Here is a 144,179-nt window from a genome sequence, read left to right as displayed (position 1 = left end):
ACCTAATAGCCAAAACTAAAAAGGAGGTGTATGAACTAGTACAAAATGACAGCCCAAGATTGTCATTTAAAGATCATGAACATAGGATATTAAGCATGGTGAGTGTGTGCATAAGTAACTGTCATGAAAACAATTAAAACCAGGAGTCTGTAGTAAAACGAGGGCCATGTATCAATGGACCAAACCGATCCTTCACACTGTAAAACAATCATTCCATACATCTAAGGTAACACGTACCTGGTGAACAGGTCGAGTCAGGACTTTCAGAAAGGAGTCATTGCGCATTGGTAACCAGTGAGAAAGAGTGCCATCATGTAAACACCATATATTGGAATATGGCATAGAACGTATTGAGTGTATGGTCATAGGTAAACCAAGGTGATATGCACAACTGGTTCACTTTTTCTAACCGTTTTGTTTGTATATACATGACAGAACGTTATTAGGACTCTGAACTGCATAATATAAAAGCAGCAAATCTGCTCAGGGGTTGGATGGAATACTGTGTCCAGATGTCATGCACATAGGAAATGTGTGTCTAACTGGCCAATGAGGTTAACTAATAAAGATTCACTATAGTGAAAAAACCAATGAAGATTATTGCAAGTTAATATTCTGCAAATAATTTGCAACAGGAGCAATAAGAACTCTATCTGATTATCCAAATTTTGAAGCACGAGCAGTTGAATATAACTATCAAGCAGTGAAAAAGCGGAATTGCAACAAATAGATCTGCAAAAACAGTAGTATAGAGATATGTGTCAAAATTAACTGCGGGCTGTGTTCATAGTATAAAGTCATTGGTAAAAATAAAATGACACTATACAGAAGAGGACAAGAGCCCTCAAAGTCAGGGAATTGATGGATGGATTGATTGATTTATTATGCACTTATACACATGTGTTTCAAAGCTCAACCATACATAGGAGGGAAAGAGATAAGGAAAACAAGACAATCTTACTAACTAGGCATTGTACATTCAGATTATGCAGGTGAACAGAAAAGAAAGTGTGTGGGGAAGCATCAGAACATAGGTTAAGTGCACAGTGATACGTCTCTCATGGGTCATAACCAAAGTTCACCAGTGCGGTGGCTAGTGCAAAGCCCGGGGGTAAGTGCAGGAGACTGGCAAAGAAAGCAAGGGACCTGTGAGTCTCTGAAGGTACACCAGGCAGCTAGTCAGCAAAACTGAGCAGAACTAGAGGAAAGAGAGCGAGAGAGCAGAGACAGGAGTTTAGGTGGGGAGGGGGAAAGAGAAGGAGGAGGTGAAGATGAAACTCTTGAGGTGTTTCTGGGCTTTAATGAGATCCAGCTCAAGACGGTGATACCTGAGGGGTGAAAGATCAACCCCAAAGCCTCTGCTTGGAGGAGCAGCTCACCCGTAGAGAGTTGGAGGAATGCGAGTGGAGGGCTTGGGAAGGCGAGTATTTAGGGAGGTAGCATTGTAAATAGAGTGACCTCAGGCACCATAAAGCCTTGTGAACAATGCAAAGGGTATTAAACTTAATCCTTGCAGCCACGGGGAGCCAGTGAAGGGATTTCAGCACCAGAGGGATGTGCTCCCTGGGGTTGAAGCCAATAATAAGTCTTGCGGTTCAGTTCTGAATGAGTTGAACAGGATGGAGGGTAGAAGAGGGCAAGTTGAGAAAGAGGAAGTTGCAGCAGTCCAGCCTAGAGAGGACCATGGCTCGGGTGACAGAGAGCCTCTGGGGGAAGGTGAGAAAAGGTAGAATACCTCTGAGAAGGTAAAGTTGGTAGTGGGACTTTTTAGAGATGTCAGTGGCGTGAGACGAGAAGGAGAGAGTGGAGTCAAAGATGACCCCCAGGTTTTTTGCCTCATTGGTACGTGGAAGTGCAGGGCCAAGGGAGGCTGACCAGAGGGAAAGAGGGAAGGTTGGAGCAGGGGTCCCGATGAGCACAATCTCTGTCTTACTGGCATTGATGCAGAGGTTGTTTGCAGCACACCCAGATTGAATTGCGGCCAGACAGTCAGGTATGATTGAGGAAGAGGAAAAGGCTATGAGTATCCTGAAGGAGAGCTGTGTGTCATCCGTGTAACACTGAAAGTTGGAGATTAAGGTGGCTATCATATGGGCCAGAGGGGCCATGTAGCCATTGAAAAATCAGGGGGATTGGTAAGATCCCTGGGGGACACCGCAAGGAGAGAGAATGATAAGGGAGCGGAAAGACTCCAGTTCCACCTGGGATGGGCAGTTGGAGAGAAAGGAGGTTAGCCACACAAGGACGATCAGGGTGTTGAGGTTCACTGTACCGAAGGCTGAGGAGGGGGTGAGTAAAATGAGGACAGAGGAAGAGTTAGAATCAAGATTTGAGAGCAGATCTTCACAGGGGTTCAGAAGAGCAGTTTCTGTAGGAGAAGGTGTACAAGGGTGTGCTTAAGAGCAGTGGGGAAAACTCGAGTGGTAAAGGAGAGGTTGCAGAGGTCAGCCAAGACTGGGGCAAGAGAGTCAATGTTGTCCTTGATGGTCCATCTGTTTGTAGGAGGCTTTCATGACCGGACTTGTATAGTGACCTCCTCAGGTGTGACAGAGGAGAGAGAAGAGAGAAGAAAGGGAAGGGTGGAGGTGGCCAAGGGTGGTACAAGATATGTTGGTGCACGAGGAGGTGAGGAAGAGAGAGAGGATAGGATATCCTGTGTTTTTGAGGTGATGTGTGCAGCAAGGGCCGAAAGAAGGGTCTGGGTGGGTGTAATAGTGGAGGAGGCTGCAGTAGGTTTGGCTAATTCCTTGCAGAAATTGAAAAGTTGGGCTGTGTTATTGAATGCTGCCTTAAATAAATACTTTTTTTCTGGGAGTGGATGCAGAGTCTATACTGCCTTAGGAGGAGGCGGCAGGCCTGTTTGTCAGAGGGTGCTCCTGAGGAATCCCATTTCCTTTCAGCTGCCCTGCACTTGCGTTTAAGGGCAGCCAGTTCAGAGTCATACCAAGAGTTGCACTCTTTGGTAGGCTTCAGTCATAACCCCATGACAGGGGCAAGAATATCAAGAGTGTTGGAAACAGAGAGATTAAAGTTTGAGAGGGATGTGTCAGGGTGGGAGTCAGCCACAGGTGTGGAAGGAGAAGAATAGGTAGAGGCAAAGGCAGCTACTGAGACTCTTTTCATGGGTCGGATTGCCTTGTAAACGGGTGGCAGTGCTAGGCTTACCGATGCAAGAGGAGAAGAGAGCATCAAGTGAGAAGAGAGGAAAGAATGATCAGTCCAGGAAAGAGAAGTAGTGAGAGGGATAGATAGAGGAATGTCAGTTGAGATGAGAGCATCCAAGGTGTGGCAAGCGCTGTGCATTGGGCCAGAGGGTAATATGGAAAGATAGAGAGAATTGCAAAAGTTGCGAAAAGGTCTTGAGGAATCAGGTGAGTTGAGATGAATGTTGATATCACCCAGTTGGAGGAGTTGAGAAGAGGATGAAAGGAAAGAGGGGGCCAGGTCAGCTCATTCCGAAAGGAAGATGTAGGGCTGACAAGGTGGCCGATAGAAGGTGGCCAGCAGGAGTGAAGAGCTAGGAGAGAAGGAGAACCTGCAGACCAGGCACTCAAATGATGAGTAGGCCTGACTGGTAATGACAGACACAGGGATCCACTCAGAGAAGATCTCTGCTACTCCCCCACCTGGTCTTTTTGGTCTAGGAAGAGATGGAATCTTGTAGCCTTCTGGGAGAAGTGTATCAAAACTCGTGACAGAGCTATCCTTGAACCAGGTTTTAGTGAGGGCAAGAACATCACAATCAAGGAGTTCAAGGAGGTTGCAGATGTCTGAGGAGTGTTTGACAGCTGAGTGAGTGTGAAGTGTGCCAATGTGGAGTAGATTGCCATCAGTGAAAGACTTACAGGGGAGAGCAGGGGACAGTGGTCCCCCATAAATGATGGGAGTGCCTGATGAGCAGAGGTAGAAGGCGGCAGAGGAGCCAAGGCTGGTAAGGGAGCCGGGACCATAATGGTTGAGGAGGGAGCCAGTATGGGAGGGGCCACAGGGGGCAAGAGAGCCCCAGATACAGTGTTAGTGGGTGACTGGTTCCCCCAAGAGGAGGCTGATGGGGTTGCCAACTTGTGGGGTAGTGGCAAGAAGGCTTTAGCGAGGGTAGAATGATTGTTAGGAGGTAGCAAGGGAGCCAAGGTGGGCACAGTTGGCAAGGTAGCAAGGGCTACCGAAGGAGCTGGTGCAGAAGGCAGAGGGAGGTTTATAAGGAGGGGAGGAGCCTATCAAAGAGTAAAAGGTTGGTTTGTGGACCCTGTACCATGATGATTTGTTTGTTTGTTTATTTATTTGATATAGCGCACCAAACCCTCAGGTAGCTGGGAACAACATGACAAGTAGTCTTGAAGCTTAGTTACAGAGTATGTGGGTACATAAATACAGGAAATATGCAGAATTACTACCACATTAGTTTAAAAAGAGACTAGTGGTCGCAAATAGATATAATATGATTACAGTCAAGTGATGCAATGGTAGCAGATACATTGAGAACGGTAAGGCCTAACAGGCATTAGGTAGCAGGTGCAGTCATGGTACAAGTACAGGATGAGACTGGTTGAGGAGTCGTTTGTTCGTATCCAGTTGAGGACTTTCCTTCTAAATCTGGAATAAGGTTGATCCATTCTGAGATCTCAGGGGAGTGCATTCCATATTTGCGCGGCTATGACCAGGAAGCTAGAGCCACCAGCTGTAGTGCGTTTAAATCTGGGGATCTCTAAAGTGTGGGCATCGGTAGATCTCATGGAGCAGAAGATGAGTCTCCTGTTTGTTCTTTCTACGAGATATGGTGGAGCTATGTTGTTCAGACATTTAGACGTGAGTGAGAGTGTTTTAAGGAGGATCCTGTCATTAATCTTAAGTCAGTGGACATCTCTTCAAATGAAGAAATGTGATCTCTGTTGGGGATATTTGGAGCTGCTCTAAGGGCCTTATTTTGGAGTCTGCATTTTGTCAATAATGTACGTATTAGCTCCCGCACACAAGGCATTACAATAGTCCAATCTGGATATTATGAGTGCATTGGCCAGGGTGATGCAATTAGTTTCAGAGAGAAATGGTCTACAAGCTCAGATCAATTTGCAGGTGTAGGCTTTTGTGGATGCTAGTGAGTTGATTTGCTTCTCAAGGGTAAGTGCAGAGTCAAGGCAGAAGCCTACAGTTTTAACTACAGGCTTCACCTTAAGTACCTTATTGTCAATGTTGAAGGAGGCATAGCTGGGGTAAAGTTTTTTAAGGGCCGTCTCTGAACCTAGGGTCAGTAGCTCTGTTTTGTCATTGTTCAGGCATAGGCCGTGGGATGCCATCCATGCCTGAACGAGGAGGTATATCTTATTTACTAAGGCCGAGTCATCCAGAAAGTTGCCTGTAAGGGGAATGAGGATCTGGGTGTCATCTCCGTAATTAGTGTAGGTGACACCCAGTCTATCCAACTTGTCAAACAAGGGCTTAGTAAAGATGTTATACATGGTGGGTGAAACACATGATCCCTGAGGTATGCCACAGGAGATTTGTATGGGATCAGCAGAGGCTGATGGGGAGAAGACTCTCATTGTACGGTTACCTAGGAAGGACTGAACCCAGGTTATGCCCAGGTTATGCATCACTTGAGAAATGGGCAGCCGACCTAAGGTGGTTGCATAAGACTGCGTGATCCACCAGGTGAAAGGCTGCAGATAGGTCAAGGAGGAGTAGCATAGCTGATTTACAATTGTCCTTCAACTCATCAATTTGGGTCTTGAGGTCTATTAAGGCTGTTTCCGTGCCATGGAGAGGGCGGAAGCCTGATTGGCGTGATCCTAATAGGTGGTTAACTTCCAGGTAGTCCTGTATTTGAAGGTAAACTACTCTATCGATAATTTTAACTAAGAAGAGGACTGTGGTGATAGGTCTATAGTTGGTCGAGATGGAGGGATCTAATGTTTGTTTTTTGAGCAATGGGAGCACCCAAGATTCTTTGAGATTATTGGGCATTGAGTTTGTCTTGAAGGAGGCATTAAGAGCTTTGAGATGAAAGGGGCTAGGTCTCTAGATGCATCCTTTATAATTTGTGCAGGGCAGTTGTCTCCTTTGCAGTTGGATGTTTTTGAAGAGAGTATGATTTTTTCTGTCTCGGAGATAGAAATTTTCTTGAAGCTGAAAGGTAGGGTGGTTGTCAGGGGCAGACCAAATAAAAGACAAAACATGCGGGCAAAACATGCAAACAATGCTAAGAGAGGCAGGTGTGTAGGTGCTGTGCACCATGTTCCATTTAAAAACATTGCAATCTCCTTAAAAACTACCAAGAAGGGTGTGCTGCCTTACATGAGACTGCTTTGTCCTCTCTGTAGGTGAAAATCAGAGCAAGACTACATTGCCCAGCATGCTTTGGGTATGGGCAACCAATCAGGAAGCAGGCCGAGTGTGGCGCGAGTCACCGCAAATTCGCAAGCTCCAGGGCACGGGGCTTCTGCTCAATTAGTCAATGGAGAGCTCGGGCAAAAGAGACACGCGAGGGGCCCCGCCCCACCAGATCAAGCATCTGGCCCCTCGCTCACCAAAAGATAAGTTTGGGATGCGCTGCAGAGGGAGCGAGGAAGCACAGCAAAAAGACTTCAGGACGGCTGCAGAGGGAGCTGGGGAAGCGCAGGGGGCATCTTTCATTCAGCCCATACTACTCGCCCCTGCGCCTACAAACCCTGATATGTAGCCGCATCTGACGCCACTCATTTTTCCAATTAGTTGTACCCCCATCTTGAGGAGGATACTAGTCCCCGGGCTGGAATACGTGTTGGAACACGTGTAAAAATGCATTCTGTGTGTCACTGCGTATCTCTGTCACCACAGAACGAAAGGGAAACTCAGAAACTGCAAGCCGTGCTCTCTAGTAGTGGAGAGCATACATAACCAGGAATCGGGGTCATTAATATAACAATTTTAAATACATACTAGGTAAATGGCATATATTCATGATATGGCAGGCTCATTTTGGGAGTGATCTAGGCAGAATTAACTTCCAGAGTACAAGATAGTCATAGGACTACAGCACGGGGCGTAGCCCAAAGGGCGTCTTCGGGTAAAATCGCACCCTCTAGAGGTTGTATGCACACTACTAGTATTTGTGACAATCAGCAAGCAGTTTGTGTGGCAATAAGAGGTGAGGTACAGGGAGTCACCAGAGGAGATAGTGGATAATGTTAGAGTTAGGTAGTATCCTGCTCGGTCACAATGCTAGTGATGTCTAGGGCTTTTCAGACGAGTCAACGAATGTACATATTGTGCGGCCACAACTTACTGTAAGGTGGCCGTAATGGGGGGGTGCACCTTGCATTCCGCTGTGGACAGCTGCAGACAGGGCCCTTATAGAGCGTGGCCCTTAGAGAAATGTGGCCGGCTTCCGCCTCCGGTTGCGAGGCAGATTGTAAATAAAGATGTTGAGCAAATCAGTTGCTCAGATCCGATGAAGCACCAGCCTACAATGGACATCTACAGGCATGTTGGCCATTTTGGAGTGGTCGTTAGGTATCCTCAAGGCATCAGGCAGAGGCTTCAATACTACAAGTTTCTGCAGTAGTTTCAATGTAGATTAAGAGATGGACTTTGGCAGATATATACAGGGCTTACTTGTAAACTGTAGTGTGGCTGACGGGACAATCATTCGTTCCGCGATTGTCAGTGGAAATTCCTCGGCAGGACACGGGTCCAGCAGTGGAGGGGGGGACTCCAGCCCTTCCTGGATCGAGTATTAAAGTGGAGGGAACAACTGCAGACTGGTCCCTTATAGAGCGCGGCCCTTTGAGAAATGCAGCCGGCTTCTGCCTCCGGTTGTGAGTACCATTGCAATAGAAATTGATGATGACCCTGGAGGAGGAGAGGGCAAAAAAGGACCTCCCAGCGGGTGCCACCATTGATGGGTGAGGAAGAGAAAGGAGTGAGAAGAGTGATCATATGGAGAGTCCATAGGTCAGGTGAGGGAATGACAAAGAGTATGTTGGTTAGAGTCTCTCTGGCAGAGGCAGTGATGTAGGTGTCAGCAATTGGAAGGCCTGGTTTAGAGCCCAGTATGTCCTTCTTGTGTTTCTTCCTGCTGGAATTTGTAAGGGGTGAAGGATAAGAGATAGAGAAACAATTTGAGAAGATACGAGAGATAGAGAGCGCCTTAGCAAACTGAAGAGAGTGAGGTACATTTAACCAGGCTGAGGCCACAGAGACGCGAGAGAGTAGTAGGTGGGGGGGAGACAGGGCACACGACTGGGAGAAAATCAGTCAGAACTGGGGGGAGGTAATATGAATAGAAAAGCAACACGCAAAGGAAGGCAGGGTTAGTGGGTGTAGGGCTGAGGGACAATGGTAACTGAGGGAGGGTGAGGGAACAGATAGTTGACTAGACAGAGTACAGAGGGGATGGACTTGTTAACACATTCTCATGAAAAGCAGGTTATGCACACAGCTAAAAACGAATTTAAACAGCAGCAGGACAATCAAGATGTACACACAGCTAAACTACAAATCTAAACAGCAGCAGGACAATCAAGATGTGCACATAGCTAAAAATAATATTTATATTTAAACAACAGCAGGACAATCAAGATGTGCACACAGCTAAAATATGAATTTAAAGAATAGCAGAGCAACCAAGATGTGCACACATTATGTTCTTATTAATAAGAATACATAACAGGGATTAACAATGGTAAGAACCCAGTGCATCCAGACAGCGAAATGGGTTTTGGGAATAGTGGATCATCAGTAAGTTATTTGCATTATCCTTGATGGAAGTATAACATCACATTCATATAATCCATTCAGTTCACTAAAATAATCGAGGACCAACAGAAGACAATTTGAAGTGAGTTATGTTAAACCAGATGACATTGAAATATGGGAAATTACAGGAAAACATTCAGTTCATGTTCAGTGTTAAGTCCATGTGTGACACTACACAATGTTCATATGAGTTTTGCTTCCTGTTGTTGCAATTTCAATTATCGATCAGCCATTCTTATACTGCATGAAACAATTTCTTGTCCAACAAATCTGATGCTTTTCTTATAATCCAACTGGTGTCATTCCTGCCAATGTTCCGTCAATGGATACTTGGTGTCTTGAATTCCCAACATGTTTAGGTGCTCCCGGATCCTAGTTTGCAATTCTCTCATTATGCTCCCGATACAGGCAAGTTGGCAGATACATTAACTAGCATAAACAACAAATTTGCTGCAGCTATTGATAAATTGTTTAAGGCGATATGTACCAATTGTGGAGAAATCAAGCCTGTTGGTGTTGATAGCAAAAGGACAAACTTATGGAAACCGTGGGAACTTTCAGAGGTCAACAAATTAGATGGCTCACCCAACATCACAGCCATATACAAAGCACTAAGAAGTGTCCTAAGTGTGGGTGCCTTCCTATAGGATAAACTAGGGACATCATTGATCCATTCTTTAATGTTGTGGTCTAATAAAAGCAGAGGCCAGTTTCTCTTGATAATCTACTGTATCTTGTGGCTATCAGAATTATACCTAGGTATGAATTATATGAATTGATCTTGGGTGTTCCTGACTCTAACTGTGGGTATCAGAAGAGTATCATTTCAAATTCTATGATTAGTGCTTTCAGCATCTAGCATAGTTGTGGCCCGATAACCACGGTTAAAAATATTTTATTAAGCAAGAGATATTCATATAAAAGGAAATGTTGTTGTTGCAATTTCTGCAAGCCTTATGAATTCTCCTTTGGGTATATTATGTACAACTGTTCCTGTGTGACAGCTGGTAGCATGTAGCACTGAATTCACTTCAGTGGATTTTCTGTAAGTCAGATGCCCCTCTTTACTGAGGGTTATTCTTATGCCCAGAAAATCTATTTGTGACCGACAAAAAATGCAGGCAAACACAATTCCAAAATCACCCGTTTTCCGATAGATCAGAAAGTCTTGAAGACATCATTGAGGATGTCATCGATATATCTATGGCAGTTTATTATATTTATCCCATACTCATCATTGGAAAACACATGTGTCTGTTTGAATTGGTTAATGAGAAGATTAGCTAGTGCTGGGGAATAGCTAGCCCCCATCCCAAAACCTCTGGTTTGACGATACTGTTGACTATCAAACAGGAGCACATTATTTGGCAGTAAAAATTCAAGGAATTGTATAATTATTTCCAAATGGGTATAAAAGGAAGCTGACTCATCCACATAATCTATACTGTCAAGTGCCAGGTTGTGTTGAATGGCAGTAAAACATGCTTTTTAATCAAATGTTGCCAAAGGATAGTCACATTGCCAAGTTAGGGTACCAAGGATTTGTAGGTTGTGCATGGTATCACATACATAGGTGAGGAATTTCACCACCTCATGTATGACACTATTGATATACTTAGCTAGCGGCTTCATCACCCAACCGATTCCACTAAGAATGGGTCTTCCTTCCAGAATGTCATCAAAAGGGTTTATGCACCTTGGGTAGGAAGTATATGGTGGGCATTATGGCATGCTCCATCAGAAGACATTGTTAATCATGGTCAATAGGCCCATCCTGAACCATTTGTTGATAATATTCTTGGCTGCAATGGTTATGTTAAGGTTGTATTGAATGAAAGATGTCGTCACACCCAGGTGTTTCAAGGTGTCTGTAGGCCATTTTAATATAATGAGTCGTATTGAAGATCACAATATTCCCACCTTTGTCGGGTCTCCTTAAATATGTTGTTGGTATTCATCTTGAGAGCATTCAATGTGAGAATCTCATTGTCCCTTAAATAGTTTTTTGGTGTTTGTCCTACGGGTCCTTTCCTTCTCTTCCAATTTATGGATGTTAAAAATAACAGCTTTATGAAATATGTCAATGGCATTGTCACCTTGAAAATTAGGGGTCTTCTTCAATTCTGGTATGTCGATAGTCTGTTCTTCAATATTCAAGTATTCAATCAAGACGTGTTTGGTTCTAATCTCAGAGCTACCAGTATCATCTCAGGTCAGGAGCAAACTTGGGTGTGATACATTTTCCAAGGTGATAGCAATGATAGGAGACCTGGTACTCTCTCTAGTTTTAAAACATTTCTTTTTTTTTGGCAAAGAATATATTTAATTTAAGTTTACACATAAACTTAAAAAGATTGTGTCAGTACAGTTAGAGTGAAATGCAGGTGCAAAGAATAGCCCCTTATTAAGGACTGATTCCTCATCTGATGAAAGGGTATAGTAGGATAGATTGAATACTTGTTGCCTCCTCGCCTGAGTTGTTTTTGGTATCGAGATCTGGTTATGCATTGTTCAGTTTCTGGTTCTATGTCTTTGCATGTGATTGCCTACCCTCTTCCCTCCATTCTTCCTCCCCATGTTGAAATATCTACCTCTAATGGGTCCTGAAAGTGAAAATGCTTGGTGTCGGTTGTCCGATTTTGTCATGCCTGCTGGTCGTTTACTTGCACACCATGTTTGTTGGCTACCGTAACGGACACACAGCTTGGGCTTTCAGATCAGCTGCCAGGCTGTTCTATACATGATGGAAGCTGTCGGTGTGGTTGCCGTGGCAATGTCATAGGGTCATGGGACGTTGAATGGCCAATGCAAGGACTCACATATCCTGCATCACGTGTTCCACACGCTGGTGATGGCTACTGAGGACTGGTTTCTATTTAAACGAATAGCACAGACTAACAGGCGCTTCTGATTAATTTTGGCATGCGATTCTGAAGCTCTGTTCACTTATCTGTTTTTGCTTTTAGTGAACGTTCTATCTCAACTCGCAGCCCCTCATGAACCGCTTCGAGCTCCACCTCCTCGGTTTACAGACCTCTTGAAAGCGCTCCTCTCCTCGCTCACGGAACACTGAGGCCTACTTTTCTGAACCTTGCTCTTTAAACACTGGCTCCTTCGACATACAGCCTATTTTCTCCAGGTAATTGTGCCCAGTGAATATTGCTGATTATACTCAGTTTTGTTAACTGTACCGAGGCTCCAAGTGCCCAGCTGTTTTCTGTGCTGCACACAAGCAGAACATTACAGGCCATTTCTGTGTGTCTTCTACTTACCAATTCACCTAATTTTCTCTTGGGGTCAACTGTCCACACTTCTCCTCCTAAAACAAAATTCTTCAGACCATCTAACAACACCACCTTTTGTTACTCGAGGAACTACAACCAGGGCTCATTCCACGGAGTATACTGCACCGAACTATGGATGCTGTGCTGTTTTCTTGAGTGCACCAACCCAGCTCTAGTGCGTCCCTCATGCCATATGGGTTAGTTTCCTCACTAACATTCTTTCCTAATTGCATCATTTCACAGCATTCCTTTCATGGTGGACAAACATAATGGACTGCTTGCTGTCTCTTTTCGTAAGAAGACACTTGAGGGAGTAATCGGGCTGTAGGGGGAATAGGTAGGGGACATTACTGAATCCCTCTTTTGTCATTAACATTCCTAGGAGAATTTTTGAAATGTTCCTCCAATTGTTCAACGAAAAGTCTGGTTCTTCATACATTCAGGTTAGTCCAGGAACCTATCAGACGGTATACAAACATATATGAAGGCTGAGTATTGAATTCTGTTTTCTTATTTCAGCCTGGTGTTCTCCTTGCTTTGTGGATTTCCTCACCCTTTCAAGTGATTGATTTAACTAGCCTGCAATTGCAACAGCTAGTGAGGTACATCACTGGGAAGGCCTCGTCATCTACTAGTGCAGTTTGGGTTCTGAGGCAGCTAATGACATAACCATTCCTAGTGTAATTCTACCATGCTTTGGGTCATTCCATGTCACTGGTGAGTTCTTCTTTGTTGATTATTGTTGTACTACAAGGAAAGTGTCTGAATCGTAACAGATTTCCCTTCCTGTAACATCTTATTTGGTCTAAAAGAGTTCCCTTGGGGATAATCTCTATTGCTGCTGGATGGGCTAATTTTCCAGATTGCTTATTCATGGAACAACTTTCAGACTCATTGTCAGTGTCGGAGATTGCTGGAGAAATATTGGGGGTGCTTTCGTAAGAGGATCTTTTAGGTATATTGTCATATTTAGCCTGAAATGTAAATACCCTATTGTCTCGGTAGTCTCTGTCATCTCTCGAGAATTTCCTAGATTTCCTTAATTTTACCTACCCCTAAGTATTTCATGCATAATTATATAATTCTTCTCCTTGGTTGCAGAGGATGTATCCATAGTTTGAATTTGTTTTTTAAGAATATCTATTTGAATAACAATCCTTGAGTGCTCTCTGTCTGCGTGTTCACGGAGAAGTTGGATCATTAGCTTTGAACCAGATTTAAGGTTGTCTTCCCATTTCTGAGCAAGGTCTATGGGCCTCATTACACGGTAGGTGGTAAGGGTTTACCGGTATCGCTAAGGGCACCGGTAAACCCATACCACCTTATTACGAGGACCCTTTGCGGGACCCGACCTTAACGGCTGGTGCAGACCAGTCGTTAAAGTTGGGACCCGCAAAAGGACCTTGGTGTTAATGTTGGATGTCCTGACCCACGTTTGAGCTATTATGCTGCAACATTTGGTGCTGTGGGCTTAGAAAATCCAAGATGGCCAAAAAGCCCACATGTGCGCCAGAATCCAGGAGAACCACGCAGTTTGTGCACACACCAAGATGGTCACCCAAGGTGCCACCCATTTTTGCCTATGTTGTGAGCACAGAAGGGCACAGAGCCTAAAACCATTGTAAAAGGGGCAATGCTGATTGCCAAAAGCAACCCATAACTGTTGGGAATTTGTTTTCTTCAGGTCAAACATGGCTAATTTATGGGCACAAAATTATTTTACTGCAGAACTACACCAATGCCATTTGTTGAAACTGGACAATATACTTCCATGTAATATCTCTTGTTTGAAATGCTTGAATTCAAGACTGATCCAAATAAATGCATGCAGTACCCGCTTTTGACTGAGGGCGGCGCTAGCGGTCTAAACTCTGACAGGGAAACTGCATGTCAGGAGTTGCAAGAGAGCCCTTTACATCAAAGGCTGGGAGTTAATTAAAATCTTAACCACATGCTGTTCCCAGAAGACAATCTGATTTAATTAACAGGCCAAAGGCTGGCAAACCTCTCACCTCCAGAGATTCACACCAGGAGTCAGAATCTCACATGACCTCTTGATTGATAGAAGGCAGACTGTCTGGCAGCCTCCTGGAGACCACACAATAGGCTCTTGCACTTGAATAGAATATGCTGATGTTGACTGTTGACTGTACACAAAGAGCTCCCAGCAGAAGACACATGTGATCACTGACCCACTCAAGTCTTGGAGGCGGACTCCAAAACTCTGAGAACTGAATTGAAAGCAAAATATATATTTTACAGAAACACTGATAACTCTTTGTAATCAAATGACAGGAATGTATAACTTTGAGAGCCTTAATTTAAAAAATGTACCTTCGATTCAAGCCCAAACTCCAATTTGTGTGATGTTCTGGGGCAAAACCCCGCTATTTATGGATACTACAATTTACTGGAATATGTATGGACAGGCCGTGTATATGTGTATAATTTTTAATGAAAAACCAATATTGCAAAACCAGTTAAAAAACGCAAAATGTTGCCGTTTCTGAATGCAAGCTCTTAGAAACATCAGAGTTTGAACAGAGTATACCTCATGTGATACGTGATGGGTGCATGCAATTTCAAACCACTGTGTATCTATGAAATGTCTTTAGGTCAAATATAGATTTGTGTGCAATTTGACAGGGGAGTATCCTTTCTGCAGACCATAAAACAGCATCACCATGACACACATTTCCTTCCCCCAATCAAAGCAGTGCGGAAAGCTTGACCAATGGGCAGTTGAGAGAGGGGCCGGCTAGTGATGCTGCACACACACCCACTTTCAAAAGACATAAAAAGAGCCACTGGAAGCTAGAGAGGACATTCAATTCCATTTGCTGCGGAGCATGCTGACCGACGACTTCACATCCAGAGATCCAGACTTCAAATCCATCAATCTCCAGAACCTGTAGCAGTACCCAGAAAGCAGAGCAGTATCCAGAATCCAGAGAGGCTAGACCAGCAGAGCAGAGCTGACCCAGACCGCTGTTCGCAGAACCAGAGAGCTGACCCAGATCACTGTGAAATGCCGAGACCAGAACCAGAGTCCAGTCCAAAACCTGACCAGATCCGTGGCGAGGCCTATTTCAAAAATATATTGTGAGTACCTAGCAGAACTGTGCAGAACCAATCTCTTAGTTAAAATAATCTAATCCAAACCATTTTAATCTAACCAGAACTGCCTCCTAACTGTCACCTGTCATTTTCTAGCTGCAAGATGTAACCTGTCGCTTTGAACTTTTAAAATTTCAAATCCGAAAAACAACCTTCACGAAATCGTTCATTACTCCGTAACCGTTTGGGCTAGGAACCTGGTTTAACTTTCCTCTGAAAGCTTAGAATCTCACCTTTCCAACAAGCCTATACTTTCTCCGCAGTCACGATTCACGCATTCGCGAATTTTGCCGCGATTTGCGATTTGGCCCGATTTCTTTACTGTAAAAATCAGCAGCTTTTGCCTGAACTGCTAAAATTTCGTTTTCCTCTTAAGAACCATCCCTGAATCATTGCTCGAGTGATCCTGAACTCATATTAACTAGATACCACTCACCCTGAACCTCCTGAAGGGAATTAAAAGCATTTTCAGCATATTTCTCACTGCATTGTCACCATATTCAAAGCATTTTGCCTGTGTTTCAAAACTCCTATTGTTGTATAAGATGCTGAGGGGGAATTGAACTGAATTCTATTTGATTGCATTTCTAAGAACTGTGTGCTCTCCTCTTCATTTCCTTACATTGCATAAGGGGGGGGGGAGGGGTGGATTGCCAGAGAAAAGTGATTACATTGTTTTTTTGAAATCATATTGAATATTTTCTGTATTGCATTTTCATTCAACATTGCATCCATCGGAAACTAGATAAAGCATTAAAGCATTAAAGCAAGATAAAGCATTCTCTACCACCTTATTCTTCTGTTCCTATTCCCAAGCGTGCTACCTCATCTTTTATACTACTCCTGGGTAATCAAATCAGTTTATTAGTAGAACATTACCCATTGTTGTTAACTGCTCATGTTCTGAAGTGTGATATTAATTATTAATTTATTATAAAGTGTGATATATATATATATATTGTTTACATTCTCAAATAAACCGTTTAAACTTGCAAAACAGAACTACTTCTTGGCTCAGTGGGGTCAGGGGGGTTCCAAGAGAGGGGTGTTATATAGGGGTAGTCATCCAGAACTCATGAAGTGGACATAAAGATATATCAATAAGGGTTTCCATTCAGTATCCCAGACTAGGCATTGACTTAGCTGTAGTGTTGAATTGAATCCTCTTACACTAATTACGGTACCGGTAATTTGCGGTTCGGTAATTAGCTCCTTCCCCATTCCCATTATGCCCTATAGTGCAAAAATGGGAATGGGGAAGGGCCATGGAGGAAGGGAGAATTACCGCCCGCCAACCTTGGAATGGGGTGGTAATTCCCCTTTCCTCCATGGTGGTACCGGTATGGTACCGGCAGCAACCATGGTGCTAATAGCACCATGCTTTACCGCCTACCGTGTAATGAGGCCCTATATCTTCAGAATTGTTGCAGACGAAAAATGTGTATTCGTAATCCGCAGGGTATTTTATCTTGTTTGAAATAGTTTTGCATGCTGATTCTCTCCCAAAAGGTATTAATCTCTTTCATGCATAATCTTTCTAATCCGACACATCTATCCGTGAGATCCTGTAAATAAATTCTAGTCCTAAAGGTATGAATAGTAAATCATCTGTTCAAAAAAAGGGCTTTAATGTCATTATGCTGTGAAAGTAAATATTCTGCCATATTGAATGAAAACCTTTGCTGCAGTAATTTAGTCCTAAAGAAATGAATAGTAACACAAATGTGGGCACTAGGACTGTGAATCAGAACTGCGCTGGGTATGGATATGATGCTCTATGCCCTTTGTGCCCAGGTAGAGAGAGGTGGTGCCTGTCACCCTCAAATTGTATGGCTAACTGAACAATGTATCCCTGTTACCACTGCTTTGGAGAAAAAAGAATATTTATATCATGCTCTTGCCATGTCAAGAGTGGTTAAGTGAAGTAATGAAAAATTACTCAAAAGACAATTGTAACAAATGTGTTATGTACATTTTCATCGGCTCAAATTGCCTTTGCTGTCCTTTTTAGACAATCTTCATTAGAATTTCCTTATTTCTAACAAAGGACTCAACCTTCTTTTTTGCATCAGGTAATAGACATATAATTTATTTAAACAATACCATCCTAACACAGGATAGCCTATTTAACGTGTTTTTCTCATACATTCCAGAATAGCCACCAGAATAGACACCTGGCCCTGTAAATCCACCAATTACCAGGACAACATAATTAATTCTTTAGGTTAGGTGGTTCTCATCTGTGGTGGAAGTCAGTTTAGTACCATTGTCTTCACCGTGATAAACAACAATTTGGACACATTTCCTTTTTCCTTTTCCATTCTATCTCCCCCCTGTTTTTATATGATTCATCATATTGATTGCATATTTTTGGATTACAAAATTCATGCTTTTCGTACCATTGTATCATTAACACACAATTTCCTTTGTACAAATGCAACTTTTTGTAACAATTTTCAACGTGTTTCACCAATATCACTATGTGGATTCTATGTTCTGTCTGAGACCCACTTTTCAGGTGAATATTCATACAGTGCTATTTTCTTATATGCTCAGCTTTGATAAAGCCCCAGGATGGGTCAAAACGTGTTGGCTGCATAGCTTCTGACCATATTAAACCTCAATACAAATGTGGCATTTATTACAATTGTCTTTGGAATAAGTTTTCATTACTTCACTTTACCAATTTTGATATGACAACAGCTTGACATAAATATACTTTTTGCCCCAGTGCAATAGTGACAGGTGTGCACTGTTCAGTTGATCTTATTGTGGTGTGCTTACCGCAATTAGAAATCTCCCAAATATTTGGGTTGAACTTTGGTGTGTGGAAACCAACAGGGTTTTAGGTGTTCATTAATCTGGGCCTATGTCTCCAAGAAATCCATCAAGGGACAGCCTTCGATTAAATGTCCATTGGGATGCAGCAGCCCCAGGCACAATATGGTTGTGTGCATGGCTGCTTATAAATTGTAGTTTTGGTCCACGGTCTCTGCTGCTCTGGAACTTATTGTAGCAGGGGATCTGAATTGCTCATGAGTTAACAACACTATCATCTCTGTAGAAGGCATCACTCGTTTAATAGTAGGAATCTGCTCCATATGACTCGAGATAATATCTGGATGGATTTGATGTCATTGTGGGGTCTTCAGATTTTTATTGGGAATGTTGTAGGGGATCTCCCCTCCCTCCTACTTGGTCCCAGTCTGGTCATTCGGCAATTTTGGATTATATGTTTTGTTCTATTACATTATTTATTCAATGTGATGAGTTTCAAATTCTACTGGAAACTGCCAGTGATCATGCCAAGCTAAATGGTCATGCTAATGTATTCCTTTGAAGTCTGATCTAAGGTCAAAGGCCATCTTCCTTACTGGTGAATAACTCAAGAAATAGTGTGAAATGGTCCCTGCCTTTAGTAGTAAAGTTGCAATTCGAAATGGTGTTTTTTCATAGCAATTGCATTTTAAAGGCTGCTCTTATTTGTCCTTATGTGTAGACCATTTATTTGAAGAAGCATTTGGATAAAATATGTGGTTAGAAACAAATGTTAAAATTGGCCCTTATTAAAAGACCTCGGGAGTCTGACCCTTCACACAATCTAAAGAAGAGATCTCAATTGAGCTATAAGGGAACTCAAAAAACAAAAGGATGAGGACCCCTTTAGGTTGATTAGACAGTTGAAACAGCATTTTTAAAATGGGCTAAAAGGGTACAAACTACTAGCACTATTAAGAGAAAGCCAATAAACGATATATATTTTAGTTTCAAATTAAAGTGCAGACTTTACGCAGTATATTACAAATTAAATTATTAATCCTCAAATTGCTTTTCAATTCAATTCTATAGCTACAGAGATCTGGTCTTCTTATTATAAGTCTCTCCATACTGTTTGTGGTAACTATAATCGTTTTCTGATTCCCTTTCCTACAAATACTCAGTCGAACCTAGAGTTTGACTTTCATATGTTCATCAAACGAATAGTTGGCTTAAAGGGTGCAAGAGCGGCAGGCCCGGACGGCCTCGCAAATATAATGCTTAAAACGTTCCCTCTTATCTGCGCAACCATTCTTATGAATCTGTTTAATAATATCATAGGGTGCTCCTGGCTTCTTGGAAGCAATCTTTTAAAAAAGGTACTTGACTATCTCTTGAGAACCAGCAAACCATAGCACTGTTAGAGGTTTAGAAGGAACATGTTTGCTTCAATTATTTTGGCCCATTTGTAGAATTAGTCTATGGGGATCCTGAGAGTTGATAGACAGCAATCTGGATTTAGATAATGTATGGGTACTTCTCTAAATGGGATGGTTGTAAATTTTCTTCAGCGGGACGTTTGGGCACAAAACAGATCATGGTGTGTGCCTTTCATAGATTTGACTGCTGCGTTTGACATGGGGCCTGATTACACGGATGGCGGTAAGGGTTAACGGTCACCGTTAATGGTACCGGTGACCGTTAACCCTTACCGCCTTACTACGAGGTCCCTTTGCGGGTTGGAGACTTTAACGCCTGCTTTTTGCAGGCGTTAAAAATCAACCTGCAAAGGGACCATGGAGCTAATTACAGTACCGCAATTTGCGGTGCCGTAATTAGCACCTTCCCCATTCCCACTATGCCCTATGGGGCAAAAATGGGAATGGGGAAGGGCAATGGGGGAAGGGGGAATTACTGCCTATAACTGACCTTCCTGCAACAAGCAGGAACCAGGACAATCCCTCTATCATACCTACTAGGTGAGACCCCTTGCAAATGAGTCCATCATTACCAATCATTACCAAACACTCTAAACCAATTAGGACCATTGCCAACCAAAGTTACGGAAATCTCTTCTTTTCTCTCCCTTAACATGTACTCAATACTGCCTATTGATAATTATTTTTGACTGCAAAATGTATGAACCAATCTGCAAATCACTATGAATCTGTATATATATATAACGATCACTAGGAATTAAATCACCCACACATAATATGTCCAAACACAAATGTCACATGATATACACCCAATCACGAATGGTGAATGCCGATCTTGGGACCACATTGGCATCAAATATGTATCGAATCCATTGTTATTAAAAATGATGAACGGTAGCCTAGAAAAAGACCTGTTAGGTCGAAACACGTGTCGGCACAGCCTGTTATATCATCAATTGATGAATTTGAGACAATAAAAGATTGGAAAAAATGAAAATCACAAACCTTGTGGAACTACATTTTTCAAACGCAGCAAAAGACAATGGGGTAAATCCCAGCATAAGAAATTGCACACGCGCCGAAATTAGTGGAAACTATAACAATTCTCTCTGGATACACAATAGGCACCACGAGCACGGGCCTTTTTATAAGTTTCCACCAACTGGCTGCTAGTGCACCGATAACAAAGATGGAGGGCACGGCAACCCATGGTCCCTGGTGCTCTTAACGCACAAGTTTGAGGAGAGTCTGCTTTTTGGGGCAGAATTCTAAATGGTACACAACTTTATCTGATTTTAGTGATTTAGCGTTTTGTACAATATATGTTTCCAAATAATAAACTGAGACATTTGAGGTAATGCAATTTCTGTGTGGGGATACATCTTAGTAGGATTGGGTGGAGTAATGGCTATTGTTTCACAAGGAATTCTATTATACACCATTTTATTAATAACATATTAATAGTTTTTTCTTTTGTGTGGTAGATGTTTTCTTGCGTTATGTGCATGGCTTGTTTTAAACATGTGCAACATAAATACATTAAATAAAAAATGTCACCTTTTTGACTCGTGTTTTTGCCGGCACATGATTTTAACGTGCATGCTCACCCTACAGGCACTTTTGCGGATGGCAACAAGTGAGAGCTTGGCTTGCACCAGTTTTAACTTTTTTCATAATGCTACGTGTGGTTGTTCTCACATTTTCAAATGTTCTTTATTTTCTCCTAGCTGTCCTAAGCCACGCGTTGCTGTGGCTCAATCTGGTTAAATGGAACAGAAAGAAAAGAGAAAGCGCAAAACAACCACCCTCCCCGCACCCCATAATCCAGGAGTCAGGTATATAGTCTTTCCCCCTCTCAATGGTGCCAGTGGCAGAGGCAGAGAGTGCAGTTCGATTCCCTCCTTGCTTGTAGTCCGGGTTTTGTGACCCTGCTTGTCCCTCTTCATGGGTCAGAGTTTGCATTGTGCTACCTTGTCTGCTGGAGGGTAAACACAGCATGGAATGATACTTAGCTCAGTTAGTGTTCCTCAGCCCTCTGCCATGAGCATTATAGCTCTTGGCAGTTGCTGCACCCATCAGCCAAATTAATACATTCTTAAATGGGATGCGCGCGATCGGCGTGCTCGCAACCGTGCATCCTCAAGTCTGGCTGCACGTCGCTCCGCTGCTTCCTCGGCATATATTTGAGCCATTCTAAATCGGAAACATTGAAATGGAATTGTAAAATATTTAGTATAGCGTATGTTGCTTTTACGTCCAACAGATGGCGCTGTTTTTCCCAAAAACATAAAATATTTAGTATAGCATTTGTTGCTTTTACATCCAACAGATGGCGCTGTTTTTCCCAAAAAATATGTTTTTGCCTGTCACAGGCGTGACATCTATGTATAGTAGGTATATAAAAACGCGCCTATTCGAATGCAACGGTGTGTCAAAATTTCAAAGCAAATGGTAAAGAACATTCGGAGATTTAAGGTTTTGAACAAACAAACATTTACATTTTTATTTATAAAGATTACATTTATTTCATATCATATTCGACCGTGCAGTTATACACCTAGCTTTGAAGAGCCAAAATGGACGACATCCCATCCTCTGACTTCCCTGCTGTAACTGTATTTTGTGTTTTATTTTTATTGAGATAGCTACATCCATCTTCGCGTTTTCTGGCTTCAAAAAAAGGACACATCAGCTTGCCTGAAGAAAGTCCAATTAATACCAAGTGTTAAGCCATGTACCATTTTTACAGTGTTCTACAGCGGGGACAGGAAGATCGCAATAAAACTAATAACATTCCAAGCAGGTTGGTAATCCAAAAGACCACCTTTCGGGACCCAAATAAAGAGTACAAACCGCAGTTCTGCGTTTTATTTTCCCGCCTTAGGGACTGAATAGAAATCATGTTGTGGCAGTTGTAAAAACATCTCTTTGATGACGCGGTGGAGCAGAGCCCACACATCTATCAAAACAGAGAAGGCTGTTTATATTGGCGGGTGCTGAAACCCCCATGGCTGAAAAGAGCAACAAAGACAGAAGTGTAACTAATGTGCTCGCGCTCCTACGCCCTGCCTCCATCAGGGTCTGAAACACCTCAGGGCATTGCGCATTCCATGTGGAGTGATTCGACCTGTGGAAAACCATGACATGTGCGTTGTAAAGGCATGGAGGCAATTTGGATATTTGCCTACTTCATTTTGTTACTCTCACTACTGTATGAAATGGCTATCTATTAATAATTGCTAACATTGCATTTGTACATTTGCCATGATGTGTGTATAGAGAACATACCTATTAAAAAACGGCTGGTTATGCGCTTTCCCAGGAGAAAATACAGCACCAAGCAGTTTACAAACCCCAGGAGACATGTTGAACAGGAGCAATCTGGTGATGGGGTCGAGCGAAAAAGAAGGCATACAATTCAGACATTATGTGGGAGATGCCCGCATTCTGGGCCTTCTTTGTGGCTCCTCTGTCCTCCATCTTCGCTGTATTATAATTCCGTTCTTCTTCGTCGCCTGGCGCCCAGCCTACATCTGTGCCTTCCTCCTTGCCTCCCCCACTGGCCTGTGCATGTCCTTCCTGCTCCTCGCGTCTTTGCCACCCTATGCCTGCTCCAACACCCACCACGACTAGTTTGGGGTCTGGTTCGGTGGACAGTCGGCTTGATTACAATCTATTCTTTTTTTTTCTTTTTCGCCTTTTCTGCCCCCATTGGGCCCATTGCCATTGGGGCGGCGTCCCATTACCACACAGTACAGCCCACCTTGACTGCCCTTGTTATGCCTTCATTGTATGCCCCCCTGGAATGATTACCAAATTCTAAGGTCAACAATGTACACAGCACCTTAGATCCTGGCTCCCAACACAGGGTGAAAAGTGGCGTGCTTTTGGTCCTGTGTAAATGTTTCTAGTTAATTAACACGATCAAATGCCTCCTTGTAGCTGAACATCTTGTGCTTTTTTAATGAAGGATTACATTGGTGGGCCAGGTTTTGCATTGTCCACAAGGCTTTCTGGGGCCTGGGTCCAAAATATCTTCAGCTATCCCTCCGCAAATACCTTCCCTCTCAAGCTCTTCACTCCTCTACCTCTAACTCCCTCAAGGCCAGTTGTTTTTCAAAGAAACAAGCTGGGGGTAGATCTCTGTCTTCGGCTGGGGCCTCCCTCTGGAACAGCCTACCTGCCACTCTAAAACCTGAGGAGAACCATCTCTGGTTCAGGAAGCACCTCTTTGCTTCTGCCTTCACTTACCCTCTACCCTGCTGATCTGCTCTCTCTTGGCACTGTGCACCTGGCCACCCTATGTCCTCTCGGCCCAGGTAACTGCTCACTGTGCCACCCTCCTGCACTGTCCCCTGGTGACCCCTTTCACTAGTGACTGTATCTCACCCTTTTCTTCTTTTTCTGCACTTATCAGACTTTCCCCAGTTCTGCTGCAGTAAACACAGCACTTGCAACTTGATGGCTGCACTACCACTATTTATTGCCTCCATTATCTGTTTATTTTATTATTATTTATCTGTTCTCCGGTGCTCCGCTGCCCCGTACTTTCCACTCTCCCACTTCCATGCACTTTTCCCCTTTCCCCTTCCCATGCACTTGCGCATTCTCAATGTCACCGGGCCCAGTAAGATCACTGTTATGTTTCTCCGCTGATCCCCTCCTTTGCCTTGCTCTGAAACACTTGTGTCTGAGTGTGATACAAATAAAATATTTCATATCATATGCGACACAGTACATCCAAAACGATTAACAACACACGTTAGCGATGCCATAATACTTTCTGAAAGCATGAACAGGCTTGCTGTGCCAACATAGGACAGTATCCCCACATAAAAACACTCACGGTGGCTTTGCCCATAATGCCAGAAATCATTTCATAGCACCATAAGAAACCAGGCCCACATTGGCACTGCTATAAAAAAGGGCAATCCCAACCACCCCCTCTTTCCCCCAAGGACAATCACATTGGTTTTGCCTTTAATGCCCACCTTAATGAGATACCACTGTAAGAAAAGATGCTTGTGCTGGCTGTATCAAGATAGGCAGTACCCCCACATCTGAACACCCATGAAACAGTTACCAATCATCCCATGACACTGCAAAAAACATGCAAATGATGGTGATGTGTACTGCTTCTCTACCCCTTCCCCTGGTGGCAACCACCAATCTTCTCTGATGACGTGTCTTTTTTTCCCCTAGTGGCTGTCCTACCTGAACTGACTCACTTATAGTGCAATCATTCTCATGTGCTCATACACATAACATCTAGATAGGATTGGGAATATTAGCATGTGTCACACTGAGATGGAATTCTTAACTTTAGCCTGTGTCGCATCTAGATAGAAATGTGAATAGTAGCATACGCCACACTTACAAGCCGATTCATGGAATTAATGTGCGCCGAAAATCTTTGCGCAAGTGTGCGAAAGCATGCGAATCAGAGCGCAAGTGCGAAAGTCGCAGAACAAGCGTGTGAAAGCCGCGCACATCCATTCATGGAAGTCTGTGCGCGTGTAAATCCTGGGATGTGTGCTAAAATCCTGCGTGGTGCATGCGGGCGTACACATCATCAAAGGGCGTGTGCTACGCACACAGCGAAAGCGCACATAGCACGGCGCACACAACAAAAGTGGGCAGAACACGAGGCGTAACACGAGGAATGGGGAACAATGCTTGAAAATGTGGGCGTTACGGGGGAAGTACAGGAGATAAAGGCGCGGAACGCCCACACGCGCGCTTACAACATGTATTCATGGAATCGAACAGGGGAAACGCGTGCGCCAAAAAAGACGCGCTAATCTGGAAACACGTACGCCGGCAGGAAGCAGGCGTACGCAGCCCTGCGCAGCATAAAAGTGCGCGCAAACAACAAACAACCTCAGACGCTACGATGAACATACCGTTCCTCGCAGCAGTGGTCGTGGGACACCGCAGGAGGATAGTCAGGCCCAGAATTTTTTCACCCAGGACCAGCCTTTTGGGATGCCTGATGACCAGGTGTATGGGAGGTACACGTTTCCACCTCATATAATACTCGACCTGGTGAGTGAGTGGGAGGATGACCTCACATCACCCACCCTGTGCTCCCAAGCACTGAGCCCCTTGGAAAAGGTGGTCAATCTACTGCACTTTTTGGCCACTGTTTCATCTCAGCGGACAAGTGCCATAGTGGGGGGGGGGTGTCACAGGCCACGAAGTCACGCTGCCTACACCAGGTGTTGGCCATCATGACTGCATGCTCCTCAGTCCGCAGGCACATATACCTGCCCAGAACACCTGCAGAAAGGCAGGCTGCCATCCGGGATTTTTATGGGGTGGCACACTTCCCCAAATTGCTAGGTGCCATTGATTGCACTCATGTGGCTCTACGTCCTCCCAGGGCCAATGAGCACATCTATAGAAAACGCAAGCACTGGCATTCCATCAACGTGCAGGTAGTATGTGATGCCAAGGGAGTCATCACCTCAGTACATGCGAACTATCCAGGGTCCACCCATGATAGTTTCATTTACAGAATGTCACCCCTAAACAGGGACAAAGAAGCTGGGCTGCATGGTGATACATGGCTGCTTGGTGAGTATAAATGCCTCTGCACATGCATGCATGTCAGATACTGAGTAATGTCACAACCTCACTAATGATACCCATCATCACCTCCCTAAGGGACACTGCCTACCCTCTGAGCACCCACATGATGACGCCAATTCGGAACCCCACCACACCACCCGAGGTAAAATACAACACAGCCCATATTGCAACCCGGGACATAGTGGAGTTGTTAGGCGGAAACCTGTGCAGTTCCCTCTGGGACCACTGCAAAAGATTTAGGACTACAGGTGTTTGGCGGTGAACCCACTTGGTAGCAGTCTGTACCACACAGATTCACTTGGTAGCTGTGGCGGAGCAGTCAGACTTCCCTCAAGAAGAGTTGAGCAGTATGTGGAGTATACAAAATAGGGCAATTCTTCACAGCAAGACAAGCAAACCCGCAACGAGGCTTAGTGTAAAGATATTAAGGTATTTATTTATAGCGAAACATCTATCAAAAACACTATGGCACTTTCACGGCAAACAAATCAAACACAATTACTCTACGAAGAAGAAACGATCAATCCCCCTAGCAATATTTTGACAAGTCTAGGTTCTACCGGCACCACTTATTTACAGACAGAGGTGTATAACTCAACCTAGATGGCACTCTAATATTAGTTAGGGCAGGAGAGAAAAAAAGATAGGCTGGTTACGAAATCAACACAGTTCAATACTTCACGGGTAAAATGCACGGCAAAAAGGCAAGAACCACAATAGATCATAAAGTTCAGAGGCCAGGCCCACTCGGAGAGAGGCAAGGCGATATGTCCCAAAAAGTCTCTAGTGGAGATGCATTCAAGTCTTTGTAGCAAATTGTTATCGGCAGATTGAACCAGTTCAGAACAATAATTGAGAAAAGCTTGGGGCGACTCAAGGGAAAGGAGAGGATTAAGACACCTCACTGGAACCGATCGAGAGGGAAGCCAGGCGGACACGGTACCTTGTTGTGGAGGGCAGCTCCGGCGGGGGCAGTTGTTCCTGGTGGTGGATGCACGTCGGGTTTTGCCAAGAGTAGAGATGTTCTCGTCGTCGAAGAAAAGTGAAGTCCGGTGCACCACTAGGGAAGAGACCAGCCGCGGAGTGCTCCATCACAAGGCACCACCTTTTGGTTGCGGTACAGGGGTAGTGGCTATCCGGTTGCCGAGGTACTCTGCACAGGCAATTCGACCACTGCGTCCTGAGGCGAATAAAAAGCAAAGGGAACTGGTTGTTCCCACCAGTCAGGGGAAGAGACTCTCCGGCCGGGAGATCTCCTCTGTCGTCGGGAAGTGGTGAGTCGGCTCAGCAGGGCTCCACCGGAGGTGTTGTCGTTGCAGGTCGGCTCAGCGTTACCCTCGTCGGATTCTTAGGTCAGTGGCGACTTCTGAAGATCCAGTCCCAAAAGCCCTGCTTTTATGCAGAAAACCCCCATTCTTTCAGCCTAGCTGTCAATCAACACATGGTAAGTGGTGAGCGGGGAGGCTCACCACTTGGGCCAATCACTCCAGAGTGCGACCGGAGTTGGCAAGGCAACTCGGTCCAGGGTGCCTAAACCCCCTCCCACACCCCTGTGGTAACCCAGACAGAATGGCACCACTTTGGAGGGTCTCTGTTCAGAGCCCGCCAAAAGTGGAGGTAAGGGCTCAACCTTTGGTTTAGGAGTCACAGAGACGAACACAGACGCCATTTTTAAAAACCGAGTTCTGGCAGAAAATACCATCCTATAAACTTATTTACGATAAGTAGACCGGTGGTACGTTAGAGATTAACGAGGAAAAGTATCAATCTCCAACAATGGGACGAATCCCATAGGGTTAGGTTCGGTGTCGAACATAACAAGCAGTTTCCACTGCCACCAGCCAAAACTCGACGAGGGGGGACGGGACAGTGCCCCCTCGAGTAACAGATCCAGGAGTAATCGAATTACCCCTACTAGTACGCCCACAATAAGATGGTTTGTACTAGTTCTGTTAGTAAATTTAGGTCTAGTAAAGCCAATGATGACTTTACATGCCCGGGGAGACAGTAGTCAGTCCCCGGGTATGGAGTCTATGGTGGGGGTCCGCTAGGACGCCCCAGTGCTACGGCACATAGGGTGCGGTGTAACACACATAGAAAAACATATGAGACCCTATGGAGTAAAAGACCCCATAGCCCATAGAACACATTGACATTCAAAGGAATTACACACATGCATGTCCAAGAGTGGGAGAAAAAGAGTCTCACTCTTGGCAGGATGGAAAAAAACAAAATCCCGAAATCCAGCAAAGCTACTGGGGGACTCACTAGGTTAGGAAATTCAGCCTAAACAGAGAATTCTCCCTAACAGGAGTGCACATTCGGAGTGCTCAAGACACGCTTTCGCTCCATTGTCCGCTCTGGTGGGCAGCTGCTATACGCACCCCCAGTAGTGTGCAGGATCATAGTGGCAGCATGTGTCCTGCAGCTTTGTTGCGGCTGCGCGTCGCTTTTTGGATGCCTACAAGGTCCAGAATGACCTGTGCAATCCATGGTGTGGCCCATGGCATGCCATTGGGTGCGTTCGCGGTGTCATGACGTGCCGCGGGGGCATGATGATGTCACAACGTCGCGTTAGGGACGTGTTTGACCCGCGATTTTTTTCGCGAGAAAGTGAACCCAGCTAGTGACCAGAAAGCAGTGAAATCACGTATGGCAGAAAATAGAAATACCCACAAGTGAGTGAGGGAATGCCCCATTTTGGCTTTCTTGTGATGGGGGGTGTCCACATTCCAAGCAGTATAGAGATTTAATGCTATTGTATGGGATTTATGTCTTCACAGACTGTGACCCATATAAGGATAGTGAAGTTTGATGCTAACCTGCACACAAGAGAAGTTCCCTGTGGAACATTGGATATGGGACAGAGAGATGTTTTAGCCATACTACTTCTTTATCCTGCATTGTGATAGGTAAGACTAACTAATATTTTTTAAACGGCCAATTTTTTTGGGTAGTGAATAGGAATGGGATTTTTAGAAATGTCCCTGATGTTTTTTGTGCTACTTTTAACACACTGTAGAGAAGAGAAGAATAGGAAACGCAAGAAATCCTGAAGAAATTGGGAATCTGCGGAAAATAACAGAACAGGCCCACGGTTAATTAGTGGGAAGAGAGGTATGTAATTATAGACATACTATTTCTTCTGCCTTTTTAGGGATAAGGGTGTATTTTATGTAAATGAAGATTGATACTTGGCTATCAGATACTAATAGGGTGTCCATTCCTTTGTTTAACAGGGTTCTCCCCTAAAGAAGATTTTTTTAACACAGAACAAGACAATTTTCCCCTGAAGAATGTCCTACATTATTGTATATCAAGGACAGAAACTTGTACAAGTCGGGTTGTTGGTATTGCACCTATAAGAAATAGGCCATGAGTGGTGTGGCATAGGAATCTGAGTGTGATATGCACACACAGTGTATGATCCGAAGGAAGTTATCACAACAGTACTCACTTACAGTGTATTCTACTTGTGTGGTTTTAACATAATGTATATGTTTTATGTACTATGATCATTTTTTATGATGAAATATATTGAATCTTAATAAAAAATGTGTGATTTCGAATTTCCACTTTTTGATGTGGGAAGAGTGTTTGGTGACACCTGTTTGAATTCCGGACTTTCTTTTTGTAGATAAAAGTGTATGCTCACAGAGCAAGAAGTCTGTTTATCCCTACCTGTGACTCAGAACCGTTTTGAGAATAGAGTGCAACTGTGATGCAACATGGATGCATGTGACACTGACATGTAGAAGGCTGAATGGCAGTTTTGTGACATGGATCTCGATCTCCTCACTGAGACAGTTGATGGAGATGTACACATGCATGTAAGTGCGGTGGCCTGTGTGCATGTGTTGTGCACTCCCCGTGTTTCATGTGACATCAGGCTCACCTTCGGCTGCTCGTGCTGTTGTTTGTGTATGGATGGAGCTGCCTGGTGAAATATTGCTGTTGAATTGCTCATGTGTGTAAGTTGAAATGAAATGTGTGTTGGGGAGTGTGATGCCATGTCTGAAGTTTGACACTGACACTCATGTACAACTGTCATGTGTGTATCAGTCCATTGTCCAGTGCCCTGATGCCTGTGTTCTATCTCTCCCTGTCTGCAGCGTCAACTGATGAAGAGGGCGGAGAGGGTGCTGTGGAGCAAAGCAGCAGGGATTGCACCACCAGCCGGAGATGCAAGGCCCGGGTCCCCTCCCAGGTTGCCATCTTGTCAGGGAGTGAGGATTGTGCCGCGTCCCAGGCCGCAGCTGCCGAGGGTAGGTCCAAGAGGCGGAGGTTGGAGGTGGACTCCTCGGCAGCAGAAGGGGCAGCGGAGACCCCACAGGGTCTGACCGAGGAAGATGGCACGGATTCATCCAGGTTGGTGGGGGGGTTGGTGGAGTAGGAGGCCATGGAAGGGACAAACATGGGGTCTGGAGGTGGGGATTCCACTGGTGCTAGTGGTGCAGTGCAGGGGCAGGGACAGGAGGCAGAACAGGCCGCCGCGGAGGTGCCTGTGTGTAATCCTGTCCCCGATCCTGTCACTGCATCATCCCGCACCAGCAGGGATGCCTAAGTCCAGACCCGTTTTCAGGAAGGGGATCCGCTTACAACAACTGGCCTTCCTCTCCCTGCGGATGTGGCTATCCGGGACCGGGTTGAGCCTGTCCTGAGTGGGATGGCGTTGCGTCAACGGGGCATACGAGGTGACCTGCATTGTTTTCGTGAAGACACTGCACGTCATCTCGATTGCCTCATTGACCGCGTTGACCTACTGGGACTGGTCACCAGGGCTGGATTCCTCCGTATGCTGGACCTTGTTCCGACCCCCTCCTCACCTGAACACCTTACGCGCCAGTCGTCCTCCATGCCGTCTTCCCACCCATGTATGATCTGGGTACCCTGTGGAGCTGCCTCTGACCCAGCAGCCAGGCTGGTGGTCGACACATCCCTGCCACAGTCGGGAGTCGGACGTCCAGCAGGGGTGGCCACCACAACAACTGCACCCCAGCCAGTGGAGGACGTTTAGGCAGCAAGAGCAGGGGCACAGGCACAGCAGCAGCAACACGGTGGAATCCATGATGGTTCGGGGCCATCGACATCGGAGGGGCAGGCATCGGCCAGAGGGCAGGAGGACCCAGGATTACAAGTGTCTTCCATGTGGCAGCGGTTGGGCCATGCCATAGATGTGGAGCGGTGGCGGGCGGAAGAGGCACGGCTCACAATGGTCAGGGCAGAGAACTCCATGCGGAGGGCACTGAGGCGGGCCGAGTGCCTCGAGGCAATTGGCAGGGAGTTGGAGGTCAACACGTCATCGTCCCTGCGAACCCTCAGGGCCATGGAAGAGGACCGCCTCCAGGACATCGAGCAGGAATTCGATGATGCACTGGCCCAGAAAATCGGGAAGTGAGTCGTTGGACTAGCCCGCCGCCATTGTATATAGTTTGTAGTTTTAGGTTTCCTTTATCTTTTTCATTAATTTGGGGCGCTTGGACTATGCCCCGCCTTTTTGTATATAGTTCTTTATTAGGTCGTTTTTTTGCTAGGTTTCATTTCATTCGTTGGGCTTATGGACCCTGGATTACTTCTTTGTACATAGTTGAACAGTGGATTTATCTATTATTATTTTTCTCACCATGGATCAATGGATTTTACTGTTTCAGTTTCCTTTGGATTTGATTTGTTGGCCGGAGACTTTGGACACATTTTCATTTCGATTGATTTGGATTCAGACTTCATGATTTTCTGTTTGTGTTTTGGACTTGCTGCATTTCATCTTTTTTTATACATTTATTTCATGTTTTCATTTTATTACATTATTTTTCTGTACAATACATTTTGTTTTATTACTTTGATGTGTGAAATTCTCTCATTGGTTTCATGCTTGTCACGGTGTAGGTTTTCACAATAACCAGCACCCATTGTGGGTTTGTGACAGACATGTGTTGATGTACATTCTTGCCATTTGGGTTGTATCATGTAATGGCCATTTCAATGTGGGGTGGATGGGATACTTGGTTGGGTCATTGCACCGGGTTGGCGTGCTGTGGGATTTGGGAGGCCATGAGGCACATGATTGTGGATCATGATGACATGTTGGGGGGACATGAGTCCGGCCCTGAGCCTCACTGCTGGGTGGGTGTGGGATCAGGGGGACATTAGTCGGGGCCTGCTGGCAGGTGCCTGTCAATGCTGGGTGGGTGGGGGTGCTGGGGGACATGAGTCCGTCCCTGAGCCTCACTGCTGGGTGGGTGGAGGTCCAGGGGGACATGAGTCAGGGCCTGCTGGCAGGTGCCCGTCAATGCTGGGTTGGTGTGGGTCGAGGGGGACATGAGTCGGGGCCTGCTGGCAGGTGCCCATCACTGCTGGGTGGGTGGAGGTGCTGGGGACATGAGTTGGTGATCACTAATGCAAGGTGACATGTGGGCTGGCTGGGGGGCATGCCCATGGTGGATGGGCTGTGTGTGGAACATGACCAGGGGTGCAGGGTAGTCCCCTGTGGTGTGGGTTGCCTGCAGGGGCCGTGGAGGGGGTAGAGGGCACACCTGGGAGGATCCACACTGTCAATTCACATGTGGGACTCCCCGCGCACCCCACTGGATACACGTACCCCGCTCTGACAGCGAAATCACGTGTGGAATTCCACCCCAGTAATACACGTACCCCGCTCGCACAGGGCCAATCGCGTGCAAAACTCCCTGCGAACCCCAGTAATACACGTACCCCGCTCGCACAGGGTCAATCTCGTGCGAAACTCCCCGTGAACCCCAGTAATACACGTACCCCACTCACAAAGGGCCAATCACATGTGAAACTCCCCGCAAACCCCAGTAATACACGTACCCCGCTCGCACAGGGCCAATCGTGTGTGAAACTCCCCGTGAACCCCAGTAATACACGTACCCCGCTCGCAGAGGGCCAATCGTGTGCGAAACTCCCCGCGAACCCCAGTAATACACGTACCCCGCTCGCACAGGGCCAATCGCGTGCGAAACTCCCTGCGAACCCAAGTAATTCACGTACCCCGCTCGCACAGGGCCAATCGCGTGCAAAACTCCCCACAAACCCCAGTAATACACGTACCCCACTCGCACAGGGTCAAACACGTGTGAAACTCCCCACGAACCCAGTAATACACATACCCCGCTGGCACAGGGCCAATCGCATGCAAAACTCCCCGTGAACCCCAGTAATACATGTACCCCGCTCGCACAGGGCCAATCGCGAGCGAAACTCCCCGCGAACCCCAGAAATACACGTAGCCCTCTCGCACAGGGCCAATCGCGTGCAAAACTCCCCACGAACCCCAGTAATAAACGTACCCCGCTCGCACACGACCAACCGCGTGTGAAACTCCTTGCAAACCCCAGTAATACACGTACCCCGCTCGCACAGGCCCAATCGCGTGTGAAACTCCCCACGCAGAGGTGTACATGTATTCGGAGGGGTGCGCAGGGAGTTTTAGAGGCGTTTTCGTGGTTGGGGGGCTGTATGCTGGTCCACTGGCCTGTGCGCCATGTACGGGATTTGTGCGCTGTGCATGGCACACGGGGAGCGGTTGGGGGCGTAACTGGCACTGCTGCAGGGTTGCTGCACCACTCTGTGCCACGGCTGGTTTTGGATGTTGAAATCCATGAATACGCTGCGCACGGAAATGGATTTTGGCGCACGCGGCTGGCACAGACTGTCCCACGCGCACACTGTGCACCAGGCACGTGTGCCACTTGTGCGCTGAATTCTATGAATTACCCCGTTAGATGGGATGCTTAACTTAGCCTGCGTCACACCTAGATAGGATTATGAATGTTAGCATGTGCCACACTAAGATGGAATAGTGATATTATAGCAAGCATCACACCTAGACATAATTGCAAGGACAGCAATGCCAATTAACCATTCCACTAACAATTTCACCCCTCTGCATACACCTCTCACACTCTAACCAAACACAACCACAAGCCTACAACACATCAATCCGCACAAACTTCACTAAACTGCAACAACAAACCAAACCACACATAGGGCCTCATAACGAGAATAGAGGTAATGAAAAAAGGAAGGAGCAATGGTAATGCCAGCATCGTTAACGGGTCCAGGGCATTACAACCTGACAACCTGCCAATACCGGCACTGCCCGTACCGTGCCCCCTCGTACTGGCATGGGCACATACATGCACCCCTTCGGGGAGTAAATACTGGCATGCCGGTAATGGGAGGACATCGCAACCCATGCGGGCAAGCAAATACCGGCATCCCAAAGACAGTAATCAGGGCCTTCACGATGGCGGCCATACAGGCATCGTGGACCACCCGTAAACAGCAATCAGCAATCAAGTCAACTGCCACAGGTGAACACAATCACCACAGGTGGACTCAATGGTGCTTGGCCCAGTATAATAGGAGTACACCCCTTCCTACACCAAAGTGCTACCACTAGCTGTTGCAATCATGGCACTGGAGGACATGCTTATACTGCTACAACTACAGCAACAACAGCAACTACAACAACTACAGCAGCAACAACAGGCAGCACAGAGGAGACGCAGGAGGAGAAGGAGGGTGAGACAGGCCCAGGAATTACCACCAGTGCATCCAGTAGTACCTTGTAGGCAGCCACCAATCCCTCGCATCAGACCCAGGCCATTCAATCTAACCCCTGACCAGATCCACACCCTGTACTGGTTGGACCGGGACACCATCACCACCATAGTGGACATGATCGGCAACAACATTGCAAGCCTTGCTAGAAATACGCACTGCAATCCCCCCACTACTAAAGGTGGTGTCTGTGCTGCACTTCCTGGCCACAGGCACCTACCAGCACACAGTGGGCCAGCTGCATGGCATTTCACAACCACTATTTTCACGCATGCTCAACCAAGTGCTGGATGCCCTCCCTCTTGAAGCACGCTAGCACCCACATATTCCTACCACAGACTGCCCAGGAGATAGCCGACACCAAAGTAGGTTTCCATGCACAGGCAGGCATGCCCAATTGTGTTGGTGCCCTGGACTGCACCCATGTAGAATTGGTAGTCCCCCATGCCGTAGAGGTGGTGTACCGCAATCGCAAGATAAACCACTCCATCAATGTGCAGATGGTATGTGACTCCAGCAAGATTATCACATATTGCTGCGCCCGATTTCCCGGATCAACACATGATTCCATGGTGCTGCGTAACTCCACGCTACCCCGTCACATGGAGCAACATGCTGGACCACGTGCCTGGCTGCTTAGTGAGTTGCCTGACTGTCACATGGCAGTGCATTGGGGTAGTGATGTGTTGGGATGCATACTCCACCTGGTTGGGAATGGGGGGGATGCATACTCCACCTGTTTGGGAATGGGGAGGGGATGCATACTCCACCTGGGTGGGAATGGGGGGATGCATACTCCACCTGGGTGGGAATGGGGGGGTGCATACCCCACCTAGTTGGTAATGGGGGGATGCATACTCCGCCTGGGTGGGAATGGGGGGGGTGCATACTCCACCTGGGTGGGAATGGGGGGGATGCATACTCCACCTGGTTGGGAATGGGGGGATGCATACTCCACCTGGGTGGGAATGGGAGGGATGCATACTCCACCTGGATGGGAATGGACAGTGAGTGGAAAATGCACACATAGCTAATGACTCCTGACCTGAACCTCCCAACCCCAACATGACACATCACTGGCTGACATCTGACCAATTACGTATATCAATGACCACATGTAAGATGCACAACCTGGCCACCATGTGTATGTCAAGCAATGCATGACTAAAGAGGATTGCAACTGTGCCAATGTGGCTAGTGTGACCATGCACAGTGTAGTATACACAGCAAAAATGGGTGGCAAAACATTGTCGTACAACCACAGTACATCCGCATCATCATGCATCATTTCACCCTGCATCATATGTACAACGCCATCCAGACTACCTCACCATATTGCAGTTTCGGCATCTAAACAATATTGGTGCATACGTACAGGGACATGTGCAGGTCCACAGCAAATAGCTGTGCCCATGACTGTGTATCCTGAAGGTGGCAGCTCAGAGTGACTCACATAGATCTATCTGTATTCTCTTGCAGGTGATGGAGGATATCCCTTGAAGCTGTGGCTACTTACCCCTGTGCGGAACCCGCGGAACAGCCATGAAGAGGAGTACTATCGGGTACATACCCGTACCCGTGTTGTGATTGAGCAGACCTTTGGCCTGTTGAAGGCGCGGTTCTGCTGCCTAAGCAGGTCTGGTGGAGCACTCCTTTATGCACCTGTGAAGGTGGCAAAGATAACCATGGCCTATGTCATGCTGCACAACATGTGCATCCAGAGAAATGTACCACTTCCACCTGACATTGACATACATGCACCGGGTGTGGATGATGAGGATGAAGATGGAGGAGAAGCAGCACCCCTGCCAGTATGTGATGCACAGGATGCCCGTGTAGTACGCCAATCACTGATTCACAAATACTTCTGACCCACAGGGACCTTGATAGATATGTGTCAGTGACACATTGTACACAGTGTCCATGTGGACATGCACACAGGGAATGTGGGGAGTTGGCCACTGTAACTGTCATACATTAAATTGATACACACGAAAAGATGAATGTCCAGCCATTTTTTTTTTTTTTAACACAATGGGTGTATTGATGTCAAATGAAGAAAGTGCAACCCCCCATCCCCAACCCCCAGTGAACCCCCAAAACCCCCCAGTGAACTCCCAAAACCCCCCAGTGAGCTCCCAAAACCCCCCAATGTACTTCCAAAACACCCCAATGTACTCCCCCTAATACTCCCATTCACTGCCAACACCATTTGACCCACTCCCATAGTTCTCCCACACTATTTCTGGGACTTCTTGCTGTCTGGGGGTGGCATTTCAGTGTGCCTCGCACTCTGCCGTGTTTGACGCACAGGGCTGGAGAGTCCAGAGGAAGTGGGGGCAGAAGAAGTGGGTGTGGTGGATGGGAAGGAAGCTGTGTTCATTTGCACGCCTGGTGCGGGTTGTGGCTGCTGCATGTGCAGCAATATGGATGTGAGGACCTGCGTGATGGCCCCCAGACAGTCTCTCATCAACAATGCTGAGGTATTGGTGGCGGCTGTGTTGGTGGCTATGGCAGCTGCATTGACGGCTATGGCGGCTGTGGTCCCTGCTATGGCCTGGGCTATCCCACGCCTTGTGTCCTCCCCATCTGCGATATATTGCCGGAGCAGGTCCAACATAGACTCCTGTCTGGACTCCACCCTCGCCAGCCATGCCTCAAGGCTGATGGTGGGAGCAGCAGTGGTTGAGGCTGCTGTAACGGGGCCTGCAATGGCAGTGCTGTCCTTGTGGATGCTGCTTAGGTCTGAATCGTGCAGGCAGGGATCCGCACTGCTTCAGGTGGGTGAGGGCTGAATGTGGGGTGGGGGGGTGGGCACGGGGCTTGGGAAATGTGGACATGCCACATACGTAAGTCCTTCCTGGTCCACATACTCCTCCACTGCATCATCGGTGTTGGTCAGTGGTTCTACGGCCTCACCTTCCACTGGTGTAGGTGTAGGCAGCTCAGTGTCCATGGTGTCAGGCGCACTGGGTGTTGGAGTGGGCTGCGAGGCTGCCCCGGAGGTGATGCTGTCGCTGACTGTTGTCTTTGGCCGGGACGTGGATGCCCTTGTGGCGGGAATCTGGCTGGCATCTTCTCCATCGGTGCCTGGGGTAGTAGAAGAGATGCAGGGCATCAGTAATGGTGTTAGATGCTAGATGCATTATATGGTGCTGTGGATTATTTCATTTATCATGCATTCATACCTTACAGGTGTGTCACACAGGGTAGTATGAGGGGGCATTTTGCATTTGCTGCATGGCAGGTGGCATGCCGTTGCATTGGGGTTTGTGTGATGTATTACATGGGCACGGTCCGTGTGTGTTGGCTGTGTGTTGCTAATGGGATTGGCAATCAGCATGCATTTCAGTGTGGCAGGGTTTGGCCCTCCATCTGGACGAGAAAATGTTAATGTGTGTGTTGGGACATGCATTGCCTTGCCTAGACTCTCTTCCACATCACTTGTGCTACGTCATGGTTTCCCCTACAGGGATCTGCAGGGTCACTCACCTCCATCTGCAGATGTTGCCGCACCCATCGACATCTCCCCAAATCCCTCAATGGACTCCATCTGGATGAACGTGCTTGCCGTCTCCTCCCAGGTGGTCAGTTTGGCAGGAGAGTGGGGACCCCAGCTTGTAGCCATGGCCTCCCTCCTGTTGCTTGCCAGGATATTACGAACCCTGAGGCAGAGGTCATCCCACCTCTTTTTGCAATCCTTCAGTGTCCGTGGGGTAGTTCCGAAAGCTGAGACCTTGGGGGCTACCTCCTCCCAGATCTCCTTTTTGCTCTGCCGCACCTCACGCTTCAGGTTCTGCTCATTTATCTCATCAGCATGTGCGGCAAGGGTGTCTGCTCGCATGTTAAGTTTTGCATCCGAAAAGTGCTTTTTGCGCAGGCGGGGGGTACTTTTCCAGGTTGCCTTCGACATGGTGAAAGGATTGCCACTGGTCTCTCCTGAAAACAACTGGTGGTTTGAGAGGATTGCAATGGATTGTGTTTTTAAAGATGGCCGCCAATACATTTCCCGTTCTGACGCAATGACGTTACTTCCGGGACCAGTATTACGAGCCCGATATTAGCATGTTGTTATTAACCAGGTCGTTATTAAGTGGTTCCTCCTAGGCGGAGGTGGTATCGGCAGTTCCTGTGAAGGCGCTATGGGGGAGTTGTAGGGCCTTTAGCGGCATGCCGGTATGGCCATTACCGGCATGGGGGTTCGCGCGTGCTCGCGCACTCGTAATCATCTGTTATTAGCGGCGTCATACGAGCCCGGACCTGCTAGTACCTGCATGCTGGTAATGCCTGTTTTTACCGTGCTCCTCGTAATGAGGCCCATAGACTCGCAATACAGCACATGACGACTACCAACCGTAAAACACCCCAATCCCAGCCAACTGACCCACCGGGCAGAGGCTGCCAACAGCACATCACTGCTCTCTTGCACTTTTCCAGCTTATTCCCACTAACTTACCCCCCCTTCCCTTTTTCAGAGCCGCCAGAGCGCCAGGGGACCACTCCAGTGGTGATAGTGCACGGTACAAATATCCTTTAACATTAACATAACATTAACATACACACATATAAAAAAAACGCACGCTCTGGCATCACCCATTCACACAACACTTCAGCAATCACAGACACTCACATCGTTTTTTAAAAATAGCACTGGCACCAGCACTGATTGCATCAGACTAATTGGGTGCACCTTTCAGTTTGCACTAAACTGACCAATCATAGCATTTGTTGTGTCTGCCAAAGACATGGGTTAATCAATGGCTTAGTCAGACCACTTTCTTGCTCTTGAACCAAGATTCCGGTCTCTGGGACATGCGAGCGACAGAGAGACCTCAGGCAAGCGATTGTCCAGTTGGAGACATTGGTTCTAGAGGGACCATGCCAACAGCAGTCTGTCCATGGCATACTGAACAGACATGAGTCGATCTACTACCCCAGCTCAGGATCCTGGAAAGGCCTTATTGTTTATTTATTTATTTTTTGGGTGGTTGGTTTAATATAAACCTTTCATCCACAGATATAAACACCATCAATTCATCAATACAATTGCCCATATAATACAGAATTTTTTTGTACAATCTCATCAAACTTTACACTCATAAAATCACCCAGATTTCTTCAGATCACATTCTTTAAAATATAGCAGCACATTCATTTTTACCAAAGCTATTATAGTTGAGACTCTGTCACAACACAAAAAATAAGTCCGCAAATCATCAGTGTTTCAATTTTGTTGAAAGTCTCTCTCAAATAGAATGTTCTTATATCTTTTAGACCAGTACAAAATAGCAACAGACGGCACAGCATTTCTTTACAACCCATTGTGTTACAAAACCTACATGACCAATTCTCGTCCTTGCATTGTTTCCTCACAACTAAGAATTCCATAGTGGGTAGCAGATTCCTACGGAATCTTAGGTATTGTGATCTATAGACGCTGCTAGGGAACACTACCATATATTTAGGCAAAACATTGTATGCTCGACATTCTGCTCCTGCATTTTGATACAGTTTGAGGTGTAGTCTTCGGTCCAGTGTTTCTACCCAAACCTTATTTTTAACTGAAATTGGGTTGGATAATAGCATTTCCTCACTGGTGTCTAAATCAGCTATAATATTACAACAAGACCTTCTCCAATCTTCTAGGATTGGTTCACTAGAAGCACAAAGCAGCTCATTCAACAACTCAAATCCTCTCACCAATAGCCTAGCTATGGATTTTCTATAGAGAGACAGGGTCTTCCACTGGGCCATTGCATATAGCGAGACAAGGCCTAGTCCGTATCTCATCACCTGCACTGGGGTCCCCTCGGGGAGCTTCAGCACTCACCTCCAAAAACGACCCTCCATTACAGGCTACACCGTTTGTGAAGTAAAAAAAAAAAATAGTTTTCTGCCCTGTAGGCCAGAATTGCAACTACTTTCATTTTATAGAAAGTTACTGATGGTAGCATTGAAAACCTACAATGCCTCACAAATAAAATTAAACTCTGTGAAGCAAGGTTTCTAGCTTTCTCTCTGAGCAAGTGCATCATTTTAACAATTATTTGATAACATCTCAACATACACGAAAGTCTCAACCCTATCAATCTTCTGATTATTAAGACTGCAGGTACTCATCTTTTGTCTTCTCCCCACCGCATACTGAGCTACCAAGATTTTAGTCTTTGATACGTTGATTCTTATGTTGTTTTTCACAACGTATACCCGGAGAGCATTCAACTGACATTGCAGCCTGATTAGCGTTTGATCAATTAGTACCAAATCATCTGCAAATAGAAGATGCTTTACTGGCCTCCCGTTTATCCTAGGAGGAAAGGTCCATGCGTCTCTCAAGAAATCCACCAAATCTGAAATGAATAGATTGAAGAGCGCCGGAGCCAGCGGGTGTTAGGCGGAAACCTGTGCAGTTCCCTCTGGGACCACTGCAAAAGATTTAGGACTACAGGTGTTTGGCAGTAAACCCACTTGGTAGCAGTCTGCACCACACAGATTCACTGTTGGTAGCTGTGGCTGAGCAGTCAGACTTCTCTCAAGAAGAGTTAAGCAGTATGTGGAGTATACAATATAGGACAATTCTTCACAGTAAGACAAGCAAACACGCAACAAGGCTTCAGTGTAAAGATATTAAGGTATTTATTTTTAACGAAACATCTATCAAAAACACTATGGCACTATCACAGCAAACAAATCAAACACAATTACTCTACGAAGAAGAAACGATCAATCCCCCTAGCAATATTTCGACAAGTCTAGGTTTTACCGGCACCACTTAGTTACAGACAGAGGTGTATGCCTCAACCTAGATGGCACTCTAATATTAGTTAGGATGGGAGAGAAAAAATAGGCAGGTTGCGAAAGCAACACAGTTCAATACTTCACGGGAAAAATGCAAGGCAAGAAGGCAAGAATCACAATAGATCATAAAGTTCAGAGACCAGGCCCACTCGGAGAGAGGCAAGGCGATATGTCCCAAAAGTCTCTAGTGGAAATGCGTTCGAGTCTTTGTAGCAAATTGTTATCGGCAGATTGAACCAGTTCAGAACAATGCGTGAGAAAGCTTGGAGGCGACCCAACGGAAAGGAGAGGATTAAGACACCTCACTCGAACCGATCGAAAGGGAAGCCAGGCGGACACGGTACCTTGTTGTGGAGGGCAGCTCCGGCGGGGGCAGTTGTTCCTGGTGGTGGATGCACGTCGGGTCTTTGCCAAGAGTAGAGATGTTCTCGTCGTCGAAGAAAAGTGAAGTCCGGTGCACCACCAGGGAAGAGACCATCCGCGCAGTGCTCCGTCACAAGGCACCACCTTTTGGTCGCGGTACAGGGGTAGTGGCTATCTGGTTGCTGAGGTGCTCTGCACGGGCAATTCGACCACTGCGTCCTGAAGCGAATAAAAAGCAAAGGGGACTGGTTGTTCCCACCAGTCAGGGGAAGAGACTCTCCGGCAGGGAGATCTCCTCTGTCATCGGGAAGTGGTGAGTCGGTTCCGCAGGGCTCCAGCGGAGGTGTCGTCGTGCAGGTCGGCTCAGCGTTACCCTCGTCGGATTCTTAGGTCCTGTGGCGACTTCTGAAGATCCAGTCCCAAAAGCCCTGCTTTTATGCAGAAAACCCCCATTCATTCAGCCTAGCTGTTAATCAACACATGCTAAGCGGTGAGCGGGGAGGCTCACCACTTGGGCCAATCACTCCAGAGTGCGACCGGGGTTGGCAAGGCAACTCAGTCCAGGGTCCCTAAACCCCCTCCCACACCCCTGTGGTAACCCAGACAGAATGGCACCACTTTGGAGGGTCTCTGTACAGAGCTTGCCAAAAGTGGAACAAAGGGCTTAACCTTTGGTTTAGGAGTCACAGAGACGAACACAGACGCCATTTTAAAAACCGAGTTCTGGCAGAAAATACCATCCGATAAACTTATTTACGATAAGTAGACCGGTGGTACGTTCGAGATTAACAAGGAAAAGTATCAATCTCCAACAATGGGACGAATCCCATAGGGTTATGTTCGGGGTCGAACATAACAAGTAGTTTCCACTGCCACCAGCCAAAACTCGACGAGGGGGGATGGGACAGTGCCCCCTCGAGTAACAGATCCAGGAGTAATCGAATTACCCCTACTAGTACATCCACAATAAGATGGTTTGTACTAGTTCTGTTAGTAAATTTAGGTCTAGTAAAGCCAATGGTGACTTTACATGCCCGGGGAGACAGTAGTCAGTGCCCGGGTATGGAGTCTATGGTGGGTGTCCGCTAGGATGCCCCAGTGCTACGGAACCTAGGGTGCGGTGTAACACACATAGAAAAACATATGAGACCCTATGGAGTAAAAGACCCCATAGCCCATAGAACACATTGACATTCAAAGGAATTACACACATACATGTCCAAGAGCGGGAGAAAAGAGTCCCACTCTTGGCAGGATGGAAAAAACAAACTCCAGAAATCCAGCAAAGCTGCTGGGGGACTCACTAGGTTAGGAAATTCAGCCTAAACAGAGAATTCTCCCTAACAGCAGGCATCCTTGCTTCAACACTCTCTTAGTCTCTATCGATCTTGAAGCATGTCCCACAGTATACAATTTTACTCCGAGCAAGGTGCCTGTGTAGAGACCCATGCCCCCCAAGCCAGGGCAGGAGTGACCCAACGCATCCACCAATGACCCAGACCACAACCAACATGCACATGAGACATGCCCCCTGCACATGCAGACAGCGCGTAACTGTGTACAAGCTGAGACACACACACCTGAGTGCATCATCATCAAATGTGTGTACATGCAAGTGGACAGAGATTGTGTAGTCCGTTGTATGTGATGGACCCATTCACATCACACCAAACAACTAACAACATGCCCTCTAATTCCCCCGCAGGCACGTCAACCGACAGTGACACAGTGCAACAAGCTAAACCACAACCTCCCGCACGTGCCTGATGTCGCCATCCGGCACAGGATGCCACTGCCAGCACCTCTGGTACACACCCACTGGCACCACCAACATTGGGCATGGATTTCCCCATCCTGCAGAGACTGCAGTGCTGCCTGTTGCCAAAGAGGAAACACCTGCTCCCACATTGGCCGCAGAAAGCAGTGCCCATCCTGTTGCCAGGGAGGAGGAGGAGGAATCAAGCGGCAACAGTGCACCGGTTGTACTATTAGAAGGTGCATAACAGGAGCAGGATGACGTGTGTGACATCAGTCCCCTACTTAACCTGGTGTTCAGCCCCTCAGGAATGTACAGCCCAAAGCGTTCGCCCACACCTTTGATGGCTGAACTGAGCACACACTTCCAGCGCATAGAGGAACACCAGGCCAGCCTTACACAGGTGGTTGAAAAACAATTGCAGGAGGCTAGGCAGCAGTGCGAAGAGGCAAGGCTGCAGCGCAAGGAGGCAAGGCTGCAGCGTGAGGAGGTAAGGATGCAGAGGGAGAGTACTGCCACCTCTATGCGACGGCTGTCAAGGGCAACAGGCCGATTTGCGACTATAAACGTGACCCTGTCACGGCATGTGAGGGAGGGGAATAACATCATGTCCTCCATTGCGGAGTCATTGTTGGTGGCGCAGCAGGCATATTTTGGCAATGTGCCAGCTGTTACAATGCCAGTTGCGTCCAAAAGCACAACCCCCAGGAGCTCTGTTGTGAGTAGCCCGCGGAGGCGCTCAGGCCGGCTGGCCAGACCCTCTGGGAAAGATACATCCGCATACAAGCGTGGCCGTAATTAGTGGGATGATCATCTGACTGTCGTCCGCACATTTGGGATGGGTTGGCTTTATGGTGGTGGGAACGTTGAGGAGGTGGGGGAGGTTGGTAATGGGGTTAGTTGCTTGGGGCCTGGTTGGGGGTGGGTACGTTGGAGAGGTGGGGGAGGTTGGTAATGGGGTTAGTTGCTTGGGGCCTGGTTGGGGTTGGGTACGTTGGGGAGGTGGGTGGACACCGGTGTACATCTTTCACTTCCAATTCACCTTCATCCCTGTATAGTTGTGATTAAAGCATTGTTGAAAATGACGTGACGTGTGGACATCCTTGATTCAATGTGCATTCAGTCCATTTAATGTTGTACAACATAAGATATTGCCATTATGTGCATGTAGAGTCTCTCAGAAAAAATTGCGAATGAGTGCTGCCCGTGCATGTTGTCCGTCCTGGGCACCCCTTCCGGGGAGTGCGCCCATCCCATCCCCATCATTGTCATCATCATCGTCATCATCATCAGCATCATCATCATCCTCTGTGTCTGGGGGCAGACAAACGTTCCTGCGCATGCACATATTGTGCAACATGGCACATACAAGCACTATTTTACCCGTCTTTATCGTGCTGTGCAGCAATGATCCACCAGATCAGTTCAAGCAGCGGAACCTGGCCTTGAGTAATACAAATGTTCTCTCTATCATGCCATGTGTTCAAATGTTTGCCCTGTTGTAGGCCTCCTCATGCCTGTTCCTTGTCTTTCGAATGGGCATCATCTGCCATGGTGTGAGTGCATATCCTGCATTGCCTACATGGGATTTGAAGCAAGGGTACATGTTAGTGTTCGTGGTTTCCATGTCTGAATCAGATACAGTACAATCATGTTTGGTTCGTGCATTGGTCAATTGGGGCATCCTATGATCAGGCTTGTAGGACAATGGGCCTCATTACGACCCAGGCGGTAAGTTACCGCCTGGGTCGTACCTTTACCACCATGGCGTAAACTATGTTTACGCCATGGTGGTTGGCGGACGTACCGCCCCATTCCCAGGTTGGCGGGGCGGTAAGTCCCCAATCCCTATTTACCCTTCCCCATTCCCATTTTTGCCCCAAAGGACATAATGGGAGTGGGGAAGGCGTTAATTACGCCACCGTAAATTACGGTGGCGTAATTAACAACAAGGTCCCTTAGCGCCATGGATTTTAACACCTGCTAAAAGCAAGTGTTAAATCCTCCATGGCACTAAGGGACCTCGGAATCAGGTGGTAAGGGTCGGCGCTGTTTACGCCGCCGTAAACCCCTTACCGCCTGGGTCCTAATGAGGCCCAATACCATTCCAGAGCCATTGGTGGTCACATTGGTGGTTTGATATTGGGCAACGGCTCGATGCACACAGGTAGATAGATGGCCATGGGTTCATGTGTGGTTGGTGAGTATGGCATTGTGCAGTGATGTTCATACATGGTGCAGTTAGTCAATGGTCACTGTAAATTTGTGATCAATTCACAATGCCGGGTAGGCACACATCATGTGCAATGTGGGAACACAGGAGCATTGGGTGGGTGTTGGACTCTCTTCCTAATGTCGTCCTTGCTTGTGCTGCAATAACTTGCCTAAGGTGTGCATCTCCGTTGGCAGGGTGGGTATGTGCACACTGTGGCAATTTGGTATGTATTGCAATACGATGTGTGAGGTATGGTAACTGTCTATGCCATTGGCCAAGGGTCATGCATTGGCAGTTGTACTCAGTCAATAGCCATGTACTTTGTCCTGCATAGCGTTCCATGTAGCGCGGCAACGTCGAATTCCGCAGGACCATCGAGTCATGTTTTGACCCCAGAAAACGTGCACAGCAATGGGTTATCACTTGTCCAGTGTCAAATACCATCTGGACATTCAGTGAGTGGTATTGTTTCCTATTGCGGTACACCAACTCCATTTCACGTAGGACTGTCAGCTCTATGTGGGTGCAGTATAATGCACCGATGCAATTTGGCATGCCAGCAATGGCATGGAAGGCCAACTTGGTGGCAATGACCTGGCCAGGGGTGCGGGGGAGGGCGATGTGTTCTGACACATGGCGCAGCAGAGCATCCAGTACCTGTTCAAGTATTCTTGAGAGACAGGGATGTGACAGCCCGTGCAGCTCACCAACAGTGTGCTGATATGTTCCAGTTCCAAGGAAATGCAGTACTGAGACCACCTTCAGCAGGGGTGGGGGGGTTGCAGTCCAGATGCTGATGCAGCTGCTGATGTCCTGCCTGATCATGTTGAGGATGGACATGATTGTTGGACGGTCAAGCCGGTTTAATATGTGTATCTGCCCTCTGGTCAGGATCCAGGGTGAGGCCCTGATGCGGGGTATTGCAGGCTGCCTGTGGTGTCTTACCTGCTGCACATTTGGGTTTGGTATGGGTACAGGGTTTGCAATTTGCCACCTGCGCCTCTTCTCCTCTTCCTCCTCTGCCCCACTGCTGCCACAATGGGCAGTGCTGCCTGTAGGTTCAATAGCCCAAATGCTGCTACAGCGGCTCCCTGCATGGTTGTGCTTGGAGCTGGCCTGGGTGTGGCCCTTTTGTAGGCTCCCAGTTGCCTGCAGGGTGCAGCTGGGCTCATTTGTGCACCTGTGGCCTGATTCAGCTCACCGGCCACTGTTTAACACCATCTCCGCAGTTCCAGCAGTACCGCCACGTTGTTCACAGTGTTTCCTCCATTTTTTTTGGCGGTTTTTCTGTGTCTGTGCTACTCATAATGCGCACAGTGTTACGCATTGCTGGTAACTGGTGGTGTGTCGGTGTATCGACGCACTGTTTCCGCCAACGCAGATTCCGGGTGCGTTGTCTCCGCGGGAGTGGCTCTGAAGTGATGGTGTTTCCGGGATCGCAGGTCAGAATTGGCCGGTCTGGAAAACGGTGCCGGTATGGTTTTACTGGCACCGTTAAATCCTGACCGGCGAACTCCTAATGAGGCCCATTGTCTTTTGGTGGCCATTTCAAATACAAATAGCAATTGTTTTATTCTCTTTAGACAGGAGGAGGTGATGATTAGTTGATGTAACTGAGTGCATTATCACTTAGTGATCACACAAAATACAAGTGAAAGACAAAATATCTTATCATTCTTGATAGGCTGTGGGAGAATATATGCAGAGGCAGAAGCTGAGTGTGTTGCCTTTTAGTGGTGATACCAAATACAAGTTACAGCTAAAAAACATATTTGTTGGAAGGCATGAGAAGAATATATTCTGTGTCTGTAACTGAGAATTTTGTTATTTATTGATCATACCATTGCATGGCTTCAGACAAAAAGGTATTCAATATTCATTTTCTTGGTAGCAGTCAGGGATTATATTCACTGATCTGTCACTGAGTGGGCTGCCATTTAGTGCGATACATAATTCTTATATATTTTGGTAAGCAGAAGGGTAATTTATTAAATTGCTGTAATAGAGTATGGCCCTCATTACGACCCTGGCGGAGGTCCATGGTGCAATTTGCACCATGGACCATGGCGCAGAGCTGCCAATACCGCCATGGGGGTTGGCGGACTTACCGCCCCATTCCGAGGTTGGCGGGGCGGTAAGTCCCCAATCCCCATTTACCCTTCCCCATTCCCATTTTTGCCCCATAGGGTATAATGGGAGTGGGGAAGGCGTCAATTACGCCACCGTAAATTACGGTGGCGTAATTAACAACGAGTCCCGTAGCGCCATGGATTTTTCCGCCTGCAAAAAGCAGGCGTAAAAATCTCCATGGCGCTACGGAATGTCGTAGTCTGGCGGAGAGGTACGCCATGCATTACGCTGGCGTAAACCCCTCTCCGCCAGGGTCCTAATGAGGGCCTATGTGTTTTCTTTTAGAGACTGTACCAAGTACAAGTTTCAGATAAAAAAGTCTTATTTGGTTTAGTGAACATGAGGAGATTATATTCAGTGGTTGTAACTGAGTGTGTTGTCTAGCAGGTCCATACCAAACACAGTTTCAGAGCAAATGTTGCATATTTCTTGGTAGGAAGGAGAAGATTATCCTCTGTGCCTGTGATTCATTGTGCTGTCTTTTAGTGGCCGTAATAAATGAAGGTTGCAGAGAAAATGACTATTTGTCTAAGTATGCAGTAGGAAATATCATTCAGTGGCTGTAACTGTGTTACCTATTTGTGGATAAACAAAATAATAGTTGAAAATGAAAGGTCTTATCATTCTTGGTAGGCAGGAAGTTATTATAATACCTGGCTCTTACAGAGTAGGATGTCTATTACTGGCTAGGCATCTTCATCAAAAGAGATTAACTCCTGCTGATTAATCTCCTATTACTCGTCCTTTGCCCCCTGTTAACCAGCCTAGCCGCTCTGCACCACTGCTGAGGCCGCGGGAAACCCTTCTGAACATACAAATCTTGCCGCCTTATTAAGACCACAAGGGCTTGCCATTTAAAAATGGCTGCCGTATTTTGAGCATTGCACCATCTCACCCGGAGACAAGATCCGACAAAAGATTGGTCAGCTGTGGCTATACAGCCAACCAGGAGGCACCAGTAGGCGAAAGCCGGTCTCCAAGGAAGGCAGACACGAAAGGCTCCTGGCCAAGCCTGACCAGAGTTTGACAAGAGGCCAGGGCCAGAAACTTTGCCCAATTATCCATATACAGTCATCTCAACTAGCTCTGGACTTGGCCTACCGCATACGCCTATCCTCCCATTCAGTTAGCAAAGTACCCGCGCCTGAACCCGCGCCGTTGTTAAAAACCATGTTAAAGGGACGTTATGGTTAAGTTGCACTAGTACACACCTATGCAATTCACGCACAAAACAAATTGTTAAAGGGATGTTATGGGTAAGTTCCACTAGTAAAACCCTATGCAATTCACTGAGCAAACACCTTCTTAAAAGGACGCTATGTTTCAGTTGCCCTCCGAAAAACCATTCAGTGCAACAAGTACTTGGAAGGAACATTACACTTACTTTGCACTAATAACAACCTATCCATGTTATGGGTACAAGTAAAACCAAAAATAAAACAGAAATTCACCAGTTATGGTAACCTAAGCAACCATAGCATGTGCCACCACTGTGCACTGCTAATACTAACACCCATGACATCAAAGATGGCATCACAAATGTCATTGATGACATCACTGATGACATCAGATCTGCATTTAGTTTTCATGAAAATCCTCCACAAGGTATTGGCATTACAATGTTGGCATCAAACTATCAGATGTCATTGGGAGAACTGTCATGAGATACATAGTTCAACACATAATGCATAGCTATAAACACCCTTGCATTACAGACTTTGGCTACCGCCATACTTGTAATGAGGCCCAATGCGTTTTGCCATGTCAGCCAGCCTCACTACGCAGAGTAATGTACAACAGTATGACCGCCCCTTTCTGTGAATCACACCCACATTACCTGATTGGATAATCCCCACAGTCCCATTTCCAATGGCGAGCATAAAAAGGAGTGCAGAATGTGGCACGTGCGCTTCCCAAAGTACTGCGCGACCCATTCCCCACTAAAGCAGGAGCAGTCCTTCTCCCCTTTCCACTATTTTTCTCCACCACTACCTCATTGGGTTTGGGTAAATAGTCACACACGCATCCACCAATGCCATCCAAGACGTTAGCATCTAACACTGGCAGTTCTGCACAACACTTCATATGTACTGTTACAAATTCAGCCTGCAAGTTTTCGGTCATTCTTTAGCACGTCCAGTAGAAAGTTCTGTAAAAGATTGCAAGATTTATGCATCCACATTCATCCACATAAGCACCATCACCACTAAATTGAGGTATGAAAACTTTTTCTGCTGTATGTTTACAACTGTGTTATAAGTGCCTCTGCGCATTGTATCTGGCAGTGAGTGTCCATTACTTTCTTTAAAAGCATACTGTTTTTTTCCTAATCCCCTACTATCAACTGGCACTTAAATGGTATGTGCTTGCAACGTTTTCATTTACCCATTTCGTACACTGTAATAGCAAAACATGAACTGTCTGCTTTCCTTCCTGCTACCAATTTTTACCCCACTAACTCATCTTCGACATAAATCGTAAAAATATACCACCAAAAGCAGCACTGAATTTATCTTAGCAACATAAGGCAAGGTCCCAAAGGTCACTGCCTGCATAGCTGTGGTTCTCTCTAGCCTGGACTATTGAAACAGGCTCTTTTTAAATCTGGCCGCTTCTACACTCCACCCTCTGCAACTCATCCAGAAGAGGACTATGCCACTAGGCCCTGGCCACAAACCCAGGGATGGTATCTCTCCTACACTGAAATGTCTGCAATAGCACCCAGGGACTGCGAGGAATAAGGTGAACACCCTCTGCAATATGCACAAGGCCTTCTGGGCCCTGGGACCTCAATACCTTCAACTGTAACTTCCTATATATCTCCCTGCTCGAGCCCTTCCCTTATACGCCTCCAGCTGCCTCAGGGTCAGTCGCTTCTACAAACAACCAGTTGGTGGTAGATGTCTTTCTCAATGCCTTTCTCTTTGCGACTGTTTTTTGATTGTGTGGTGCAGGCCATGCACCCAATAGTGTAGGCCTTTGTCACACCTACCACAGCAATGCAGTTTTGACTGCATCTCAGCATCCAAAATCATTTAGCCGGCACCCGTCACGCCTTTAACCATGCACACAAGAGACTACTGCTTGCCCACACCCATCACAACATAATGAAGTCATGCATGCGAACATGTGCCCAGAAACCACAATCCACAAATGTAACATACGTAGCAGCACTTTTACCCAACCCCAGCACCATAACACAGTGATGCATGCAAATATGTAAGTTAGCAGATTACTCAAACATACCACTGCCTCTGCCACCCCTACCCACTTCCATTCACAAAGCAGTATGTCACAGGCAACCAAACCATACAATCTTCCGAAACTTGGGCCTACTCCCAGGAAGCTACAGAAACCAGAATATCCAAGCACATAGAAGATTCACTTCAACCCTACACTTCTATATTGACAGTGTTCCAACACGGCACCCAGTGGGCACACTGCAATACTTTTCACTGCACAATCTCCAGCCGTACACCAAAAACCATACGATGTTCTAACAATGACCGCACCCATGGAACCAACAAAATATGCATGTCATCACACTTCTGGTGCTCTATGCAGAGTAAAATGTGCTCCATAGCCATTTTGTAAAGGTGACCACCGTCTGACAGATTGAGTGAAAACTGCATTGCTGCAGTGGGTGTGGTGAAGGCCTTGGCTTTTGGGTGCATGGCCTACGGAATACGGCCTTTGGCCATGCACCCAATAGTCTAGGCCTTGCCCACACCCACCGCAACATGATCAAGCCATGCATGGCAACATGTCGTACCACAATCCACACACGTACCACAGCCACTGGCACTCCTACCCAACCTCTGCACTGTTATACATGTATGCATAGAAAGATGCAACTTTTTGCAGAATCTACAAACTTAACACAGTCTCCGGCACCCCTACCCACTTTCATTCACATGCCATGGTGTTACTGGCAACTGAACCAACCAACAGTATATGCATGGCAGCTGACTTCTGCCTCCAGGCGGACGAAGGTGTTCCTAAAGAGGCATAAATGCACTTTTGGGTAAACAAATCAGTGTAAATTGTCTGCACCCGGACTGTAGGGTGAGCAGGCAGACCAGTAGTTTCCAGGATTTTGTCTGTGCAAATTATATGTCCTCCTTGATGTGGCAGTCACTCCTGGATCTGAAGAGCATTAGTCTCATCATCAAGATCCACTCCTTGCAAGTTCATCCCATGGTCAAGATCATAGCCAGGCTTTTCAGACCTTTTGCCCACTTAATTATTTTAATAAGTGACAATGCTTCATCCAAGATGGCATCCAGTACTGGCAGCAGTGCTGGTACTAAAGAAAAGAAATGTTAATGTTATGGGTTCTCACACATGGGACGACCACCACAGACAGGACTCTACCCCATACAGTATCATACCCTTTAAATTTTAAAAGAATACACATGAGGCGCATGTAAAGGCAAAGGCTGCAATGGTCTGTAATGAGAGGCACACAACCAATCCTACAGTACACCAATATGGGTTCAAACCCTTCAAAGGGGAATAACACATTGACAATGTAAAGGAGGACATGCCACAACTTATACAGGGTGGGGAAGAGGTCCTTTTCCTTCACTGGAGCAATTTGGATGTTCTGAGTTTGTTGTGGAATGTCCCCCACTGCCTTCCAAAGTCTCATCCATGTTTATGCATTGCCAGTGCCAAATTTCCTCTGTCAATGAAGCCAAGCTTTCCTGTGGGGCATGGTACACTTCTTGTTGTAGAATCTGCTTCTCCATTTAGATATTGGTGCTATCAGACCTGCCCTTATCCCAGTGATGTCAATGACACCCCACCCTCCCTCATCCCCCTTGATGTATGTTTGCACCCCCAACCCTCCCTCGTCCCCTATGATGTCTGTGAACCCCCCTCCATCCTGGCACCTAATGATGGCTCTCCCCCCTCCCCTCTCCCTGCTTAATGCTCTCTTCCTCCCCCTCCCCTTTTTCACTCCTCATCACTGCTGCAGGGGTTGTCTTGGTTCACCATTGTTTTCGCCTTCACCAAATCTGTTGCAAATGCTTCGATTTGTCTCTAGGCACTTGTCTCTTATACCTCACTTTCCAACTTGTACGCATGACGACCTTGCTTATTGACTTCTGGACACTCTGACTCATGTGCATCGCCTTTTGAACTAGTACGCATGGTGGCCCAGTTTCATGTTGTGTTTCATGTTTGCCATCTTGAATCCTTGCTTACATTTCTTTCTCTGTAACATTGGGCCTCATTACACGGAAGGCGGTAATGGTTAACGGCCACCGTTAATGGTAACGGTGGCCGTTAACCATTACCGCCTTACTACGAGGTCCCTTAGCGGGTTGGTGCTTTAACGCCTGCTTTTTGCAGGCGTTAAAAACCAACCCGCTAAGGGACCTCGGAGCTAATTACGGCACCGCAAAATTGCGGTGCCGTAATCAGCGCCTTCCCCATTCCCATAGAGCCCTATGGGGCAGAAATGGGAATGGGGAGGGCAATGGCGGAAGGGGGATTTACCGCCCCACCAACCTTGGAATGGGGCGGTAAATCCCCTTTCCGCCAAGGCGGTGCCGGTAATTTACCGGCATGGTCCAGGGTGCTAATAACACCCTGGATCACCGCCTTCCGTGTAATGAGGCCCATTGTGTCTTACTGACTTCTGCAACTGTTTTCTCTCTCCCTCCTGCTCTCCTCCCTCACTTTTTTTCTTTTACTCTCTGCTTCATCCCCCGCTCCCCTCTTTATTCTATGCACTTAGATTATCAGATGTGTCCCTCGACCTAGTATGATAACAACAAATGTCTGTCTCCTCCCCCTTCCCTTACTTGTTTCCACCCCCGCACCAGCACTATCTTAAATGTCATCAGGCCTAGTACACTAGTCGCTTGTTTTGTTCCTCTCCTCCTTCTCCCCCCTCCCCTCTTGTATTCTACGGCTCTACCAGAAATGTCGCCAGGTCTAGTACAGAGTTGCCCGTCTGTTTCCTTTTCCCACCTCCCTATCCCATTCCCTCCTTACGTGTCTTAGCACTTGCACTATCTGAAATGTCAACAGTACAATAGTTAATTTCACATTCTTGTTGTTCATGGCCATATAAGAATGTCATTGGCCCTCATTACGACCCTGGTGGAGTGGGTTTACGCCAGCGGTATTCGCGGCGGACCCGTCCGCCCTACAACGAGTTCCCGTAGCGCCATGGAGCGTTTTCCGCCTGGTTTTTCCGGGCGGAGAAATCCATGGCGCTACGGGACCTTGTTGTTAATTACGTCACCGTATTTTACGGTGGCGTAATTAACGCCTTCCCCACTCCCATTATACCCTATGGGGCAAAAATGGGAATGGGGAAGGGTAAAATGGGGAATGGGGATTTACCGCCCCGCCAAGGTCGGAATGGGGCGGTAAATCCGCCAACCCCCATGGCGGTATCGGCAGCTTTCCGCCGTGCTCCATGGTGCATATTGCACCACGATTTCCGCCAGGGTCGTAATGAGGGCCATTGTATTTTTTCCCTTGTTCCCTCCCTTGCTGTGAAGCGCTTTGAAACACATTGTGTATGGGTGTTATATAAATAAACTATCATATCATATCATATTATATCAGGTTTTGGCAAGTACAGTTTACAGTCTTGAGCCAGTAGTAATGATGACATTGAAACGTTCTTCCTGGTTTTAAGTGTAACTTGGGCAATTGTCAAATCAGAAGGTATAGCATGCAAATGCCTTACTTTCATTATGTTTGAAGCGCTGTCATGATACTACAGGGAATCACCTTGAGGGTGTTGTTTTGTACCATCCTGAGAGGGCATTAACTACAATGGTGTCATGTGCCAGTGATGGTTCGGGCATCATAAGACTCACACATCACATAGTCAGGTGTGAATATGTGGGGAGGGAAGAACAGTGAAGGAAGGGTATCTCCAGTTATAAAGTTGTTTTAAAGAAACTAGTGCTGTGGAGGAGTGAAGGGAATGTCTTCAGAGAGAAGTCCATATTATTTCTTTTACATTATGTGATACCTTTCCAACAGCTTTTGCAAGCTCAGAATGTGTGCGTTGCTTGTAATACAAGCCAAAGTGTCCCCTCCATTCAGGGAATGTTACTCTCAGATCTCTAATGAGAACAAATTAAATGCTGCTGTTAGAGTTTCAATTGCAGCACTGCCCCAAGACCCATGGTGCTGAGCTCCTCACCCGCTGACTGTCCTGTATATCTCACTGGCAGCATGACCTTTGAACAAGCATGTACAGTACCCCTACTGAAGGTGTGTGTTGTCTTGTTTTTCATTTACCTTACAGTTACTGTAGTTAGAGTGGAGCTTTATAATGTCTGGCAAACATGCATTCTTTGCCATGATAACAAACTCGTTGCCTCGTTGAGCAGCCTCAGAGGAATTTACTGTATTTCCTGTTTCTCCACCCACTGACAGTAGAGCGAGGGCTTTCAGTGATACTGCATATCATACAACCATTATCATTAAAATAAATCAAAACGTATTTAATCTATAAATACATAGAGCACGAATAAATACTATAAATAATAAATAAGTAGCAATATATACTGAATAAACATTGAACACATTCACTTGCATGCCTTGATTATTTTCTGCACCAAACAATATTTACATAGAAAACAACATACCAGAAAATAAAGCAAAGGGTACATCAAAACAATACATAATAAATAAAGTGCTCATTTGTTAAATGCACTGTTTACTTCATGCATTAATACATTAGACTGGGAGAGTGGATAGAAACCTGGTGTCCAGATGATTGATTGATCACCCAGTGGATGAGTGTGACAAAGTCCCTGCTTACTTGCGGGTGGAATGTTGTGGTCATACAGTCTAGGGCCTTCTGGAGCTAGTTTACACTGGACATGGAGGATTGATTTGAGGGATCCTCATACCACCATCACTGGGTCCTTGTACCAAGGCTGGGGGCAGTCACAAGATCATTAACACACTGCAATCCAACCATGGTTAAGTGGAATGGCCACCAACCCCTCAGGAGATATCTCCTCATCTTATTGGGCCTTCTAGAGAGCTATTGCAGAGCACTAGCCAGATCCAAACACCTGACATAGAAATTACTATTTCGCACTTTAATGGAGCAGAGTTTTAGCACTTTGAGATCACCAGCACGTTTAGAAAAACATGTCCCTCTGGGGCGCAAATGCCAAAGGAAACATTGAAGATAATTGGAGATAATCAGGTAGATTTGGTTACATGTGATTTAACCAAAGATAAAATCAGAGTGGTAAATTTCAGATTGGCCAAAAACAAATACTTTCCCCCAAAGCTCCCTGAATTTCTACTCTTTTAACCCCACCCCAACCCAATCCCCTCCGATTTTAACCCCTTACCCCATTACCATAACCATATATTTGTTTAATTAAACATGTAAGCATTTTGGCTTCCGGTAAAACTTACCACTCTGTTTTATTTTCGGTAAACTTACTGGGTACTGCAGATTCATGCAGACTGTAGAAGTCCCATAAATACAAAGTTGTGTTGGATAAATGTAATGAAAAGTACAGAAGGGACCAAATTAACAAACACAGCTCTCCCACTTCAGCTACAACGTCACAATGTCCCCATAAAGTAAGCTTCACGTGTAAAGCAAAAAACTTCCCATTCTGAGCAAAGGTTTCCCTTGCTGTGATTTGCCTTCTGCAAACACAGAGGAAACTAGATTCATGCAGGCCATATCAGCAAGGCTCAAAATGGGGAAAAAGCCCACAACAGGTGTAGGGCAGTTGTGTAATCCAACGTGGTGGCAAGCCTTAATATATTCTCAGGACAGCACCCTTTCAGGCCATATTAACACGACAGAAGGCCCCATCAGAGGACAACCCTTATTAAACTACACAGGTGCAACGCATGTCCCTGAGCATTACCCAAGGGTAAGAGACACCAAACTACGGCAACAATGCACTGCAGTGTTTGAGAATAAGCTGAAGGAAGATCTTTAGAGGAAATTGATGAGGGAGAGGTCTTTTGAGAGGAGAGCTATGGGGGTCTGTTGGGCAGATGGAGGGAGCAAGCTACATTGGAGGAGGTGAGATACCACCTGAAAATATTAATTGTGATGTTGGAGGAGTTATATTTAGGAGGTTGGAGGGAGATAGTTACCACTTGGGAGGAGAATTGGAGGAGGTGGCAGAAGGAGAGTACTATTACCATCTGGAATGGAGGATGGAGAGAAATTAGAAGGCGAAATAAAGTTGCCATAACTGAGGAGGTGGGAAGGGAACAGGCACCCCTTCAAAGAAAGCATGTTCGCGCTGGCTTAACTCACATATTTCCACCCAATAATCCAAATTGCATGTGAAGCATCATAGGTAGAGAGAGGGTTATTTCCATACAGCTATGCAGAAATGGATCAGTATACCATCAAAGTAGCCCCATTCCAAAAAGGTGGATGCCGAGGACAGAAACCTGAGGGTTTCTATTGGGTTTTACACAGTGAGACTAATACAGAAAATGTGGTTATAATAGATTTAGTCAGTAAAATGTACGATTAACTTCCTAAAAGTACATCCTCTGGCCTTTCATGGCATGACTTTACAGAACCATTCTCGACCTGCACAATTTACCTTGCCTACTCACGTGACATACAATGCCCCTCTAGCAGATCTTGCCTCACAATCTAATGGTAGATGACTGAGCAGCTCTCTACCCATGTGCTTCCCTGTTGATGCTCTCAGGCCGTTTACCCAGCCTTCATCTGTGGCAGATGAACCAGTAGCAGGGTGGTGTTAGGGCATAACTGGGCAATCCAAAGCCCTGAGCCAAGCCTGACATAATAGATGTACAGCCTTATGGACTCATGGGTGATCGACCAAGCAATGGACACTCACTCCGTGCCACCTCCCTAATCATGGCCAGCCTTACAGAGGCTTCGGTTTGCCCTCTTCTGAAAAAACCTATGCTAGATCCCACACAGCCTAACAACTGTAGGCCCATAACCACTGTACCGTTCCTTCTTAAACTTTTGGATAAAGCAGCTCATACTCAAATCCAACTGCACCTCGAGACTAATTCTGTCTTAGGAAAAAGGGCACGGCACCGAAACTGCACTATTAGATTTAAAAAACCAAATCACTCAAATCCTAGACAAAGGTAAGCCTGCCCTCCTTCTCCTCTTAGACCTCTCGGACGCTTTTGATTTAGTTGACCACGAAACTCTCACCACCCACCTCACCCAAGCAGCCCAATTCTCCAAACAAGCAACCTCATGGATTATCTCATTCCTAGAAGGAAGACTAATGAAAGTTTTCTCAAATACAGCAAATGCAGCACCCAGCACAATTCGCTGTGGAGTCCCTCAGGGCTCATGTACTGCGCCAACACTGTATAATCTTTTCACAAACCTGCAGAAAACTCTCTGCATGCCTTTTGGAGGAATCTGAAAACTTCACTCTTCAACTAATACTCTCCCTCATATCTTCTCATCTACAACCTGCCATTTACCCCACCTCCTTCCTTTAACTGTATATATTGATAAATGTTGTATTTCTATCAAAAACGGTTATATTGTAAATCTGCTGCTACTGTAACTAAGCAAAGCTCTATTCAGGTAACACGCTTCAAATTGTAAACCTGCTGCTACTGTAACTAAGCAAAGCTATACTCATGTAACAAACACCACGTTGTCCTAGGGCTGTTGTGCACTCTACAAGTGTGAACAAATAAATAAATAAATAAATAAATGGCAGCAGCTCATTGCGCCATTAAAAAGAAATGGCTGCGATATAGCTCGACACATGGCTCATCTATGTCCAGGACCTCAGATAATAATATAATATTGTTATTTCTGACATAGAGGACCAGGTCAGTACAGGGCAGACTTTAGCAGCAGGAAGAGGAATTAGTCAGTGAAACAACACTGAAGGAAAGGGAGTCTTCATCAGGGCTGTCCATGAGAGGAACACTTGGGGTAGTAAGGGATTCGCATAGGGAAGTGATCAGGTTATGTAAAGCATCTGAGCATGTGCTTACGGCCTTAGGAGAGCTGCCATTTGTTGGGAAAGAACCAGCAAGGAATGTGACTTCTGAAGGAGACCCTTTGCCAGGTTGGTGGCCAGATAGCCTTGAAGGGTCCCTACTGCTGACTCAGCAGAAGCACACTTGGAACCACTGAAAACCTGCGACTGGAAGACAAAGACCTGAGTAATACATTGGATAATGGAGTGTGGCCAGTGTGAGCATAATCAAAGGACTTTGATAGAACTCTTTGCCTTGCTCACACATCGCCTTTGAAGAATCCAACTTCAAATTTTGTTGTGTAAATAAAGTATGTTTTCTTGAGAACTACCACTTGTGCCAGTCTCTTTGGGCCTCTCACTCATGCTGTCCATGATCTGAGGCATTCGCCCAGTTGCTGACGTAATTTCCCAAGATCGAATTTTTGTCCCCGATATATTAAGGGTGGGCCAGGTAGCTGGTCAAATGTCTATCCTTAGATACAACAGTGAACCACAGGTGTCTGAACATCAGTGTCTTTGAACGCACCTACATCAAAGCCGACTTCCTTCCGTGATGAATGTGTAGCCAAGACCTGTTCAGGCAAGTGCAGCTGCTTCCACTTCCTTTTGTTGAAAAAGAACCACGTTGTGGTGAAATGGTCGACATCTCACAATGCTGTGTCTAGCATGTATCAGGTAGAAACCGTGGCCAGAATAGTGGTGAAATGTGTAGTTTTGCCCTATGAAAAAGGGTGATACATACACATTTCACTTTTAAGTAAATTATGCTTCGGTTCTTTATTTTATGCAATTCTATTTTTTAGAATATTAAATAAATAGCTTTTAAGTAATGATTCTTTCTTAAAAAATGTTGATTTATTGAAGATCCTCAAAAAACAAATGTTTCCCTCAGATGATTCTAGAAGGTAACGTTGTGTTTTGCCTTCATTATATTTTCATTGCACTGCGTGATTACACAATGGGGTTCTCTGGGTGCTTAGAGTCTCTTTCTGGGGCTTTTAGTCCCAAAGATGTAGAAAGATAGGTAGAAGGGATTTGCCTTGAACATCTCTGTGATTGCCTAGTCCAAGCCTTGTGCATACATGTGGTAAATATGACACCAAGTTCTAGCACTCCGTATTGCAAGGAATGAGAACTTTGTATCACATTCATTTTGGTCTCTTTTCAGCATTGTGTCTGGTTTTGAATCGGCCACAATATTGCCTTTTACTACATGACTTTGTATCTGTTGAAAGGACTGACAAGCCAAGGTTTCATGCATGGGGTTAGTCCCAATGCAACCGTCTCTGCGCGTGTGTTAGCAAACTAAGAATGACACGGATTATCCAAATGACCCTCACTGTAGCTGCTGGATTCTAGTGTTTTATTTTTTATTTTTTATTTGGGGTGTTGCAATAACTGTACCTTTCTGATGGTGGGATGATATGGTCTGAGCTTCAGAGTTAATTTCTTTATAGCACGTCCACATGCCCATGTTGCCCATTTATTTTCCTTGGATGTGTTGCACAGACTTTATCTTCCACTCTGATTGTGTGATTATTTTAATTGTGTTGTTTTTGTGGTCATGTTGATGATTATTCATTGTTTGTGTGGCTTCTCTTTTTTGAAAATTCTTATTCGTACTTGATTGCTTCACCTCAGCTACACTTGCTGTCCTATTCCTGATTCCATGCAACGTTTGCCTCACATGTTTGTTCCTAATTATCGGTAAGTTTACATCCTTAGATCTGATGTAAATTGGTCTCATTAACCATGGCACTAATAATGCCTAATAAGAAATTTGAAGTTTAGTGAAGGATTTCTCGGTCCTATTAACTCAGATCATGTTTCCAGATTGTGTTTTTTTTTCTTTGCCAGCCAAAAGGTTCAATATGCAAAAATGTATTGCGCTAATTGTGGACGCTACTTGAATGAGAGGAAGGAGACCTAAACTAAGTGTGACGAGGTGACACGTTGGAGCTTGCATGGTGGGGCTGGGGTACATTTTGGGGTGTGAGCCAATAGCCACCCCATGATGGAGGCCCCTCAGGTGGTAAACAAAGGATCCCTGAGCGCCTCAGACCATCACCAGCCTATGTTAACATGCTCCCCGTAGCAGCTTAAGAGAGATTGGCTGTCTGCCCAGGACAGACCAAGCCAAGAGAGTGAGAAACCTGGGAGGATAGTGAACAGTATGGTGATGGGTCACATGGCCAAAGGACAGCATTTATTTTATTTATTTATTTATGTATTACATTTATGGTATGCCCAAACTCAGGGATATCAAAGCTTTTGTTACAGTGTTACAGGTAGGCAAGTACAACAGGTAAAAATAAAGGTAAGATCCTTTGGCATACTTATCGAATAGTCATGTGTTTACAGACTGTTTGAAGTAGGCATAAGATGGATCATTTCTGATGTGAGCCGGCAGGGAGTTTCAAAGAGCACTGTTGTTAAGGTAGAGTGGGGGCCTCTTTCTGGATGCAGCGGTGGGCAAAGGACAGAGTTTTAAAGTCAATGCAAGCTTTGATGGGCAACCAGTGGACCTCACGCCTTGTTGCTGAAATGTGATCTGATCGGCATAGGCCTATTGCTGCATGCAAGGCTTTTTTTCTATACGAGTTGGAGTTTGTCCAGGTTGGAGGCTGAAGTGCCCATGAGCAGGACATTACAATAGTCCAGTTTGATGAGGATGAGTGCTCTCACCAGGGAAAGGCAGTTGTTGACGGAAAGGAAATATCTGCTCAGAGAGATACCTGGCAGCTGTGGAAGATGCTAATGCATTGATGTGACTGGTCATTGTTAGTTCAGCTTCCAAGAGGACACCCAGAGTATCGATATGCTTCAGGACTGTGACAGTAGCGCCATCAATACAGAAGGAGGAGAAGGATGTGTTGAGATATTTTAGCCAGTAGGGTGAGCCCACAATGAGGAGTTCTGTTTCATCATTGCTGAGACACAGGTTGTGGGAGGCCATGCAGTTTTGAATAGTGCTTTATGTAGATTGTGTTCATGGTAGCAGTATCCTGAGTGCAGTTGCCAGTGTTCGGGATCATTATTAACATGTCATTTGCCGAATTGGAGTAGATGATGCCTAGGGTGTCAAGGAGGTCAAATGGAGGTTTAGAATATATGTTGCAGAGTGTGGGACACAGGCAGGACCCCTTGGCGACTCCAGGGGAGACTGGGATAGGGTCAGCAGCAGCATCACCAATGAACACTCTAGAAGTGCTTTCCCCTGAGGAATGATTTGATCCAGGGTGTGGCCTCAGGGGAGAATTGGAAGTGCATGTTGAGGTGGTGACAGAGGGTGTCATGATTTACCAAGTCGAAAACAGCTCAGAGATGTAGTAGGAGGAGGAAGGCTAGGTTGCCTGAGTCTCTAATGTTATCCATTTTGATTTTCAGGTCCAGAAGGGCTGTGGAATGGCCATGACTAACAGTATAGGGGAGGACAAAAACCTGTGAGGAGCACTTATTAACTACCTCTGATATCCCAGGAGGGGAAAAGAATCAGTTGTGGACTCCAGACTTGCAGGGAGAGACCCCCGCCTGGTTTACCCCCCTTACAGAAGATGTAAGTCCCTGCTGCTTGGGCAGAGATCTCCCTTATACTTGTCAAGAGGAGGTTTTAGTTAAAAGGGATAAGTCTCTGCTCAGAGAGAACTTGTGAGTGTCCCTTAAAAACATTGCTACTTCTATGCAGCGAGAAATGCCTGGTCCCCCTACATCAATTGCCACTGTTACCATTTATAGAGGGATTATTAGTACCCCTAACGTAACTACTACTAGTGCTATCCAGAAGGTTCCTGTTAATTACTCTGCTGTGTTGACTACCACATGTTCATTTCAAAAAGACTTACAAATTGTGCTATATGTTACTGTGATGTATATCACGCACTACTATGATTTATTGGTCGCTAGGCGCACTGGCAGATCTGAAAGGGAGGGTGGGAGTTATACAAAACAGTGTTAGTAGGGAGAGTGGGAAAATGCAAGATAGATTTGCTGCTGTTTTGACACATGAAATTCTGAAGTGTGATGTTTTGTGTACGAATCTGATGCAGAATTAAAAGGTGTTCCCAATAAACATCAACGATTTCAAGCAGAGCATATCATGGCATGCTGACCATGGGATCTAGGAACATTTGTACCAAGGTTATGGAATACTTTGACCAAAGATGTTGTACGCCAAAGGTGCTGGCAATAGCGCACACTCGAATGAATGCAGCAGAGCACAGCTGTATTTCGAACGCGCCCTCTCCAGCTTCGTCAGCATCAAATATTGGCACCCTTTTCTGCTGACAAGAGAACCTGCCCGTCCCGTGGGCCCTTTCCAAATATGTGACACGTCAACGGGGGCTAAGTGCAAAGGCTCGCTTTCTCAAATGTGACCCTGAAAAGGCAAAAAACCACCTAGCGCCATCTTTAAGTGGAACAGTGAGGGTCATTGGGCCTCATTACAAGTTTGGTGGTAGCCTTGCCCGTAAAACCGGCAGGCTGCCAACAAACTTGCAATATTTTCCGGTGCCCGCGAATGGCCAATTACCGGGGCACTCCGGCCCCACCGGACCCGGTAATTGCCCATTTGCAGGCGCCAGAAAAAAGATGCTCCCCATCCCCATTCGGCCCCATCGGGCTGAATAGGAATGGGGAGGTCGGATGCACAAGCACCGTTTATAACGACGCCGGTGCCTCCGACATGCTGTGCTTGCGGGTGCCTTTGTGCCCGTCAGGTTCGACCTGACGGGCAGAAAGGCACCCGTGAGCACAACTCGTAGTTTGCCGGTCTTCGGCTGGGAAAGCATTGAGGAGAGCGGAGAGCGACAGAGAGTGGCTCAAGAGTGGATCGGGCCCAGGCATTCTGATTGGAGTGGCAGCCCTTAGCCCATGTTCACGGCCGGAGCAGAAAGGAGCTGCGGTAAAGGGCGGTAAAAGGTGGCTTCTATAGCAACATTTGCAATTACAATTATACAGCTCCGGTAGCCTCCCGCAATTACCCGCAGGTCACCGCAGCCGAAGTGGCTGCTTGCGAAGGAGTGGCCTGCTTACAATGAGTCAAGTCGAGCGGGGAGTTAGGTAAACTCGACTTCATGGCCAGCTTGCAGTCAGTAGGTGGAAGTAGTTTTCAGTTGGCTGCCTTGAAGATTCTCTTAGGCTTAAAGTGGCATTGCATTGCTTTTAATGGTGCATTGCCTTGTTTGCTGTGAGTGCTTTGCATATCAGCTCTAATATCTTGTTTCCCCGTAGTTTTTTTTTGGTGCTACAGTAATTCCGGGCCCTGGAGTACCAGGCACACGGATTTGTGAGTCAGTCCTTTTGTTTTGTCCATTTTGCTCTCTACTCTCAATGTTTTCTCATTGATTTCAATTAATTTGCACCCAAAGCGACTGCCATAGTGCGTTAGAGCCTGAGCACAGGCACTGCGGCTTGCCGCTCACCCGTCTCCTTGTGTTTTCCGCAGAGCGCGTGGAGGCAAGGGACTGTCCTGGTAATTCGGTGTGAACAGTACTTACGGTCCCACCCTATCCCAGCAGAGTTGGCTTTCTAGGACCTGCCGGATTTGTGTCATAGGGTCCCCTTCATCGCTCCCCTCCCTCATCTTCTTACATTGGTAAGCATCTGTCAATTTTCATTGTCGGATAGATACTTTTTTGCTATGAAGCCCCCCAAACACCATCGCTATGGCTTAAGGAGCGGGATGGGAAGTACCCTCATAGTCCCTCAGCTGTGACTGTTAACACTAAAGACCTTCCGTGCCTTTAAAGCCAAATTATCTCAAGTGGATGGGCAGGCCAAAATCAGTGGCTTTTTTGGGCCCACACTAATACTAGTCGACGATGGATCAAAAGCTGAAAATGTATCGGTGGGCGCTCCCAGTGCTAGTAAAAGTAGACCCTTCACTTCTTCGCTCATTGACATTAATGAATCCCTTTAAATATATGTTGAACACTCCAGAGAAATTAATTAGGGATAGCCACTATTGGCTACTATAACATTATTGGCACCAACCTTTCTGTCAGCCCCAACCTTGAAAACATGCTCTCTGCCTCTGACGAGATATATGGCTGATTGTGATAATGATGCTGTGAACTCTACTCATGGCAGCTCAATGACGCATTCATATTTCAGGGATACTCCCAGTGCTATGACTTTAAATGCTCTTATGTCAAAATTGGATGATCTTTTACTCTTAAGTAGCAAGCTGGCACAGGATCAATGTGAGCCTAAAACATACTCTGGCAATGGTAGATGATGTCATACTGGGTTGTAGCATTGATCTTACTCAAACCGAAACACTGGACCTGGGGGGCCATGGTGGCTCAGAACGGTCACTAGAGGTCCCTGTAGTTCAAGCTCCTCTGGGTGTCAACCAGATGGATCAGCTTCCAGCAGTCGGCACACGGCAGACCCCCCTTGTTACGTTGTCCCACGTATTGAAATCTCTTTTTGCTGGTACTAATATAATTTTGCAGGATCCTGTGACAGTAACTGCAGAAACCGAGTAGCACGCCATAGCTCCTCTTCTGAATGAATTATCGAAGATGAATAGCCCACCTCAGGCTCGCAAAAGTAAAAAACAACACTTAAACCACCAACCCAAGAACATACACCTATTCAGCCGTTGTACTGTTTTACCTTTTGCAACTGCTTCTCAGTCCCCTACTGCCACAACCTAGTACACATTGGTAACTAGAGACCAGGGTGATGCCATTACTAGGCAGGTCGACCTACATGGGTCCACAGATAAATGGCTCTGACCCTCCTCTACTACTGTAGCTTCAACTGTGCCAATGCCAACACGTGTGGCTTCAAATAATGAGAAGTCAGCACCAAAACTTGAGTTTCCATTGAGCGTTCCTTCAGGATCCCTTACTATGGCAATCTGCTCAACGTGACAAAGGGACACACTTTCGTTTCTGACTCCTTGCCCCAATTTGAACACATTTCCTGCACCCTGGAAATTTCCCTACAATGAGTTTGGTAATGTGTCACACTTGGAAAATCTAGTAAAAAATTGAGGAAATGAATCCCAAAACTCTCAGCAATAACTAGTGCTGACATACTACATGTCGAACTCCTAAATTGATCCAGTGCCACAAACTGGGTTTTAATTGAGTCTGTATCACCCGTAGTAGCTTCTCTATTGTACATGTGTTCTAACATACTGCACAATTTGGGGGTTTTGCTAATATTGAGTCACAAGCAAATAAGCAAGATCAATGATGTTGTTAATTCTAGGGGCCCTGTGATTATTCCTTTGGCCATTACTCTATTACTGATCATTTGTCTGAAAGATCTAGCCTGCTGACCACAATAGCAAGTGCTCCGAATTATACACATAGTAAGGAGAGACTGCATGGCGGGACCCAGAAATCCATAACATGAATAGGCAATGACAGGCCAAACACCCAGAATCTGTACAACGGGTTTGCTTCAGAACAGTGTGTGGGTATCTCACTTATACCACAGGACATTTGGCCCAACAATGATTCTCCCAGAGCCAACCCCATGGACCCATTACTCTTTACTAATGTGCAAGGACCCTCGATAACATCCCATGAGGTTGTCTGTGATTTTAATTCTGCGACATTACCTTCATCTTATTTGATTGCACATCTCCAAGGCGGCCTGGATCACCCACTTTGGAAACCTTTATAAGGCAGAAAACTTGGTTTCCAGTACGAAAATTGGTGTTATTTCTGATAAGTGTAAGGTGGGGGACAATGTATCCCTGGTGTTGACCATGCATGACATTGAGGTGTCTCTCATGTCGCAGGAACTGGGGAAAGTGCCTGGGCCAGACATGGCTCCCATTGACTGGTACCGACAGTAGGTGGTTATATTGCTCCCCTATGTAGTAAAACTTTTTAATGCCTTGTTGGAAGCGAATAAAGTTACTTATTCATGGACCCAAGCAATACTTGCCCCCATATACAAGGTGGTGCTGGGACATTTGGATGCATGGAGCCGGGAGTTGGGGCTTTGCACCACCTTCAGGCTGGATTCCAGCACAATATTAGTATGTATTTATTTTATTTATTGTTTGCTTGTTAGGCACTTATACAGCAAGTAAATACTGTTTCAAAGCATCCACAGGGCATCAGATAGGGGAAAGGGGGATGTAAAAATGATCTAAATACATAACAGTATTACTACAGTGGGTGGAGAAGGGGGAGATGAACATACTATGCCTTGTGAGTGTTCCAAGCGTGCAAGTGCAGAAGCAGGGGGAATGGGATAGGTGCTATGGTGCTCATGGGTGAGAAACACATGAAGTGCAATTTAAGGTAAGTGCCAGCCTCCAGGGTTGAAGGTGAGCCGAGGCAAGTGCTGAGAATAGACAGAAGCTGGGGGGGATTCAGTGTGGGAGGTCAGAGCTCAGGGATGCATAAGGGCCCTGAACACCAAACAAGCAACTGTGAGATTAGCAGAGGAGAGTGGGGGGGAAGGCGGAGGTAAATAGGAAAGTCTTGAGGAGCTTCTGGAATTTAAGACACTCCTGCTCACGACGAAGAGGGAGGGGGAGGCTATTCCAAAGAAGGGCGCCAGCTGAGGAAAAAGATAAACCTCCTGCCCTCTGTTTAGCTAAATGTTTTACACATAAATAGTTGGTGCCAGAGGAGCGCAGGGGTCTATTGCGGGGCAATATTGTTCTTTGAAACACTTGTGTAGAAGTGCATGATAAATAAACAATAAATCAATATTTAGTAAGAAAGAATTGCAGATAGTGTGGTCCCTTGCCCCAGAAAGCCTTGTGGATGATACAGAGGGATTTGAATTTAATTTGTGAAGCAACTGAGAGCCAGTGAAGACTTTTAGGGTAGAGGAGATGCAATCCCTGGGCTTGAGGCCAAGAATAAGTCTTGCTGCCCAATTTTGAATTAGCTGGAGAGGACGCAGAGTGGAAGAAGGAAGATTAAGAAGGAGACTATTGCAATATTCAAGCCTAGAGAAAACCATGGCTCGGGTAACATTGAGCTTCTGGGGGAAGGTGAGAAAAGGTAGAATTCCTTTGGGAAGGAAGAGCTGAAAGTGGGACTTCTTGGCAACGTGCTGAGTGTGAGAGAGGAAGGAGAGAGGAGTCGGAAATAACTCCATGGCTTCTGGCTTCAAAGTTGGAGAGCCCATGGAAAAAGTCCTGAGTGAAGGGAAGAAGTCGGGAGCAGGGGTCCCAATGGGACGGACCCCGTTTTGCTGTCTTTGAGGCAGAGATCATTGGAAGTGCAGCAGGCATGGATGGCAGAGAGGCAGTCGGGGATGATGAAAGGTGCAAAAGTGTCAGTAGGAAGTTTGAAGAAGAGTTGTGTGCCATCTGCATAACACTGGAAGTTGGGTGAGAATGAGGAGATGAGGAGTGCATTCTGAGAAAGGTAGATGTTAAAGAGCCAGGGTGAGAAGCTTGAGCCCTGGAGGACACCACAAGAGGAGAGGGAAGTAGGAGACGAAAAGGTGCCAAAGAGGACTTGAGAGGAGCAGTCAGTAATGAAGGGGGTCAGCAGGTCCAATGCTCGCTCCGAGATAGCAAGTGTGTCATGGAGCATTTGTATGTATGAGGATGTAGTGGTTGACTGTGTCAAATGCAGAGGAGAGATCAAGAAGGATGAGGATGGCTGGACAGTTGGAATCCAGGTATGCAAGCAGTTCTTCACAGGTGTTCAGGAGAGAAGTTCCAATGCTTCTGGATGCTCAGAATCCAGATTAATGGTTGTGCATGGAGACCACCAACAAGTTCAGTGTGACAGTTGATTTTAGACATGGCCAACTTCTCCAGCAGGTTCCCCAGGAAGGGGGTGATGGAGGAGATAGGGCGGTAGTTGGCTGGGCAGGTAGGGCCTGCTGATGGTTTTTTAAGGAGGGAGTGCAGACAGGAGTGCTTGAGGGAAGAAGGGAAAGAACCAGTAGCAGAGGAGTGGTTACAGAGATCAGCAAGTGCAGGGGCAAGAGAGCCAATGTTCTCCTTGATGGTTATCAAAGAGCAAGGGGAAACCTGTTTGGAAGAGACCTTCATGGAGCGGACAATTCTGCTGACTTCAACAGCTGAGACAAGGGCGAAGGAGGAGAAAGAGGAGGGAGAGAGGTCAAGGGAGGCAAGGGGTGAGGGATGGGATTGGAGAGTGTGTAACAAGGCTGTTCAGGATGTCCTGGGTTGTGGTGGTGAAGTGAGTGGCAAGTGCATTGCAGAGGGCCTGAGAGGGAGTAGGGAGGAGGATACTACGGAAGGGTTGGCTAGTTCCCTGCAAATTTTGAAAAGTTGAGCCATGTTGTTGGATGCGCCAGATACCCGTGCCTGAATGTGGGCCCTTTTCTTGGCACGGATAGCAAGTCTATATTGCCTTTGGAGCAGGTGGCAGGCCAGTTTGTCAGAGGGCACACCTGAGGTTTGCCACTTCTGTTCCGCAGCTCTGCACCTTCTTTCAGGGCTGCAAGTTTGGAGTCGTACCAGGTGTTGCGCTTAGAGGCGGGTTTCAAGTGGACCCTCATGTCAGGGGCAAGAATGTCCAGTGTGTTGGTCATCATGGGCGTAGGACATGGGGGCATGGGGGGAACAAATCCCCCCATAATTTTAAGTGGGGAGATATAATAGCTTTTATCCCCCCCAGAATTTGTACCGTAAAATAAACACATTCTAGTGTGTTGTGTGGCTATTTTCCATGTTCAGAATCGAACCCTGGTTGTCCCAACTGTGGGCGAGAAGCTTGGCTGCAGTGCCATGTGGAGCTGCTTGTAAATATGCTGACAGATGTCAGTATCACGTTCTGCTTCTGCAGGCGCCTGTAGTTCCACAGTTGGCCTTGTGCGACCCCATGACACTGTCTTGCTTAAGCAAGCTGCTCTTGTTTGCCAGAGATGTCGGAAGGGCGGGGGCAGGATCAGGATCATTGTGACCACGCAATGAAAATATCACAGTAGCACTGCCGCTCGCCTGGAAATGTTCAAAATAATATTTAAAAAATGGTGCAATTTCTTTCATGTGGCTTCTTTCCAAACTCCAAACTGTACATTTCCACTTTAAATCACTTACATGACACAGATACACCCAATTTTAGTACATTAAGCGATCCATAGACATGCTGTACCGTACAAGCCTGCCAGGGTAGCTCAGCAGGTTGACAGACCGATGCTGAGATGTTATATATTCAAAACTACAGGTTGTTAATCGTATGACTTTTTGCAATGCCTCATAAAAAAAAGTGTTATCAAATGTGTTTGGCCAGGGTATGGGTTCGGTTGACTGGTTGCATGCTTATATTCAGGGCAGAGGTGGGGATATTTCTGCCCTTGTAGTGAAAATCAAATGTTGCCACCCATGAACCCACTGTTTAATTTCCTAAAAACTGCTGTCAGCACAACAGAAGCATTTATTTGTGATTAACCAGTTTGACAAGCATATAGCATCTTTATAAATATAACCTGTGCAAAAACACAGAGGGGCACACAAAATGACAGTATATGTGTGGTGTCTCACAAAAAAAACATTTCAAAGAAAACTAGTGAACGCAAGCAGCATTTTTCATTTTGGAAATTACTTTTGTTTTTTTTCTGGAAGTGTGAAATGCACATTTGGAAAACAATAGTGTGCCTAGCATGTAGAAAGCTTGCATAAAATGCAAAGGAAGGAGCACACAAATTACAGGATATGTGTGTGGTAGTCCAACAAATATCTGTCTTTTTGAGACAGCTACTAATAAATAATATTGCAACAAAGAGGTTCTTGAAGTTTTTAATATAATCGTGAAGGCATATGTTATTCCATCTTTTAATAGAGGGGAAATAATGAGGCCAAAAAAATATTGGTAAAAATGTGTAGGTTTATAAATATCTCCACCCCGAAATCACCCGCTAGTAAGCTTTCCACTGTTGGCCTCCACTACAAGTAGCTCTAGCTAACGTAAAGGTTGAAGATGCCTGCTCTAGTGCCTTCACCTCAATGTCACGTTTGTGTGTCTCATTCCTGTGGGGCCATAAAACACCTCACTGGGTCTAGGACAAGAAGGGCCCTGCCCTTTCCCTGCAGTAACAGAGCACGCCGGGTCTTCTCTCTTCTACACAGTACACACAGTGCCAGAACACACACACCTTTTCATCCAGTGTCTTTGTTGCTGTAGTCCTGGGTCAAGGGCTGTGGCGACAAAGTGGGCGCATTGCTGACTGCCCCCCATTCACATTCACTCTATCTTCCTTGCTCGCATGCAGTGGCAGACCACACCATATTTTTACCACCGCATTCAGTGCCCCAGCAAAACCCATCTTTCTTTCCACAATGCATACAGTGCCAGCACACAAACCATATAACGTTCTTCCCCAAAGCATGCAGTGTTAGATCACCCAGACTCCCCAACATAATGCATGCAACGCCTAAAGAAAGCACCCCCAGAACCCACGCAACCTAGCTCACTTTAAAACTTGCATGCAGTGATGAAACACAGCCCATCTACTTCACTGCACCCCGCTACACGCACTGTGTGAAGACACACCTTTCTCTCCCCCCATCAAGCGCATGTAATGCCAGAACACACACCCCTCTGACTTGTTAGATATTTTGTGTAGATTTGGGGTCTGTTGGTATTTTCTTACCGCCAAAAATAATGGTAGTTTGGCAGTGACTACTCCTTGCATTTAGATTGAGTTTGGCTTTATTTCCTTTCAGTGACCATTCCTTATTACATTATATGGGATCAGTTAGTGGTATACATTATTGTTGGTGGTATTTTGGTGAGCATAATTTTTCTGTTTTACTTGTGGCCCCAATATGCACAAAACTCTTCTTTTTCTTAGACTGTTCTTGTGATCTATAGAGAACTTGGACTTAACATTCAGAAACACCACAGTTTCACATATAGCATTCTCAATAACCTGTGGTATTATCATTAATTTATATACATTAGTGAACTATGTTTCCATAGGCCTCTTTGCTGGTTCATGTACACCCAGCAATGTCTTTTGTACTAAATTCCACCCAGACACCACACACTGAGTGGAAACACGCATGCAGCTATTTATAATTGCTAGTGCTATTATTCCATCTGCATGGGAAACATGACACACGTATTACCTAAAAAAAAATCTTCCCCCTCCCCCGAAATATTATCCTAAATGCACCAATAAAAGACAAAAGCAAAAACACTCTACAAGGTTCGTGTCCATAACATTTGTATTATAAACAGTTGCATTTCAAAATAATACCTTACCCTTCTTGCTGCCACCTAATCTAACAAACAGAAGAGAAAGCAATTGCAGCAATAAAACGAAATTCACTCCACATTATTTGTAACAATAAGAAGGAAAAATTACAGCGATAGAACAATATTCACTTTGCAACATTATGGCGTGGCAATTAAACACAGGGGATTCCCTATTGCTACTCTCCCTGCCTGATATTTATAGAAGGTCATCCCTACAGCACACAACCTCAATTCACTTGGATAATTACCAGATATCTGTAGCTCTCCCACACGCAACCTCCCTTCGCTCAGCTACAAGGAATGGGCCCAGGGTTGTCCTTGTAATCTTGAAGTTTGAAGTGCACAGCGAGAGCATGCAGTTCATCTGCAGTTCTCAAGCTGGTGCTAAGTGAGACTAGGAATGCCTCTTCATAGCCCAATCTCTGATGGTCTGTGTCAGCAGCTCAGCAAAAAGCAAACTGAACTTTTTTTCTGTCAGACTCTTCCAGCAAACCTCTGTCTCGTCCCCCTCTGCCTACGTGGAACCACTGCAGACACTCTGCACCAATCAAATTACAAAGTCTGTATCATCCTTCCTTCCACAATAGCTCAATTTTTCCAGTAAGAAACTGTAGCTAAACTAATTTCCTGCATGCAGATTTTGTTTCCTGCAAACACAGTGAACAGAGAGAGAAATAAAAATCCAAATGCACGTTTAAAATGAATCTCACAGCATGTCTTTCTGCCTCTTTTCCACATAGAGATTACATTATAATGTTATTGAGTTAGTACTAGTGTTAGTATTTGTTAATTAAGTCAGTCAATTAGACAGCTAATGTAGTCTCCTGTGAATGAGGCATTTCAAGTAAGAGAAAAGAAAAAAATAATATTCTGGTATACCTTTAAACCTGCAGCCTGTCTCCATTTGCATATCCATATGTTATGCTAGCAACATAGGGCTGGCTATATTTGCCACATTATTGCTGTCAATAATGTTATCACTTTCAGTGGCGCTGTACTCCAAGACACAATAAATTATACTACAGACTCCTTTCACCCTAATGCCCCATTTCAGGCCCTGCCTCCTCCCTTCAACCCTTGGCCACAATGTATGCACTGCCATACAAGGTGACTTGCCCACCGCTCCCCGCTGTATGCAGTGCTAAAGGGGCACCCGTGTACCTTCAACCCCCCCTTCCACTGCAGTGGTGCCACCCTTGCCCCTCCCCGGCACTCCATCGCCTCTGCATGTGCCATTGCCACCGATGCCCCCACTCCCTCGGCCGGTCAATGCTAGGGTACGCTCTTTGTTGCCAGGCCGCTGTGTCAGTGTTGCTGTCCCTTTTTGGCCACATCAGTCACCATGCCGACACTCTGTGTCGCCTTCTGTGAGATATTTTTGGAAGCTTTTTGATAACAAATTATTCACCTTGAAAGATGAGCCTAGTTCCCCTTGTGGCGATATTTTAGCGCTTTTGTATATTCCTGGCACTATACAATACTCAGTCCAATATTTGGAGAACCAGCATACACTGTCTCGTACACACTGGGGGCGATACACGGCCGGGAGAGAGAAGGGGGGAGGGGATAATGGAACTACAGCACAGCGCTGGTAGGTGGAGGGGGTGCCACATAAGATTGAAATGCGTGCATTTCTTATGCTGTCGTTGAAGGGCACAGCTCGGGGAGTAGAGGCAGTCACGTGTTAGGTGGGTCGGGTACGTCCATGTATCTTTCTGCAGGCAGTAAAAGAAAAACTGATGAATAACATTCCAGAAGTATTATAGATGCTGGTACTTCAGAGACTGTGCTAGGGCTGTGGTAGTTACATGTTGGGACTGCCTACATAACCTTCTGTTCCTCTGACGGCGTTCAAATGTCTGCCACAGAATTGTGTAATGTATGAATGTGTGGGTTTTATAAAGCGTAAACCTATGTGGAAAGAAGCCCCTGTACGTAGGGGATTCACCCAGGTGGCCATTATTAAGCACTGGTCCCTCTTAAAGACCAGTAGAGAAGAGTAGTCAATCACATGTCACATGTGCCCAAAGGAGCCCTTTATCTCGCTTAGAACAGTATAATGAGAGACATTGAAATGGGGAAGATTAACATGTGCAGGCTTCCTACGAGCCCTTTATCTCGCTTAGAACAGTAAAATGAGAGACATTGAAATGGGGAAGATTAACATGTGAAGGCTTCCTACAAGGTAGTACTTAAGGCCATTCTCAAATGGTGCCGACTAGAATGGCTTCATTGCGCCCCTGACAAACTGGTCAAAATATAATAAAGTTTTCTCCAAAATGTATTTACGCAAAGTGCAAAATGTAAGCCCCACACCTCTCACATCAACCTCGTTTGCGGGTGCCACCCTCCTTGAGATCAGCTTCAGCCTCATGAAAAACCAAAGGTTTTTCATAATCTAGAATAGGGTAGGCCGACTAGTAATCCCTCATTACCGCCAGAATATATGTGATCTAATTTGCTTTTATTGGGATCACCACTACCAACATCTGAATTCGGCCTTCTTGAAGGGTCAGGTGGTTTAGCTGTCCCTGGAACACCAGGTAAGTATCTGCAGCGTGTAAAATATGATGGCAGTTTGCAAAAGTTAAAGTAGACTGTCTGCACACTTCTGCTGTGGTGCCCCGTGCCTGCGCATAATGAACGTGCCCAGGTCAGGGGACAAGCTGCACGTGCTCTGCCTGCGCAGTGCACTGCTGCGCAGCCTCAGCCTTTGTTTTTCCTGAACGAAGGAGAAGCCAGGCAGCAACACATGCTCCAGTGACTCTGTGACAGCGTGTGTTATTGAAGGAGACAGAGTGAGACAGACTCCTAGTCCGACTGCGACTCGACCTCCACCTGAGTCCTCAGCTACCGTAAGGTAAGTCAAGTGGTGTGGCCCTCCTCTCCCAGGTGCAGGGTGGCATGGGGAGGATTTATTAGAGGGAATGTGCCATTGCCAATGTCAGGTATACAGTTTCTAAGCATGCATGGTGCATTGCAAAACTGATCAGGAATCCTTGCCTCTTAATGTTTCATCATGAAACATTAAGAGGCCAGGATGCCCTGATCAGTTTGCAATGTGCCACACGTGTTTTGAAACTGTACATCTGACGTTGGCACACTTTCATGAATTGAAAAACCTGAGGCCCTGCCGCCCTCAGGTTTTTCAATTCATGAAAGTGTGCTCCTGCCAAAGAGGAACATTGCAATGGAATGGCTCTTCCTTACTGATTATCACACTCAGCCCCTTGTCTCACCTGTTTGTCCTTTGTGTCGTTTTCTTCTTTGGAGATCTTTCTTTCCTGGATGTCCAGGACTTGTACAGGTACGGGCGGGTCTCCTCCGCTTCCAGTGTGATGACTGAGACCAGCCTCGGGGAGTTGGGAGTTCAGAATTCCAGGAAGGTAAGAGATGGGCTGTCAGTGTCCGGGATGAATCTTGGAACCAGGAAGGGGTTTGTAATACTCGCAGAGAGCAGGAGACTGGCAGCGAGCATGGAGGAACAGGACAGTGGTCCGGGAAGGAAGAGGAATGAGCGTCCCTCAGGCTGAAGGGTAAGGACAGCACTATAGAACACCAGGAAGGAATTAGGAGCCGATAACATCGGATAAGTAGCACAGAAAGGAGGGAGGTAGCCACAAACACACTTGCCGAGAACTGGGAAGGGTAGTGTTGAGATGCGCAGAGCCACGGGGGCGTGTCTGTTTTCTAGGAATCAACGGATCTTGTGCAAACACTAGTCAGCAGCGTTTCTGTGGCGCTGGCCATGTTGGGAGGATAGCAGATCCAACGCTGTGGTGCACAATAGACCATGAAGTCCAAAAGGGGTGGAAACGGCGAATAATGACACTGATGGGCAGCCAGGGCTCACATTTAAAGGATAGTTCCGGGACTTTTTTTTTATTGTCCCTACGGTTCGGCCATGTGTTTTTAAGCATAAATCGGTAGATCGTAGAAAACTTTCCTATGGACCTTACCCGACTTTTCGTCCATTAACGCACTCGAAATCAGCCGCCATTTTGTCATAATCCTATCATTTCCCCCCATCGACCTGGCTCACCTGCTTTTGCGGCACTAAATCAAATCCCCCGCCCCTGAAACAGACTTTATCAAAACATTCATATTCCCCGCCTCTATCCGTGACGTGACTGTGCTGCGTAGGCAAACGCGCCCAGGCGTCTTCTACACGACTCCACACAGAACCCGGAAACCAACACAGATCAGCTCACAACACAGCGCGCCACAATTCGGAATATGAAACTGTACTTTTAAATCAAACCGCAAGATTGTAAATTTGGTAAAGTACATTTATTTGACATCAAATGTTTAGAGAATATTCAGCGATTTGCATTTTTATTTGCTCACGTTCCAAAAAGTTCGTTTTGAGGCACGCGATGTTCCTTTGCTGTACACAGGGTCTTAGATCATCTCACAATACAGCGCCACAATTTGGAATATGAAACTGTGGTTTAAAAGCAAACGGCAAGATTGTACATTTGGCAAAGTACATTTATTGGACATCAAATGTTTCGAGAATATTCAGCGATTTGCATTTTTCTTTGCTCTCGATCCAAAATAGTTCATCTTGAGGCAAGCGATGTTCGTGTGCAGTACACAGGGTGTTGGTTTACGATAAAATAAGCTCTTCGGTCGCACTGATAATCGCATGGCTGTTCCAACAACGAGGCACTAGGCCACCACAACGGTCTGTATGTTGCATCTAGCCGTTAGTACCGCGTAAGGGCATACTTGTACTTGGCGATCGTCCCATAAAATGGTCAGGGTGGTAACGTTGTTCACGCGGAGAAGCAACTGGCGGTTGTAAAAGCCATCCGCCGGTGTCTGGTACTCGTGACACATACAATAATGAAGGATGTACCTGTTTTAAAAACATAAAAAATGAAATTAGTCTCACCATCAGATCTTTATTAAAATTATTCATTTTATATATTAAGTCGGGAAATGATTTCATAGCTAGGACAGTGCAACTGGGTATTATACGTCAAGGGGGGCTGTAGGATACTGAGACAGTCCCCCAGTGCAGGGGTTGACAGGGAGGCAGTGCAGGTGGAGAGTCGAAGGGCCCAGGACCGAGGTCGCAGACAGTGGACCAGTTGTAGCAGGGGAGAGGGAGAGAGAAAGCAGAAGCAAAGAGGAAGGTTTTGAGGTGCTTCCGTAAAAGGAGATGGTTCTCCTCAAGATAGTGCACGGTACAAAACAATATGCCACATAGAACGAACAAGTACAACTTAACCCGTCTTTAAAGCTACTGTATAGTAATTAAATTGCGGTATAAACTCATCTAAAGAGTTACTTACATTATATTTTCATTTTCCATTGTGTCTGTGCGTAGGGCAGCCCCGAAATACCACTCCTTCTATGCCAACGTTATTTCTTCTAATGAACGAACATTAAATGGCTATCGTTTCTGAAATTTTATTCATTATCGTTTCTTACGTTATTGCACCACACCCCCAAAAAGAAGTCTTTCGGGATGGTCCCGGCCTGTCAAGGTCAAATAACAATAGAACCTTATACTGAGTTGTGGGCCATTCCGGCACCCGAGCAAAAAATCAAAGCAGCTGACCTTCACTTTGAACGAGCACACATTCCTAGTTAGCTACATTCAGTGTAAGGCCATCTCACAGGACTTGAAATTTACACTCTATCTTTGCATTTTGTCTGCGTGCTTTGCAGCCCCAGAGAACCATAAATACAGAGACATTCTATATTTTTTGAAAAATGATTTATATTACTGTTTGGTTTAATTTAATGCGCAAATGAACAAGGTTGGATAGACACATTGCATGTACACTGAGCAATCACTTTTATTTACACAATACATAGCTACACATATTCAATGGGCCTGCGACATGAGGAGACTCGAGAGCAAAGTCACAGGTGACACCCGGGTGGTTTGCACTACTGCACGTTGAAGGGAGGGGCAAGGGTGGAGAGACACATTGCATGTACACTGAGCAATCACTTTTATTTACACATTACATAGATACACATATTCAATGGGCCTGCAACATGAGGAGACTCGAGAGAACAGACAATCAAATTACAATCATTTAAACCGTGATGTGTATTTCTCAATGAGCTCTGCTTTAGGTGGACATGGAACAGAGGCAATGTTGGGTGGCAATGCAGTTGTCCCCTGCACAGGTTCGTTCACAACTCCATGTATGTGCCTATCTAGGACATCAACAATAAGTCTTTCAATAAACTCATATTGCATATCCTCAAACACTGGTTTGATCACCCATTGTTTACTTCTTTTAGTGAAGGCCTTATTGTAGCGAAGCGTCCCTAAAGTTCCGGTCGTCCTACTTTGTTGACGGCCAACATTATGGTTATGTGCCAAGACCGCTAGAAGAGTCCGATTTATCATGCCCTCCATGCCAAAATGCAATCGTTTTGGCCTGTACTTTAGGCACATATTGTGGAACACCTCCAAATCTCCTGTGTGGCAGAATTCCGTGAGTCCCCTCAAATCTCTTGATATAGTTTTATCAAATACAATCTTTTCAATGGCTTTGTGAGTGGGTGATGAAGGAATCAACCACTTCTTCTTCCGTGCCTCCTCTGTGGACAAATGGCCATGTTCACAATTGTGGAAATGTTGGTTTGTGGTCCAGCGGTGAACATTGCTACAGTGTAGCATTACTGACCGCCATTTTTCCAGTAGAATTTCCAACGACCCTCCACATGTTTTTGAGCTCCACCAAAGATGGTTGCTGATTGACTTGGACCACTGTGAAATACCTTGCATATCTTTTTTTTTTACCTGCAGCCGACATTTTTTTATTGATTATTTTTGCAAGATGCCAAACGTCAAATTGGTGATTTATATTTTTGTACTCTTCTCTCATTGTTTTGGCAATTGAAACGTGTCTGTCCGTGGCTATCAGGTCGATCACCATTCCCCGCGATTGTAGTTCTTGCAATGATGCTACAAAGCCAACTTTCTCCATGGCCACTGAGGATGTACTTTGTGACACCTGCACGACCACCGAACTCACAATTTTCTTACTTTCCATGTCCTGAAAGTGGTAGGTGCAGTACTTGGCTGAAAATCCTGGGCTGTCGCACTGTCCATCACCGGCTAGCCTGAACCGTTTGCCCGCGAATGTACTATCGATAGACATTTTTTCCATTCTCCAAGCTTCGCTAATGGCTGGAAATAGATAATCGGTTTGGTATTTGTAGAACTGAGTTTTCGCAATGAAATGGATTCCCACAAACTGAAAGAAAGACTCTAACTTTTTAAAACTTGAACCACTAAAAAGTGCAGCCGCTGCACAAAGTAGATTGCCTGCTGGCAGTTGCCCCAGCATGGGTTGTGCAGACCATGAGAAAGGATGATATTTTGTACAGGTGGCATGTATTTTAAGGTTAATGCCTCGAATTGCACGAGTCACATTAATCAATGGCTCCCCACATACTTCCCCACCAACCGAATGCCCACATTTCATCCGAATAATAATATCAATCAAACAACTATCGAATACAATGAATTTGGCCTCTTTCCTTATACTGTCACTCTGCATCCCAGCTGGTTCGGCCTGTAACGTTGAGGACATGTCACTCACATGAAAGGTAGAATCTCTGATATCGTCTTCCGCTGTGTTCAGTGATATTGATGGTGTTTCATTGTCGTCCACTTCATTCTCTTCCATTGCAACATCTGTTCCTTCTCCGGCGATGGGTGAATAAAACAATTTCTTCAACTTTCTCGCGGTCTTAGTTTTTGCGGGTGTGGATTCTGTGAATTGATCTCCGACTGCATCCGAACTACCAGGAGGACATTCACTATCAATGGCTGGTGGTGGTATAGCTCCGTTGTCAATCACTTCATATTCATCCCATTGGCACGATGCATCTCCAGTCTCAAGTCCCTGCCAAAAGGTTTGACAAGCAACATCTCTCGTTCGCTTCACTGTCTGTGTAGATCTAGTTCGTACACCCACTCGCAACTAGAGGACAGATTGGAAAAGGGATGTTCAGTTTAAACACAACTTACAGTATTGAACTATTAACAGTGAAAAACAACATAATATAGTGACCAGGACACTAACCTTCTTTTGCTTTCTTTTCTTTGAAACTTTCTTGCCTCGAACTTCAACATCAGGACGCTGTTGCTCCGACTCGTGTGTGCATGTCTCCACTTCCTCTTGCGCTGCAACGACTATATTTTCATGATAAGCACATCCATCACGCACTGACGCTCCATCGACTCCCTGAAACATAGAACTTTCATTAGTATGTATAATAATATTGAAAACACAAAATGTACTTGGGGACCAATACCCACGTACATCTCAATAGCAAAACACGAATGAACGCTTTGTGTAGAACATTCAAACGACAATTATTCACGCATTGTTGATCTAGTTAGATGGAACTGTCAAGATCCATACCTCGGGCTCCTCATAGACTTCCATTGATGATATTATTGAAGATGATGCTTCAGTAACTCCCTGAAACACAGTCATTGCATTAGTATGGTTTTCTATTTTGTTAAAAAGAACATAAACTTTGTGCAGGCGTCAACGGCTCATCTAAATAGACCTGCACAAATGATCAGTTGTCTAAAATAAATAATGGATATCTAAATATGATTCGATTTGCTCGATCGTTGGAAGTGTCACCACCCAGAGATGTGCATCAACTACTAGGGGTGATGTTCTTGTAGAAAAAGCTCTGTCATCTCCCTGAAACATAGCACTTGCGTTAATAAAGAAGGAAGTATAGCGGATGTAATCACGTCATATGATTTCGCTTGATTGAACTGTCAGTATCCATACCTCGAAATGCATAAGAACATCAAGGGACGATGTAACTGCAGTGCACACTTCTGCAAGCTGTTGCGCCGTCCCGTAACTGCATGCTCCCCCTTCTTCTTGGACTAATGCTCCATCGACTCCCTGAAACATAGGACTTTCATTAGTAATGAACACAATATTGAAAAAAGAAGACACATAGGAGGGCGACGACAGAAGGACATATCAATGGCTAAAAACGAAAGAAACATTGTGTGTAACAATCACGCTACAAGAATGCAAGATCTGATGATCTCCATCGATGGAACTGTCCGGAAACGTACCTCGAGCATCTGAGTGACATCAACGGTTGTCGTCAATGCGTTGGACTCCTCAGCATCTCCCTGAAAGACAGTACTTGCATTATTTTGTATAACAATAATTACAACTGAAAACAAAGACTAGAGGACGAGTACAAGGGTGTACCATTAGGTAAAATAATTACACGATAAATTAAAACTATTGATTTACATGCCTAAAACAAGTCAGTGGCAGAATAGCCAAGTAAGATTACCCGATAGGCGCTTGAAGTGGCTGATGACTGCAATAACGACACGGATGGAGAATCTTCCGCCTTCATATTGAGTGGATACATAAATGGGGAAATTATTGTTAGCTAATGCTACACACTACCGCAAGGCGGAGAGATAAATACGTAAACTTGACTCACCAGTGGAGGGATGTGGACGAATAGAGTGGGAATAGCGGTTGAGAGCAATTTTCGCTTCGCTCGCGGTGTGTTCTTCTTTATTACCAATGATGTGGAGTACATGTCTGAGCTAAAGTGCCTGCTGCAGATGCGGTATCGATCACCCCTCTTGTCAGCAAAGACTTCTAGGACTCTACTTTCAAGCTCAGACGGTGGATATCCGCAATATCGGACCCATTCTCTTATTTGATCTATTGTCTTAGGGAAAACATGCATTATAGTACCTTCAGATTTTTTATGGGTCTTCCAAGGGCAACCGCCAATGGAACAGGCAGGCATTGTGGAAAGTTCTGAAAAGTAAAAATCAACAATTCTATATGAATACCAATGTGTTAAAAAATGTAATGACACATAATGGGTTTAATGCAAGGTTCGTTTTGGTTCTTGGAACTATACACGTTATTCACATGCGGATAAGTATTTGAATAACTTTAAAAAAATAGAAAAATAATTTGACTAAACTCAGAACATGTGACTAGTTCCTTGCATGTACTGTCTTGAACGAAAAGAAATTGGACGCAAAATGATTATGGTACATGGCCTTACCTTGACGAACAAACAGTTAGATGCAGGGATCAGAGTAGTTTCTTGTCGTAGAACAGGGAGCAGTTCACAGGTTGCAAACTGACGAGTTTCCTCGAAGTGGTCACGGAAGTTCACAGAGACGAAGAGCAGATAACCAGCACCTTCACGGGTTGACTAGCAAAGCGCAAAGAAGTTCTCATTAGAAATATGAAGTGGGTTATAAAGAATTCAAAACAGGGGTGTGTTTGTGAATGAATGACGTGTATATGTCGTGGCATTATGCGGTTTGCAGGGGGGCGTCCAGCGTGAGGGGGGATGCTTGGCAGGAGACACGGGGTCTGGAGGTAGACATGGGAACAACAACCCATGCTCTATAGACCACTTTGAAGTGTACATGGTCTTTGGCACCTCTTGGCCTTTATCGCTCCCTGACAGCTCCACTTGCCAGCACAAGTACCCCGGTGCGAACTGCCTTTGATAGGGCGGGGGGTGGATTGGGGCAGTGGTCGTGCAGACAAGACACAGGAAGACTCGTGAATGGAGACACACTTATGTGGATTGCAGGGGGGCGTCCAGCGTGAGGGGGGATGCTTGGCAGGAGACACGGGGTCTGGAGGTAGACATGGGAACAACAACCCATGCTCTATAGACCACTTTGAAGTGTACATGGTCTTTGGCACCTCTTGGCCTTTATCGCTCCCTGCAAAACAGAAAGGTGATGGCTGGAAGGTATTGAATTAATCATAACCACAGGCAAAGCTCTGGGCAACCCTCCAGACCATCGTTTTTCAGCCTGCCAAGCCATTACAGAAGGGGAAAAACCATATGCAAATCAGGCTTGGTCCTACCCCAAAAGGGCCAGTCCAGCCCGAACTGCTAGGTCACATCCCTTCTGCACGAGACCACAAGCATCCCCAGACATGTTTCAGCCTTGTTGGGCGTCATCAGTGAGGAGTAGCTTGGGTCTCTAGGCCCGGCAGACTCGGGACCCACGTCTGGGCATACCCGTCCCACTCAGGGTGACTTTAGCAAAACAGAAAGGTGATGGCTGGAAGGTATTGAATTAATCATAACCACAGGCAAAGCTCTGGGCAACCCTCCAGACCATCGTTTTTCAGCCTGCCAAGCCATTACAGAAGGGGAAAAACCATATGCAAATCAGGCTTGGTCCTACCCCAAAAGGGGCAGTCCAGCCCGAACTGCTAGGTCACATCCCTTCTGCACGAGACCACAAGCATCCCCAGACATGTTTCAGCCTTGTTGGGCGTCATCAGTGAGGAGTAGCTTGGGTCTCTAGGCCCGGGAGACTCGGGACCCACGTCTGGGCATACCCGTCCACTCGGGGTGACTTTAGCAAAACAGAAAGGTGATGGCTGGAAGGTATTGAATTAATCATAACCACAGGCAAAGCTCTGGGCAACCCTCCAGACCATCGTTTTTCAGCCTGCCAAGCCATTACAGAAGGGGAAAAACCATATGCAAATCAGGCTTGGTCCTACCCCAAAAGGGGCAGTCCAGCCCGAACTGCTAGGTCACATCCCTTCTGCACGAGACCACAAGCATCCCCAGACATGTTTCAGCCTTGTTGGGCGTCATCAGTGAGGAGTAGCTTGGGTCTCTAGGCCCGGCAGACTCGGGACCCACGTCTGGGCATACCCGTCCCACTCGGGGTGACTTTAGCAAAACAGAAAGGTGATGGCTGGAAGGTATTGAATTAATCATAACCACAGGCAAAGCTCTGGGCAACCCTCCAGACCATCGTTTTTCAGCCTGCCAAGCCATTACAGAAGGGGAAAAACCATATGCAAATCAGGCTTGGTCCTACCCCAGAGTGGGACGGGTATGCCCAGACGTGGGTCCCGTGCCTGCTGGGCCTAGAGACCCAAGCTACTCCTCACTGATGAGCCCCAACAAGGGCGAAACATGTTTGGGGATGCTTGTGGTCTCGTGCAGAAGAGATGTGGCCTAGCAGTTCGGGCTGGACTGCTTCTTTTGGGGTGGGGCCAAGCCTGATTTGCATATGGTCTTTCCCTTCTGTAATGGCTTGGCAGGCGAAGAACGGTGGTCTGGAGGGTTGCCCAGAGCATTGCCAGTGGTTAAGATTAAGTCTAAACCTTCCAGCCATCACCTCTTTGTTTTTGCTATGTCACCCCGAGTGGGACGGGTATGCCCAGACGTGGGTCCCGTGCCTGCTGGGCCTAGAGACCCAAGCTACTCCTCACTGATGAGCCCCTGGTCTCGCTAGTTGAAACTCAGCAGCAGCTGGGTCCACTTATCCTTTCATAAATTCAGTACCAATTCAGCATCTAGCATGAAGCACTCTGACCAAAGTGTTATTATATTTCATAATACAAACTATACCCGCACAGACCTGAACGCTGTCCCTGCCCAAAATAAACCATTTGTTGGTGCCCATCCTACGCATCTCTCAAAAGAAATCAAGCGCAAATCTTCTGTAGATCTTGGCTAAGATTTGCCCTGTTTTATTCAGCCTGGCTGTTTCTGTCAGCATACTTGAGTGGTCGCAGTGCAATCAGATTTTGGGGGTAGAGCCTCGGCAGTACGTGGATTTAGTGACTTCTCTGTCCCTCATTCCAAATATCCATGCTCCAGACTATTTCTTAAGAGTTAATGCTTGCAGGTATCAATGGGCCCTTTAAGGTCATGGATCTGGCATGCCTGTTCCAGCTTATTCTGAGAATCTATATGGAGTGGTTGGTCATGCAAGGCATGCAAGAGAAAACCTGTGAAATATAAACCAGGATAGTGAGGTGCTCTGAAGACTGAGGAGAAAGTGCTGTGTAAGTGGACAGATGAGAGTTGTGGAGTGCTGGCCATGGGGGAATGGGAAGGGAGGGACTGTGCTACAGCAGAGTGTGGGACTGCAAAGTGAAAAAGGGTAGAAAGGGTGCAGAGGACAGAAAAAGATAGGAGCAAGGGAGGGGAGAGATGGGAACAAGAACAGAGGGCAGATGAAGGATAGGGATGGTTTGCCGCATGGGGTTACCATTGTGTGCAAGGGAGAGAGGGGTGCAAGAAAGACCAGAACACAGGGAGAATGGTGTAGGTTAGAAATGGCCTAGGAGGTGCTTCAGGTTTTGCAAATGAGAAGTACAGACAAGTAAGGAGAAAGTGCAGAGGGCAGTGTGTCAGAGTGACTTGGTGTGGGTGCAGGGAAGAGAATTGGGAGAAAAGGGGTACAGCAGAAAAGAATGTGAAGTGCAAAGATTTGTACAAGGAAGAATGGTGTCTCGCCTCATATTCCCAGATAATGGGGGCAGTCACAAATGCGTCTTCTTCTAACACTTGATCCATGCTCACGAGGCCTGCACAAGGACGATTAGAAGTTGTTTGTTGAAATAATTGCAGATATATACACTACACCATACCTGCCTGTGCATTGCTTGGGCCTGATAATGCGCAGAGTGGGCCACTTCTCCCTGGTGCAGGCCAGCATGGGGAGGATTTATTAGAAGGAGCACGGGCTCGACGCACTCCCACTGCCCCAGTGTCATCTGCGCTCCTGTCTTGTTCTTCTCCAGGAAGAGACAGTCACAGCAGGGTGTTCCTGCATCAACTCCCTTTTCACACAATCCTACCTGCAGCCTAGGTCTGAAGTCAGGACTAATCTTAAATGTGGTATATATTCACCTCTGACCTGTCCTGTAGTGGGAGCTGGTGCCAGGGTGCATGGCATCTTGCCTTGCGACACAGCATCAAGTTATTTGGGCTATTTTAGCAACGCCAGTTCGGGTTTAGATAAAGCCACTGACTTAGGGATGTTTACTACAAAGCCCTGTGTAGTTAACTTAAATGAAGCTGGGAACATACTACTATTGTAATACACATGTCTTAGCCAGGATGCCTTCATCCACTCTATTAGCACTATGCATGTCCTTCACGGAAGTCCTGCTAAAAACCAGCAATGGCAAGTGTTTGCTTGTCTATACGTATTGGGCATTTGCCAGGCACCGCTGCTATTAAATGTTCAGGTACTTGCACCATTTTGCAGCTGCTACCATCAGTGGGTACCTAATACCACTATGGCAGTGCTTGGCAAGTGCCTTTTCCATGCCTACATTAAAGCCCAAATGGTTGGCGTTGCCAATGCTTGTTTTAAAACTGCTTGTTTTAAAACTGCATGTTTGTTGCCCACCACCAGCTGACTAATGCATTGTAGACAAGTTTAAATAGAGGCAACCATAAGCCATCTTGGTGACCCAGAAAAAATAAAGCGGGGCCTCCACATTCAAAACAGCACTTGTTCCGCTATCCATGTAAATCCAAAGAATATCCTGGTGCCGATGTATGATTGCAGCCCATACACTGCTGTAAAGGGGCTCAAGTGGAATAGGATAGGATGGGTTGGCGAAACTCCATCAAGCATCTGCATTTAAAACGCAGGTGAGAGCATTATAAAAGATCTGTCTAAATGTCCATTGCTGGGAGGATTTTATTCTCTGAACTGCTTTTCCTTTCCTTAATTTTCTTTGGTTTTCTTTTCTTCTTTTCTCTTGTTTTATACAGTGATGACATATGTAATTTAATGCATACTGCTATTTAAATTTTGTGAAAAGTTGAGTTCTTTAAAAAAACAAAGTCCCCAAGGTGTCCCCTGCCCCCCCCCACCCCCAGATTTTATGGATCTCTACGCCCCTGTTGGTCATGGACAGGTGGAAGTTGCTGAGAGCAGTGTCAGCAGGAGAATCTGAGTTGGGGGGCCAAGGGAGGATACAGGTGGAAGTGAAGGCAGCAGCTGACACAAATTTCATCGGACGATGTTCGTGAACGATGTTGGCAGGGCTTTTGGAGGTGAGGTCACAGTTCCATAGGGACCAAGGTGGGAGGAGAGAAAGGAGTGGTCTGACCAAGAGAGAGGGGTGAACATGGGAGATGAGAGAGAAAGGTCAGAGTCGATGAGGGCATCCATAGTGTGTCCAGCAGAGTGGGCTGGACCAGAAGGGAGAATAGAGAGGGATAAGGAGTTACAGAGGTCAATGAAAGGAGAGGAAGCTGTGCCAGAAGGGTCCAATTGGATGTTAAAGTTGGAGGAGGTAGAAAATAAGGAAGAACAGAAATCAGCCCATTCAGAGTGGAACAGGGAGGTAGCATCTGGAGGTTGGTAAATGGTAGCAATGGTCAGGCGGGTGGAGGAGAGATGACCAACTTGCATACAAGGCTCTCAAAGGAAGAGTAGAGCTGAGTGGTTTAAATGGAAGAGGGTACCGACTCAGGGAAGATTAAGACAACCCCATTGCCAGTACTGTGAGGCCGTATCTTGGAAATTATCTAAAAGCCATCAGGTAGGATAAAGCAGTAAGTGAGCTGGTATTTAATCATGTCTCACAAAGAGCGAGAATGTGAGTATCAGTGTCTTCAAGAAGCAGACAGATGTCAGCAGAGATTTTGTGGCTGAGCAGGCGTTCAGAGTCGCTAGGTGGAAGCAGTCTATGCCTTTGAAGGTTTTCTGAGGTGGAGTATAGGGGAAAAAGGGGAAGAGGCAGGAGAAGGAAGAAAATTAATGAGGGATGGTAGGATCCGGTCAAAGAGAAGGAGGTTGCCCTGAGGACCCTGAACCAGAGTAGTGCCAGTGTGATAGACATTAATGATGCAGTGTGAGAAGTAGCCTGCCAAGAGGACTTCCCACTTGGTGCCACCATTGATGGGAGAGGATGAGAAAGGGAAGAGAGTAGAGATGGGATGAGAAGTCCATAGTTCTGGAGAGGAGCCCGAGAAGAGGATATTGGTGAAGATCTTTCTAGAAGATTTACTGACAAAGGTGTCTGCGATGGGAAGGCCAGGATTTGCACCCAGGATGTCTTTTTTGTAGTTTTTCTGTCCAGATTTTGTGGGAGAGGTATGATAGGAGATAGTGAAACAGTTAGAAAAGATTGGAGAGATGGTGAGAGCCATCTCAGCGGCAGAGGATAGATGTGAGAAGGAGGAAGGAGGAGGGCTGCATTACACAGTCCTGTGCACTTACAGGTGACTCTTTTAGGGCACAATTACAATGTAAGGCAAATGGTGAGGTGCAAAAGGAATACAATGCAGTACACAACAAGAATGCAAGATGTCAAGGCAAGTACAGTGAGGTGCACAAATAATGGATGCAAGATGAAAAGCACACCCACCTAGATTCGATTTTAAAATGGATTACAAGGAGTGCACAAAAATGGATGCGACATGAAAAGCACGCCCACCTAGATTCGATTTTCAAATGGATTACAAGCAGTGCATAAAAAAGGATGCAAGATGAAAAACACACCCACCTAGATTCGATTTTCAAATGGATTATAAGCAGTGCACAAAAAAGGTTGCAAGATGAAAAGCACACCCACCTAGATTCGATTTTAAAATGGATTACAAGCAGTGCACAAAAAAGAATGTGAGAATGAAAGCACACCCACTTAGATTAGATTTTAAAATGGATTACAAGCAGTGCACAAACATGGATGCAAGATGAAACGCAATAGGAATTTAGTGCACACAGGGATGCAAGAGGAAAAAGGAGAAACACAACTTGAGTGAATTTACCAATTGTGCAACACAGAGTGCAGTGACGAAAGGAGGTGGTCAAGGGAGAATGGCAGAATAGGATTGGCACAGTTACTGGTTCAGGGAGATAGCTGGGGGAGTCACTAGTACAGTCCAGCCATCACTCACCTTTACGCAGGAAGGAGGGCTGGGGTGCTGTGGTCCAAGTTAATTCAGAAGCAAGATGTGCACAGGAGGCTGCAGCATTGTTTGTGGTGGGCCAATAACGTGGGGGCCCATCCAAGCGCAACCAGGCTCAGACAGGCTTTGGTGTTGGCCTTGGGATATGGGCCAGCATCCGCCTGCCGGCTTGTCTGTTTGGGCCTTTGCGGAAAGAGGGGCCAATCAGGATGGACCAACCCCAGCATAGCAGGCATTAGTGAGGGACAGCCATTATAGAAGTGCTGCCTGTCACTGTAAACCGGATCAGCTGCTAAATGTCGAATGTAGCCACAATGTTGGAGAACATGAAAAGAGTGTTTTTTCAATTAAAATATTTTCTCATAATTTTAGGAAATACAGATCACACCAGTCTCTGTGCTGTAGTAGGATTGATTTCTGACCCAATTAAGCCCCCTCAGCTTACCTTTTCTGTTGGAGCTGGTGGGTGGGGTGGTCCTCAGGTCTCATGGTGGTAAGAAAGAGGCCTGTGCAGGCTGCCTTGTCTCACGATGAAAATGAATCTGGATGTAGCCCCACAGTGCCTAGTCAACTTTCATCCTGCCCGATTCACCTTGGAACAATGGACCAGGTTTTAAGAATCTACCTGATCTTGGAAAAATATGTTGCGCTGTGGACCATGAACATTTACGCGGTCTTTGTTGATTTAAAGACTGCATTTGACAGCGTACCCAGAGCAGGATTGTGGAATGCATTGATTAAATTGGGTGTGCCTCTGGTATCCTAAGAGCAATCCAATCACTCTACACCAACAACAGGGCAGAAATTAGGTATGGGCAGGATGGCCAAACTACCTCCAGAGTAAAAATTGAAGTTGTAGTCAGACAGGGATATGTCCTTGCACCTAGTCTGTTTTCCCTTTTTATTATTGGGGTCATTCATTTATTGGTGGCTGAGTACACTGATGCCCCATCATTGGCAAATGAACGAATTCCAATCCTTCTATTTGCTGATGTGGTCCTCCTCTCGCTGACCCCGAAGTGCTTATGGAGGCAAGAGGAAATCTTTTAGAGTTTTTGTGAGAAAAGCGGACTCTCAGTACATGTTCAAAAAACGCAGTCAATGGTGTTCAGCAGAAACAGGTGTAAGAAAGCACTACAGCTCACAATCAGCTTCAGAGGTGGTGTTATTGAGCAGGGTATGAGCCATGACTATTTGGAGGTCCGACTGGTGGCCAATTGTGCATGGAAAGACCAGGTGAATTGGGCAGGATTAAAGTTGACTAGGCACTGTGGGGCTATATCCAGATTCATTCAGGCCCATGGGCCGTGCCTGGTAAGTGTCAGCTTGCATATTTATAAGATCTAGGCTGCACAGTCTGTCCTCTATGGAGCTGAAATGTGGGGTATCTGTAATCCAGGTATGCTCCAGGTTGTGGAACAGGCATTCCTTAAAACAGTCCTGCGCCTGCCTGTAAATATGCCTAATGGTCAGTTTTTTTGGGGAGCTGGGCTTGCAGAGCATCGTCTTCAAATGTCAAATGAGGCCGGTGTTTTTCTGGGCTAGACTCTGCACAAATGGCTGTATGGGTCATTATAAAAGACCTGTTAGGGATGTCTCATCCCAGGCAACCTACGTTGGCTATCGGCTATTAGAAATGTGCTGATTGTCTTGGGGAAAGAGTTATTGGTTCCAGCCCCAAGCAATCCCAGAAAACCTTAAAAATCTATTAAAAAAGGCCTGTGAACATGTGGGAGAGTGAAACCCGAGCAAAATGGGCAAGTTCAGCTAGCCTAATGACTTACTGGAGACAGAATGCAGCTGAAACCAATGAAAAGCTCATCCCTGTGTTATGATGGTGCCAGAAAACATCAAAATGGCTGCAAAACCCTTTTGCTCGCCCAAAACCTCTGAAAATCGTGCTTGCCGAAGCACAAAAAGATGGCTGCCCAATCTGCCATGCATGTTGTCAGTGGTGCAACAGAGATCTCACTCCTGAAACATGTCACTGGGCTCCACAACATGTGACAATGGAGTACAGAAGGAAAAAGCAATGCTTTGCTAAATGAAACCCCAAGATCTTGCTTTAAATCCCTTTTTCTTTTTTGCTGAAACCGGAGAATGCTGGTACAAAACACCCTCAAACATCTGGAATTCTTACTGGGTGCTACAACTCACTTAGTTTAAGAAATCATTGTGAACTTGCAAGGTCCTAAAAAGCTGAAAGCATAAAGGGATTTCCACAGCAAAAGTGGCCTGCCTGTGGAATCTGCCAAAAATCTGGGTGCAGTACCCTCGGCCGCCTAAATGACAGCTGTCAGGAGCCTGCCTGATTAAACTTTAAACATGTATAAAGTGAAATAAAAGGTTTGGAATCTAAGAGGCCTATTATTAAGAGTAACCCATCTTGTAATAGTTTTGATCCCGTGGTTTAAAATCTTGAATAAGTATTTAGCTGTGATTTGATCCAACAAGTTTGTTTTATGCTAAGGGAAAATTCAACAAAAGTAACAATTAAAATAAGCTTGGCTAATGCTACCAAACTGGAATAACAGCTCTTCCCCCAGCAGGAAATCACACCAAAGCGGTAATTATAGGGGTTGGAAAGAACCTGGTCTGCAGTGGGGAAGGAAACAATGGCAAGCTGCAAATCAGGAAATGTGAGGTGTCAGGACAGTCGTAAATGGCCTCTGCCAAGAGCAAACAGGGAGGAGACTGCTCCTGGACTGAAGGGAGACAAAAATAGGCAAATCCAAACAGCCATCTGTGGCTGGATATTAACGAAGAACATTTTGTTTAAAGACTTATAACTTGCCAGTTAAAATTGTCAAAAATACAAAAGTAATAGATTTGTGAATCTAAATTTTGGCTGCACGTTTCAAAAGGCGGCAAAATAGTGTGAGATTTTCTGGAAAGAAACGGCAGGAAATGTGATTTTACACCAAAGGTATTTTTGCTAGAAGTATGAAACTTTATACACTTATGCCCATTTTAAACGCGCACACTTGTAGACATTTGCTTATAAATTGAACATTGTGTTCCTGATGAAAAGGGCAACATTCTGTGAAAAGCAGACACAAGATCCCACAGCTACAGGGTGTTGAGGAGTAGCTTCTACACAAAATATGTAATCTGTATATGTGATTGTTATAGAGGTTGCTCATGTGTAAATATGTATTGTGCCAAAAGTAAATTTTGTGTTCAAGAAGCTAGGGTGGATTCTTAGCCTCATAAACTCACACCATAAAGGTGACACACTGTTTCTCTCCTCCTATCTAGGCAGAGAGGAGACTCTGACCAATCACCTTTCAAAGGGGCAAGCTTAGGCTAAACCAGCTCACACACCCCCTTTATCATAGCATAAATAGAGAGAGCTCAGCACTAAAAAAATAAAAGACAGATTCACTAACTATCCTGTTGCTGGCGGAGCACCCTGCTGCTGAACTCTACATCTTCCTTGCTCCAGACTCCAGAAACTTGGCAAAGCAGAAAGCCATTGCATAGCTGAACCATTTTCAGCTAGGCCTCAAATTCCAGAACTAGAACCCCACAAACCTAAGGGGAAGCATCAAAATACAGCCGGGCTGCGCCTTACTGCTTGCCTGCTGAAAATAAATTCCATCATAACTAAGAAGGGCAGATCCAATCCAATCCAATCCTGTGCCGTGCTGTGACCAGAGTGCCTTGCAGATCAAATCCAGTCCGGTGCCATGCGGTGACCAGAGCGCCTTGACGCTGCCAATCTGATGTGCCCAGGCGTCTGTCCTAAAACCCGATCAGTTCCCTGATCAGAATCTTGATGGACTAGAATCCTGATGGTTCCTTTTAAAAACATATCTAGTGAGTATCTATAGAAAGAACGGTGTCACAAGCATATGTAATGTCCATAGTCAATCCCTATCTTAAACCCATCCTATCTTGTATTCAGAACCTGTGTTGTTAGGAGTATTTTTGAACTGTCTGAACTCTCTATCCAAACCAATCCTATCTTCCTCTGTGCTAGTATTGATAAAACTCTCTTTGCACTGATCTCTTCCAATCTGAAGAAGGCGGGACCTTAGCAGGCAGTCATTCTGATCAAGTGGCTGTGTTCCTGTGGGGTATTCGTTTTGTTCATAGTCATCCTTTAGTGTAAGCATCCCATTTGTCATTTTAAAAGTGCATTCCTGTTTTCCATTCTTGCGCCTATCTCGAAAAAACGACCTCCGCTAAAACATCCATAACTTCCTCAGTTTTTGTGCTAGAAACACACCTTCAACTTCTGCTTGTAGCTAACATCCACAGCTTTAATTCGTTTGGGAAATTAGTACACATGTAAAACAGTTTTTGATTGCTCCCAACTTGAATTTCAAGATTACAAATTGTTTCTTGGTATTAAATCATTGCTTGTGTTTGTGTTCAACTATCCAAAGCGGCTCCCATAAGAATTTATAATCATTTCAGCAATTTTGACCATATTAGTGTTTTTGCCCAGTTCATTCTAAGGATAACATTGAAAGACATTTTGACAGCTTGACAGTCCATTCCGTTTTCTCTTGTGTTAGAAAGGGGGAACGTGGGATTGATATTCTGTTTGAATTCTGCCATTCCTGAATACCTGCTCTCTCCTCCTATCTCTTTACATTAATTATTGGGGGGTTGAGGGGTGTGTGGGAGGAACCTAGACAGAGGGTTATCTGATCTGAACACACACACACGTATTATTTTTGTGCTGAATTGTTTTGCTTACTACTACTCCTTGTGTATTAAAGAGATCATTCAGTGTTACATCACCCCATTGGTGATTATTGTGTACCCACTAAAACATAGTGTGATTAAATTATAAATACATAAATAAATATTTAACTTTGCAAACCAGCCTGATTCCTGGTTCAGTGTGACCGGAGGGGAGGGGGGGTTCCAGGAGAAGGGTGTGATATGAGTGGTATATCGTCCAGAATAAAGAACTTTTAGTCAAAAATTAATAAGGATTTCAGTTGTGCATTACATGCCAGGCGTTGACTTGAGTGGGTGCTGGATTGAAATCACTTACAATGTTACCCAGGTGATGATACATTTCTAGTCCCGGACGTGTAGTCGACTGTTTTATATATTTCTATATTTTTACCTGTTTATTTGAAGTGTTACAGAACAATGTAGATGTTGTATTTTTATTAACTTTTACTAATGACAATTAATATTCATTGTGATTTATAATGGTGTACATTTTTGTACGTGACTTTTATGATCTGTGTTGGATAAAAATAAAGTTGTAAACACACAAGTGGAAACCTGAACACAGAGGTACGGTGAGGAGCACCTATTAACTACCTCTTTCATCCCAGGTGGGGAAAAGAATGCATCTTTAGTTTGGAGTTGGGTGAGTTTAAGAGCATATGTTTTACATAACTAATAGTGCAGATTTGGTGCAGTGTTAAGGAGTGGTTGCATTCACCTGATCAGGAGGGGTTGTTAGAAAAAGGTTAGTGAAGGGGTCCAGAATATGATAAAGGTTTGTTATGGTAAGTTAGTGAACCCTGTTAGTGAACAGGGTTTAGAATATGACACCTTTGGGTTCTCCTGATTAAGGAGGGTTTGTGGTAGGTTAGTGAACAGGGTTTAGAATACAACCCCATTGGTTTCTCCTGATTAAGAAGGGTTTATGGCATTGTGTGGTCTGGATCTTGGGCTATATAGGGTGTTACCTTTATTTTCCTATGTGTACCTTGGATTCTGGCATTTCCTGTGTTGTTGGCCCCTTTGTGGGTAAATCTGGAGTGTGTGGTGTTTTTGAGATGGGTATTGGCATTGCGGGTGTTGGCATTGTGGGTCATCTGCTTTCATTCTTCCTCAGTTTGTGTGTGTTTAAGGGAGGGAGAAGTATAGCAATGTGTATGTGTGCAGTGGGTACATCATAGGTTCTGGTGGCTAGAATGTTAGTGCGCCCGGCTTCTGAATGTTACTGTTGAGGCAGTAGAAATGAGAGTAGCTTGCTTGATGGGTGTGAGGGACCAGTGTTCATTAAACATATTAAACAAAGGATCTTGCAATGTCAGATGCCCAGCAGATGTTTAAATGTCCAAAGGCAAAAGAGAAGGGAATGCTTGTGCTGCTGGAGAAATTATGCAATATTTTGCCAAAACCTATGAAAGACAAGTAAGCATCTTCATAAACCAAGAAAGGAGATTGGGCATTTAAATTCCATGGTCTTTGAGTGACTTTTTTTTATGTTGCCCTCCAGTAAGGTGAAGGACTGAAAACTCTTGCTATACCAGAGAAATTCTGTATTTTTTAATAGTCTGATGCTTTCGGACCAGAGCACCTCAGTTCAATCTAATGTCATAGTTTTCTGTTTGTGCTTAAACACTTGAGTGTTGAGCGAAGTGTTTCAGCTAAGTGTTCAGTGGTGTTCTGGAGTGAACCGGGGAACCATAACACTGTATTGCTGTTTCATATTCATTATTTGTAAACTGCGGATGTGTGCTTGTTAACTTCTTTTGAATAAAATCAGCTTGTAACTTCTACATCAAAGAGGTCTGTTACTCTGCTTGTCGTAAATGACACTTTCACGGCGATATAAATAGACTAAACAACCTTCGCTTATGCTCGGGACTTAAGTGAGTGTGGTTGCCTGCTTTGTTATTTGCTGCCTGATCCTTAGCCCTTTTCCCAGTGTTGTTACTTTTTAGTGATACTTTCAATTGTGTTCTTTTAATTATTATTTTTTAATATGCTTTTAAGAAGCGGCACCTTGCCTAGCATTACTATACCTCTGCTGCTTTTAAACATTCTTCTCGGCCTGATGATTTGTCTATACCTGATGCTTTAAGAGAAATCAATCAAGTGCTTGCAATTTTAGTCTCATTTTATGAGTCGTTAAAAACAGAAACAAAGACTCATTCGGTTTTACTAGAATCATTGTTTTTTAAGTTTGAAAGTGTGGACTTATACTCAAACGCATCCAATTACAGCAAAGACCTTGGTCCACAATTACCCATACTATGCAAAATTGCGAAAATATACTTAACCACTGAGCCCCAACCTATTGAACCTGAAGCGACTAGTTTTACTGCTGGTCTATGCATCACCATCTCCTTTGTTTTGCCTCCTCGCTCTGGTTTGGAGTCTGACTGTTCTTATATATCATTATCTCAATGCCTAAAACATTCACAAACATCAATTGTCAAATCAGTTTATTTACTTAAAAGAACCAACAACAATGAAGGAACTGAATGCACTCATCTAAATTGGAGCAAGTCGACTACACAGCACCTCTTACATATTTCAGGACTTGCCATAAAATCCTCTAAACATCCAGTTCAACAAAAAACAGGAAAACATCAAAAGAAAACCAAAAACTATTATCATATCCAACAAAACGTGACAGACATCAAAGAACTTCATCCGCATGCTGGAAAAAAAACCTGAAACATCAAACAAATTTAAAAAAAGGAGCACCTCTTTTTTCATTCAAACCTGCTGACAATCATTTTAATAAAAATCGTGATTCATCAGCTCCTCAGTCTAATCACATCCACAGTACTACAAAAGAGGCTTCACCTTCGAACAAACCCCACTTCTCCAAAAGTTACCTTGGGCTAGTATGGTGTTCCCAATATCCCAACCTCCTTGGCCAACTGATTTGAATCTTCAGCATCTTTTTCGTCCAATGGACATTACTTCAAATTCAACAAATTCACAAAACGAAACAATACTTGAAGTTACCCAAGACTCCAACATCAACAATGGCCAGTGGAATCAAAGTATAAAATCAACTTGCAATCAAGATATTCTAAAAGCATTGTCTACCTTTTCTTTAAATCAGAATAATATCAATTCCCACTCTGCTTTGAAATTCAAACCATATGCTGCCCCAGTCATCGAACATCCTACCGAGAAGTCTCACTCTACAACTTTACAGCCGGGACAGAAACTCTTAAGACCCCCATTCTTTCACTTATGAACCAAACATGGGTTGCCGCTGAAGAAAGAACACCTTTGGGTCCCACTTAACACAATCACCTGGCAAATCAGACTAACAGTGATTTGAAGAAAGCCTATTTGAATTACATCCACATGGCATGTTCTCCAAAGCTGTCTATATTGCTTAAAAAGTACTTTATGATCCAAAATCTGTTACTCTAAATCGATCCACTGTGTTAAAACGTGTTGGTGCCCTAACTTCATTGACTTCCATCACTACAAATCACATTGATCGGGTTCTATTTGCAAATAGACACAGAACGGATCAAGTTATTTTAGACTTGAAATCTAACATTGTGTTTGACTTTCTATTTAAAGAAATCCACGCTATAAGAACCATGGGTTTTGACATTTCTATCCATGCTGAGACAAATACTCTTGAGAAAAAATGTCTAAAAGATATGATCAAGGCTCTCGTAAAGGACATTGAGCAATTAAGACAAAAAGACTCTCTGTACAACAACAGTACAAATTTGCAAACTTGTCCGACAAAAATAAATAGTTTGCCTTTTATGAAAACATTGCAGCAGGTCTTTTCTCATTCCTATGTAGCTGGAGTAGATCTCTCTGTTCCTATACTATGTTGGAATACCACAGGTCATAAAATATGTTTATCTAATTTGATAGTAGGCAACCTATTTAAAGAACATTCCATTATAGATCTACAAAACTTGGTTGTTTCAAAATGTTTCATTAAAAGGTTATGTAGTTGCGAACCGACTTGCACGAAAAGGTCCTTTAGGCAGACCATTTGGTGGTATACTTATGAAATTTAAGACCTGCACTCCGATAACATTAGTATCTGCTCACTCACCTTTGCTTGGCATTTTAATTACTCATGTCAAACTTGAAGTTTCTTTCACATGGGACATTTTGATACTCAGTATTCATTGGCATGCAGGTATGACCCCACTGAGCATCTTTATTGATACAATCAATCTTCATGTAAATAAGTGGCTTGACCATTTTACTTCAGGTCAACTAATTATAATGGGTGACTTAAATGCCCGATGCTTGCCCCTTTTACATCCGACTAAGCTTTCTCAATATCTCTCGACCAATTACCGAATTCGGGAAAATCTTGCTAAAGAGACTTGAACATCTAGGGTTAACCAATCTTAATGGCTGGATCACAGGCAATATACCTCATAATACCACCTGGACTAACGGCAAGTCTCATTCAACCTTAGATTATATGTTTGTGACCCCTCCACTTTTCGATTGTTGCATCAAATTGGTGGTATGTAACAATAACTTTAGAGATCACAGTCACTTATCTACCATTTTTTTCATTCCCTTCACTTCCTAGCACATCATCTCACACTCTTCTTTCTTCCCTGAAGATTAACCAAGCTGGAAACCGTTTACGGTGGAATCCAACTCATGTACAGAAGGTTAAAATCAAAGCGCAACATCTCATTCAACATACTACAATAGACTGGCAATTTGATTCAATTGTTCCATCTAAATTTGAAGGGTTTGTGGGAAGCTTAATATTATGCCCCAATAAGCCTAACTCCCAAATTATAAAATTAACTGAGACTCAATCACTCTTATAATGGTGAAATAGTCCAGCGGAAACAGACCCTTCAATCTGAGATTAGAAATTCAAAAAGATCCATTATAGCGGAATCAGATGAACTTCAATTAAAAATAAAACAAGCTAAGCACAGATATATGTCTGAAGGGATACAAAGCTTCACTTATTCAACGTGAAGCAGACCCAATGCTACTTACCCTCCATAATAAAAATAGTTGTGCCGTTTGGTCACTAATTAATAACTTAAATCACACTCAGAGGGCAATTCATAGAATTCAGTGTACAAGTGGTGCACGCGGCTGGCGCACAGTGTGCACGTGCGAATTTCTGCGCCTGCCGCGTGCGCAAAAATCCATTTCCGTGCACAGCGTATTCATGGATTTTGTTTCCAAAACCAGCCGTGGCGCTGAGTGGCGCAGTGACCCTGCAGCAGCGCCAGTTACGCCCCCAACCTCTCCCCGTGCGCCATGCACAGCGCACAAATCCCGTACATGGCGCACAGGCCCCCAACCACGAAAACGCCTGTAAAACTCCCAGCGCACCCCTCCGAATACACGCACCCGCTGCACGGGGAGTGTCCCACGCGATTGGAGCAGGGTACATGTATAACAGGGGTTCGCGGGAAGTTTCACACGCAAAATGCCCTGTCCGAGTGGGGTACGTGTATTCCAGGGGTGCGTGGGAAGTTTCACACGCGATAGGCCCTGTGCAAGTGGGTTACGTGTATTCCTGGGGTGCGCGGGAAGTTTCACACGTGAAATGCCCTGTGCGAGTGGGGTACGTGTATTCCTGGGGTGCGCTGGAAGTTTCACATGCGATTGGAGAGGGGAACGTGTATTTCGGGGGTGCGCAGGAAGGTTCACATGTGATAGGCCCTGTGCGAGTGGGGTATGTGTATTCCTGGGGTGCGCGGGAAGTTTCACACGCGATAGGCCCTGTGCGAGTGGGGTATGTGTATTCCTGGGGTGCGCGGGAAGTATCATACGCAAAATGCCCTGTGCGAGTGGGGTACCTGTATTCCTGGGGTGCGCGTGAAGTTTCACATGCGATTGGAGCGGAGAACATGTATCTCGGGGGTGCGCGGGAAGTTTCACACGTGAAATGCCCTGTGCGAGTGGGGTACTTGTATTCCTGGGGTGCGGGAAATTTCTCACGCGATAGGCCCTGTGCGAGTGGGGTACGTGTATTCCTGGGGTGCGCGGGAAGTTTCACACGCGATAGGCCCTGTGCGAGTGGGGTACGTGTATTCTTCGGGTGTGCGGGAAGTTTCACACGTGATATGCACTGTGCGAGTGAGGTATGTGTATACCTTGGGTGCGCGTGAAGTTTCACATGCGATTGGAGCAGAGAACATGTATCTCGGGGATGCGCGGGAAGTTTCACACGCGAAATGCCCTGTGTGAGTGAGGTATGTGTATTCCTGGGGTGCGCGGGAAGTTTCACACGCGAAATGCCCTGTGCGAGTGGGGTACGTGTATTCCTGGGTGCGCGGGAAGTTTCACACGCGATTTTGCTGTCAGAGTGGGGTATGTGATTTTCGAGGGTTCGCGGTCCTACACGTGAATTGCCAGTGTGGGTCCTCCCAGGTGTTCCCTCTACACCCTCCACGGCCCCTGCAGGCAGCTCCCACCACAGGGGACTACCCTGCACCCCTAGTCATGTCCCGCGGGCAGCCCATCCACCATGGGCATGCCCCCCAGCCAAGCCACATGTCACCTTGCACTAGTAATCACCAACTAATGTTTCCCAGCACCCCCACCCCACAGCAGTAAGGGGCACCTGCCAGCAGGCCCCCACTCATGTTGCCAAGCAACCCCACCCCCCAGCAGTCAGGGGCACCTGCCAGCAGGCCCCCACTCATGTCCCACACATGTCCCCCAGCACCCCCACACCCCAGCAGTCCGGGGCACCTGCCAGCAGGCCCCCACTCATGTCCCCCAGCAACCCCACCCCCCAGCAGGTGCCCCTGACTGCTGGGGGGTGGGGTTGCTGGGGGACATGAGTGGGGGCCTGCTGGCACCCACGTCATGACGATCCTCAATCATGGGCCTCATGGCCACCCACACCACACCCCACGCCACCCCAGTCCAAAGACCCAAACAAGTATTGCATCCACCCACAGAGAAATGGCCATTACATGATACAACCCGAATGGCAAGTATGTACATGAACACATGTCCGTCACACGCACACAATGGGTGCAAGTGAATGTGAAAACCCATATCATGACATGCATGAAACCAATGAGAGAATACCATACATCGAAGTATGAAACAAAAATGTATTCAACACAACATAAATGTAATGAAAAAAAATAATTCAATAATGGGAATAAGAAATCAAATGCAGCATGTCCGGAAAAAAAAAATATATGAAATCAGAATCCAAAGAACTCCAAATGAAAATGTGTCCAAAGTCTCAGTCCAACAAAGCAAATCCAAGGGAAACAAAATATATAAAATCCATTGCGCCATGGTGAAATTAAAATAAAAATGAGAAACATCCACTGTTCAACTATATGCAAATCACCAATCCAGGGTCCATGAGCCCAACAAATGAAATGAAACCTACAAAAAACCCTACCTAATAATGAACTATATAATAAAATGTGGTGCATTGTCCAAGCGGCCCAAAATAAACAAAAACAGAAAGGAAACCTAACAGTATCTAACTATTTACAATGGCAGCGGTCTAGTCCGACGGCTCACTTATTGATGTCCCGGGCCAGGGCATCATCGAACTCCCGCTCAATGTCCTGGAGGTGGTCCTCTTCCATGGCCCCGAGGGTTCGCAGGGACGAAGACATGTTCACCGCCAACGAGGCATGCGACCCGCCTCAGGGCCATCCGCATGGAGTTCTCTGCCCTGACCATTGTGAGCCGTGCCTCTTCCGCCCGCTGCCGCTCTGCATCTATGGCGTGGCCCAACTGCTGCCACACGGAAGACATTTGAAATCCGGGGCCCTCCTGCCCTAGGGCCAATGCCTGCCTCTCCGATGTTGAAGGCCCCGAGCCATCATTGCTCCCACCATGTTGCTGCTGCTGTACCTGTGCCCGTGCCTGCGCCCTGGCTCTTGCTGCCTGCACGTCCTTCTCCGGCTGGGGTGCAGTTGTCCTGGTGGCCACCCCTGCTGGACGTCCGACTCCCGACTGTGGCAGGGATGTGTCCGCCACCAGCCTGGCCGCTGGGTCAGGGGCAGCTCCACAGGGTACCCAGGTGACACATGGGTGGGAAGATGGCATGGAGGACCACTGGCGCGTAGGGGGTTCAGGTGAGGAGGGGGTCGCAAGAAGGTCCAGCACACGGAGGAATCCAGCACCGTTGACCGGTTCCAGTAGGTCAATGTGGTCAAAGAGGCATGTGAGACGATGTGCAGTCTCTCCACGAAAAGACTGCAGGTCAACTCGCATGCCCCGTTGACACGACACTACCACACCTGCATTTGCACAGCACATTTACCAACACATACACCATCGATGTGTCTCACACCTAAGAGGACTCACATGTGGCAGCCTCACGCCCCTGTTCATACACATCCCTACATGGCCCTACGAAAACACATGTGCAACCTGCACACTACTTGCACACCACCACACACACAGCATCCAATCAGTATGCATGTACACTTACCGCTCGACTCCAGACGGGTCTGCCTCTCAAGGACCTGGACGTGGAGTGCTCAGCATATGTGCCCCGGCGCCCCCTTGGCATCCGCTGCCTTCAAGAGGCGCCGGGCCTTGTTGAGGGTCCTGGACCAGAAGTCCTCCCAGCGCTTCTTGACAAGTTGTAAATCGCGGACTGCCACCCCCTCCGCGTGGATGACAGTCACGATGTCCATCCAGATCCTGGTCCGTCCTTCATTGTCAGTGCGCAAACTTCCAAAGAGGGCATCATACTGCCCCAGGACTTGCTCCACCAGGACACCAACTTCCCTGGCACTGAAGCTGGTGGCCCACTGCCTCTCTGGCTGGGGGTTGCCAGTGGTGCCAGATGGTGTTGTGCCCGACTGGCAACCCCAGAGGCAGGAGTGGGTGGGCAACTGGGTCCTGGGGCTGGGCTGTGGAGCGATGGTACCCCAGTCGGGAGTCTTTGGTTCCAGCAGGGGTGGTCACAGCAACTGCACCCCTGGCTGACGTGCAGGCAGCAAATAGCAGGGCATGTGGGAAGCAGGCAGTCAGGCAGCAGCAGATGGCAGGTAGGAGCATGCTTGGGTTTCTGGGGGGCAGTAATTCAGCCTTCTGGACAGGAGTGTGGTCTTCCGTGTGTAGTTGCGTGGCCTGTTTGATACGGAGTGATTTGGCACGTGAAAATCTTGCACGTCAGCGTGTAATTCGAGGAAAGGCCCTTCGCGCATATGCGCGTCAGCACACGTACGCGCTTTCATTGGACCAAAGGCCCTTAGCGCCTAAGCACTTCTGTGACGTGACTCGCACAGGCGTTTCCCTCGCGACGTGGGCATAGTGGTTCAGCGCGCATGGAAAAACCGCACGTCCGTGTGTGGATGCGTGTAATCCGAGGAAAGGCCCTACGTGCGTAAGTGACGTGACGCGCGCGGCCGTTTCCATCAACACGTGTGCATGTTCATCGTACACGTCCAAAAGCTGCACGTCCAAGTGTCAGCTCGTGTAATTGGAGGAAAGGGCCTTAGCGCGTACACGCGTAAGTGACGCTGTACGTGTGGGCTGCTTTAAAAGGTACGTGTAGGACCCCATTCCCTTGTACGTGCTTTTCGTGGAGAGCGAGTGGGTGAATTTTGTACTTCTTGTCGGTTCACACGCGATTACTTCACAGCATTTCAAGTTCGTACTCCCTGTTACCTCTGACAGCGTTCTTTATTTTTTTTGGGCCTGTTTCCTCCAACAGCGTTCACTTCTTCTTTTGTCCTGTCTCCTCAGACAGCGTACAGTTCTTCTTTTGGCAGAGGTGTTGCCAACACGCACACGTGCATTTTTTTCACGTTCTTTTTCCAGGCAGACGGTGATTCGTGCACGCATTTACCAACTGTGCTTGCCCCGTGTGTCGCGTACCCCTTCAGAGGTCATTGTAGGCTGCGTGTAACACGTGTATGCTTGTTTTTGTGTTTCTGGGTGCCACAGCATAGTGCAGGTTCATTTTCCACGCACGTGGTCTACGAGGGGTTGCGTGCACGTTACCTTTTGTTTTTGGGGTGCCTGTGCGTTGCGTGACCTGTCATCTTCCCCCAGGGGTCACAGACAGCCTTGCTAGAGCACTAGGGTTCAAATTCCATCTAGTGCCCTACCCCTTTCACCCCAAATTGCACAGGACAATTGTTTACTGCAACTCCGATACGCACAACAACATCAGTGCCATGGTTGGGAGGCGACCTAGCGGTAAGGTAGGCAAAGGTGGCCGACCTCCAAAAGGTGGGCGTGGTGGGTGCGGTAGGGGATGTGGTCAGGATTTGCAGGGTGCCCCTAGACCCCCATGTGTGGAGGACCAATCAGGGAAACCCATGCCCCCCCACGGTTGAGGGAAACGTGGCTGACACCATCCCAGTTCAGCCCTTGTTGGACCAGCCCATTGTGGCACCTGAGCCGGCACAGGATGGCTCCCAGGCTGACTTCCAGGTCAGCAAGTCTAAGCCACGTGTGTCGGTGCAAGTTGGTGTCACCAGGCCACGTGGATCTGGGGCAGCGATGTAATCTGCTGTCCCAAGTAGGCAGTGTGGGGAGGCTGCAGGGGCAGCTGCAGCTCTATCCACCCCAGCTCTGAGTCTCCCAGCTGGGACAGTGTCGGTCCTGGTTCATCAAACTGATGTTGCCCCTGCCAACATCACACTTCAGCCAATGCCTGCACCAAGACCTATGGTCATTGTGCCTTCACACACTCCCAGTACCCAGTCCACCTGCGCTTCTGCTCCTACTGACCAGAGCGGCGCAAGCCACTCAGGCTCTGATCCACCTTTGAAGAAGAGGAAGAAGGGTGCTCTGGCACTACAGGCTGAGACCCCAGACACGGCTACACAGTCCGGCATGTCAAGGAAGCCTAGCTTTAATGACCCTGAACTTGATGCACTTGTGACCTATGTGTCGGCACATAGCCGCGAAATGTTGGTGACTGCAGGGTGCAAGACCACACCTGGTCAATGTAGGGCAAACTGGCAGACCATCGCGGACCGCATAAGTGCCCTTGGATTTGTGAGGCGCACAGCTGATGATTGCTACAAGCGGTGGAATGACCTGAAACGCAGAGCAAAGAACAAGCTGGCCTCAAATCATGCCACTACTCTGGTGACTCGTGGTGGGTCTCCACAAGAGGACAACAAACTCACTGAACATGAGTCTGTTGCTGCGACCTTCGTCACAGAGGAACAGATCCAAGGTGTGGGAGAACTACCTAATTACAACGCATTGTCCGGTGAGTGCCCATGTGTGTGTGTGTGTGTAATCCAGGTGTATGTTGTTTGGGTGACGGGTTCTGATTGAGTGCCAGGTGAGGGTGTGTACTCCTGAGTGTTATGGGTCACCCATTTCCTTCCTCCCATACATTCACTTGCCTTGGATTTGGGTATGACTGTATCCCTTCTGCCCACAGTTGCCAATTAGGCCCACATTGGTGCACTTTACCTTGAATTGTCATCTTGCAACTAAATTGTTCAGATTTTGTAAGTGTTCATTCAGGCTGATTGTTTCCACTCTCCCATTTTTGCTATGCATTATTCTACCCTATTGCAACACATGTGATATGCTTTGGTCATTGTTTACAGCCCACACTGGGACACTATTTTTACCTGGTTATGTTAATGATTACACCATTCAGGCCGATGGAGTATTGGGCTGCAGACGTTTTTTGTTAGGGCCTGTTTGCATGTGGAAGATGACAGATGTTTCCTGTAATGTTAAAGTGAACAACCATTGATCAGCCCACAATGACTGTGTTATTGGACACTGGATGTGTTTCAGTGTGTGGCACAGGCATATTTTGCAACACTATTCAGCATCAATCTTCGCATCATGTCGATGTGACATGGATGTGTGACAGTACTCATTCACTGACATATTGCTGTAGTTTTGTAATTTACCGTGGCTATGCTACATGACATCTGTGTGGTGGCATGTGTCATGTATGTATATTGGACATGCCACTCACAGCCTGATGTGTGATGCCAGTGCTAACCAACATGCTGCAAATGTGTTGCTTTTCCATCTTGCTCTCCTCAGTGTCTGCCTTTTTGACTCCACTTCCAACTCTTTGACAGTGCATGCATGGCAGGGTTATAGTCATGTGGGACATGGGTAAATCATGTACTGGATCTCTGGCTTGTCACGGCCTATGTGTGTGCAATGGTGCTCATGCCTGTTTCCATTTGTTGTCTTTCATGTTTTTGCAGGTGATGACGCACTTGGTGCTGTTGAGGTTGAGGAGATGGTGCAGACCCAGGAGGAATCTCAGGCATGACCGGGCACCAGTGGGGGACGTGGTGTGGTGGTGGGTGAAAACCCAATGTTACTGCAGACCATACTGTCCAGGGTTGCCTCTGGATGCACCTCCCCAGACCTCTATTCAGGTGCTGAGTCGGATGATGAGACTTATGTGCTGTCGCAGGTAAGTGTTTCTGGCAGGGATTCTGTTCTGTCCAACCCACCTGGACCAGGGGTAGAACCCTCTATGGGGATGTCAGTGTTGATAGGTCCGCCTTTGGCGGTTACGGATGCAGGGTCACACTCCACAGCATCTGATCCTGTTCCTGGGCTAGAGGGGGGATGATGCAGTCCTGCAGCCTCAGGCAGTGCCAGCACAGCAAGGTGCAGATCGCCTTGCCCCAAACAGGTGTGGTGCCCATCGATGCGGTGGCCGTGCGCCACCAGGCAATACTGTATGGGAAAACTCCATGTACGGTATGGCAACCCAACAGGCAGCATCAGTAGAAATGATGGCTCAGGCAATGGAGAGGGTGGCCACTTCCACTCTCCCCCCTGAAAGGCAGATGGAGCAACAACAGCAGGCAACAGACTCCATTTGCCAATCACACAGGGAAGACATGTTGACGTCCAACATGGACAGGCGATTGGCACTGGAGACTCTGCGCGAATCCATATCAATAGAGTCGCAGGGCACAGGGGAATCCCTGAGGGTGGAACTCCTTAACCTCAGGCAGAGTCTGCTTGAACTTGAGGCTTCCCGAAATGTTAGGGCAGAAGAGCAGAAGGAGCAGCTCACACGTTCGCTCTCAGCTGAGCTGCATGCAACACGTGAGGAGATCCGGGTATCACGCGAGGCCATGCGTGCAGAAATGCAGGCAACCCGTGATGTGCTGCATGGGGATCTCTGCACTTTAATCCTCCAGAATCAGACCTTCCAGACCTGCATGCTTGCTGCCATGGAGGACCATACCCGGGCTTTGCGTGGGCTGCCTCCCATAGTGCCACCGCCTCCTGATGCAGCAGCAGAGGATGAGCAGAGCGACAGCAGTTCTCCCACAATGGCATAGCCGTGCAGGCCATGAGCCCAAGGAGGAATTTTTTTTTTAGCAACATCCACACAGGTGGGTGTTGGTGTGCACCCTGTCCTCGACCCTCCTTGGGTTTGTGAGACACACACCCCTCCTGCTTCCCGTTTCCATGGGCTTGCAAAGGGTGTGACCGTGAATTACACAGTGACGTTGGGCTCCCATGAATTGTGTGGGCAGTCTGTAGTCAATACTGTGTAGACATCCCTAGTGGATATTGTTGTTGTATTGTACACTGCATGGTGTATTGATATGTGCTTGTGCATCCGTGCCTTCCTCCTAATCTGCAGGATCCTTCCTCATGTCTTCACAAGGCCGTCTACTTTGCAGATGCAGTTCATGTTGGATGCAGTACACTGAGACATTTGCATGGCAGCAACACTCTACAGTTGGAAGGGGTCGATGTGCTGGCGTATTCAGGTTGTAAGACTACCACTACTTGAACTTAGTACTGTCATGTTTTTGCATTTTTCCATGATGTGTTGCAGCATTGTGTTGGTGGTAAGTATTTGGTAATGTGTGCTGTTAGTTATACATTTCTGGGAGCATATTGTGTGTGGGCAGTTTCCATTAGGGACAGTGTACTTTGTGACACTTGTGTCAGGTCTTGTGCATTGCTTTGTTTGCTTTCACATGGCATGACATGGTGTGTTTGACGGTGGAGCTGGGGAGGGGTTGGGTGACATGGCGCTGTTCTCATGTTGTATTTAGCAAGGGGGGAAATGAATTTAGCAGCATAGATGTATGCCTTTTGTTGACACAGCATTGGTGGTGTTTGGGTAGGTCGGGATGCACACAATGTAACACTTCCAGGTGACCAATCTCAGGATGGTATGGTTGTGACAGTTGAGTGTCCCTTATATCATCATCACTGATTGTCAGCTGGTATGTGCCAGGGCTGTGTGCACTCCACAGGGGTGTGATTTTATGTGCAGTAATTAGCCACCAGCTGCGTACGGGCTGCCTCACCACGTGCCCTTTCCCCTCCCATGCAAAGCGGGCGTGCATGTGGTTGGGGATGTGGGGGCACCACCATGTCCACCGGCAGGCCCCGGCGTGTTGCATCGTTGTGCAGGACACATGCTGCCACTATGATCCTGCACACTACTGGGGGAGCGTATAACAGCTGCCCACCAGAGCGGTCAAGGGAGCGAAAGCGTGACTTGAGCACTCCGAATGTGCGCTCCACTATGCCCCGGGTTGCAATATGGGCTGTGTTGTATCTTACCTCGGGTGGCGTGGTGGGATTCTGAATTGGCATCATCATGTGGGTGCTCAGAGGGTGGGCAGTGTCCCCTGGGGAGGTGGTGATGGGTATCATTAGTGGTGTTGTGACATTACTCAGTATCTGACATGCATGCATATGCAGTGGCATTTGTACTCACCAATCAGCCATGTATCACCATGCCGCCCAGCTTCTAAGTCCCGGTTTAGGGTTGACATTCTGTAAATGAAACTGTTGTGGCTGGACCCTGGATAGTTGGCATATACTGAGGTGATGATTCCCTTGGCATTACATACTACCTGCACGTTGATGGAATGCCAGTGCTTGCGGTTTCTATAGATGTGCTCAGATGCCCTGGGGAGACGTAGAGCCACATGGGTGCAATCAATGGCACCTAGCACTTTGGGGAATTGTGCCACCCCGTAGAAATCCTGGACGGCAGCCTGCCTTTCTGCAGGTGTTCTGGGCAGGTATATGTGCCTGCAGACTGATCGGCGTGCAGTCATGATGGCCAACACCTGGTGCAGGCAGCGTGACAGCGTGGCCTGTGACACCCCCCACTATAGCACTTGTCCGCTGAAATGATCCAGTGGCCAAGAAGTGCAGTACATTGAGGACCTTCTCCAGGGGGCTGAGAGCTTGGGAGCACAGGGTGGGTGATGTGAGGTCATCCTCCCACTCACTCACCAGGTCGAGTATTATGTGAGGTGGAAACCTGTACCTCCCATACACATGGTCATCAGGCATCCCTAAAAGGCTGGTTCTGGGTGTAAACATTCTGGGCCTGACTATCCTCCTCCTCCTCCTGCGGTATCCCACGACCACTGCTCCTAGGAACGGTATATTCATCTTGCCGCCTGAGCTTGTTTGTTGTTTGTGCACACTTTTATGCTGCTTCCTGCTGGCGTACGTGTTTCTGGATTAGCGCGTCTTTTTTGGTGCACGCATTAGCCCCGATCGATTCCATGAATACGTGTTGTAGATGTGCGCATGTGGGCGTTCTGCGCATTTGCCTCCTGTACTTCCCCCGTGATGCCCACATTTTCACGCATTGTTCCCCATTCCACGTGTTATGCCCCCTGTTCTGCCTACTTTTGTTGTGTGCTGCACTATGTGCGCTTTCGCTGTTCGCTTAGCACACGCTGTTTGGAGACGTGTGCACCAGCATGCGCCATGCAGAATTTTAGTGCAAATCCAGGGATTTACACATGCACGGACTTCCATGAATCACTGTGCGCGGGTTTCGCTGCGATTTTCGTACTTGCACTGCGATTCGCACACTTTCGCACGCTTGCACCGAAAATTTCAGCACACATTAATTCCATGAATCGGCCTCAAAATCGGAGCTCAGAACTACCTCAATCACGCAGCTCCAGAGGATTGCTCAGTTTGGAAAACCTCTTGCTGTACCAACTACTGCCATGAACCTTACATTACCATTTCAATACAGTCACAATGAAGATTGGCTTTTAAAATTTGATTATGAATCAGTGCTGCGCATCATTGAGCACAGTAGTTCATCTTGCGCCGCTGGGCCCAACAATATCACTAATATTCTTTTCAAAGATGATCCGGCAACTTGGCCTCCTATTGTGACCGTACTATTTTTCTAACATTATAAAAGCCAACCGTTTACCCCCTTCTTGGTCGACTGCCCATATAATTCCTATTTTTAAGCGCTGTTCACGCCCCGATCCTGTTAATTATCGCCCAATAGCCATATTAGATGCCATCAGCAAGATCTTATCTGCTGTACTTCTTGAACAACTAGAATCATGGCAATCTGCTGCTGGCTTGATCTCAAAATGGCAAACAGGATTTAGGAGAAACCACAATACATCTTTACATCTCTGGTCAAATCCTAAAATCATTGATATCCCAAGATCGGGTTAAGGGAAAAGACACTTAATATGTAGCAACAATTGATCTCTCAGCTGCTTTCGATGAAGTTGACCGAAACATGTTGTGGACCAAACTGTACAAATGGGGAATTCTGCTTGGTCCTCTTTGCCTAATAATAACTCTCCACACTAAGACACACATAAAAATTCAGTTAGATCATGTTTGCACTCTATCTAAAAAACTACCAAAGGAGTAAGGCAAGACTGCGTACTAGCGGCATGTCTATTTAATCGATATCTGTGTGACATAGGAACCGTCTTGAACAAAGCATCTTTTTCAACACCAAAAATCGGCTATCTCAAAATTACTTGGTTAGCCTATGCCAACGATTTCCTAATTTTTGACTCCACTCCTGCAGGCCTAAAATGCCTACTCAAAGCTTTTGATGGGTTTGCAGTGGCTCATGGTCTGCAAGTAAACTTGATGAAAACTAAAGTTATGCCCTGTTTAACGAAATCCAATAAACTTTGTAAAACCTTTTGTTGGTATGTTGGCAATACAGCCTAGATTGAGTGACCAATTTCAAATACCTAGTTGTTCTGATTCAGACACATGAAACAAAATTGGAACTAAAGAAATGGTTGATCTCTCGTGGAGCAGACATAGGAAATCAATTATTGCGTGTTGATTCTAAATATGGGAGATACTCTATGATTCCTCTTGTAAAATTTTATGAGGTGAAAATAATTTCACAATTCTTATACAGAATAGAGTTAATACCCTTTTGGGTCCTTGACTCAGTACCTCAGATTGAGGCCAACCTTTGGAGAAGAGTTAGTTTTTCATGTGCCTACCATCATGAGATATGATCTTGGTCTATATTCTTTACGATCTAGGGCCCTATGGAGACATTTGTCTCTTTACTTTAAAATCATGTCTTCTGAAGCCAGCTCTTGTCTTTATACTGACCTGAAGGACATTATAATAAACAAACGAGCTATCAATATTTGTCATCTAACCCTATTTTCGAAAGGATGTCTATCTATACTTGCTGATCTAGGTCTTTCTATTAAATATGTGTTAACAAACCCAGACAGCATTAAAAAAATACTCTATAGACAAGACTGGGCATCCACAATTGACATCATGCATTCCTATGTCTCGTTAAAACATCTAAAGACAGGGTGTAAAGCTGTTAAAACAATTGCAACCTTTTTGAGTATCTATCTTCATCGTTCAACCAGACGCACTTTTATCCACTTTTGTTGGAATTTGATCACAACTAGAGAAATACTTTCTAGATACAAATGTATAGCTACACAAATTAAATCCTGTCACTTCTGTAACAACTGTTCGGTAACAGAGAATATGGAACACCCATGCTGCAGTTCAGCACTCTCTTTTAAACAGCCAATCTATTTTAATCATTACATATCATCTCATACTCCTCATTCTAACAAAGTGTTTTGGGATCTATGTTTAGCAGGTCCAAAACCTGAATAATAATTGCAGTTCTAGGCTATTTGAGATTCTTCCAACTTGAATTAATTTAATTTATATTTATCTACTGTCATTCCTCTTTGACCACAAACAAATCTGCCCGAATTCTACTCTTTCTTTGCTCATGCTTTGTTTTTTCTTTGATCCCTCAAATCCCATATCAAAGTCGGATGATTATCATATATATATGTAACGTATGTAACGTATGATCTTTTTTTTTAATGTTCCAATATAACTTACTGTCTTCATTTTGTTGACATATTGTGTTTTTGTAATTTGTTTCTTCCTATTGTCAAAGGTTAGATGATAACCAAATGACTGTAAATAAAAAAATAAAAAAATAAAACACTTGAACAATACATCTTGACTCTGAGTTGTCTGTTGATTCCCCAACCATGTGACAACAGAACAACCCTCAATGTTTTGTCAAATGTCACCCCTCAGTGTACATAGAAACCTCGGAATCACCTTGTATTAGCCCATCAGCTATTAGTAGTCTTAGTTGGGCTTTTTCCACTGACCATTCCAAGCAACATTTTTTTGTGGTTGTGTATTTTAGCAGTGTTGAATTGATTGCGCCTTTCTGCTGGGGTACTCCTGCTAGAATCATTAATTCCTCTATTTTGCCTCTGTAGGTCCATGCTTTCACTTTATTCTCACTTTTGCCATTGAAAGGACTTTATCACCTGCCAGGTCACTGAAGAGTCTAGAGGGTGCACTTGGAGGTATGTTTAAGGTTCAAAAAACAAATTGCTGAGGTCTCTAGGAGCTCTTCAGATTGCGACAACTCATACGACCATGACACTTTCTGACTCAATCTGACGTGGTCATTGTTGCGGGTGTGTTAATCAATTTGAAGTTAGATTATGCCAACTCTTTGTTTCTTGGTATTCCTGCCCATCTGTTAGAGTAGATGCAACTCATTTAAAATGCTGCTGTTTACTTAAATCTCTCCAAGTTCTGTTCAGCGCCCGATTAATGGAATTATTTGCATGATAAATCGGATACTTGGCACCAAAATGCGGCCAAATCCGCATTCGACGATTCATGGATTCGAATGTGGTGTACTTTTCCTGGACTTCCGTGGAGTTTGCCTAGACTCAGCGCATCTCTGCGAGTCGACGAGGGCCTTGCGCGAGCCTCATGCAGAGAATGGGCGTGGCTTCTGCAGAGGGCTGCGAAGGGGGTGGAACACCAAAAATGTGGAAGAACCTGTGAAAAATTCAGCGTTCGGAGGGATGGCCTGCAGGCAGTCCCTCGCACGCCCACAATTGCACGACACGAGACAGATTCATGGATTCGATTGCGCAAACTCACGTCTGTGAAATTTCCACGCAAGTCCTTCATATTATCCAACCCCCAGAATCCAGGCATAAGTACACTTGCGCATAGGAATGGCCGTTGAGGTGGGTTTGCATGTCAGATTTCGAGGTGTGTGTACACAACCCGGGTTCCGATCCAACTTATGGGTGCGTGTACACGTATGCATGATTTCGGGGTGCCGGATACGGTTATCGGGGTCCCTGCGCAGGGCCCCTGAAATGCAGGCCTGCTTGTGGGGGACCCCATGCTCTTTGAAGGGTGCGTGTATTCGCTCTTGGTGGAGCACACAATGGTAGCTGTCGTGGCTGTTTTTGCGTTGCGTCGGATCGTGTCAGGGGCATTCCGGGAGCGACTTGCGAATATGGTTACTTCGTCCATTAAATTCCATAACTACGCGGGGGGCATATTTATAAATCTGCACGCAGGCTCGCGCAGTGTCCCTCTCGACGCGTGGTCCCTGCAGAATTTCTGTGCACATTTCCATAAATCTGGCCCTCAGTGTCTAAAGCCCTGTGTTGCTTTATGTTCGATTCCAGTGCAAAATAGAATCCATTTTAAATCTCTTTGTTTAGGTTACATGATAGATAGTCTTGCGCCCAGTTACTCAGTCATAAAGGATAAGTCTTATCATCATACTTGCGCGCTTTGCTTTTCTTTCATTTCTTTGCTCATAGTTTGCTAACTTGTGGTGCTCTTTTTAAGCTATGCACGAAATACGTTTCCCAAACGTGAAATCTGAAATCTTAGTCTCTCCTGTGTTGCGACTCCTTTCCTCATTGTGGCCTTCGAGGTCGTGTTAGTATGTATCCCTTTATGTATTTCTTTTTTACTTTGAAAGCTGGTTATTTATATGTTGCTGCTTCACGCTGTTGCACTGATTGTGCTGTGCCAGCGTTCAGGTCTACCTTACATGTTCTAATTATCCCAGGTGTACACCCTTAGATCTGTTGTATTATTTGTATGATTAACATTTGCACTAATTATGCTTTGTCAATAACCTGCCAATTAATCATGTCGGAGAAAGCCTGATCATTCTTAAAGCCTGTGGCGTAATGGATCCAGATTATAGAATGTCTGCATCGTGGAAGTGCAAGGTTTGCACGGTATTAGCACTAGGGCAAACTTTGCCCTATTTTTAAAAACACTGGGACACATTAAAAAACCATTGCTCCTCAACAAGTGCAGTTTGGCATATTAAAGTTCAGTTTGGCACTACATTTTTACACCAGGGCAAAGTTTGCCCTAGTGCTAATACAGACTGGTATTAGCATCTAATACAGACTGGTATTAGCATTAGGGCACACTATGCCCTGATGCAAAAATTCATCAAAAAATGTATCTTTTTAGAACTCGGGCAATAGCCCTGGTGCTTTTAATATGCAAACTGCACTTGTCGAGGTGCAATGGTTTTTAAAGTGTCCCAGTGCTTTTAAAAATAGGGCAAACGTTGCTCTAGTGCTAATACCGTGCACACTTTGCACTTGCACCAGTGCAAAGTATCTGTAATCTGGCCCCTGGTTTGTTAACTCCATGGTAAAAAAAATGGTGTAATGTGTTGGTAGTAACGTTTTAACACTAACTGTCCTGAGGCATCTAGTTAAAAAACGTTCTATTGTTTCACTTCCGGGAGACCGAAGGGTGTTTGTGTCACTTTCTTACTGTGATTTCAGAATTGTGTGGAGAATCGTCACCTATGTGTGGATTTATGAGCAGAAATACTTGAAAATGGCTTTCACCTACACCCCCCAAAATCCACCCCCCCCCCACCCGTGAAATACAAATATATCTTTGTCGAATGACTATAGACACTTAACAACCTCTAGGTAAAATAATCCTTAAAGAAATATGACATGAAAACTGTATTCATAATACAGTGAAAAATAGTTGCCACTGCACGACATGTAATTCAATCAACTATGCATTCCACTAAAAGCAGACCTCACAGTGCAGGCATGCAGCCCTGGATCTGGGTAAGTAGGTCACAGAGGGATCATTGCCAATTAGATATACACCTTTCACACGGAGAGGCTCAAGGAATTGGGTGCAAGGTTTCAAGTATAATGGTTGTCTGTTATGTGGAAGTACTGCAAAGCCCGGGGCGAAGTAGAAAAGACATTCCTGAAGTAGGTGTAAACCCTTCTAAGTGAATTCTGGTTTATTGTTACAATAAAGAGGGCTTTTGTATGGACGCCCTCACCACTCCTATGAAAGGAAGAAATACATCATGCTTGGTGCAGCCTTGCATAAAAACACACACGACGAGGTTAAACCCTTCTTTACATTTTTGGGATGAATCAGAACCGAGTGAAAGAATTCCAAATTGTCAAAGTACACAGGAAAGTAATTACTTGTTACGTGTTTTTGCGTTTTAAGAACATCCATTTTTACTTTCAGGATTGGATCTTCATTGACCTATCACAGAAAAGTTATACAAACTAAAGATTGTATTCACTGACACATTTCCATTCTACAATGTATCTATAAAAAAGATTAGAACAAAATAGAATCCTATTAAAAAAAGCTTTTCTTACTGTGGATATAGTAAGTTCAATGGGGTTCTAGCGAATGACTGTTAGGAATGTTATTCATGCCGTGCCAGCTCAAGGAAAGAGAGAAAGTGTCTATAGTCAGAACTCCCTCCATGCAGTAGAACACCCTGGCCACACCAGTCTTGCTTGAGTTTATGTTCATCCTTTTTTTAGTGATGAGGACAGAATTCAGCATAGCTTGGGCTTTTGAACAGAGGACCATTTTGTGGTGATCACACATCCTAACGAGCACTCTTCATTATTGTACTTATAGAGCAGGGAAGACAACCTTTTTAGAGATAAGAACAGAATAGGCTTTATTTTCTTTCTTTAATTAAAACGTGTCCTGGAAAATGACCTCCTGTCTGCCTCCTGAATATGACTAATCACAGTATACTTTTAATTCAATTTCTCTCTCTTTATCAATCACTCACTTTATGCACCTCTCTCCATCCTTTTTCTCTTTTTTCCCTGACCCTTACATCACAAACTCTTTCTCCATCTCTTCTTTAAACACAATGGGCCTCATTACGACCCAGGCGGTAAGTTACCGCCTGGGTCGTACCTTTACCACCATGGCGTAAACTACGTTTACGCCATGGTGGTTGGCGGACTTACCGCCCCATTCCGAGGTTGGCGGGGCGGTAAGTCCCCAATCCCCATTTACCCTTCCCCATTCCCATTTTTGCCCCATAGGGCATAATGGGAGTGGGGAAGGCGTTATTTACGCCACCGTAAATTACGGTGGCGTAATTAACAACAAGGTCCCTTAACGCCATGGATTTTAACACCTGCTAAAAGCAGGTGTTAAATCCTCCATGGCGCTAAGGGACCTCGGAATCAGGCGGTAAGGGTCGGCGCTGTTTACGCCGCCGTAAACCCCTTACCGCCTGGGTCGTAATGAGGCCCAATACATATAAATTTAGATAGGTAAGTATAAATGAATGTATCATATTACTCAGAATTCGGGGGTTGAATTCACCTGGCTGTTGATAGTGGCGATCTTCAGTTATGTTATGATCAGGGCTTTAAGTAGCCTGGGGCTAGCCCCAGACTAGTTCAGAAATCTCGTTCTGAAGCGGGGCCCTGCTGGGGCTTACTAATCTCACCTGGCGGGCCTCGACCGCTACAGGACAAGGTTTATTTTTCTAAAGCTGATGCTCTCGCTAGTGTGAGAGAGCTTCAGGCTTCTGAAAATAATGCCTTTAAGAGCAAGAGATGCCTGTGGGCCGGCACCACCATTATGGAGGAAAGGTGAAGCCACAGGAAGCAAAAGCCTTTTTTTCCTAAAGCCTGTAGCTCCCGCTCATTTGCGGTAGATTCAGGCTTTAGGAAAAACTGCCTCGGCTTCCATCGGCCTCACCTTTTAAGCCTTAATGGTGATGCTGCTCCTTCCCAGGCATGATGTCTGAGGGAGGCAGCGCCACCATTAAGGCTGAAAAGGCAAGGCGCTGTCCCCTCCCAGGCAAGCCTTTAGCAAATTAAAGTAGAGATCAGCACCCTCTCCACACTAGCCTACTTGCCAATTACCTGCCACTTCCACCAACACATGATTAAGTGGACCCTTCCAATACTGAACATGCTTTGCAAAGTTAATTTACCATGCACAATGGTGCTGGCTTGTACCTAGACCTCGCTAAACACCCTATCCACCTCCTGCATTTGATTCAGGATAAGGCAACAAGGCTTATCTTAAAGTTGATATCATGGGAATATATCACACAGGCATAAGAGAGTCTGCAATATATCCCATTAGAGAAAAGGGTTTAATGCAAATCCTTATGCATTATACGCAGGGCATGCGATGGTGGGGACCCACCCATCCAAAATGTTACATCAATAAGCATCCGTATCTTAGACAGATCAACTAATGGCAAATGTATTTGTGGTACCAGGTTCAGGAAAAATAGACTGGAGCAGATGTTGATCAGATCGGGGGAACCCCCTGTGGAATCAGGAGCAGGTGAACATTAAGGTGGAAGACAACCATGAGTAATTAAGAAAAATTTTATAAAGACGTATTTCTTTTAAAAATGTTTCCCTGCATGAATGCCCCACAATACAGCTCACTTTACTGAAGCACCTGCTGCTTGCTTAAAAAAGGTCCTGGGCGCCAGTGTCAGGCTGGCTTCTGTTATGGGAGAGGCTTTAAAGCGCGATCCTTGGCTCATATCACTCCATCCATTGAGATGCTCAAATATTGCTTGTCAGACTGTCCTTATCTCCCAGACCATTGGCCTGTATGAGGTTGGTGCGTATGTTTATATTATAATATAAGGTTTGTAATGTAGTATGAAGTACTTGTCCTGCCCTATCTCCTCCACCTCCACTCTCTGTAGAGCTATAATGGAGAGCCGGGTGTTGCCATTTGCACTCGACAATCTTTTATTGGGTGATCACTGATTGGGGGGGGTTGTACCCCAGTGCTATGCACTTCCCCTCTTTTCACCATCTGTGCTTTTATTCTGGTCTGAATGTACCAAAAACTTTGAATGGACAGATTATCATTATCCCCACATTTATTTTGTTTCCATCCCACACCCCCTTCATCTTGGAGCACCACAAATCAATTTTACATTGCCGCTGTTGCTTTATAAATCAACCAAAGCATGTATATGATATGATAGGTTATTTATAACGCGCTTAATACCCAGAGGTTTCTGAGTGCGGACCCGGGGATCGAACCTGTGTTGCTCCATGTCGTCTTGCTTCCAAGGCGAGCACGTTGCCGATGAGCTATCCTCCCGAAAATGCATTGCATGCCAGTAGTTAAAAGAAGCATCATATGTGAAAATTAAACATATATACATGAGCTTGTTATTGGAGACACATGAGAAGAGAATCAAGAAAATATCTCTGCACTTTATGCTGGGTGTTCCTCTTTAATTGTATTCCTTTTGTTACAGCTACCCCAGCAGAAAACGCAGGTAGCAGTTGTACATGGGTTAAATATGTGCGTCGTGATCTATATAACAAAGCATTATGAAGACACATCATAAAGTGGCCTAAACCAGAACAGCAACACCATCAGTTCTTCTTGCAGCGATGATGTATTGAATAGCATTGAAACCAGGCAGCAGCAATTATTGGAGTACACATTTTGAAACTATTAAAATGCTTATTTATTGTTTATATTAATTTTGTTGCAAATGGCTTAAATAGGATGACATTGGAGCATAACAATGTGCTTAAATGCTGTATCCCACTACTATCACACAAATGGAATGTTCCACTGATGTGACTGCAGGGCAGTGCATCTTGTTTTCTATGATGGTTTAGAGAGGAAATGGGGGGACACGAGAGAGTAGGACACCAGATATTTGTATTTTATCCAGGTTGCCTATGGTTAGCTCATGCCACCCTTATCCATCCCTCTGTACACAGATCCACAGGGACAGCACAGAGATGGAAAAGGACGACTAAGGGGGACAGTAACAACCAGTGCCTTAAGTGGCACTGGAAAATTAGCCGGGACTCATCAAGGGGGAGTGGCCTAACAGTGGGGCGTCGCATGCTGGCTCGTTAGGCCATGCCCCCTTGATGATCCTCGGCTCAATGGGATATAGGCGCCCGCCGTTGTCCAATTGTCATTGGACAACAGACCAGAAGATTTACCACTGGGGAATGGAATTCTTTCCCGTTATATCTACTTTGTCCTGAAGATGGCCCAATATTTAGATTGAGTGACAGCCTGTGAGAAGGAGCAGTACACGTAAGAGGGCCGAAACATATGTCGACCTAGTGGGGAACTGAAAATGTTATATTTCCCTGTTTCTCTGTTACATAACTTAACAACTGTTGTGGCATTAAGGAAAAGTTAAATCAAGTTATCCCCTGAAAAAGTGAAAAAAATGTATGTAAGTGGTATCTTTGTAAAGACGAATTGTATGTTGAAAAGTTTTTTTATTGTTTTTTAAGAAATGGAAATAACATAAATTGAATGAATTATACTTAACCTTGTGTTATAAAGGAGTGCCTATCAGGCCATAGGTGGTCACCCTACAAAAATTATAAAGTAGAAGCTGTATTCACTTACCAGTTGTATCCAAAGGGACCTCTAAAGAGGGGTAGTCGATCTGTCTTTTGTTCTCATCTAATTCAAATTGACAGGTTTTCTGCTGGTCAGCACATGGCGATTTAATTGAGGGGTGGCATGGCAAGGGTCATGATGTCATGAAGGGGTGTTGTGGTTTGTGTTTCAGTGAATGTGTTTGTTCATTAGGGGCTCTATGATGCTTGCCTGATAATTGGCTTTGAACCACCCCAAAATGTAACTAATGTGTTTATTGTAATTCTGTGTTTTGTCACCATAAATAGTGTAGCTGCAGTTGGCAGAGTTGAGAAGGCTTCACCCAGTTCAGTTCCACAGGACTATCTGAACTTTTGCTCTCTGCTTTTCAGTCCAATAAAGCTGTGCTATTTCTTGCACAGTGTGTACTCTTGTTTGGATTACTTTTTGTATCTGTTGGATTACATATGGAAAGGAGCCCCACTCTACAGTCCCCTTGGCATTTAGTCTGTAAGGCCTTCAAGGAGTTGTGGCAGGGCAGTGTGACATTGGGTGACCTGTTCATTCTGAATTGATTTAGTATTGTGCCAGGGATAGTTATGTGTTACTCTGAAGGAATGTGGCATGGCCATCTGCACATTTTGAGAAGTAGCAGTTCTTGACACACATTCACTGGGTTATCTCAGTTATTTGCAAATTTGAAAGAACTCAGTATTTCTTTGAGCTTCTACAATAGTAGGTTCCGAGTGATTACTTTTCCACTCTTTGAGTTTTTCAGTTTTTAATAATATAGCATGGAAACCATCGATTTTCCTCAAGAACAAACAATCTTATTACATTTGATATACCAGCCTGGCCAGTCCTAAATATAATGCCAGAACTTCCAATTTGAAGAAGTTACCCTGGGACTTTAGTTGAGATTCTGACACTGTGCATCACTGCGAGTGTGGTGGTGTGTTAAAAAAAGAAGCAATAATTGCAAGACTGCATTTACCGCATTGCTGAATTACGAGTTTGGAGCTTAAGTGGTGGATTCACCTCAAAACAAAAATCTGGAGATGAAGCCTCCCCTTTAATGGTATTGTTATTGTTAATGTTATTTGGCATTTATGTTGTGCCCTATTTATCATTGGTATGATATCAACACGCTTGTAGGTTGAACGCCCTTGGGGACAGTAGTCCAGGTCAGTCGATAGAGTAGGGTAGAATACAGTGCTTAGGTGCACTCTATATGTGTGCAGCCAGCATGATTTGTGTGATGATGGCAGCATCCTAACACTAGGGGTGGTGGTAGTGAGAGATCAGTGGAATGTGTGCAGTCAGGTGGTTGGTCTCTGAGACTGCATTCTGGTGGCATTAGGCCTGTGTAGGAAGTTTATGTGTTCAGCTAGGCCAAATCTCTCATGGGGTAAAGCTACGTTCTAGCAGGTTGTTGAGGTGTTCATGAGAATTGTTTGTATGTGTGCAGCTAGACCGAAATTGATCAAGAGGTACAGCTGCATTCATTTGTTTGTTAGTGGAAAGTGGAAAGTGAGCATGGTGGTAGGAGAAGTGAGTGTCAGGAGTGCATGGTGTACTCTTTGGAGCTCACTGGTCCTGGTAACTTTCTGGATCAGGATGAGCTGGTCATGATCATTCTCATGTTTCGTGGTAGAGGCAGATTCAAAGGTTGGACTGGAGTAGGTTATGATTTGTACCATCAGAAGGTCGTTATTCTCAGGGTCAGCATTATGTGTCAGAGAGCCTAATTTCATTGAAATCAAGATTCTATAATTGCGGTGAGTTTTGGTAGGTATTACTCATGGTTTACGGAAAAAGCCATGTTTTAGAGATTTACAGAAGGCCATCTAGTCTTGGGTGTGTCGAATGTGACGAGGGAGTGATTTCCATAGAGTTGGAGCCAGGGATGAGTAGGCATTCCCTCCAAACCTGGTTGAATTGTAAGCTGGAATCACTAATAAGAGGGCACTGCTTGACCTTAGGGTACGTGATGGGTGGTAGTGTATAATCTTCTCTTGTAGGTAAGCTTGGCCGGTTTTGTGCACTGCTCGGTGGGTAATGCATAGAATTTTTAAAGTGGCCCTTCATCCAACAGGCAACCAGTGAAGGGTGCGGAGAGCAGGGAGATGTGATCCCTGTGTCCCAGTGTAAGAAGGAGTCTGGCTGCTGTGTTTCAGACTCTTTGGAGTTTGTTAAGTTGGTATGCCGGGGCATATACCAGTCGCAACATAACTGTGGACATAATAGCGGCAAGTCTGTTGGGGTAGGAGAGGTATGGAAATGTGCTTAGGAGTTTGAGGTGGTAGTGACAGGATTTTGATACATTATTGATCTGATGGGAGTGGGTTAAGCCCGAGTACATAGTGCAGCCAATGTTTTTGACTATTGAGGAGGTAGGGGGGTGCCAAGGGAGGGTGGCCAAGGGAGTGGTTGCAGGATGAACCCAGAGTGCGGGTCCTTCAAGACGAGATAACAGTATCGGAGAGGGAAGGGGATGCAGATCTTACTCAAATATCAATAATCAGATCAACTCAAGAATTTGGCAAAAGTTACAACTGTTTTAATAACATCCTTGTCCCGGGAGGATAGCTCAGTGGCAGCGTGCTTGACTTGGAAACAAGACGACACGGAGCAACACAGGTTCGATCCCTGGATCCGCGCTTAGAAACCTCTGGGTATTAAGCGCGTTATAAATAAACTATCATATCGTATCATATCATAACAAGTCCTTAAAACAGGGAGTACAACAGACATTAACAGATGCCACACAGACTTACCTCAACATAATTCATAAAAAACATTGCCTTTATACTAAATGTTCGTCATGAGCGATGTCAGGATATGTGGCAATATAAGAAAACCTACTAGGGGTTGTGGTTGGTCAATGGGGAACACCTACATATACTTTCTATGGAATACAGGGTTGTGATTGGATCTCTAAGGTCAGGTGAGCAACTAGGCCCATCCCAAGTGCAAGTCATCTTCTGTGTCATGAAAATATACGACATACTATTGGTTTATCAAACTAGAGGATTCTTTGCTATGTGGCCCTCTATAATTGGTTGTCACGCTTGTATCCTTCTGGAAGATTCAACACGCTAGCAGCACATAACTTGGACTCCAGGTGCTGAGGGGTTTGGCCTGGTCATGCCTCCCCACCCAATTAGCCCAACATCCATAATCACTCCTGCGGTCTGCCATTTAATTCACACCTTTGAACTCGGCCTTGCAGAGGCTCACTGCGCCTGGCAATAAAAGGGATTGAAGCATGGTCTTCTGGTCTAGGTGTAGCTCGACCCGAAGTCTATTCTCGTCTGATCATGTGACTGGAGACCATGTTTTCGAGCTCTTCGTTGTACTTTAATACCATTAAATGAAGAAATCTTGGCACCCTCAATGGTTTTCATTACACATCAAACAGGAGCTGAGCTTGCTTCTCACGTTTTTTAATATTCTAGAGTACATGGCAAGGAATTCGGCGGCCCTAACACTTGATTCTGGGCCAGGCGAGCCTTTCTTGAATCTTCTTTTGCCATCAGCTATTATTCTGCTGTGCCAAAACCTCCATCTCTTCCATTCACAGGGTCAAAGTTTGCTAAAGTGTGTTTGTGGACCATCCAGATTCTATGTATTCATATGTATATAGATGGACACATCGCAGCAACAATTTATTCACTACGTAGCCAGCTTTATGATTACTTTGTCTAATTGCATAACTTCATCTGTAAAATTGTAAAATGGTTTTGCATTTCCTTCGGTGCCTCTCTGCACATGCAATCTTCATTTCAGGGGTGAAATGTTACATTCTTCATTTCTTCGCCATCAGGTTCTATAAGGTCTATGTTCTTACTTCATTTATATCTCTTCTGTGTGCGTCACCTCAAATTTATGTTACGTCACCAGTTCTTTCTTCATTCTTTTTCACACTTCTTCCGGAACTTCCTTCAGATACCATCATTTCTTCGTGGATACATATAGGACTTTCTCAATGGATACCTTGCTTCAGGACTTTGCACGGTATTGGTATCCTTACTGGTATTGCACGTGTTTCAATTTCCAGTTGCCAACACATCAGCAGAATAGGGGCAGAACTTCTGGTAGAGGTACTTGGCTCTCTGGGCGATTCATCAACCACTTTCCCATCAGTCTTCACATCTAGACATCCTTGTCTAAATAAATGTTTCTTTGGTGTCCATATCTTTATTACTCCTTTCAGGCATCCTGCTGACTTCACATGCTCATTCGAACTGCAGTAAATCCATCTTCCGACATACTTCTTGTGGTTTCTTTGATACAGGAATTTTGTTCCCTCAGGTGTGTGGATACTGGCCTTTACACAGTCTCTGATTTCTTCATCTGTCAACTCTTTGGATTTTAACCCAGACTCAACATCAATCATAATCTTCATTCCTGTTGCTTTCTATGTAGTCTTTTTGCACTGTGCGATTAAAATCCTAACCACACAGAATCCAAACATGATCATCACTAACAGGGCTCCAAGGAACTTGAAAATGATTGCCATCCATTGTGGAACCCACAAGAAGATTGACACAAACCAGCTGTCATCAGCAATATCTTCCACCTCATCTTCCATCTTGACGTGCAACTTTGACAACATCGTTATGGCCTCTTAGAGAGGCTCAGCTTCACCTCACTGATGATGCCCAACAAGGCTAAAACATGTGTATGGGGTTGCTGATGGTACTCTTGTTCAGAGAGGAATTGCCATAGCATTTCGGTGCTGGACTGCCCTTGTGGGCGGGACAAAGACTGATATGCAAATGGATATTTCCCATCTGTGAAGGTACAGTGAGCAAAAAGCAATGGCTGCAAACTCTCAATGTGGTTAATAACCACTGAACAGGTTATCATGCCTTGTTCTTTTGAGAGAGGGGCGCCTGCTACCTTTTTTGTATTTTTGAAAGGATCTTGGGGTTGGTCACCCTAGGTTACCTGGGGGCAACCAGACGTGGACTCCCTGCTCACTGTGCTTAGAGAGGCTCAGCTTCACCTCACTGATGATGCCCAACAAGGCTGAAACACGCGTATGGGGTTGCTGATGGTACTCTTGTTTAGAGAGGAATTGCCATAGCATTTCGGCGCTGGACTGCTCTTGTGGGCGGGACAAAGACTGATATGCAAATGGATATTTCCCATCTGTGAAGGTACAGTGAGCAGAAAGCAATGGCTGCGAACTCTCAATGTGGTTAATAACCACTGAACAGGTTATCATGCCTTGTTCTTTCGAGAGAGGGGCGCCTGCTACCTTTTTTGTATCGTTATGGCCTCTGTCAAGGTACCATTCTCATCATCATGAGAAGGTTTAAATGTACAACATGATTCTCCAATTTTGGCACACACACCTCCATCCATAGCTGTAATCATGTATAAAACATATCTATTCTGAAGAGTCATAAGTCGTATGCCACTCAGCTCTTCCTTGATAGCATTGCATCCCTTTATCGTAGTATTGATTGTTTACAAAAGCTCCCATCTAGCTATTTGTAACCACTTGGCATTTGCCATCGTCTGGATCCCAGGCATAAAGATAATAGTAAATACTGAAGCTGTTTTGCAAAATACTCTGTGTTCACATGGAAGAGCATCAAAGGCTTCTATTGACTTTGCTGAAAAGTAATTTTCCCTCTTCATTTGATCATGGAGTTCAACAGATCTCTTCTTTCTCGGGTGAGTGTCTGCTTTTGGAAACTCACCAATATGTAGGTGACTCTTTGGTATCACTAATGCCGGAACATGGATAATCACCATAGAATATAGTCCTCCCCAATCTCTGGGCAGCTTCATGTATTTTCTGGGTACACAGGCACAGTAGTGATGCATTATCACTACTGTCCCATCCTTCCTTCCTGGTACATCAAAGATTCGCCCAAATTGTTGATTTTCTCCAACTTTCCTTGCGCCATTATTTCTGAAGCACAGTTTGGCACTAACTAGAGGCACTACCTGCAATGGCCCTCCTTTATCTTCAACCCATGTCAGCAACTTCGCAAGCCTCAGCCAGAGAGGTTTTCATCCTTTTTCCACATGGTCTATAACTGGTTTATGATGTCCAGTTACTGCCACAGATCTGCATACAACTATGCCTTCTTCCCAGCCATCTGGAGAAATTTCTGTTCCCCAGATCTGCGCCTGGCCTCTTTCCATGCATCTTTGCATTTCTTTATCAGTCTTTCCTTGGCAATTGAGCTTTTTATTTATTTCCCATCAGTTTCCTGCTCCTTTCATGCCTGGCTGTTCATATCTTATCACATGATCTCTGGGGTGTGGTCTTTCTCTTGTCTTTAAATCTTGAACATAATCATATTCTACTGGCGCTGTACATTCATTTGCCAGACTAAAGATGCTGTTCGACCCTGGAATTGACCTCTTGTATGGCAGAGTGCAAGGTGAGTTAAACAATGGGCTGTTTGGATATCTATCTCTATAACTATGAATATCTTAGACTTTCCCATAGCATAAGGTAGGAGAGCACAAACATAACAATCCTCCTCAAAGGTTCTCTTTCCTACCTCTATCATAAGTTGATGCCACATGTTGTTCCGCAAATGTGCTGTGCTGACTAAATAAACATTTAACTCATAATTGTCTTCCCTTGCACTCCTCTTGGGTCTCTTTCTTTCCAAAAGAATATGCGTAAAATGCTCAAGGAGTACATCAGACAACATCCTTCCTACAGGAGGAATCATAGGAACACTTGTCAGAGAAATGGGTGGCCTTACATGTGTCACTGGCGTAGGAACTATCACACATGGCCTTGGCTTCCTTACAACCTCTAACTCTGTGTAAGTCACTGGAGTGGGGAGAATCAAAGGGACTTCGATCTTTCTGGAACCAACAAGGTATGCAGCATGAATCGTTAAAAATCGAAAGACAATAACAGATGCTGTGCATATTTAAATTATGCACCAACACATAAAGCCCCACCATTGATGACTCTCCACACGTCGTTGAGTTTACTCACTTTCTGGAACTGCATCATGCACAATAAACCCCATTGTGCCTGTGTACTTATTTTTTAAGGAAGGAAAAATCTTTGTAATAAGGCAGCCTCGTTAAATGCTCAGGTAGCTGCCGAATCTGCTCGATGATCTCCACAAGTAACTGACTGATTGCAGGACGATTTATAGGATCTTGTAGAAACACGTAAGTGTTGGTGTTGCGCAAAACAAGATAATGATGAACTTGAATTATATAGTAATAGACCATAAAAAGTAATCTGTTGGCATCATCATCAGACAGGACCATTCATACGTCCAAAGAGAAACTCACTAAGAAACAAATCTGGGAACTGCTTCCTGTTCCAATCATCAAAAAGGAATTACAAATCGGGCCTTTTTCATTTATCTCAGCACTTTCTAAGGTCCAATTTCAACAAATTCCTGTGGCTCAAGAACAGTAACTTTCTCACTTCCTGCTAAAATATCTATAAGGACTGTCTAGGGGAACCACAGTCCAAATGCACACTTGAATATATTTATTCCACAATCGTTGCGTCCTTCTTCCTCGTTATCGATTGACTCTGCATGTGCTGAACTGTTCTTCTTGGCATGCTTCTGAATCGAGTGGGGTGTTCCGGTCTGACCAGCATATGGCTTCACATCATTAAGGTGTATCCAGGCACGCCGTCCTTGAACTTTTACTGCAGATGGACTAATGTTATCCACTATACAAGGACCACTAAAATGGGGCTCATGCCACTTCCTTGTGAAATTTTGGAACAATATGAGATCCCCAATAAATAGTTTGGGAACAGGTAGTTCTTGGTATCTGGTTGTTGAATGGTGCTCATCTGTGTCCTGAGACGGACACCCCTTATGCCTGAGTTCATCTGAAATGACAGAGATACTAGCGGTCATACATGTTAAATATGCATGTAACTCATTTCCTAACAATTCAGCAGTTGTCTAGGCATCACTCCTAGTCCTCAATGGAGGAGTCAGAGGTGTTCTCATTTGCCTCCCTGTTACTAATTCATGGAGTGTGAAGTCGTGGTCCGACCCGAGCCGATTTCTCAATGCATATAATTTAAGGGGCAGAAAAAACAGCCACCCCTTCTTCAGTGTTAATTTCAACTTGGCGATTTGCTCTTTGAGAAGGCTGTTGAGTCTCTCACATAGTCCGTTCATTTGCGGGTGATAGGAAGAGGAAAACCTATGTATAATACAAACAAATAAACTAATTTGCTCAAACACCTCATTAACAAAATGGAGCCCATTTTCAGATCTTAGCACCTCACATATGCCCCATCTTGGAAATACTTTTCAGACTAAAAACTTTGCAGTTCAAGTGGCATCAGGATGTGTGCGTGGACCAGCTTCAATCCATCTAAAAAAAAGGGGCACCCTACCACTATGATATACCTATAGCCACTACATACCTGCAGCATATCAACATAGTCAATATGTAAATGCTGAAAAGGACCATTCGGTTGAAAATTCACTCCTCAAATTGTTCCCAATGTGAGCACAGCAGTAAACTTTTCACATACAATGCAATTCACTACATAAAATGCAACCTGTTCTAACAGGTTCTCATGAACCTGTCTTTTGCAATAGCTGCAGCAAGAATCTCCCTAGTTACATGTGCTGGGTGGAGTAGCTGTTCTAACTCTACCCTTAATAAAGGTACAGGCATCACTGCTTTACCAGTGTTGTCCTGTTTCCACAATGCTTCAGAAGGGGATGAAGAACACCCCGCCATGTCCACAGCTCTTTTTCTTCCTGTGGAGCACTACCTTGAACTTCCATCAATTGCGTTCTTGACAAATGATTGAATCCTTCATTTATAATCATAATTGTGACAATTCTTTCTTTCACATTAGAAGTATCAAAACTAAAAATATCAGATGAATATGCAACTTTTTTGGCCTCTACGTCTGAGGCTTGGTTTCCGTGTAAAATAAAATCAGTTCTCTTAGTATGTGCTGTGCACTTAACTATTGCGATGGCTACTGGGAGTTGTAATGCCTTAATAAGCGTGTCCAACAATGCTGTGTGTTGCACTGGAGTGCCGTCCGCTCGGAGGTAGTCCTTCCTTTTCCAACATGCTAACCCTGCGTGTATGGTTGACTTCACATAGGTGGAGTCACTGTACACCATCACTTTCTGCCTTGTGTGATTCTCGAGCATGACAATAAGCACCACCAATTCTGCAGCCTGCGCTGAAAAATGAGACGGTAGTCTCGGACTTGCTACTACTTCAAATTCCCTGTAAGCTCTGTACCTTACCACAGCTGAATCTGAATGCCTTTATCCATCAGTTTGATACATTTTTTAACACCCATCAATAAATAATACCACCTCCTATGCTAGAGCATTCTATTTAACCAAGGGATTTCATCATAAAACTTCTCATAATTAGAGCAATCATGCACCTGCTCGTCCTCTGTCTCAGGTTCGGCTACAAACAAGGCAGGGTTCACTATTCTACACCTGACTATTTTGATTTCCAGGTTCGATATAACTACCTCATATTCTGAAGCCCTCTGAGATGTCAGTGTACCCTTATGCTTCTCCAAAACAGCAAACAAAGCATGCTCAACAAATAAAGTCATGGAACACCCCATCACAATGCTTGCAGTCTTCTCAATGGCAAACGCGGCTGCTGTCAGCACCTGTTACCAAGGAAAGTGTCCTCTCATAACTAAATCCCACTACAATATGCTAAGGGTTTATACATAAGCATGGTTCTCTCTGTGAGTACTGCTGTCATAAATGTTCCATTTGCATGCAAGAACAAACATAACTCCTCAGAATAATTGTGAATTCCTCAAACTGGAGCTGTATAAATTGCTTTCTTCAATTCCTCAAAACCCTCCTCCCTTTCCTCCAGTCATTTTATTTTCTCATTGTTCACGTGGGCTTTCTTTAACGCTTGGAAAAGTGGTCTTGTATATGAACTATAGTCAAATACCCATGCTCTAACATAGTTACATAATCCCAGAAACTGCTGCATTTGCCTTTTCGTGTGTGGTTTTGACATTTTCATAATCGCTTCAGCTCTTTCAGGTGTACCCTTTTTTCTCTCACATGAAATCAACTGACCTATGTGCAATACCTCTTCCTGGCAATATTGTAGCTTTTCCCTATCTACCTTATATTCTTTGTCTGCCAAAATAGTCATCATTCGGATTGAATATTGCCTACACTCATCTTCTATCATGCTAAAAACTAAAATATTATCTACGTACCGCAGCACAACCCTTCTGCAGGACTCTACTGAAGATCGATGGGGACTCGCAGTATATTTGTGGCAAATTAGTACTTTTCAACTTAGTCTGGTGGAACGTAAATGACATGAGGTCCTGAGAATCCTTATGCAATGGGATTGAGAAAAACACATTTTTCAAGTCAATCACCGTGAAATATTTCACCACTGTAGGAATACTACATAAAATTGTTGCAGGATTCGAAACTAAAGGAAACTCTGCCTCTGCAATATGGTTAATCGGCCCCATGTCCTGAATTAAACACCACGACCAAACTTTTGATTTTTTTCACAGGGTACAAGGCCGTATTACACAGTGACTCTGACACCACCAAGATGCCTTGCTCCATCATAGCTGATATAGTCTTATAAATATCCTCATCTTCCTCTTGAGACATTGGATACTTCCTTTCTCGAGGTAAAATTACTCCTGGTTTCAGCTTAGTCTTAACTTCTCCCACCCCCCTCAATAGGCCCACGTCATAAGGGCCTGTAGTCCATAAAGAGGTCAGCAACTTCTCCATATCCTCATCGAAAAATGCAGGATGTTGCCGCACAATCACCATTCCCTGTGAGATTTACCTTCTCTCTATTCTGACCCAGTATGTAATACTCATTTCGAATACTACTTCATCATCTGATGGATCATCCCAAAATATGTCTTCATCTGTGACGTCAGTCAATCTATACCCTTCCCCAAAGGAAATTAACGTTCTCCACGGCCTGCCTTCATCATCAAATCCTTCAAGCATTGCTAATTCCCCTCACACCATAGCTGCCTGCAACTGTAGGGGAAATATCTGTCACCAACTTTGTCTGTAGGTATCTGTGGCATGAACAAAGATTCATGAGGTATTCTCATAATCTTTCCCACTAAGCCAGGTAACCATGTTAACAAAATACATACCCAATAAAAGTAAACTTCTGGCTCTAACGCCACTCCTCGCAGAGCTAGCTGCCCTGTAAACATATAATAAATTCACCCACATTAAATATTGTATCCCTGGAGTGGAGCACACTATTCCCTCATCAGTCAAGGAAATTGTCATATTTAATTTAGTCATTACATCTCTGCCCATAATATTAACTGGTGTCTGCCTCGAATAGAATAAAGGTACAGACATATCACATTCTTCTATAGAGACTGGTAATTCATCAGTAAAGGAACTCTACTTGTAGCTGCAGAGAATCCTTGGTCATTCATGGCATTTCCTGATAACGAAAACTTTCCCTCTCGGATGCATGAGCGAGTTGCTCCAGTGTCTACTAAAAAAAGAAAAACCTTTGCCTCCTATAGTAACATCGACCCTTGTTTCCGCTTGAGGATTTGGTGTCACTGATATTTCTCTTTCTTCATCTGACATGTCTAGTCACCAACTAGTGTGGCTTTCGTCTTTCTCATCTCTGTTTAAAGTTAGTCCGCCCAAAGACAGGGCCCTGTTCTCGAAACTAAACAGGCTTCCTTCCTTGCCTCGTGACTGGGCACCTGTGAGTTGATCTTCCTTTCCCTTACTTCTTGACTAATTTTCCTCATCTCCTGATAAGCTTAATTGATTCTATCTCTGATGCTTCATATCTCAAAATTCCCATCTAGGTTTACCTTAGATGGTCATGGCATTACTCCTTGCAATGGGAGAAACTCCTCTATTTCGCCACATTATATTACTGGACTTGGTTCCATCAGCTCTTTCTCAATGTGATCAATATCATGGGCTCTCTGTCTCCTTTTTTGCTCAATTCCTTCCTTTTCTCACTTCTCATCTAACTCTATCGTCTTCCTGTCATTTCTCTTCCCTTCGTTCATTTGCCCCTCACACTACTTCGTATCTTCATCTTTGCATTCTTTTATCTCATAATTTCTGTTCTTCCTCTTCTTCTCTGTTCTTCTCTAACCTGTCTCGTTCTTTGATTGCTCTCTGCCTGTTGTCATACTTTATTTGTTCTTCCGCCCTTTCTTCCTTTCTGAGTTGCTCCTCCTGACACATTTGCTCTCGCCTATGTCTTTACTTCCTTTTTATCCTCTTTCTCTTTCAATAATTTCTCTAGTTCCCTGTCTTTTCTGTCTTGTTCGTTTTGATCTTCCCCTTGCCTTACTTCCTCGATGCTCTTCCCATCACGTTTGAGCAATATCTGTCCGCCCATCCATTCGTTCTGTATGAGCATAACCTTGTCAGCTCTATCTATTTCTCCTTTCCATCTTTTAATCTCCCATTCTATGTCTAGGTATACACTTGGTCATTCACTCTTCTCCTCTTTATCTTGCAAGACCTTAGAGGTCTCCTCCTTTTCGTTACCCTTTCTCTTTCTGGACTTTCATCACTGCTATAAGTAGGCGGTTCAGATATCTGATTACTATATTTTATCGCTGCTTTTAGTTCCCTCAATGGGTACAACCCATCATCTTTCGTACTATCGCAATTTACTTCAGGCGCAGTAGGGGGTGCAGAAGGCTCAACACCCTGCATTGGTTAAGAATCCAATCCTCAGGAGGTGGATCTTCTCGTTCCTCCTGGTCCATTTTCCAAAGCTCTCAACTAGCTAACCTTTTCTCCAATTTCTTTCCTGTGTACACAGCATGCAAGTATGTGGTCATGTGTTGCAAAACTGCTTTTGACAGTGATCCCCATTGAAGCCATGGCATGAACATTTTTTATGCGTACCCATAACCAATTCCACACTGTACTGTTTAAGCTTGGGTGCATGTCTTGGCAGTTGCTTGCACAAATGCATTAATGGAGTAACATCCCCCATAGTGACAAGTCTCAATTCACTGTCAATACTTACCGTTATGTTACGCAAAATACGTTTCAGAAAAACAATAAATATGGGCGTGTACCAATAGTTGCTGCTCAAAGCCTCTAGATCACAATTTGACTCAAATTGATCTACTTCGATTGACGCCAATATTGACTAAAACAGATAAATAATAACTGATTTACACTCAACACAGCCTGTCATTGTCGCTCCTCGACGTTTCACTTTTCTTTATACATAAAACACACAAACAGACAAACTAGTCGACTTTTCAACACATACTTCCCCAGCGCTCTTCGCTGCTATTACTTGCCCCTAATTACTCTGATAGGAGTATGAGTTATTCCCTCTCACAGATCTATCTGTATGCAGCCTAGGTTTACCAACTTGGGTTTTGGAATAACTCCTTCTAGACACTTCTTAAGTGTAGGACACTGGGCTTATCTCAGACGTTCCTTGTCTCTGACACTACTCGTCATATATATATATTTACTCAGTCAACCCCTGTTACTCTTCACTATCATTACTATCCACCATTCTCACATTTATTTTGCCACATCCTTCAATCCACTCAACATTCATCTTTCAGCTCTTGACACTCAGGATTGTCCCCTCCTTCAACCAGCCACTTTCGCCGTCAGTCCGCTCAGTGCCTGTGGGAACCAAGAGAGATTTTGTGAAAGAAGGGCCCGTCCCACCTGTATCTTCTTGCAAGTTTGTCTATGTTTGGCCGCTCTCCACAGGAAACCTTGCGTTCTTCCTGCTAGATGGCAGAGGACGCCTGATATTACGCAATCTCTAAGGGCTTAGTGAGACCAATGGGTCTGAACCATCCTCTCTGCTACCAAGTGAACCCAGAGTGTGTTCAGACCAGACGTCCTTTGTGGGTCTCGCAAGGGGACCAGGGAGCTAACAACAGGCCGTTATTAATGGGCCCGTTGTTATCTCCCTCCCCATTCCCATTGAGCCCTATGGGGGCTGAAATGGGAATGGAGATGGTCCGGGTCCGGGTTCCCTGAATGGGGAAATGCCGGGCCCTCCAAGGTCAGAATGGCCCGGTATTTCCCCATTCAGGGAACCCGGACCCGAGTTTGGAGGCAGCCATGCCCTTATTTAGGGCATGGCTGCCTCCAAACTCGTAATGAGGCCTTTAGTCTTTGTTTCTTTTATGGGAGTTTGGGTTCCTCAATACATGTGGTTCCCTTCTCTGATTTAAAACATCTTTTCACATCATTCGCACCAATGAAGGGTACACGTGGCTGGTAACAACCCTGAGCCCTTGCTCAGGTCATAGATTTGCTCAGAACTACCTAGGCTCGAGCTACCGTGCTGCTACCCACCCTGTATTCCCCTAATCACTGGGGTGATTGCTATATTCAATATATTAATTCGGGGTAGGCATGTTGGATATGGTCACAAACCCACAAAAGTTTAGACTATACATGATCTAGCACCAGGATGGCAGTTCACTTTATAATTCAATGGCAATGCTTTGCAATAGTTACCAACATGAGAGCTCACCAATGGGCAATTTCTTGCAAAGATGCACGTTGCTGACCTTTCTTTTTCTACACGCAATTTCTTAGTTTCCCCTGAGTTTATGTTTAATGGATACACTTATTTAGTCCTAAACGCTCATATTGGTAACATTAGTAAAGTATTTCCAGCAGGTAGGATTGCTGGAGTGTACCAAAAATAGCTTGAAATAATATATGTGCACTGTGGAAAGAGCGTACGTATGGTAGTTTCTTCTCAGCATAGATCAACCTTTAACCACATCCATGGAGAAAAACATGAATTACTCTGAATTTATACTGATTCTTCCATTATGCTGTGCCTTGATGACATATGGGACATATGATGCATACCAAAACTATGTATGAGAAGCCTTTGAATGAAATAATTATGCATTTGGATTTGAGATCTCCCTAGTGCAGGCACTATATACAACACAAAATGAAAGGGCAATGCATGTCTTTGTGAAGCTCTAAAATGTAAATGTGAAATTATTTCAATGGCATCTTGCTTCATCATTATAGTCTTGCAGAAGTTCAAGTTTTATATTTTTATTATTATTATTATTATTATTATTATTATTATTATTATTATTATTATTATTATTATTGCATTTATTGAGTGCAAGCCTAGTTTCAGGATGCAAAGGAATGCTTTACAATCATAGGGAGAAGAACTCTGTTAAGGAAAAAGAGAAAAGGAAAGTGTGGAGTGTTAGGGGGAATTCCCAAGAATGTGCTAATTTTTCCTTAACTTTTGAGACCCCCAGCAACTTTGCTGGATTTCTAGGATTTTAATTTTTAACTGGAAAGAGTGTGAGCCTTTTTTCCCACTCTTTCATGTATTTTGATGTGTGTTTTACTTTTGTGTTCTTTGGATATGGAGTTTTAAACAACTCAATAGGCATCATCTTTTTCTTGTGTGTCATACAACACCTTCTGTGCAGTGGCACAGGGATGTCTTTCAGAATTCCCAAGGTTTAAATACCTTCTCTGGGACTGACAACCGTCTCCCAGAGCATGTAAAGTTAAATTGACTTTACTGGTCTTTTTAAATTTACAGACCCAGCACACACTATCTTCCTATAGAGTGCTTGAGGGGTTGCCTAGCATCCCCTGAGTTTAAACACTCATGTAATAGTCAAATGTTACCCTTTCCCTCTTGAAATGGCTGGTGGCAGTCGTTTACAACAAACTACCATGATTTTCCCGGACCGTGAACACCGGTAGCTAAAAATCGGGGCAGCCATGTTTTTCAATATGGCGCCCAATGTTACGCTCACCTGATCTCCACAGGGGCGCCGAACGGAGCTCGATGATCTGGTGGTGAGTGGTGTCTTGTACTCCCCTCCGATATGAAAGCAAGGTTGTCTAGAAAGGTAAATCACAGGTTACCCAACCATGTGGATGAGGGCGACTCCCGCCTCCCCAGTGGTGTCCTCTTGCACCCCCCGCTATATCTCACCGTACCTGATGTTTGGGGGTATGGACTGTGACAGCACTCCCCCCCAAGGCCCCTCCCAAGGGGGTTTGTCCCACTGGTCTGGGTTTGGTCGGGTGGTTTCGATGGACACAGTTCAGTAGGCGTGGTGCATGAACAAAGTCACTTGGTTCCCATGACCTTTCTTGGGGACCATAGCCTTTCCAATCAACTAGGTAGAAAAGTTTTGATCTGACCCACTTTGAGTCTAAAATGTCTTTGACCTCGAATTCTGGTTCCCCATTTACCAAAACGGGTTTTGGCGGTTTCATTATCCGAGTTCCTGGTTGTACTGGTTTCAACAGGGAGACGTGAAATACGGGATGGACTCGCATGTTCGGGTGTAACTCTAGTTTTACTGCCACAGGGTTGATGATGGCCTTGATGGTGTATGGTCCCAAATACCTGGGGTTAAACGTGTGGGTTCCTTTTAGTGGTATATGTCTAGAGGCTAACCAAACCTCATCTTCAATCTGGTATTTCGGAGCTTCACTCCTATGTTGATCTGCAAATTTCCTGAACCTTTCCTTAGCTTGCCTCAGATGTTCTGTTGCACTTTTGAAAGCTTGGGTGAAGGTTGCATGTAGGCTGCTTACGGCAGGCATTTCTAAATGTTGAGGTGGGTCGAGTTCTGAGGTTTGTGGATGCATTCCATAAATTGTTTAGAATGGAGTTTGCCCCGTGCTGGAATGCAAAGAGTTATTGTAGGCATACTCAGTAATCCATAAAATGTCTTTCCAATTGCTTTCATTTTGATGTAACATGCACCTTAGGTATTGTTTCAGATTTTGGTTGTTTCTTTCGGTTTGACCGTCTGTTTGGGGATGGTGGCTGGTCGAAGGTCTTACGTCAGTCGGGGCCAACTGACAACATTTTCTCCAAAATTGAGAGGTAAACGGACTGCCCCGATCTGAGACTAAGACTGAGGGGAATCCATGTATCTGAACGATTTGTTCTAGGAATTATTTCACCAAGATTGAAGCAGAGGGCAAACCTTTTAACAGAATGAAATGGGCCAATTTAGAAAACAGGTCCACCACCACCAATATGGTGTTGAAACCATTACAGGGGGGCAGATCCGTGATGAAATCAAGAGACAACGTATGCCAGGGTGTAGGTGGTACATCTAGAGGCTGAAGTAGACCAGGTGGTTTCATTTTGTGGGTCTTGTTCTGAGCACAAATGCCACACGAAAGCACAAATTGTTTGATATGCTTACGCCTTGTCGGCCACCAAAAATGTCTCTTGATCTTGCCTTTGGTTTTTGCAATTCCAGGGTGACCTTCTACCAATGACTCATGATAATTTGAGATGACATGTTTTTGAAGCTTTTACTTGGCAAGTAGAGACATCCTTGGAAATAAGGTAAATGATTGACAACTGAATGGTGTTCACTTTTGGTTGACCAGTCTTGTAAGGCCTTGGAATCGAGGAGGCGTGGAATTTCTTTGTGGATGTCGTCCAGGGGCAATGTGGTAGTGATTCCAAGGATTCTCCCACCTGGGATGATGGGTACTGGATCCGGATTTGAATATGCTTCTTCCATCCCTATGCGAGACAGCGCATCAGCTTTGCCGTTTCGGCAACCAGGTCGGTAAGTGATCACGAAATCGTATTCTGCAAAAAAATAGTGCCCATCGGAGCTGACGAGAAGACTGAGCCTTGGCCGACTTTAGGTATTGTAAATTTCAGTGATCTGTAATCACAGTAATGGTGTGTCTGGCCCCTAGGAGATAATGCGCCAAGCCTTGAATGCTGCCTTGATGGCCAGCAGCTCTTTATCGGTTACAGCATAGTTCAGTTCTGGTGCTGTGAATTTCTGCGACCAAAAGGCCACTGGGTGAAGTTGACCTGTCTCCGGATCTTTCTGGAAAAGAACTGCTCCCATCACCAAACTAGAAGCATCAGATTCTACTACGTATGGGAGATCCGGGCGAGGGTGTTTTAGGACTGGAGCTGCAGTGAATTTTCCTTTTAAGTCTTGGAAGTCCTTTTCCGCTTCGTCCGACCAATGGAAGCGTTTGTTCTTTTGTAATAAGGATGTAATGGGATGCACCAATTGTGAAAAGCCGGGGATAAATTTGCAGTAGAAGTTTGCAAATCCAAGCATACTCTGAACTCCTTTAATTGAAGTTGGAGAGGGCCATTTGAGGATAGGGTCCACCTTCCATGAGTCCATACGAACACCACATGGAGTTAGAACAAAACCAAGAAACTCGACCTCTGTAACGTGGAAGAAACATTTTTCCAATTTAGCATACAATTTATGTTGCCAGAGTTTTTCAAGTACGGCGCGGATATGTTTCACATGATCCTGCTTAGAAGCTGAGTACACTAGGATATCGTCAATATATATGACGACACAAACATTGATCAGCTCCCGAAGGAAATCATTCATAAAATATTGAAAGGCTGCTGGGGCATTACAAAGCCCAAAGGGCATCACTTGATATTCGAAGAGCCCATACTTAGTGCGGACGGCGGTCTTCCATTCGTCCCCCTTTTTAACTCTTACGAGATGGTACGCCCCTCTAAGATCCAACTTAGTGTACATTTGAGCTTCTTTTACTTGGTCCAGCAGTTCCGGGATTAGAGGGGGGGATATCGGTTTTTAATTGTCACCTGGTTTAATGCACGGTAGTCTATACAAGTCCTTAGATCTCCTTCCTTTTTGGGGACGAAGAATAAGGGCGAAGCGCTGGAGATTTGGATGGACGAATGAAGCCTTTAGCCAGGTACTGGCCCAGATATTGTTTTAGGTGAAGGTTTTCAGGTTCTGACGGTGCGTAGATTCTACTGCATGGGATCTGAGCTCCAGGTATTAAGTCGATCTGGCAATCATACGGTCTATGGGGTGGTAAGGTGTTGGCTTGGTCCTTCTGAAAGACATCCTGAAAGTCCTGGTATTCCTGAGGTAGTCGGTTTGTCGGACTTGTGACTGTTGCAATTGCCTTGGATTCTTCTGGGTGGCAGGCGGGAGCACAATTTGCGAAGGTCAACCTCTTCTCTCGCCATTCTATACAATGATTATGTGTTTCTAACCACGGCATTCCCAGGATCAGTTGAAATTGGGGGGCCTTAATTAAGTCAAACACAATGGTTTCTCGATGTCCGTCTTGGCACAACAGTGTCATCTTCCTCGTCGAGTGCGTAACAGGACCAGAAGAGATCTCTGTTCCGTCGACGGTGGTGACCAGATCAGTTGTTGCCTTTGGGCAAAGAGATAGACTCATCCTTGAAGCCAATTCCTGATCCATATAGTTACCAATAGCTCCACTGTCGATGTAAATTCTGACCGCGTGCATGCGAGACGGGTGCTGGTGACTGATGAGGATGATTGGCAAGGCTAGATGTGAGTTCTGGGTACCCTCCTTCTCGCTGGACAAGCGGACCTCTACGCTTGCCAGGCAGGGTAGTTTTCCGACTCAGGTTCAGTACTAACTTTGTCAGAAACCCCGACTGCTTCCTTGGGTGGTTTCACTGGACAGTCTCGGAGGAAATGGCCTGCCGTGCCACAATATAGGCACAATTGTTGTTGTCTTCTCTTATCCCTTTCGGACTTAGATAACAGTCCTCGCACACCTCCGATTTGCATGGGTTCCGACGTGTCTGTAGTCTTGGCGGTGGTATCTTTAGGACGCACAAACACGTGACTCTCAAATCTAGTTCGATCAGCTTTCCGGTTCTGCAGTCTATGATCTAGTTTTACCACTAGGTCAATGCATTCCGAACAATCTTGAGGTGGGTTGACCACTTGAGCCAAGACATCTTTTAGCTCACCTCTCAAACCACAATGAAATAACGTGACCCTTTTTTCATCCAGCCAACTGGTTTCCACCACTAGTATGTTAAAGGTCGCAATATAAGTTAACAAGTCTTGGTTCCCTTGACAAAGATAGAGCAGTTCATTATCCAAGGCTTGACCTTGGGAGTGCCGAACAAAAACAACTTCTCCATAGTCTGCTGAAACCCCTGAAAGTCTCGAAGAAGGGGGTCGTCTTGATTCACTAGCGGTATGAACCAATCCGCTGCACTCCCGCTGAAGTATGAAAGAGTAAAGGCCACCTTAGCTTGGTCATTCGGAAAGGCCCCTGGTCTGCATAAGAAGTGTAGACAGCACTGGTTCATAAAAACCGCAAACCTTTTAGGATCGCCCGCAAAGCGTTCTGGTGGTGCCAAAGGTATGGCTCCTGGAAGGACCACTTGCACTGGATTACTGGACTGGGTTGGGACTGAAGCTCCCATTGTTGGCAACGGTGTGTGGCCAGCCTGAGCCTGGAGTAGTTGCCGGGCTAAATCATCGGAGCGCTCTTTCGCCACAATCATTTCTCTTAAAGCGTTAGTCTCTTGTCTAGCCGAATGCACCTCTGCTCTGAGTTCACCTAAAAGCTGGGCTAATTGGTCTGTCTCTAAGGTTTCCATGGCACCCAGGTAGAGGTTTGTGTGTAGGCTTTGCTATCTGTTACGCTCACCTGATCTCCACAGGGGCGCCGAACGGAGCTGGATGATCTGGTGGTGAGTGGTGTCTTATACTCCCCTCCGATACGAAAGCAGGCTTCTCTAGAAAGGTAAACCACAGGTTACCCAACCATGTGGATGAGGGCAACTCCCGCCTCCCGTGGCGTCCTCTTGCACCCCCCCGCTATATCTCACCTTTGAGTTACGAATAACGGGCTCTCCGTCCTGCCACTGTTCGCAGGTGTGCGTCATAGTTCTAGGATCTAGTTACTTTACTGATCCTATTGAAAGTTCCAGACAACTGTGACTCTATGGTAAGTCTTATTCCAAAGATATGGATAGCTAAGAGTTCAAGTTGCAAAAGTTCACTCTGTACCTTTCTTTACAGATTGCCTCTTCATGCATACGATGGAGCGAGATTCTAGATAGCGGCTTTCCAAGGTAAGATTTGCGCCATTGCTATGCAAAAGTCTTTCCACCCGATACTGTTTTTCTGCACAACTAACCTGCTGCTTTTATATTCTGTGGGTGCGGAATCTCCTGAACAAAGGCTGCGTGATGAAGAATTGTGAGCCCGTGAGGATTGCTGCCTTCAGGTGAGAGCTGCCTCGTGCAGGATTATAAGTCAGAATGAGGGCTTCCCACTGCTCTGCTAACCTGATGTCTTCTTTCTGTTTGACAGATGCAGTAGTCCCGGAGCTGCAATCGGAAGATGAAGTGGAGATCGAGTGATGACGTTTGGATGGTTCGCTGGTAAGTATTAGTGCGGCGCTGAACTGCGATGAAGAGCATGTGTTCTGCAAGGCCAATCTGATGTTCTTTCCTTTTCAGTTCTGAAGAAGCGTGGGCTCCCGAGCGGCCGCAATGAAGAGACTGGTAAGTATCTTGTTCTGCTCTTCTTTCTCACTCTTCTTTGCAGGTAAGTCGAGACAACTGGACGGGCGTGGCTAATGGCTGGCCTGGAGCTGCAGACACGGTGAGCGTTACGCTGCAGGAGTGCAGAATAACGCAAAGTGTGTTCTGCATGAAGGGTGTGGCTTATATAGTCTTCTGAAAGTAGTTCTCAGGTAAAGTAGTTCCAGCAACCACACCAAAGCAAATAGTCCCACGGCAAATAATCCCTTCACCCTGCCTCATATTGGTTTGCACATGCCTCTCTGGGTCTGAAACGTGCCATGTTGGTGATGGCAGTATGAGCCTGGCGCCAACGGCGCCAGGACCGAGTCCAGGAAGCCCCTGCAAGATTCCTTGGGGCCTTCAAGGCCCCCATGGGACCCAACACCTTGGGCAGGGTGGTCTGTACCTGATGTTTGGGGGTATGGACCGTGACACCCAAGACCTATCTGTAAAAACAGACTCTGGTCAACTTTTTTCGCCATTTCTTTTAGGAAAGTTCCTTCTTGTGTTTAACACTGCGCACCAAACCAGGTTCGGTCCCTTTGTTTGTTGGCCTTTGGCGGGCTTCAGTGCTGAAGCCCTCCTCTGGCGCCTGAGTGTCTGGGGTGGATAGGATGTGAGGGAGGTGCCCGAAACTCCCCATGCTTAGTCTCCTAGGAGACCTGAAAGCACTCTGGCGTGATTGGCCGTGTGGCTGTCTGGCAAGGACAGCCACCCTGCTGGGTGAGTGACAGCTAGGCTGGAATGAATGGGGGAAATTTGTTTATAAGCAGGCCTCTGGGACTTGGAAAGCAGAGTCAACCACTGGAACGAAAGATACCAAAGACGAGCTGAAGGAAGACGACTGCTGCAACTCCTGGTCCCCCGGTGAAGCACTGCTGCAGGTCGAATTGCCTGAAACTCCTTCGACAGAGAAGCCCTTCAAGGTTAATTTCTTCCCTTGAGTTTGGTGGGAACAATCAACTCGCAAGTCACCTGGACATCGTCTCTATACTGGTAGAATTTTCTTCAGAGTGCTGTTGAAAACCGGATAGCCAGTGAGAATGATACCAGTTTGTGGTGTAGAAGGCACTCAGACCTTAAACCGACATTTTGCCAAGCTTGTGGCCTCTTCCCTGGGCAGTGTACGAACCTCCCGACATCCTCCTTCTTGTCCCCAAGACTGAAGCTCAGGAACAGCGAGATCTGCAGGAACTGCCAGGAACAACTGCCTCAGCTACAGCTCTTCTTCATTAAAAAGGTACTGTGCAAGTGCGGTCAAGAAATTCTTTCTGCGGCGGTGAAAGATTGTGAAACTTTCCCAAGTTTGAAGGCTTGTCCTTCCCTAAACCAACATATAACTTTTCGTCTGACCAACTACTTCTAAAAAACGTGGCAAAGACTTAACCGTTTACTACCAGAAGTATGCTATCCTGTCCAAGACTCTGAACCATTGACTTTGGCCCAGGCCTATTGAATTGAATTGCTGATTGTAGTGAACTGAAACTATTTGCCCTACCTCTGAAAGTATTTGTGCTTTAATTCTTTTAATCTTGTCTTTTTACCCCTTTTTAAAGTAACTGAAGTGCCATTTTGCTCCCACTTCAGGGAAGCTGAACATGTTCAGAAACTGATTGGTTGTGTATTGTAGCATATTAGATTGTGATATTGAGCTGCTCTTACTAGTGGAATGTTTTCCAACTGACTGTGTAAATAAATGTATATTATTTTACCAAGAAACCTTGAGTAAGTGTCTGTTTGAACCACTGTGATTGCTGCCCTTTTGGATAACCTCTTGTACTGCTCACTTTACCCTTGAGATAAGTCTGGCTGCTCAGCCACTGCTACCACGTTACTGTGTAGTACAGGCTTGTACCAAAGGTGGAATTGTACTTACACTTGTAGTCTTAATTGTGTGTAGTGTTCCCAAAGGGTACTGCATGTGATTCTGCCTAACATCGTGCTAGCAAGGGTGCTCAGTTTGGCATCAAATGACCTACAAGCAACAGGGGAGGACCCATTGTGGAGCGGATCACCAATTCTCAGGTCGGGTGGGAGTTTCGGCTGTGTGGACCTAGGTGTTAGAAGAGGGTCTTCAGATACTTCCTGAACTGTAAAAGCAAGAGGGTGAGTCTAATATTTATGGGTTGGAGGTTCCAGAGTCTTGGAGCATAGATACATAAAGCCTGTCTTCTGGTTCTTTCCTTCCTGCACTGGTGGAGTTCAAGACTGCACATATCCCTACTTCTGGTGGATCGCAGGCCTCCGGAGATGCTGAGTTTCTCAGTGATGTAGCTTGGGAACTTTAAGGTGACAGTCTTGTAGATGATGCAGCCGGATTTGAAGATGGTACAGGCTTGCAGCTGGAGCCAGTGCGGTTCGATGATGGTTGGGTTGATGTGGTCGAATTTGCTGAGTCCTTTGATGATCTGTGCAGCAGCATGAAGGGCACATCTCAGGGGTGCCAGGTTATTTGCCAGAGGGCCTTCCAAAAGGGCACTTCACCCTCCAGGCAGGAGAGAACCAAGGCATGAACAGCAGATCTGAAGTTGTTTCTAGGATGAAGATCCTGATTTCCCGCAGGAGTTGTTTGTGTCTTCCTTGCTATTTGCTGTTTTAAATATATGTGTCTGAGTATGCCGTACCTAAGGCATATTGTGCAGGTGTCCAGCTGATTTGTGACACCCTCACGGTTGATTGCAGAGAGCCAGGTCTGCATGTAAGGGTTTTCCGTGTTGTTGGTTAGCAGTCTTGTAGGGGTTCATTTTCAGGTAAGCACTGGATATCCACAACTGGATCAATGTGAGGCAGGCCTTGAGCCTGTGGATGTCTTTGCTGGAAAATATCTTGAGGTAGAGCTGTGTGTCATCTGTGAATTGGTAGATGTGAATGTTGTGTGGAACCAGGAGGGTTCAGAGCAGTTCCATGTAAAGATTGATGATCACAGGGGAGAGAATGGATCCTTGCAGAACTTCACAGGTGATTGCTAGAGTTGTTGAACTGGAGGAATCCATTTGTACGAACTGGTGGCAATTAGCAAGGTTGGATTTGAGCCAGCTAAGGTCGATCTTGCTGACACACGTGCAGCAATTTAAATTCTCAGTGAGTGCCTAGTGGTTTACTGTGTCAAATGCTGCTGAGAGGACAAGGAGAACAAGGAGGCAAGGATGGCCAACATCGAAGACTTTAATTGCATCATCAATCACCTTGATGGTTGCTGTTTCTGTGCCTTGTTTCTTATTTATTTTTATTTTTTTTCATTTCTAGCAGAGCACAATGCCCTCAGGCACGTACGTACAAGTTACAGTTGGTACATGTCAAATCAGGTTGGTTACAGACAAATTGGGTAAATCGGCAGCACAAGGCTATCAGTTAGGTCAGGTGAGATGCGGGCACATAAGGTTACATATATAGCACAGAGGCTAACAGTCAAGTTAGGCATGTTGTGGGCACAAAAGGTTACATATAACACACAAAGCTAGTCATATATAGCACAGAGGCTAACAGTAAAGTCTGGTATGTTGTGGGCACAAAAGGTTGCAAAGAAAGCACAAGCCTAGTAGTCAAATCTGGTAGGTTGTGGGCATGTAAGGGTACTTAAATAGCACCGAGGCTAACAGTCAAATCCGGTATGTTGTGTTTACCTATAAAGCACACAGCTAGTAGTCATATCCAGTAGGATGCAGACATGTAAGGGTACATATATAGCACAGATGCTAACAGTCACATCTGGTATTTGTGGACACAAAAGGTTACAAATAACGCACAAGGCTAGTCATATATAGCACAGAGGCTAACAGTCAAGTCCAGTATGTTGTGGGCACACAAGGTTGCATATGAAACACAAGGCTAGTAGTCAAATCTGGTA

The sequence above is a fragment of the Ambystoma mexicanum genome, chromosome 9, assembly GCF_040938575.1.
Source record: "Ambystoma mexicanum isolate Mex_15411 chromosome 9, UKY_AmexF1_1, whole genome shotgun sequence".
Taxonomy (NCBI): Eukaryota; Metazoa; Chordata; class Amphibia; order Caudata; family Ambystomatidae; genus Ambystoma; species Ambystoma mexicanum.
Note: the sequence above shows the minus strand (reverse complement) of the source record.